This window comes from Vitis vinifera, chromosome 12 (genome assembly GCF_030704535.1).
Source record: "Vitis vinifera cultivar Pinot Noir 40024 chromosome 12, ASM3070453v1".
In the NCBI taxonomy this organism is placed as follows: Eukaryota; Viridiplantae; Streptophyta; class Magnoliopsida; order Vitales; family Vitaceae; genus Vitis; species Vitis vinifera.
In genome coordinates this window covers 2,951,084-3,053,684 of record NC_081816.1, presented here as the reverse complement: position 1 = coordinate 3,053,684, position 102,601 = coordinate 2,951,084, and the positions used below count along the sequence as shown (strand labels likewise).

General features: G+C 33.3%; 10 protein-coding genes across 16 annotated transcripts; 3 read left to right on the top strand and 7 right to left on the bottom strand.

Annotated features, from left to right (window-relative positions):
* The first annotated feature begins 13,325 nt into the window (after positions 1–13,325).
* Positions 13,326–17,852, top strand: LOC100247135 (inactive TPR repeat-containing thioredoxin TTL3). Its single transcript, XM_002276483.4, has 7 exons — positions 13,326–14,777; positions 15,483–15,678; positions 15,773–15,954; positions 16,038–16,371; positions 16,527–16,731; positions 16,813–16,919; positions 17,221–17,852. Exons 1-7 carry the CDS (start codon positions 13,792–13,794, stop codon positions 17,371–17,373), a joined length of 2,163 nt encoding a protein of 720 aa, XP_002276519.2. The 5' UTR covers positions 13,326–13,791; the 3' UTR covers positions 17,374–17,852.
* Positions 17,853–21,962: 4,110 nt separating this feature from the next.
* LOC100259133 (uncharacterized) lies at positions 21,963–22,373 on the bottom strand. Its single transcript, XM_002280418.1, has one exon. It carries the CDS (start codon positions 22,371–22,373, stop codon positions 21,963–21,965), a length of 411 nt encoding a protein of 136 aa, XP_002280454.1.
* Positions 22,374–22,925: 552 nt separating this feature from the next.
* LOC104880851 (uncharacterized) lies at positions 22,926–24,323 on the top strand. 2 transcript variants are annotated; one of them, XM_010658849.3, is made up of 3 exons: positions 22,926–23,176; positions 23,427–23,471; positions 23,681–24,323. In XM_010658849.3, the coding sequence occupies exons 1-3, from the start codon at positions 23,081–23,083 to the stop codon at positions 24,104–24,106; spliced, it is 567 nt and encodes a 188-aa protein (XP_010657151.1). In that variant the 5' UTR covers positions 22,926–23,080; the 3' UTR covers positions 24,107–24,323. The 2 variants fall into 2 exon arrangements, with proteins under 2 accessions (XP_010657151.1, XP_019079270.1); XM_019223725.2 differs by having other exon boundaries at positions 22,929–23,176; positions 23,678–24,320.
* Positions 24,324–25,211: 888 nt separating this feature from the next.
* LOC100254005 (ubiquitin-conjugating enzyme E2-like) lies at positions 25,212–30,509 on the bottom strand. The gene is made up of 8 exons (XM_002280444.5): positions 30,325–30,509; positions 30,148–30,175; positions 29,286–29,372; positions 27,312–27,370; positions 26,008–26,049; positions 25,841–25,914; positions 25,577–25,674; positions 25,212–25,473 (listed from the first exon to the last, which is right to left on the bottom strand). The coding sequence occupies exons 1-8, from the start codon at positions 30,358–30,360 to the stop codon at positions 25,436–25,438; spliced, it is 462 nt and encodes a 153-aa protein (XP_002280480.1). The 5' UTR covers positions 30,361–30,509; the 3' UTR covers positions 25,212–25,435.
* A 3,738-nt stretch (positions 30,510–34,247) lies between these two features.
* On the bottom strand, positions 34,248–39,309 carry LOC100259105 (bifunctional riboflavin kinase/FMN phosphatase). Of its 3 annotated transcripts, none has more exons than XM_019223239.2 (10): positions 38,987–39,309; positions 38,585–38,771; positions 37,767–37,897; positions 37,456–37,525; positions 37,078–37,143; positions 35,944–36,095; positions 35,777–35,854; positions 35,264–35,400; positions 34,990–35,082; positions 34,248–34,526 (listed from the first exon to the last, which is right to left on the bottom strand). In XM_019223239.2, the coding sequence occupies exons 1-10, from the start codon at positions 39,072–39,074 to the stop codon at positions 34,419–34,421; spliced, it is 1,110 nt and encodes a 369-aa protein (XP_019078784.1). In that variant the 5' UTR covers positions 39,075–39,309; the 3' UTR covers positions 34,248–34,418. The 3 variants fall into 3 exon arrangements, with proteins under 3 accessions (XP_019078784.1, XP_059597225.1, XP_019078785.1); XM_059741242.1 differs by having other exon boundaries at positions 34,959–35,082; positions 38,987–39,274; XM_019223240.2 differs by lacking the exons at positions 37,456–37,525; positions 37,767–37,897 and having other exon boundaries at positions 38,987–39,265.
* Positions 39,310–41,603: 2,294 nt separating this feature from the next.
* LOC100253969 (bifunctional riboflavin kinase/FMN phosphatase) lies at positions 41,604–46,399 on the bottom strand. The gene is made up of 10 exons (XM_010658732.3): positions 46,040–46,399; positions 45,645–45,831; positions 45,299–45,429; positions 44,966–45,035; positions 44,632–44,697; positions 43,384–43,535; positions 43,217–43,294; positions 42,725–42,861; positions 42,352–42,441; positions 41,604–42,002 (listed from the first exon to the last, which is right to left on the bottom strand). The coding sequence occupies exons 1-10, from the start codon at positions 46,200–46,202 to the stop codon at positions 41,895–41,897; spliced, it is 1,182 nt and encodes a 393-aa protein (XP_010657034.1). The 5' UTR covers positions 46,203–46,399; the 3' UTR covers positions 41,604–41,894.
* A 3,759-nt stretch (positions 46,400–50,158) lies between these two features.
* LOC100248875 (14-3-3 protein 9) lies at positions 50,159–51,608 on the bottom strand. The gene is made up of 5 exons (XM_002276602.4): positions 51,399–51,608; positions 50,917–51,223; positions 50,725–50,812; positions 50,510–50,616; positions 50,159–50,423 (listed from the first exon to the last, which is right to left on the bottom strand). The coding sequence occupies exons 1-5, from the start codon at positions 51,469–51,471 to the stop codon at positions 50,231–50,233; spliced, it is 768 nt and encodes a 255-aa protein (XP_002276638.1). The 5' UTR covers positions 51,472–51,608; the 3' UTR covers positions 50,159–50,230.
* Positions 51,609–53,494: 1,886 nt separating this feature from the next.
* On the bottom strand, positions 53,495–54,176 carry LOC100266048 (heavy metal-associated isoprenylated plant protein 28). The gene is made up of 2 exons (XM_002276644.4): positions 54,106–54,176; positions 53,495–54,025 (listed from the first exon to the last, which is right to left on the bottom strand). Exons 1-2 carry the CDS (start codon positions 54,170–54,172, stop codon positions 53,667–53,669), a joined length of 426 nt encoding a protein of 141 aa, XP_002276680.2. The 5' UTR covers positions 54,173–54,176; the 3' UTR covers positions 53,495–53,666.
* A 9,110-nt stretch (positions 54,177–63,286) lies between these two features.
* LOC100233103 (phosphoenolpyruvate carboxylase, housekeeping isozyme) lies at positions 63,287–70,794 on the top strand. 3 transcript variants are annotated; one of them, XM_002280533.5, is made up of 11 exons: positions 63,287–63,584; positions 63,792–63,997; positions 64,768–65,159; positions 65,273–65,357; positions 66,482–66,704; positions 66,916–67,019; positions 67,140–67,227; positions 67,651–67,805; positions 68,528–69,526; positions 69,867–70,253; positions 70,337–70,794. In XM_002280533.5, exons 2-11 carry the CDS (start codon positions 63,830–63,832, stop codon positions 70,631–70,633), a joined length of 2,898 nt encoding a protein of 965 aa, XP_002280569.1. In that variant the 5' UTR covers positions 63,287–63,584; positions 63,792–63,829; the 3' UTR covers positions 70,634–70,794. The 3 variants fall into 3 exon arrangements, with proteins under 3 accessions (XP_002280569.1, XP_059597148.1, XP_010657037.1); XM_059741165.1 differs by having other exon boundaries at positions 63,358–63,625; XM_010658735.3 differs by having other exon boundaries at positions 63,358–63,700.
* Positions 70,795–71,031: 237 nt separating this feature from the next.
* LOC100243760 (ATP synthase protein I-related protein) lies at positions 71,032–77,542 on the bottom strand. 2 transcript variants are annotated; one of them, XR_009467111.1, is made up of 10 exons: positions 77,036–77,542; positions 76,506–76,555; positions 76,316–76,394; positions 76,133–76,228; positions 75,863–75,943; positions 75,642–75,733; positions 74,599–74,691; positions 72,897–72,965; positions 71,794–71,994; positions 71,032–71,280 (listed from the first exon to the last, which is right to left on the bottom strand). XR_009467111.1 is itself a non-coding variant. In XM_059741166.1 (9 exons), the coding sequence occupies exons 1-9, from the start codon at positions 77,348–77,350 to the stop codon at positions 71,853–71,855; spliced, it is 1,017 nt and encodes a 338-aa protein (XP_059597149.1). In that variant the 5' UTR covers positions 77,351–77,491; the 3' UTR covers positions 71,032–71,852. The 2 variants fall into 2 exon arrangements, 1 of the variants encoding a protein (XP_059597149.1); XM_059741166.1 differs by having other exon boundaries at positions 71,032–71,994; positions 77,036–77,491.
* Between the last annotated feature and the right edge of the window lie 25,059 nt (positions 77,543–102,601).

The following is a 102,601-nucleotide window of genomic DNA, read 5'->3' as shown; positions in this document are numbered from 1 at the left end:
GTAATCGGTTCTCATCATGAGATGTGTTTGCCTTGTTTTCATCTTATCATCGTAACGTTTCATTCATAAACATAAGTGAAAGGTTTATCATACTACAAAACACTAGATAGATGACGAAAGAATACGTACGCGACCATTAGAAAGGAGTTATAAAGGTATTATATAAGATGGGATTCCAAAGATGTCGAAAGCAAGTCTAGGAACAAGCCAATTAAGATGGCCGGAGCAAACACTGATGAATGATTGACATACGGATGGCATTCCAAATCATTAAAATAACTCCTAGCTAAAGATTAATGGCATGTTGTGGTTCCAATTAATAAATGAGGATTATTCAATCAAGCTTTACATAGACTTTTGAGATGTGTCCATTTCTCATCCCAGTGCATCAAAATGCCTATCCAGTGCAGGGTATACATGCATTAACAAATGATGATCACTGTGTTTATATTAAAAAGAAAAAAGCACAAAACTCAAAGACCTATTAGGTGTCCTTGGATACAAGAAGAGATAGTAGCAATCTATGGTTTGGAATTGGCCTAATTAGTTAATACAAATAATCGTCTGCTTCAGCAAAAACTAAAATTTGTAAAGCATGCACAGAATTAGCAACAATAGCAGTGTTTCTCATGTATCACAGTCTGGTCCAGCTCTCTAATCTGTTACTTCTAGTGCTTTGCCTTATCCTTAGAATTTGGCCTTTTACATCCCCTAATGGCCTTTTACAAAATGGAGGATCCACTAAGCTTAAAGACAATTTTTAGGATAAAATGTTGTAAGGTTGAGGTGCACCCACTAGAATCGGATGAAAATAATTTTAAAGGCATCTATTGATTCAAAAACTCATTCAATAAAATTAATTTAAATTCTTCAAAAATTGGATGATGAGAAGGAAAATCAATATTTTTATGTTTAGAAGGGTTTTGTAAAATTAATAAGAGCATGCTAGTCGGTTTCCCCAAGTGTTTTGAAGCTCAAAAGCTGAAATTTTTCAAAGTTAATGTTGAGGGGTGACAGTTCTGATGATCTATCAACCAATCAACTAGTTCAATGCATTTGTAAGGGAAATCCTTAATCGGCTGGTCTTGGAGAGGCTAAGGGAGCCTCAATTGGTGAAGGACTAGCTGAGCTCAACCTCAACCAGTTGACAAGTGGCTTGTATAGAAACGTTGGCAATGTTTAACGGTTGACTAGCTTACTATTAAGGTTTTAAGGTCAAGCATCAATCAATCGGTCCTCAACCAATCAAGGTTTCTACAGCCTAATGGTCACATGCAATTGTAACTTTGGCTGGTTTCTTAGTTGACCACCCACTGGATTGATTGACCTAAAAATATGCCTAACAACTAATTAATTTCACACTAAAAACTCCTATTTAAAGCTCTCTTCGATCATTTATGCATATACCAATCTTAAGCAATTACCATGGCAATTTATTAAATAGCTTCAAAAGTATTTGTTGAGTGCACATCCTTTCATTTAGTAATCCTTTATTCTAAATTTTCCCTTTGCATCGGACCTCAAATTGCAACACTAGGAAGCTAATCTTGGAGAGTTTGTACGTGTAACTTGTGAAACTTGTTTTTCAAGTGTGAAGAATTATAAAGGCATATTAAAATCTTAGATTCAAGTGTAAAAAATTGAAAGTTTTAATTAAAAAAAGTTTTAGCATTGGTTGATGAGCCTTGAACTCAAGCTAAAGTAAGAAGAAATGGACATAGATAATTGTTAAACTATTATAAATATGTTACTCGAATCTTTGTATCCTTATCTTTAAAGGTATAAACAGGACAATGTAAGGTTAAGGAGAATTCCCTTGTACTTATCCCACCTTATAAATTCATTATCCATCCCCACTCTATTCCCCATCTTAGACTATGTGAAGCAAAGACAAAGAATCTCATTAAAGGGAGAACAAATTCTCAAGTAGGAGACAAATTTATATTTTATTTAAAAGAAAAAATTGAATATAAATTAATAATATATTTAAATATAAAATTATATAGTATATTACTTTTTAAAATTACATATATATATATATATATATACCCTAACCCTAACACCACTCCCCATCTCTGCCCGATGGGCACTCGACCTAATGGGTTTTCTTAACCATCCCTACTTATTGCCTTTTACTTTGCAACTACTTATTGTCATTTGCCTCACAAATCGCTAAATTTCAAGGGAGAAAAAAAAAACAAAAGGGAAGAAACAAACAGAAGAAGATGTGCATACCATGAAATTGTTTAGCTTGTCTTCACAATTCTAAGACTTCGAAAATTTCATCATCTTTGCTAATCATCGCTTTAGGATGTAGCAGGTATGCAAGTCAGTTGTCACCCCTAATTATAATTTTCCTTGTTAATAACAAATTAATAATGAGGTGGTGAATTTATTTTCCTATCATGGACAAATTTCTTTTATTCTCAGCTGCCTAGATGAACTCCAAATCAACTTGCATTAGACTGCAAACGATATTCCAATGTATTCATTTGCTATATCATATTGTGAATTGCTGGAGGATCAAGTCCTCTACCACTTAGCTCTTCGTGGTCGATAGGTAATTCCCTAAATTTATGAGAGAGGATCCAATCGAAAGGCCATTTTACACAGCATATATGAGGTTTTCTTGGGTCGATATGCTTCTACATTAGGATCAAATTATTAAATCATGTTAATTAGTAAAGAAAATGTATTAGCCCAGACCTAGCTCCCAATATAATATGACTAGCTTTCTTCTGTCAATTTATCTGCCAAATCCCTCCATCGGCTCCACTCAGACTTTCTCCATGGCTGGATTGCCCCCAATGCCATGGAAAACAAATACCCAACCTCTGCTTTCCATGCAATTAATGTTCAAGCAAACCCTTTGTGAACAGCTGCATCATTTTTCTTGCCTAGAAAACTGGCCCAGAAAAGAATAGTTTGACTTCAAATTATGTATAAGCACTGACTCAATGCCACTGTGCGGCTGTGCCCTATGGTCAAGGCAAGAGTGCCCCCATTGACCATCCGTATGGGAAAGGTGAGCCCAGGCCGGCCATTGGATCCAAACCTCTATATTTCAAGGAATTGGTTGGGAAAATTAATTATTTTACTCATTCTGAAATAGTGGGGCAGCTCTTTTTGACCATTTAAATTTGTCATGAACGGTTGACATAGCCACACATGTCGGGTCCCCCTTTCTGCATATGCACAATAAGTTCTTATCTTGGCTCGGAACTCCATGTGGGTATGTTTGATTCCAAAACAAATTGGGTCAATGCCCTTTTTTTCATGCTTGCCAAACAATTTTTTTCTATAATTTTTAAAAATTCCCATTCAAATTAGGAATGTAGAGTCACATTCTAAACCAAATTTCCAGCCAGAAAATGGGTTTCACAAGTATATACGGAGGCTCTCTGGAAATATCAATGAATGAGGTGTTTTCCGACCCTAACAGCTAAGGCCAGATGGAGTTGGTTACTCTATATTTTTAGAAAGACTAATGGCTGCAACAAGCCTATTTATGAACAGATGAAAGGCTTAAGTAGTTGGAGAGTTCACTTCTGCCATCCCTATGATTTTATGTGGTAAGACCACATAATTTTTACTAAAAATGTAAAACTTTTTTTGTTGATAGCTAGCTAATTTTAATTTATCATTTTCCATTTTTGTTATAGTGGGGTCTCAATGGCCTAAGAGCAACAAAAATTGAGGATCAATGAGCTTTCAATTCCAAAGATTTTCTCCCAAATCACTAGTCTTCCAAGGGTTGAAACTCCTCCCTTTTCAACCCTTCCACTCCCTTAATTTGCTCCAGATAGTAGTGGTGAGTGTCAAATTGTCAATGTATATCAGCAATATGCACAGTCATGCATGCATCCTTGTTAGTGAGAAGGGTTTGTGGTAACCACATCTTCTGAGATAGTGCCCACTACATGTGAGCCCATAACCCTGCCAACACAATGGGTGCAGTGGCCTGTGTGAGCATTGAAGCCAGTCATCCAGTCGCCCACTTATGGATCCAGGATCAGTACTACTCCCCAGCCCCACTTGGCCGGCTAGGTCCACACTCCACAGGCCACCCATCCAGTCTTGGTTCCACAGGTTTTTGGGATGAAAATGTAGAGTTGCTGTATGAATTTCTGAATCAAAAGGATAAGGCATTGGGATCCCAGAGAAGCCTATCCCTCAAGGCAAGCAAAATAAAATGAGAAAATAAAAGGGGCAGCAGCATGTAGACTGAGAAACAGTTCGAGAAAAGTACAAGGTTTGGAACTTTATACCCATTTATTAGTCCCATTCATGGGCAATGCAAAGTTGCAAGTCACTAATTTTGATCACAAGCATGGCATGTGCTTCTTCCTAATGTCATGTACAGTCTCTTTCCCACTGAAAATGACATTACAAACTCTGCAAGTCGCTGTTTGAGGTGTAAACAATCCCCAAAATAATATTACACCCTAAATTTATGTATGGATTTTAATGATATGGCCAAATCTTTGGACCACGTTCTTTTGGATAGATTGTCTCATCTCTGGCCCTAATTAAGAACATGCTGACACTTCTCTCTTTAAAACACTTGGTCTGAAAGGGTACTTAATTTGCAGACATATCTGACATTATACTGAAAATCCCAAAAAAAAAAAAAAAAATGAATACAGACAACTGGGAACATTCTTGGCTTTGATTCACATTGTTTGCATTTCCGTTATAAATCCATACAAATTTATTTCATCAATTTCTCATCATTCTTTCACTAGCTTTCTGCTACATCTTTGCTCAAGTAGCCTTGCAATACAAATTAATAATAATTTTAGAAAATTTTTCCGAGCTTTAATCTAAGCCCTTATACAGATTTATGAATAAATGTGGGCCATCGAATAAATTACAATTTAAAAGTGAGTCGGGAAAAACTCATAATTTTATATCGATACATAATCAGGTCTTATTATAGTACTAAAATATACTTTTTCTATTTATATCGAAAATGTATCATTAATCAAATAATATTATGTGTACAACTCAAGTTTCATCATTCTATATTTGTCATTCATACTCATTCATTTATACTATATATATAATTTTATTATTTTATATCTTAATCTTATTTGTTTGTATTTGAATATCGCATATTTGTATTTTTATATAATAATTTATATTTTACCATACACCATTAGCATGGCCTGAAATTAGGTGTCTTAACATTTTTCAATACAATATTAATATAAAGTTTATTAGCACTAATTTGTTGCCTTGGTATTATTTTCCTATACAATATTGGATTTTAAAGTTCAAAAATAACTTTCTCTCTCTCTCTCTCAAGCTAGAGGTGGAAAGCCTTAGTAGGGTAAGAAACTCTCCCATTTAATAAAACCCACTACAAAATTTGACAGGGTCTAACCTACCAAATCTGCAGCCATTATCACCACATTATGGAACATCGAACTTAGCCAAATCGGTAACAAATCAAAATGGCCAATTTGATGGGTTCTTTTTTATCTTGCATTAATGAGTATTACTATATAGTCTATATATGTAAAATTCAATGGGAAAGTAGTTGAAGCAGGCAAAAGCAGGCAGTCTAGTCTAATCTAATCTGAATTTGACCAGAAACATGGAGATGATAGCACATATTTGGGCTTAGGACTGTCCAATTATGAAAAGGGAAGCCCTCAAACTACTAAACTCAGTAGCCACTGACCCTTTGGCAAGGGAAAGTGATCCCCCTGTATCCCATTCTTGGACTGTAGAATCTTTCCCACATCTATTTGTTTTCACAATTGCCACCTCTTTGGAGGATATTAACAACTAGCCCTTCCCAGCCTAACAAGTAACTTGTAATGGAAAATTGGAAATGGTCCACCTCCATTCACTATGCCCCATTTACTCCTTCAAGACTTGTTCCCTAGGCATCTCCATGTAGACATGATACTTAAGAAAAAAATTAAGTTAACCAAGAGGTAATTACCAAATTCTCAATCTTCATTCTTGAAAATAAACGAAAAAATTGAATTAAGGAATAAATAAATATCATCAGGAATTAAACCTAAGCACGTACGTAGTATGACTTGATTAATCATATTTTTCAGGAGATACCTAATTACATTCCGATATTATATATGTTTCATGATAGATAATAAAAAGACGATATAATTTTTTTAGATAAAATCTCCCTTATTTGGTATCGAATATTTCACATGAGAACATTATTTAAAAGTGACAAAAAAAAAGTCTAAATAAGACACCAATTTATCTAGCCCTAGAAAAATGGTGATTGGAAACATAGGATCCCATTAGAGTGTCTAATGAAATCTTCCAGCAAGGAAAATAAAAATCTAGTGCAATTTTTAATTGAAATGGTGTTGTGCCACCGTCCAAGTGTATTCTAATCATCTAAAATAATACAATATTGACTTTTGTCACAAGAGGACAGATGAATTCTACTAGAAATAAAAAGGCTGAAACTACAAATATCAAGTTCCAAATATATGCCATGTTTGTTTGTTGGCCACTTGCATGCTCCCCATGTTGAAAAGATTAATAGGATATAAAGTTAAATTAGGAAAATTTTAATAATTTTAGAAGTCTTTATTTAGAAGTCATTGCTTAAGTATGAATTAGAGTTATTATATTAATTAAAGGAATTGAATAAAATAAATTATTATTTTAATAGAAATTATTGTCAATTTGTGCAATATTTATGCAATGATTTGTGCAATATTTATGCAATTTGTGCAATAGAAATTATTTAAAATAAATAATTAAAGGAATTGCTTAAGTCTAATTTATTAATTATTTATGCAAACATAATAAACTTATCGACTTTTTAACTATAAGAGTGACACATCATTTCTTTCTTTTATGATTGTAACAACATATTCAAATTTGGCATTTAGAGATCACATGGCTTTCTCTACTAGTCTTTGATTACCAATCTTCTCATCATTAATCTACATCTAGTTTATAATGGTTTGTACTCTAATCAAAATAATTTGAAATTAGTTTAGAGTTGTCCATGTAAGAAGACTTGAATTTACCTATTAATATCTACAACTTTATTCATTTGACTCGATCATCACATTTCTATCAATTTTGTAAAATATCCTAACTTTCCTTTGATTTTTTGCTTTTGGATTGCATGGAATGTTTTTTAATCTTTGTTTCAAGAATTTTTCAATACATCTTTCCACTATTTAATAGTGTCTGTATTTCCTTGGGACCAACCAATTTGTTGCACCTATCATTCACCAGATCTCATAAATCTTGTGTTCTAAACAAGGCACACATCTAAATATATCAATTATCAAAATTCTTACTTATCAATTTTAAGAGTTGTAATTGAATTAAGTTATTATTTGTAATCATAATTTCACCAACAAAGTTGTAACTTTCTTGATATTTTGCATACCCTGATCTTTCACCTCTGTTGTCTTACCTTACATCTTCTCCAATCTTCTTTTATGAAACGCAATTATTATCATTTATTTATTGACCTAAATTCCAAGAAAATAGGAAAGTAATCTCAAATTGTTGTATTATTATCTTTTTTTAATCTTCAAACAGCTATTAATACTTTCTCGTAAAAATTAAATCACTCATATATTTCAAAGGCATATAAGGAAGTTTTCCTATTTGACCTTCTACTAAACCATATATTATTTATGGAATGAAAAATCTTTGTGGATTTATGAAAAAACCATGGTTGTTACACTTGTAAGTAACAAAGTGAATTTGGGTTTATAAATGGTACCCGTAATTATGAAATCTTCTACCCATGCCTAGTCAACTAATTTCAGTTTAGTGGATTATATAGATAAGGATTAGATTAGAAAGGTAATGAAGAGACTAAAAAAGGTATCGCGGGTGCGCCTTTTTTTTTTCCTTACCTTGAAACAATTCTCATGCCCTTTTCAAAAATAATAAATTATAGCATTATAGAATGCAAAAGATGAATACATGACACACAATATCTCAAGAAGTTCGACTTCAAAAAATGCTTAGTGAGTTAAAAATATCAACAAAAAGGATTATATATTAGTTTTTTATGATAATCAGTCTACTTACGAAATTGATGTTTCATGATAAAAATAATTAAACACATAAGAATCAAATTTCATTATATCAGACAACTTACGAAAAATTTTGAAATTGAGTTTGACTTAGTAGATCAGAAAATCAAATTACAAATATTTTTACAAAAATACTAAAGATGGATGTATTTGAGAAGTTGGAAATGATATTTAATGTAATTGACTTTAAAGTTCCCTAATAGAGATCATTTAAAAATATTGATCAAACTTAAAGTCAAAGTAGAATAATTTTGGTAATTTAACAAATATTAGGAATTATTATTTAGGTTTGTTATGTTATTTAGGAGTCCAAATTAAAGTTATAGTTCCAATACAATTAATTTATATATATATATATATATATACAAATTTGTTATTATATTGATTAAAGAATTGAATACCCATAATTGTGTGGGTTCTAACACCATAGTCGAAAGAGGTTATCATGAAAGAATTTTTGTTACACCACTTTCAATGGGAATGTATTCACAAATTTCCTCTTGGGTAGAAGAATTTACCTTATAGATTAAGTTAAAGTTCACAAGCTAACTATAGACTTAATATTTCAAAGCATATAAGAAGGAACATAAATGAACAATTTAAAGAGAATTTTATTTTATTTTTGCAAATTTGTTGGACATGTAGATTAGAATAAGGTTCCCAATTTATAACAATATTTATGTTACATGGTCCCATCTCATTATTAATAAACCTAATCTCTAAAAAAAAATGCATGAATGCACCCTAATTGCTTCCCAATGCACATATAGCATGCCCATCTTGAATAATGATTTATTTGCTATACATAGAAATATCTTATGCATTTTACACTTTTTTAATCATGATTAGTCGAAATTAAATGCTCAAAATTTTCAACTTGTCGACAGGCGAAAACACTAGTCATGATTTTTCATTCATTAGAATAAAGTAAAAAACTCACGAATGTAAGAATAAGGACCCATTTTTATTGGGTTATTGATTCGATTTTAACTCTTGAAATCATGACTCATCTTCATTCATTTCGTATTGTTATTCTAATTCTTACACATTATATACACTTATAGTATTTTGTTAGTATCTGAATCTTATGATTTGTATAATTTTAAGAAAATTTATTTGATTTATTTTATTTTAGAAGAATAAATTTAAAAAGGGGATTATTAATAAATAAAAATTAATTTGAAAAAAAAATTAAACAATTGTGTAAATTAAGTTTTGTGACATAATTTGTTAAAACCAAGATTCCAAAAAAAAAAAATTAGCATGAGTTGGTAAAGAATGATGAGATTGGAGGTCCAAAGTCCAAAGTCCAAAAATTGAAAATAAAATAAGAAAAAAAGTAAAAAAGACTTTTGGTAAGGTAGTAATAAGGCATGGTGCCTCGGAGGGGGAGAAATTGCCTTTTAGAGATATAGTTAGATGGCACACATATTTCATATATTGATGCTCCCAAGGATAAAGACACCATCATTTTAGGCTAATTGGTTTCCTATTTTTGGACCATTGATCTGGGCCAACACCCCATTCATTGTCTACACCCTACTTCTGAGTTGTCCCAACAAGTATTTCTTTTTAGTGCATGACCTGTAAATTCACACCCTTTTCCACCTCATTCTTCCTCATGGACTCCACGTGGCCCTTCTTAATACATACAATTCAAAATAATTAGAATTTCATACTTTTTTTAATTAAAATATATTTAATAAAATAATATAATTTTTAACATTTCCTAATAATTTGTAAAAATATTTTATTAAAATTTCTCATGATGGGGGAAGTTTGAAATTTTGACATTTTTGAGAGCAATAATGTTGATGGTGTGATTTTTGTCCTTTCAATCAATTAATTATTACTAGTTTCTTATTCTATAACATCATGTGTATGCCATTTTACAATCATTGATTATTATTTTCAAATTTATTATTTTATTAATAATAAAAATAATAATAATTCGCCTAAATCTATATATTTTAACCAAAACAAATATAAAAAAAAAATTCCCTTAAAAAAATAGCTGTGCCAAAAAGTTAGACTATGGAGGGCCGTCAAGCCGAGCCGAGCCGAGCCGAGCCTACTGCAACTCGGTGACAATTACGATGATTCTTCCAGTGACTTTTAGATGTCAAAGACATCGGCTCGGCTGGGATCGGCTGGAAATTGAATATGCGAATGAGGTGGAGGAAATATTCTTTATTTTCGGAGGGAGATGACGTAAGCAGCGTAGCTGGAAGGCGGTGGGAGTGCTTAGGGTTCCCTGAATGGCCCAGCTGGCATGGCACTCTGCACATGGCCAGCTGCTCCCCTGTCCACATTATCGCCCTTCTTCCCCATTTTACCCCTCATCTTTTGTCCTTATTTACATTTCTGCCCTTGCCCTTTTTTCTTTCGCATTTTCCTTCAATCTTGCTTTAGTCCTTGATCACAACTTTAATACTTAATAAGTAATAATTAATCTTGGTTTTTTTTTCCTTTTCCTTTTTCTTTCTTTTCTTAACTTTTAAAATTATAAAAAATTTATCCATAGAAATTTGAAAGTTATTAAAGTAGTCCTTTGACTCACTTGATGATGCATTTATTTACATTTTCATTAGTTTTAAGTGAAAGTCAATGAGAGTATTTTTATGTAGTTATTAATTAATTAGTATAAAATATGTGATTAATTTTATCTTAAATAATAGTATGATTGAAAATTAATAAAATTATATATATAAAATCTTAGGGTCTGTTTCATAACTGTTTTCAAAAATAATTTTTATAACAGTTTTTGAAAATTTTTGTCTGAATTTTGTAGAATAAAAGTCTATTTGAAAATCTAAAATATTTTAAATATTTTTTAAAAATAAATTTTATATCTAATATTTTATTTTTAATTATTATACATTTTTGTATAATTATTTCTTAAAATAGTTCCAGAAAACAAGTGAAAAAACTAAAAAATACTTTTTGAAAATTTAATATTTTCCGTTCGGATTAAAAAATAAAAAACAGTTTTTAGTAATAAAAAATTGTTTTTTGTTTTTAATCATCAACCGTGTTTTCAATGTTTTTTTTTAAAGAACATAAAACTGTTTTTAGAACGGTTTTCAAATAAGCCCTTATTGTTTTAATTGAATTCAATGTTAGATTGGATAAGTGAAAGTGGCATATGAAAATTGTGACAAAATGCATAAATAATATAAATAATTTATAAAAAAAAAAATGAAAATTGTAAAAGAACCATGCATGAAGGGGAAGTGGTTGCAATAAAGGTTACCAGGGCTAAGAATCTACTCATTAATATCAAGCGTTGAAATGGTCAGCATGGATAATTACTCTTCCTTTTTTAGATGGGAGGAGGATGATTACTGTTTTCCCTTTTCCCTTTTTTGACATTAGGTAAATTGAATAAGGCCATAATTGTCCTCCTATTTTACTTTTACTTTTTAAAAAAGTTATGACTGCCTTTTTTTCAAAATTATTAAAAATAAAGTTTCAAAAAAAATTCCAATTTATCTCTTTTTTCTTTTTAAAAAAAATATTTGGAAATTGTATATTTTAAAAAATAATTAATAAAAAAAAAAAAACACAAACAAAGATGAGAATGTTTGTAATGAATATTATTTGCTTTGAGTTCAAAGGAGTCTTACGGAAAAAAAAATTATAATATTATATATTTATATAAACTTATCTTAATTTTATATATGTGTTTTGAAGTTATGAGATTTTTTGAATTTAAAACGGATAATATCTATATAATTAGATATGATTATTTATTACGTTAAGAGCGAAGATTAAAAAAAAAACAAAAGTAGATAAATCCAAATATGAGGTAAGGGTACATTAAGACACTAATAAATAAAAGGGGCGGACTCTAACCGATGCCGCTGCCCCTTAAACTACGCACCCTCTGTTTTTTCTTTCCCTTCTCCCTCAAGCCAAAATTGAATGCTTTGATTTGATCTTCTTGTTGGTCCCAAAAATTTGATAATGAGACCCTCCCATACATTAACCTTAAAACCCAAAAAAAAAAAAAAAAAAAAAAAAAACCCCTTGTCCAGTTGTCCCCAGTCAGGATGCATCTGGCACAATATTGGCTTTTATGAATTATTTTTTTTTTTTTTGTAGGAAAAATAATTATTTGGTTTGAAAAATATATATATAAAAATCAATAATAAAATGTAGCATTTGTTTTTTTGACTGAATGAAAAAAATAACTAAAAATAACATGCTCATCACTAAAATGAACTTTTTTTTTGTTTAATAAAAAAACAAACACTATTTATGATTTTTATGTAAATTGGTATAAATATGAGTAAATTAAGAAATGACGAACGTGTCAAGCAATCGTAATCATACATCATAGATCGTAATCACAACACGGGATTCTTTAGTATGAGAGTAATTTCCTATTTTTGATATCCAAAACTTATAATCACACTTATTAAAATATAAGATTTTCTAAATTAGTACAAATTAATAATGAAATATAAGGGAGATATACTTAGTTGCATGATCAATCAAACTATGACTTTTTTTTTGTTTTCCTCCTTTTGTTTTTTTGGAATTATTAAGAATATTCGAAGTATATGCCAATTTTGGATGTTTTAGTTAAGCATTAAGGTATTGAGTTGGCACTTGTTCATACTAAGTTGTCGCCACTTCCTCCCTTTTTTAAACTTAATGAAAAATCCATTTTTCAAAAATAAAAAAATCAACATATAATTTTGAGGAATTTACAACAATTCATTCATACGATTGAAGAAACATTTCTTGAAATCTTAAATGTTAAAAATAATTAATTGATTTAAGGCCATAAAATAATCCTCAAAATTATGAATTTAACCCTTTTTATATTTTTGTTTGAAAAATAATCAATTTTTGATATAAATATTATTCATTATTTTAAGTATTTAGGTATAAGTTTTAAAAGAAATATTATTTTTATAAGAAAATAGTAAATAAAGCTAAATAATGATAAAGAGTTAAAATTTAAATTTTTTTAAAATATCTTAGAAAATAATTTTTTCAAAACTTGTTTGGAATATATGCTATTTTGGAGAGCATAATTTAATTATTTTATTGATTAAGATTAAAATGTAAAATAGGGAGAAATTTTTATTTTAAAAATATTATAAAATTGTTAAAGCAGAGGTAGTTTGAAGGAATGAAAATATTGTTATTTTGGGCGTATGGATTGTGGGGAAAATGAAAGGCGTTTACAAGAAACCAAATAAGGAGGAGAGACAAAGGGAGGGAGAGACAAAGGGAGGGAGGGAGAGAGAGAGGGAGAGAGAGAGGGAGAGAGAGAGAGAGGGAGGGAGGATGAAGTTGTCTCGTGAAGCAGCAGGTAAGCAAAAGGAGGAGTAGACTGAGTAGTAGGAGAAAAAACGAATAAAATAAAATTATAAGGAGGAAAAACAAAGCCTCTTCTCCCTTTCTCTCTCATTCTCATACGCCACCACCACCAGCACCACCACCACCACAACAAGCTCTCTCTCTCTCTCTCTATTCACTTTCCATAACTCACATTCATTCTTTGCTTCCTCCTTTTATATCACGAGATCCCCATCTCTTTTTTTTTTTTTTTTTTTCCTCTCTTCTCTCGTCTCTCTCTCTATCTGCAATCTATCCTCTTCATGCCTTCCTTGTTTACTATATCTCTTTGTACTGTCTTCCATGTTGTTATAGTTTGATGAGAGCCTAAAACTCTGAAATCAGCAATTTTTGGTATTAGCTTTTCTGGTTATCTCTAGAGAAAATGCCTTATACGTCGAAATCGATACAAGAAATGGGCATTGATTCGCTTTCAGATAGAGTGCGGGACACGCTGAGTTGCGAGAGCAATAAGCCTGATTTCAGAGAGCTTGATCTGGGTTCGCCCGTTTCGCCGTTGATGACTCGAGGCAGCGGCGGCGGAGGCGGCGGCAGCGGTGGTGGTGGTGGTGGTCCCGCAGCTATGAGCAGCAGTTCAAGCTCCTCCGGTTCGGTTTCTGGCAAAACTGGTGGTACCCAGTTGGTTAAAAGACCAGATGGTAGTCTAAACAACTACTCCGGGGAGCTCTCGGCCTCCAGCGAGACCAGCCCCTACGCCTCTGAAACCCTTCGATCCGTTGCCGGCACCCGGAATTCGAGGCCGGGTCACCGGAGATCGAGCTCGGCTGGACCGCCATTGATCTACTCAGGTGCAAGCTTCGTTAGTAGCAGCAATGGTGGTTGTAGTGGTGGGGGTGCAAGCTCTATCTCGTCCAACCCAAACGCAAATGTGCTTCCCAGCGGCAACATTTGCCCGTCGGGGAAGATCCTGAAGGCCGGAATGCCATGCCGGAGCTCCGGCAGGTCCGACGTGTTAGGTTCGGGAACCGGCCACTACGGCCACGGCAGCATAATGCGTGGTGGTGCTAAATTGAGCAGTCCACGGAGCATTGCCGATGTAAATATGACCGGAAATATACAATTCGCCGGAGAATCTGTGATGGTAAAGAGGGCAATGGGTAGTTCTGATCCTGAGGAGGTGAAGAAAGCTGGCAATGAGTTGTATAGAAGAGGGAGTTTCACTGAGGCCTTATCGTTGTATGATCGAGCTATTTCACTCTCACCGGACAATGCAGCCTATCGGAGTAACCGAGCAGCGGCATTGACGGCGCTCGGGAAGTTGGCAGAGGCGGTAAAGGAGTGTGAGGAGGCTGTGAGGTTGGACCCTGGATATGGAAGGGCTCATCAAAGATTGGCCTCTCTTTATCTCAGGTACTTTTGGAAAATTACAAGTGAATTTTCTGTTATATTTCTTAGTTAGTTTTTTTTTTTCTTTGTATTGGTTATTTGTTCATGTTTGTTTTAGGAAAGTGGTGATTTTTTCTTAGATTAATGTGATTGGGGTTTGTTGTAATGATCAGCATTGTGTTTTTCTGTCTTTCTCGTTGGTGTTGATGGGTGGAATGGATCCATTTTATCTTGGATGACTGTCTTTGTCTGAATGAATTTTGTTTATGCTATGGCTGTTGTTCATTTCTGTTCTATGCTTTTGTTGCTTTGATTGGTGATAGAATCTTAGATCTCGGGTTTAGTTGTTTGTTTATGGGAACAAGTTGACATTGGTGGATCTCTTGGAGGTTAGTTGTCCTGGTGGGTGATAAAGTAGTTAGCCCTGTGAAAGGATTCTTTTGCTTATTTATGGGATTTGAGTTGTTTAGGTTCATGGGTTTTTTATTTATTCTGTTTGTTTGATTAGGTATTCTTGGTCTAATCTTCATTACCAGTGTTGCTTTCTCGGATTCAATTGGAATCACAGTTGCAGGGTGTATGGCCTTCATGGGTTATTGATTCAAAGTTAGAATCTTTATTAACAGTTAGAAGCATTTAGTTTTCTTCCTTTATAGTAGTAACTGCTCACAGCAATCATTTCAAGTGGCTGTCCATTGATGTCAATTTAACCTATGTTTTCTTTCCCAGGTTAGGGCAGGTTGAAAATGCCCGACGCCATCTCTTTTTACCTGGGCAACCACCAGATCCATCCGAGCTTCAGAAGTTGCTTTCTTTGGAGAAGCATCTGAACCGATGTGCTGATGCCCGAAAAATTGGTGATTGGAAAAGTGCACTAAGGGAATGTGATGCAGCCATTGCAGGCGGGGCAGATTCTTCTCCTCAGGTGAGACTCCAGGGATAAAATTTATATTTCTATTCTTCTAGTCAACATGGAACAGAACTTCAAACCACCTGAACTGTTTGCATGGAATTTACAGCTCATTTCTTGTAGAGCAGAGGCCCTGTTGAAGCTCCACCAAATCGAAGATGCAGATTCCTGCCTATCAAGCATTCCAAAATTTGAACATTATTCTCCTTCCTGCTCAACCAAGTTCGTCTGTATGATTGCTGAAGCCTATGTTCTCTATGTCCGAGCTCAGGTTGAGATGGCACTGGGAAGGTGAGCTCCGCAAAATGGTGTTCCAATTGTAAAATAAGTATGGATTTTGAGGGGAGTGAGAATGGATGATGGATTTCTTGCAGGTTTGAGAATGCAGTTGCAGCAGCAGAGAAGGCGGGATTGATTGATTACAGTAATGTTGAAGTTGCAAAATTGCTGAACAATGTTAAATTGGTGGCAAGAGCACGTGCCCGTGGCAATGAACTCTTCAGTTCTGGAAGATTTTCAGAAGCCTGCTCAGCTTACGGGGAAGGCCTCAAGTATGATACATCGAACTCTGTTCTATATTGCAATAGAGCAGTTTGCTGGTCTAAACTTGGTCTATGGGAAAAATCTGTTGAGGACTGCAACCATGCCCTCAAGATCCAACCAAATTACACCAAGGCTCTTCTTCGCAGAGCTGTCTCAAATGGGAAGGTGCATATGCATTCCCCCTTCGCATCGTGTGTGTGCGCGTGTGTGTATGCGTTTGTTTTTGTTTTTTTGTTTTTTTGTTTCTTTTCTAGTGCTCTTTTTCTAAATTTTGATTACTTTTATATAAATTGTTGGCATTTTTTTGTGGGATATTGTAGCTTGGACAATGGGCAGAGGCAGTGAAAGATTATGAGGTCTTGAGGAGGGAACTTCCTGGAGACATTGAGGTTGCTGAATCTCTATCCCAGGCACAGGCTGCATTGTCAAAATCATGGGAGGAGGAAACTCATAGTGTGAAGTTTGGTGGTGAAGTGGAGGAGGTTTCTGGTGTCGACCAGTTTAAAGCTGCAATATCTTCACCTGGTGAGCCTTCTTACTGCATCAAATTGTTACTTATCTACATGCATCTTCTCCTTTCCTGCTAATTAAAACTTGAAATTTCAGGTGTTTCGGTGGTTCACTTCAAAGTGGCATCCAATTACCAGTGTGGACAGGTCTCCCCCATCATGGATAAGCTCTGTGTTCAATATCCATCCATAAAATTTCTCAAGGTCAGTAACACAGGTTGTTTTCCATGTCCCAATGTGACTCAGACTATTCCACTGTTTTAAATAGCATTCGGGTTGAGAGTTGATATGCAATGTTATGTATAAACCATAATTAAAATTTCACAAAATATACCATTTTCATCTGTTTGATTAGCGTCTCTTTTGGGGTTGAGGATTCAAACTAGTTTCAAATGCTAGAAAGCAAACAGAATAGTTTCAGTCACACACTAAATCTTTTGCTTTGCTATCATAACATTGTTAATAAAAAGAATGTGAAGAGTTTGTATTTGTTGTATGATTGAAGGTGGATGTGGAGGAGAGCCCAGCAGTAGCAAAAGCCGAGAGCATAAAAAGTGTTCCAACCTTCAAGATTTACAAGAACGGGGGTAAGGTCAATGAAATGATCTGTCCCAGCCATCAATACTTGGAGTACTCGGTGAGGTATTACAGTCTCTAAAATGGATGTGCATTGGTGTCCTCCCATTGCCCAACCCCACTTCGGATTGGGCTCTTCCCAGTATCCCCAGGTCCCAGCCCTCCTCAATTCATACAAGGATTACCAGTTTCAACCGCTACATAATAATTTCATAGACTCAGGGAGACCCTCAGAAAGAGAATAGCTTATTATTTCACATTTGCTGTCTTATTAATTCTTTCCATTTCAATTTCTCTCTGGTTTCATATCCCTCCTTCACGTCCATTCTTTGTCCTTTTTGACACTCTTTTCAATATGCCAGCCCCATTTTCCTTGTTATAAGAAAGAAAAAAAAAAGCTGAAAAAAAAAGTGTACAATTCAATTATATTGTCTCCTTAGTTGAATGAATGAGAGAGAGAAAGAGAGAGAGTTGGCTGTTAGATGACATTGTGTACAAACTTGATATGTTACAAGTATTGGGAGCAATGAGATGTTGAATGCCTGGCAGGTTAATTCTTGACTGGAAAGTGTAGTGAATTATTGGTGATAATGATTCTTCTTTACATCTCTACCAATAGTCCCATTGACCTTTTCACTTCCCTTACTTTCCCATTGCACATTTTTTTAAAAGAACAAAAAAAAAGTGTGTTCAACTCTCCTATTTTTAATCATTTTTTTTACAGGATACCTGCAGAACTGAAAAATCCCATTTGGACCATTTCAATCTATAAGATTTTAAATACAACTCATTCAGGAACCTTCCTCACTCCCCCTCTCCCTCTTTCTCTGGGAAGCATCATGGGTTGATTTTGAACCAAGAATCTCGTGAATGATTGCATTTGTTTAAAGGGTGTTTGGCTGCTTGGAAAATCATTTCCCTCAATAGCATTTTCCTGCACAGATAGGTAAAAGTTGAAGGGCTGGCAGACACAACTGCAGAGGAAAAAGAGATGTACACGTACCTTGCAGAAAAAGAAAAAAAAGGGAAAATTCCCAAAGGGGCCATCTCTGCTGGGGGGATTACACATCTGAATTAATGATGGATTTTGTGTTTTGGGTATAGATTTTGCACATCAAGTCATATGACATACATTAAAACATAACAAGACAATTAAAAGGGCACCAACTTCTGAAACCCAAAGACAAAAACTACATAATTATAATTAATGTAAGGCCTCAAAAGTGGATCCCCCGTGAGTGGGGTGAGTTGAGTTAACATGTGGGGCATTAATGTTTGCATCCTAATGAGTTAATGGCCCTGCTCCTACTTGTCCTTTAAACCCTTCACCCACCCATCCCGCTTGGTCCCTAAGTCCCTTCGCCTTTGGTGATCGATCCAATGCAATCATGTACACCTTGTACTTGTCTACATGTACGCTGTGTGCTGTGGTATCCGTGTATGTCTTTGAGTTTCCCACGCTAACCATACCCCTTTGCTGGGGCCTGGCCTCAGGCTGATGAGAGATAGCTGTTTGTGATTATTCCAGATAGGGAAAGCTGGAAAGCTGTAAAGTTAGAGAGCTTTTTGCAGTTGTATATAGTTTAATTATGGTGCTCTTCCACAGACCATACACGCCTCCTTCCTGATCATTCTTGCCTAGAGCCATTCAACCCTAATGTAGCTGCCCCTTTATCAACTGGCTATAGATATAAGACTGCAATTTGGGGCAGGTTGAATTGGGTTATGTGGCAGTGATTTTGGAATTAAATTATTGAACTACTATTTTGGTCTATTCTCTGAGAGTTCAATTTTTTGGAGTAATGTGCTGTTAAACAAAGTGCATATGAGATTTTAGTCAATTCAAGTCTACCCAGATCTTCATGACTCTCCTAAACTTGACGGCCAATTTAAGGTGCTTTAGGATGTGAAAGTGTTAGGCCTGACCTGGGTCTTTTTCTTTTCTTTCTGTCTGTATGCTTTGCTGTTCCGATCATTAATAGATGATAGTGAAGGAAAATAGTAAGACACTGATCTCCATGGAGCTTATCATCTCCACCGTCGAATATTTCTAATAAAATTTAGATCATTAAACGAGGGTACAAATATATAAAATCAATATATAAGAATATAAACTATTGATACTCAAATACAAAATCATTAGATCGGAAGGTGTACACGTAACACCATCTGATTGATAGTATTTTTTAGGTGTGAGTCAAACAATATTTTTTGGTGCTATAATAGGACTCGGTTAAATTTGCTTTAACTCTTCGTCTCTGTTACTCAATTTTCAAATTCATCAAATTCACATCTTTACTAAATGTTGACAAATAGCAAGCCTCTTGAAAATTGAACTAAATTCAACAAATAATTTCTATGGCAATGCTATAACATGTCCATTTCTTCTAGTATTTCTATATACTATGAAAAAATCCTACATAATGTACTTTTCTTGGCAGTGTATGTTGATACCTCGGGTCCCTAACGATCCACGCAATTGCTGAATGGATGGACACGCGATCTCAATCCACAAAGGTTCTTGATTCAGTCGTTATACCTGCAAAAGACATCCGGACAGGGTGTCCAGACGCACCCTCCGCTGGTTTTGTTAGCCATGGTTAGAGAGGGAGATATAAATCAGTTGGCCTTTTACTAGGTATCCAGATATTACCTTCCTCTTCGTGTGAAGGTTTATATATAGTGTCAAGAGTACTGTTCCTCTCATTAATGGTAAGGAGATATTTTATGTTTATCATGATGACATTCGGAGGCAGCATGGTCATCGCCACCCTACTGGCGGCTGTCAGAAACCGAGGTAGGTGATGCTGCTGTCAGAGATCATGAAAAGTGATCATGTAGAATGATCGTGGGAAGTGACTTGTTGTCACCTCAACTTGTCTTTTCACTCTGCAGGTGATGGGACGTGGGTCATGGCTGTTTGTTGCGATAGCGTGTAAGACTCGCTTTACTTTAGTCAATGATCCGGACAACCATATCCGGATAGCTCATGCTGGTATCCGGATGAATTGTGGAGCGGACGCATTAATGGAAGCCGTCCGGATGCCTATGCTTTGTAAGCGTAGTTTGCTCTTCCTTGAGGCAGTCCGGATGGGAAACTCGCGTTATGTGTGCTTTATAGGAAGATCCGGATGAGGGTGACCCGGATGACAATGTGTGCCACGTGTCACTGTAAGATGCGTGCCACGTGTTCTCGGAGGGAGGGGTCCCTACAGTGTAGGCAGTGGGAAATGCCTCAACAGGCAAGGTCTTTGAGAAACCAGCCACACTCTTGAAGTGAATCTTCTCACTTGATGTCTCATCAACCTTGATCTCAATCACCGATGGCCGGAAAATGAGGTCCTTGGTCTTCACTCCTTTCAACTTCTTGATCTTCATCTTCTCAATGTAGCCATGTATCTCTGTGTCATAATTCACTAGCACGTCGATGGTCTTGAACCGGTGTTCGACCTTTCTTTGTTGCACAATCCACATGAAACCGGTGCTCCTCACAAACCCCACTTCGATAACATCGACTAGGGGGAGAAGCCCTAGAGGGAGTTCAAATTCTTTGAGAAGAGAAGCTGCCATTTTCATGGCTTTTCTTCACAATGCCACCTTCCTTCTGTGTCATGAATGAAATTCCCTCAAAGGTAGCTTTCTATCTTTGATTTGAGTTAGGCAAGTGGGTGAGAAAAGGGCGTGTTTTAATTTATTCATGTGCAGTTGAGGAGTGACCAAAAAGTGAGACAAGCTTCATGGGAGAAATCAAAGTTTGGTGCATTTCTATATGGCCGGCTTGTATGCTTCAATAGTTCAGTTTTCTTGTTTTGGCCTCTCAACGGGCTAAAGGCCGGTTTCTTATGTCTGGTTCAAATAAAAGATAAAAAGAAAAATCAGAAGAAAATTCATATACATTTCAAAGAAATGTAAATTTTAACTTTATAATAAAATAAGGAATCAATTTTGTTGTGACTCCAAATTTTTTCCCCCTTGATTAGAATTTGGCAACCAATAACATCAATTGCTATTATCGATGCTCCGTGTCGTTGGTGCCTTAAAATATGTTGACAATTTTGTTTTATTAGTTTACTAAATCTTACATATCGTACATTTCAAGGGTCTTATTGGTTATGGCTTGAGAATCAAATTCATTTGAGGTACGTATGCATAAGGTATGATGTATGCATGGCTAGGTATGTAAACTAAGAAAATATATATATTGAAAACCTTAATAATATTTCATATTTCATTTTTTTATATTATTAAATTAAGAATATAAATGTGTTAATATTTTTTATTTTATTAAATAAAACATGTACAATATTTAAGCAGAAAAAAAAATTATTATTTAATTTTATTTACATGTGAAAAATCGTACATCCTATTAAAATTATTACTGTGAAATCTATAACCAGAGAGAAATGGAATGGCTTGTCTTTAGGTGCTGCTTGGATGGTGACAAAATGATGGAAACAAAAAATTATTATAGTCCATTGCTCTCTTGTTGTAACAAAGTAAATGAAGTTCAAACAATGCTCAAATATGATTCATAAGAATATCTGCATTGTACATGTAAGTTTTATTCTGATTCCAATACAACCCCAAGTCAAGGCCACTACCATATATATATATATATATATATATGACCATGCAGAATCACCAAACAAGAAGTAAAAGCCCATTGCCAAGCTACTGGCCAGCAGCAAAAGCCTCAACTGGGAAGGTTTTTACAATCCCTGCAAGGCTCTTGAAGTGAATTTTCCCAGTTGGGGGGTCATCCACCTTGATCTGGCTCACTGGGGGCCATAGCATCAGCTCCTTAGCCTTCACACCCTTAAGCTTCTTGATCTTCTTCTTCTCAATATAACCATCTATCTCAGTGTCATAACTGACTAGCTTACTGATCATCTTGAACTCATGCTCCACCTTCTTCTCCTGAATTATCCACATGTACCCGGTGCTTCTCACGAACCCCACTTCCAGCACATTGCCCAGAGGCAGAAGCCCCAGAGGTAGCTCGAATTCCTCTAGAAGAGATGCTGCCATTCTCATGCCTTCTTCATGCCCTTTCTTCACAATGCCTCCTTCCTTCTGTGCCATTGATATTGATCAAATTTCTTTAGAGGGGAGTAGAGGGGAGGAGAGAGTGAAGCTTTCATTTATACACTAGGAAGAGATGAGTGAGACAAGCTTCATCTGGGGATAAATCAAAGTCTTGGGGCATTGTAATCTTCGACAACTGCTTTGTTTCAGTCACTGCTCTCCTCAGTTTTGTCACCAAGTCTCAAGCCTCACTTTTGTTGTATTACAAGACATGAACATATATTTCTTAGGGAAAAATCTTGTCCCATTTCACATGGGAATCCCCATTATGAAAATAAATTCCCCGATGAATCTTGATTTTGTTTTTAATTTCTTAATTTTATATTTTATAATAAACTTATATGTAAATTAATACATTTAATATTAAATTATAAAATCTTTTTTTTCTGGTATTTTAGTAACATTTGTAATGCATTCTCACAACAACAAAAGATTAAATTTATGTGAAATTCATCATGCCACGTGTATTGAAGGATTAGGATTAAGTCCTCCAAGTCCCCAAAATTTTCATTCCAAAAGTTCATGTCTCTTAGCAAGGTTGTTAAGGGATGGAATTTTATTTGAAGGAGCACGTGACGTAACGACCTCACGTGACTGAAGATCTCAGCAGTCAGCGCCATCAGAAGAGAGTGAGAAAGCCTATTATAATAGCCCTTCTTGAATCATACTATCCCATTCTTTTGAGACCCAAAGAAAAATCGAAAATGGGAAGATCATCCAGAAAAATGTCTCTCGAGGAGTACTTTGATTTCTTTGAATCTCGCAACGATACTCCACTCTCTGTCTACAATCTTAATCAGGTTCCTCTTTTCTTTCCTCTCAAACTATATTTTCTAGGCCGCCAAACGGAGCATTTTGGAAAAATCTTTTTGTTCTTTTATTTTATTTTATTTATTTATTTATTTTTATTTTTTATAAAATCGTTGTGTTTGTTTGCTAGGGTTTAAATAATTAGAATATGATTGAACGTTTTGATTTTCTTGGAAACCAAACGGAGCATTTTTTAAAACACTTATTTATTTCGTTTTCTGCTATGTTCTAATGCTGCAGATCATTGCTGTGCATGGATTCATGCATCTCCACAAAGCTCGGAAGGTATCATCTCCATCGCCTTTGTTACTTTCGCTTCTTTCACGACCAGTAAACTCTTACTCTCTGTTTCTTTGTTTGGTTGCTGAGAAAAGAAAACGAAAAGGAAACTAGGTTTTCTGTTCTTCTTTTCCATGGATTTTTTTATGAAAAAATGAAATTACTAACGAAGCCTAATAAATTATTAATTGACTGGTTTTTCACGTTTGCAGCAGGCAATGGTGGATGCTGTGAACACGATTGAGTTGATCGATCCGTGCAGCTCCACGCTGAGTCAAAACATCAAGTCTTGCGCCGGCATGACGCTCAAACAAGTGATCTCTGATCTCAGGGACCTTAATTGGCAAGAATGCTGTGTCACTTCACTCGAAAACATAAGTTCATCCAACAGCAACTACTTAGCTCAGGAGTCAGGCCTCCAGAATGTTGAATTACCGAAATCAAAATCACGAAAAAAAGGTTCAAAATCGAAGACCGTTGATGCTACTACTGTTAACAATGATGCATTGTTCGATGGAAATTCATTGTCGAACTCTTCTGTAATTGGCGAAGGTCCGGGAAAGTTGGTGAAAAAGCGGAAGAGAAAACTGAAGGACAAAGCTGGCGGTGATTCAGCTGCGTGTTCATTTGGATCCTGTTGAATGGAAGTTTTTTTGTTTTTTTGGTCGAATTTCTGACGACTTGGAAGGGTGGTGTTGGTACGTCTGTTAGTTCTTTCCGTGTGGTGTTTTGTGGTCTTTTGTTGTTTTGGGGGGAGTCATGGAGAGGGCGTTTCAAAAAGCAAGGGTAGCTTAGGGCATATTTGGTTGCTGTTTTTGAAAACTGTTTTGGAAAACGGTTTTCGATAACAGCTTTTTATGTTTTCAGAAAAAAAAAAAAAATTGTGTTTGATAACTGAATTCTAGAAAACAATTTTTATCCTCAAAAATAAAAAAACATGATTGGTTAAATTAATAAAAAAGTTTTTTAAAATAAGTAAAACCAAAAATATGTTTGAAAATTATTATTTTTAATTAATAAAGTGTTTCATTCCATTAACTTGATATTATAAATATATAATAATTTTCATATGCACAATTTATTTAAATTTAAAAAAAATTCTATTTTAAAATTTTTACATTAATTATAATTTTCTTAAACAAAATGATGACTTTGTCACCAGAAGTAAGTATATTAATTTCAATAATTTTAGGAAAAAGAAAAGGTTTATGGATGAAAGTGTGATAATTAGGTGGAGCTCATCTTTGTGAAAACATAAAATCTAATTAAAAAAATATAAAAAATAAAAAAAAATACGAAAAACAATCTATTATTTAAATAGTGAAAAAACAATGAAAACATTTTTTTATTATTATCAAAAAAGTGATTTTTGAAAACATAAAAAATACAAAAAATAAAAACACACCCTATTTCCCAAATAAATTTTTTGTGTTTTTTATTTTCAAGAACAGAAAACAGTTCTTTGCCCATAGTCTTTTTGACTTTCTAAGGGAAAGTCAGTAGGGTATCAGTGATTTGAAAGACAGACAAGGTTGTTTACCTGTTTCTGTCCGTTGAGTAGCCACTGTAACATGAGAATTTGTAGTGTTCGACTCCCAATTCAACCGTGGAACTTGAATTTCATGATCATCAAACCTTTATTTTTCTCCCTTGGGGAAAAAGGAATTCAAAAAAAAAAAAACCCAAAAACGCAAGTAATATAGGAGGAAAATGTAAAAATGTAGCTCATTGGTAAGAAACATAAAATGGAAAAACCATCAACTTTTATAACCATACGGTCTTAAAACATGCCCTTCCAGAAGATAAAAAAAATAGAACCAAATCCATGTCCGCCAATTTCAGGAAGATTCATCTCTAAATGATCCATCGGATCATTCCCATTTTTTTTTGCTTTTTGGATTAAAGTCCAAAGGAAAAGCATTCGGTTTAACATACAATGCAGAAATAGTATTTCCAGACGACAACTCCCATCATGCACCACTCGCATATAAGCGGGTCCATTCTTTTGCTGCAAGGTTTCCATTCAGTAAGAAACAATAATTTAATGTCAGAATGCATCTCGGTTGAACGCTAACAACAATATCAAATTAGGGGAAGATGAGCAACGTTACCAGTTTCAACAGCTTCAGCCTCATTGCTCTTCCAATGCTTTGCAATGTTCTCAGAAAGTGGATCATCAGGATTTGGAGCACTTAGAAGAGCTTGGATGCTGGGCAGGAAATAATGAATTATTGTTAACACCCTTCAGGTATTATTATAAATCATAACCAACCACCAATTCCTAACATTCATATCACATGATTTTGAATTTCCAAATCAGTTTGGTAACAAAAACAATCATATTTTGCTTTTATATGGGAGCACAAATATGTCACCTCAGCAACACCGTTCGGATTTGGAGGGCCGGACTCCACTTGTCTTTGAGAATATCCAGGCATATCCTTCCAAGCTGCATGAAGAAATCAATTTTATGTTCAGAGACTTCATAAATTTCAGTTTTAAAGTAAGTGAAAATAATGAGCGGGAAGAGGAGGTCCCTTGCCTTATCAATGTTAGGATGGTATATCTTGGTCAAGAAGCGAACCTGTAATGATGAAACACAAACAACCATATGCATTCAAAAACCAACCTTACTACATGCAGTACAAAAAGTATAGACCACAGATGAGAGGGCATAAATTTAAGAAGCAAATGTGAGAGAAACTGAACTCAGCCCCTCCATATTCAAAATTTTGAAATACAAAGAGAAAGGGTCCTAGTGCTTGCAACAGAGAAAATGAATGTAATACCCTCAACCATCTACTTGATTCACATTACAGACCAACAACATTAACTACAGAAAATAAAGGAATGTGATGGTTAACAGAATTTTTACAAAGAGCAAACCACTAGCATCCCCATACACATGAACAAAACTACAGTCATGTGAGGATCAAGTGGAAAACCAGAATAAACCATGTCTTTCAGGCAAAGCACTGTAGCATTTCTACGTTCTTAAAAGTTAAGATCGAGATGAGAGAATAATGATTGAACAACAATTCCACTAATTAATAGCTCCAGTTTCCCGTACTTGGAATAATTTCAGTGCTACAAGAAAATTTTTCAACACAGATGACACCATTATAAATGACAAAGAAAAGGGTGGAATGTAAAGTAAGAGTAAACAGTTTCAACATATATCATCATTAAAACCAAGTACCTGTATAGAGAGCCATAGAAGAACAGACAAACTGCAACAACATACTAGAGAAACTAACTTGATAAAAAAGGGTAATTACAGAACAATCAGATGAAACATCTGAATAATTTTCCACAACATTTATGCCACATCTTTAAGTTGCACTAGTCCTGAGATCAATAATAACACAAAGCAGGAATGGAGGTTTGGATGTTTGTTCCAGTCTCTGATCCCTGAACATATCCAAATGCTGGAATGGAAATTCCTAGTTAATTTTCATTCCTAGGTATCAGACGCATTCTGATTCTCCCCTTCCAACGAATTAGCATCTGTGTCATATTGTCATCCTAAACTTTATCAATCACAAAAAGAAAACAATTTAGCACAAAGAAGTGAGCAACAACATACCCCATCTGCTTTAAGATTCATAGGAAGATATTATTAAATGTCTGCACAGGTATCCACTCTCAATTTTATACTTTTGTATGGAATGAATACAGGTTTAATGTAGCCAAGGTAATGCATTTACAAACTAAGCAGCCAAAGGAAACAGGAATATAATGTCACTTAAACTATTGGTAAACACAAAGAGCATGAATTCCCTTCTAATGATAAAGGGAAACATGTAGAACCAGGAGCTTGAAATGTATCAAGATTTATTAAAATACCTTGGGAGCCGCCATTGGATATTCTTCGGGGAGAAATAATTCCAATTTGAAAACCCCTCCTAGATGGATAAGAAAATAAGAAAAGAATTGAAATATAAGTCAGCAGTAAGTGAAAGAACAGAAATGGGGAACACAAAGTAAAATTAACCACTTCATAAAAATACATTAATTAAGGTAGGTAGCTGTTGACTACAGAATAACATGCATAGAAGTTTCTTAGAGATGAATAGTCCTAGCACCAAGTTATTTCAACAAACAATACTTGCTCTTAATTTTGCAAACATTCCTGATAAAAGAATGCTGACTATACATATACCATCCAGAATGGACTCTCCAAAAATAAATCAATAAATAAACTCAACAACATAGAAAAAGCAAGTTTTTTCTTTTCCTTTTACTAAACTAAATAGGAAGAAGAGAAAAGACAATCCAATATGCCAGTTAACAGTCTTCTATAGCCAATAGGAGCGAAAAAATTCAAACATAATATTCTGGCACCTCACTAGGAACAAAAGCCCACAGCATCCAATCAGCGGAAAGATGCCTCAAGCCAACAAAGACCAATACCAAAAGTAATCGATCTCATTATAGATCCTGTAGGTGCAAAGCACAAAAATAATCCCAAGGTAACACAAGAGGATCATAATATAAAAGCATCCAGAAAGAGGCCTAAAGCCAGCACAGACCAGGACTAAAAGTAATTAATCTAATCATAGATCTATTTAGATTTCATAAAACAGGCAGAGAGCATTTTCTTCCCTCAAGATTCAACAACAAAATGCCAGCGACAATATAACCATAACCCAAACAACAGAAACACTCATCAATAATATATCAATGGAATTTCAGAAAGTTTAAAGTCTTCTGCTAATATATTCATATGTAGTACAATGCTTGTAAAGAGAGGGCATGCAAGAGAAGCCAAGCTAATACTTATTTTTAATGGTAAGAAAAGTACTTTTCTTTCATCAGAAAAGCCCTTTATCGGTATCCGGTCAAATGAGTATCTTCACACCTACTGTCGCTTAAAATGTAACCTTCTTCCCTCACCTCACTTATCTTTCTCCCTCCATGAACCGAACCATCCCCTCTTTCTTTACTGGATTTTTCTAACAAAATTCACTCTCTCCTAATCTTTCCAGAAACAGAAGGTGTGATCTTCCTCAAGAATCAATCTTTCTCTCTTAAACTTCTCCATTGATATCACCAATGCACCTCCACTCTCCTATCTATCATCAGGAACTGCAGTCTCCACCATTAAAAGGACTTAAAACATTGTCATACAAAACTACCACCATCATTTGGCATCACATGTTCCGTTATAGTGGTTACCTTCAATCCGGTTTTATCTTTTCTTTGATTGCACATAAAATGTAGGAAATAAAGGGAACAAGAGGCCATTTTGGTAAAAAAATCTTGGAGATCACAAATAATTAAGGAGAAAAAAAAAGTTATTTTTTTTGTCAAAAAATGAGGAAGTAACATAATCACTAAATCATGAGGGAATTAAAAGTTACTTTAAAACCTCAAGAAAGATCCCTAGAATTGTTGGGAAAACTCCAAGGAGATGGTGTAATATTCCTTAAAAAGAGTATCGTTAGTTAAATGATTGATAAAACCACTACTTTCAGTCCTGACCCCCTTAACCTTTTACTCTAACCAAATGTTACCCATACATCCATATGGATTCTCATGGCACATAGCAAAATTATGAAATGCTTTACCATTTCGCTTTGTGCACACCAGCAAGTGGATTCTGGTGAAGAGTCACTTATCAATCAGTGATTCCACCAAAATCCTTTCACATACCTTCTGAGCCCCGAAGCCATAAGAGAGAACTCTTACAGTTAAAAAATTAATTTCCAACAGTCCAACACAAAAAAAAAAATGATGGATTTCTACTAAATCACAAATAGAAAGAACTTCCTTTGGTAAAACATTCACTCCAAGAAACAAAGTCAACTAGCTATTTACCTTCATAAGGGGATTGTGTTGGACCCAAAATCATTACATTAAAATACCGCATGTTCTCTTCTGAAGGAGAAGCACTAATTCCTGGAGCTGTATTCACAGAGGACTAATAATATCAGTAAATTAAAAGACCCACATTAAAAACTAAAATTTCATAAAAGCAATTAAGAAATGCAAGTACCACTATAAAGGAACAATTTTAGAATCTTTGAAGAGAAATTCCACCAAACAAAAACTAACCACCCTCTCATGAAAAAGAAAGGGAATAAAACTTTGAAATACTTAATTTGTTACATCCCATCAAACTTAGGGCATTGGTCCATCAGGACGTATATAACATTTTTTTAATAAACCCTACCCACATTCCTTGCTACAACTTGGAATTGATATAGCTGTCATAATGTTGACATTAAGCCGAAGCAAGCTACCCACCCTAAAATGAGCCATCTGATAGTGGTAAATAACAAAATCCAAATGATCTCAAGCTTCTTCACAATTAAATTGTCCAAATTCTCAGGCGAATCATTGTGTAAAATAAAAAGGAAAAGTAAGGAGCCACATCAAGCAAAGAAATGCACAGTATTCCTTGTCATCAGCAAGAAAAATCTAACCACAACAAAACAACTTTGGTTCCCGTTCCCAACCCAAATCTCTACAAACCCACTCCTTAATTACCATAAACGAAGCATTGATCAAACAAACCCCATGAGGCCCCAACTCAATCCACCCGTTTCAGATGCTTTACCCCTCAAAACATCAAAACAATCATTAAACAAAAACAAAATAATAATAAATTCACACCCCCACAAACACAAACACATATATACACACAGACACCCAAGAAATGAGAGAGAAAGAGAGAGACCTGGTTCACTGAGAAGCCTCTGTGTTTCCTGTTCCGTCGTAGACAACAAGAGAAAAAAAAACCCCACAAAAATCAAAACCAGAATTAACGTAAACACATACACATAAATACGAATATAGAAAAGGAGTGATCACAAGAAATTGAAAGAGGGATCGATGGGAGAAGATCAAAGGGTACCTTGATAATCCTTCGAGGAAGATTGCTATTGGCCATTGACTCTGAGATTTTGGAGAGAGGGAGGGAGGGAGGGAGTCAAGAGTTGTATTTTGGCAACACGAAGAAGGAAAAGGTGGAATTTGGGGGGTTTTAAAGCTAACTCCATTGATACTCCCCCTTTTTTCATTTTTATTATTTTTTCCCACGCTTTAGCAAAATGTGTGAATGACCAATCATATTATGGCTTGGTGCATGTGAAGGGGCATAATGATTGGCCCTTGTTTCAAAAATTGGGAAAATATATTAAAATTGTTATATTAATATTTTTCATCATAACCATTTCATGTGATCTCATCATAGCTACCAAGATTCTATTTCTCATTGTTAGTTTTAAATTTTAGATAAATAGTTTTTATTGATTATCAAAAATAAAATATCTTAAAATAATTTTCAAGGGGTATAATCTTGTAAAGGTGTCATTAAGTGTGTTCTTCAATCAATGTAAAATCTCATTTATAGCTACATGATTTTTTAGCTTAAATTTTGGTCATTATTTATGCTCTCTAATCAAAATTTCAAGTTATTTGATTGACATTTCCAAATAATGCATCCATAATTGAAACTCTCCTCCTACTTTAAAGAATATTTTTATAATTTCAAACCAATTAATGAGAGTCATCAAAATCCTGATCCATCTAAAGGGTTTTCGAAGTATTTATTTGAACCTTTTCTTGGATAGGATTTTAGTCATTTCGTTTGAAAATCAATTAGCGTATAATAAAGATAGGTCAAACTTTTTAGGGTATTCGATTTCAACATTATTTACGTGACTATCCCAGGACTTAAGATTGCAGTATGGTATTTTAGCACTTCCTCGAATGGTTATTTGCTATCTATTCTACAATAATAAAACTTACCATTTGAATATTGTTATAATTTTGTTCCATTGTCTTTACATGTTTCTCATTTCAAAGATTAATCAATGACCTATCTTGAAAACTATTCATGTAGAATTGGGGATTGAAGTCAAGTCTTCACAAGGTCAATATGTTTGAAAGTAAAGCAATGTGAGTACAATTGTGTCTAAATGACAATTATATCAAGCTTGAATTAGGGAATTCTTAATTTCTCAAATGTAATTAGTTACATGACGAATGACGAAATCATAGAAAGTATAACTCTCAATTTTTCCAAGATACCAAGAGGTCCACATTTAGATTGATTGATCTTAGAGTAAAATGAAAGGGCCCCAAAATCAAAAGTTTGATAGATTGACTCATTCAATGTGGATTCATCACCCAATTCTAAGTGATACTTGGCATAAGTTTTGTTCACTCATTACCAAATTGACCAATTGTTTAATCTTCCCAATGATGTGAAGTACTTTTTTAAGTTTTCTTTCATAATTGAAGCCAATTTGAATGATGGCTAAGCTTTTCTTTCCTTATTAGGTGTACTTGCTCTATAAATATTAAATACATTTTTTATTTTCTCTCCTACTTGCAAACCAATTTGAATGAAAATTAAGTTTCCTTTTGCTACTTATTAGATAAATAATCCTTCCCATTTCATTAAAAGGAAATTCTAAAAGAAATTGAGAGAGCTTAGAGGAAAATTTTTTCGAGTCTCAGGTTTCCTTTGTCATTACTTGATTCAATCTTCACTCAAACTTCATGAGATCAATTGGTGAACTTCATTATCATTTTCTTTGAGTAATTATGAAATTGGCAATGACTTTTGGCTTGAAAGTTTTGAACATAAATTACTTATAAGGTGATAATCTTTAAATTTGGTCTACGTTTGATAGATCCAATTTGAATTAAAATAAGTAATTGTTTCCTAACTAGACCTATTTGCAATAAGATCAAATTAAATTTAATGTAATTTTATTTAATTGCGGAAATTAAGACAATATTACACCCTATTTGAAGTAATATACTAATATATATTCTGCAAAATAATCCTTGACTATACAACCTAAGCATATCCTTTAAAATTATCCTTGAGCACTAAATGATCAGTAGGCTCACCTAAACGAATCTAGGTCTAGATAAGCCCCTAAAATCAAAGGCCCAAGTCCATATGCTTAAACATGTGCTCTCTATCTTTTTGTCATTAGTGGTTGGGAAATGACCCAACCAAAAGAAGACCTAACCATCATTAGGATTCAAGTGTTAGTGCCTAACTATAACCTGTTGAACACACCCAAGTGTGCACTACCTAGCATCACCATGACATGAGAGATTGTCTTACTTTGATGACTTTAATTAGGCTAATTACCTCAAAGTTGACATTGTAGGAGAGCGTCAAGTTTTGTCTGGTTTAATTAGTAGGAGGCATTCTCGATTGTTCATTAGTCACATAACAAGTAGAAAACTAACCAACCAATGGTGACTAAAACACAATGACCTTAACATTAGAGTCAACTAGCCAATAACAACCAGGCTCTATTTTTGTAGGCCAACCAAACATTAATTAATTTGACCTCATTAGGTCAATGAAGGCTATCTATGGACGTTTGAGTCCTAAAAAATGCAAACTTGTTTGTATCCTTTGTTGTCATAACTCATCTCTAACATATAATGCCACACTTGTTGTTCAAGTTGAAACATCAACCTTAAGTCAATCGTTTCATGTAAACTTTATTGTGGAGCTTCATATTGATGTAATAGTCAAAAGAGAATAGTCGAGAACCTCCAAAATATTCTTGTTTGTAGTAGTTTGTTTCATTAAAGTACTTCAACTCGCTTAAGTAGTCACCAGGCAACAGAAAGCTTCTTGTTGGATTCACTTATTTATGCATTAGAATCTCATGTGTAGTCCCAAACCCTAGCTTACAATAAACGTTTAATAAAATTTTAATAATTAATATATTTACTTAGGCCTATAAAATATGAGACTTTGATGATTAAATGGGTATTCGGTAAAACTTAATACTTATTACTTAACGACTTAAGTTGATTTTAAGTTAAATTATTATTAAGTTATTAAAACTTATTATTTATTTTTTACTTCAAGTATTAAGGTTACTTGATAAAATTAACTTATTTTAAGTTATCAAATTGATATATTTATCCTCATTAGTTGTAATCAATATTATCATCATTAATTTCGATTAATATTTATTTTCAGTAATTTTAAGTAATAAATTTGTTTATTAAAGATCTATGTTTAAAATATTGTAAATATATAAGATAACCTTAAAATATATTTATTACTTTAATTCCAAGAAATTCAGGATGCAGGACATGATGAGCAACCACCCTATAATATTGACATTCATCTATGAAGCCCACAAATATTATATTCTTTTTCCATCTTTTCAAATTTACTGATCTTCTTTTTCTTCCTATATAGAAATGTAAAAAAATTCAAAATTCATGAGTTTTTAATTAATTTGTATTTAATTTTCATTCCTATATTCCCCAGTGACCTCTAAAATCTACAAAAGCTTCTTCCAAGTAAGGTGGTGTTTGTTTTTTTAGCTTTTTACTGAAAACCATTTAGTTTTAGAATTTAGGTTGTTTGTTTTTTTACTTTTTCATGACTTATTATAAACTTTTTACTAAATAGAAAAAGCCAAAATATGTGACTTTTTCTAAATAGAAAAAATAACACAATAGTTTTTTTTACTTTTTAATTCTTAATAGAAATAAAATACTACAAAAACAAACAACCTAATATTTAATACTATTAAGTATTAAGGTTCTATTTAGAATTAAGTAAAAAAACAAACACCACCTAAGTCTTTTGCCAATTGAATTGATATAGAAGGATTGTTTACACCTAAATTGATAAGGGTCTTCAAAACCTACCTTCAAATCTCTAGAAAAGCATAGCTGAAGGAGTTCAACTGTTCAAGTCCCGGAAACAAAGTTTATATTAAGGACTTTGGCACTTGGATTTCAGGGTGTGATGTAGGAATTACACAAACCATTTGTGAATGTACATCGAAATATTGCTTTGGGCATTAGTATTCAGAGCAAATTCATCAATATACATAGTAGTACAACATCTACTCCAAACTGTTTTTAAGTGAACTATCATGAGCTTACAATAGATTACATCCTCATTCTTTCTTCATGGAGGCTGCAGAGGGCCTCACAAAGAGAAGCTCATGGAAAGAGCGGTGCCCTTGTATGGTGGAGAAACATAGGCAGGTCCAAAGAAGCACTTGCAATGGACTTTTCTTCTTCAACCACTTCTAAATCCATTAATGTTTCCTGCACATACACAATATTTCAGTCTGGAAGGTTAATTATGTCTGGACATGCATGATGCAACCCGCATAGTCTCTAAGGGCAATAAGTTTTCTTCATCAACTTCTATAATTGGAATTCAGGAAACTGGATTTCTTCTATCAGTTTAATTTTCCATTTGATTGCCAAGAACATGTAGGAAAATGAATGAAAACTTAGAATTGTATGACAGGTCAGGTGGACACTTGATGCTGACTGTTCTAGGTTTCCAAGCATTCTTTTCTTTTCCTACACCTTCTCAGCAATTCTTTCCCCCACCCCCTTTTTAAAGCTTTGATATATGATATTCAGAGGCAATAGAAATAAGAAAATGCCCAGATATGCTGGTAGCCTGGTAGACAAGATTTCTATAAACTCCCAACTTGTTCATAATGTAAGTGTTTTGAAATTTGTAACCTAGGGCGTTTTTCCTCGAAAGTTTGATTACATTGTTATTCAATCCTCGGATGAAGCCAACCAGTGATAGATGCATGTGCTGGTCAGCTATATGGTCTTTCCCATCATCAATGATCCATGGTTTCTGCAAAAGAGCAAAAAAAATTTCTATTAATAACTTTGAATTGATTACCTAGAGGCAAAGCTAAGAAAAGAGGCTATTCATGGTTAATGGCACAAGAGCTATTAAATACATGTGGGTGGATTTGCTCCTTTAAAGGATAGGTCAGAAGTAAAATTAAACAGTTTGTGGATTAAATACTCACAATTTTTCTCTTGGCAGTGCAGGTACAATGACCTCTTCCAACACCGACCAAAACCTTGAAGACCTCATGCGTGTTGAGTTTGGCCCAACCAAAATAAAGTCCCCAAACTTGATCTGGGAAACCAGATGGTTCATCATCTGGTTTTATTTTATTTTATTTTTCATTGAAACAGAACACAACAAATCAGAATCGAATACCAAATTTGCACATGGAAATAGTAAGCCCCTGTATCAAATATCCAAATTGGCATAAAGTGCATATTACACCCTATTCACAAGTATCAGATTCTTCAGGTTTCCAATCACAGAGCAGAGCATAACACTAAGGAGTGGCAGTTCTGGAATTCAGTTAAAAGATGGTGATTTGTGGTTTAAATATCAGAACTGCATCACTGTGGTTTGATGTGGTGATCTATGATGTGAACCTCTGAACAACTGGCTTAATGTGTTCAATAATATTCTTAACGTAATTGCTAAAACAAATAACACAGAAGAAAATAAATAATATATAGACCTTCAGCTTCACAGAAAAACCCATTGCTAAATAGACCGCTTGCATAAATGGGTTCAATTGGCAATGTGCTACCTACCCCTGTGAAAATTAAATTAAACTCAATCATCTAATCGGGGGAAGCAAAGCTTATACCTACAAAAGTAAATTATGTTTGCAGAGATATTTACAGTCTTCAAATGGTGGAAGATCCCAAAGCTCAGGCTGAAATTCTAGAAGTGAATGAAGCACAGAATCAGCAAAGGAAGCATAATCAGCTTCACTATGTGGAGGAACGGCCACCACCTTCATTCCAGCAGCATTTGCTGCTCTGACACCAACCCTGTCCAAATACATGCCGAAGACAAATTAGAACAGACATATATCAATTTCTAACATTCTGTTTTGATAACATCCCAAAACCATTAAATACTGAATTGATTTCAGATCAGTGATCCATGTGTGCGGAAAAAAACATCGTTTAATAATCAATTACTCTGTAATTCTAGTGTCAATATTCTTAAATTCATCTTGTTAAAAGTAAAGAATTGTTAAATTTGAATATAAATTTCTATCAGTAGGGAAAGACATACTAGTTGGTGGGTTCACAAGTGCATGGGTAGAGTCTGGGCCTTTATACTCGAGTTGAGGCATCACTCATAATGTCCTACCATTTTTGGGTGCATCTACAACCATACTCTAATAAAATCATCTGTCTATATGAGAAGAAAAATTAAACAGTCCAAAGCATGCTGAAATTAATGGTTGAAAAAGTCTCAAAAAAACTGTGAAGAACCGTCAGGAAGAATTCTACTCAACATCATAAGCTATTTTCCTTCAACATGCGTCTACACAAAATTAAGAAAAATTGACATTGCAACTTGAGTGACCATCTTTAGCTACTGATACAGTATACCACCCAAACAGATCTCTAAACCAAAATATGTCATCCAACTCAAGCAACCAGGGTCTACAGCTATGATTAGTCAGTTTATCATTATTATCTAATTCCAGAACTAAATTCCTAGCAGTGTCCAGAGGTCTTTGCCGGGTGTCATATGATCAACCCAGTTCTAGTGTTTGCTAATTACTTAAGTTTCATGCATAGTGGAAAGGAAAATGGTCCAAAGATTCTAGAGGAGTTTGCTAGCATACCATGATTTGTGATTCCCTCAAACAGTCTCTTTCATCTTCCAATCACTCTATTATTTAAAAATAGTGACCAAGGCAATATCTACTATGTCATAGATAAAGAACCTACAGGCAGAGTTGAGAACTGAAAAAAAAAAAAAACAAAAAAGTTGCAGCAATTCATAAACACTTACAAGGAGTCTTCTATCACTAGGCAATGAGCTGCATCTACAACCATCCTCTTTGCAGCTTCCAGGAATCTGATTCCAATTAAGACTTCATAAGTCAGATAAAGAAAAAGGATAAGACTAAAATTTTTTTTTTTTTTGATAAGTTAAAAGGATAAGACTAAAATTATTAACTCAAAGGTACGTTGTCTAACAATCGATCCCTTCCAAATGCAATTTGGACAGCATTAGTAGTAAGTCCTTTTTGATCTCATTGCAACTAGAATTAGTGTAATTGTTGCACATAGACGAGTATTTGTGGGATTTTATGAAAATATGTTTCGGTTTTTTATTATCATTTATGGCTCCCTACTATAAAATAGATAATGGGTCTTGAAAATTTACAAATCTGGAGACGGTTTCCCTGATTTAACCTGGTCACTTCCTAGAATTACTGAAAACTGTTCCTTCCAACCTAAACAAATAAAACAAGCAAACTTAGATGAAGAAATAAGAGAAGAGTGGATAACAACAGTCTAGTTAAGGAAAACCAAATTAAAACACAGGTCAATTTTACTTTATGAAAAAAAAGATTCCCAATCAATACAATACCCATAATCGATGTATCGGATTAATTAGCTATCTCTTTAAGATATCATGATGAATATAAATGTTTCAATAAAGAGACAGAAATTCAAGAAAGGCCAAAAAGAAACCTTCATGGTAAGAGATTTTTCCCTCTACACCTGCTGTCTTGGAGTTCGAAGCAAGAGCAAAGCGCACTCCATGCTTATGGAGATGTGAAATGAGGCGATTAGCACCAGGAAGTGGCTTGGCTTTTGGCCACCTAATAGAAGAGTGATAGAGTTAGAAAAACATTTACAAAACCCAAGAGAGGATTTTTCTTATTGAGATTATTTTTCCTACCTTTCCCATTACACTCTCCCTATTTTACATAAGGCTCCTCGAAAAAGGATGTTATCCAAACGCATTTCAAGTAATTGGAGTAAAACCCAACCTGTTGCCCCTTTGGCTTTTCCGGCGATAGGAACTTAGTTAAGTAATTGGTGTTCTGTCAGACCATAATGAAAACGCAACTTTTGTTTTTCTTCTAAACTAATACGATATTGAGATCTTTTCTTGGAACGTGATTGGTTTCTAAGATCACTTCCTGCTCTAGGCCTTTTACTAGTTAGTCCCGGTAAAGCCCCCAAACGGCGGTTTTTTTTTTGAAACGAGGCCCTCAATGAAATTACAGAGGGTAACTTACAGAGGATTAACGAGACAAGGGAACTAAATTAAAATAAGGAACTCAATGAAATTAAATTAAAGAAAGCAATGATACTAAAGGATCCTAGGACCCTTTATTCCGGCAGATTGCATACTCAAAGCATAGAGCATTGACATTTTCAGACAGTATTCAATTATTAAAAGTGTTTCATACTTTAAAACATGAAAAACCACATCTTGATCTGACCCACAATTTTCTTTCCTGATCTCCATATGTTACCAAACAGACCCACGAATTACTTACTTCTCCTTATAAATAGGAATGATTTCATCGAAAAATTGTTGGGGTGTCAATGGAAGGTCATATTCCTTAATGACATCAATTGCAGACTCTTGTGGGCCCATCCCCAACCTCTTATCTTCATTTTCACTGTCTAAAACCTTCCCATGATTCTCCAAAAATTCCTTCAAAGTGCTCTTGGTAAATTTCTCTACACATAAATCACCACAGATAACTCACGAGAACGATAAAACAATAAACCCTCCACAAAAGGTAGGGAAACAAAACAAAATCTTAGTTTTATTTTATCAGGTCCCCAGGCCCAAACAAGGAAAAACAATACAATATTCACAGCTTGATACACCATTATCTGTTGTTTTGCTTCACGTTCTAAGGAACCAAACAAAGCCCAGCAAAGCAAAATACCTGTATCCAAAAGGGTACCATCCAAATCAAAGATGACAGCTTGAATACGAGAAGCAACAGCACACCGAGGCTCACAGCAGCCGTTCATGGCAGAAAGGGAGGAACAGATGAAAAACAAAGAGGGAATTTCACAAGGAACAATTCCAAATGGATGGAAGTTGAACTGGCGTCAACGGCCTTGTAGATGAAGCTTCAGGACACCCTTCATGTTCTTGGAGAAGAATAAGTAATTTGTTTTTAATGAAATTTTAATTTCAATGGTCTTACCAATTAAAATACAACTCCAGAGAACTAAATAAAAAAGATGAAATTTGAAAAAAAAAAAAAATCAACTTGGATATTCAATTTTAATTCCATATGAACTCATCTTCTTTCATGGATTCATCCGTTCACATAACAAACTAGAATTTGAGTGTATTGTTCTATGAGATGTTTTAGAAACTTAATATGACTTATTTAATTTTTTTTCTTTATTTTTTGTCTAAGAATATTTTTTTACTAATTTTTAAATTTATTTTGAATTTTATAACAAGTTTTTTAAAAATTATTAGTGATTTTTAAATAATTGAAATTATCAAGATTTGCATCAGAAACTTTTTTTTTTTTTTTTTTTTTACTATTGTTAAAATAATTTTTACAAAAAAAAAAAAAAAAAAAGTATCTTTATTGTTTTCGATTGCATGTTTTTATTTGAAGCCTTGTAATCTTATTTTTTATTTTAAAAACAAAAAAATTATAATTATTTTTAAAAACTATTTAAAATTTTTTAGATATAAAAAATTTTAAACTTTACCTAGTTGCATGACAAAAAAATAATAGAGTATGCATGAAATTTAAATAAAATTAGGAATGATCAATTTAAATTTACCAGTAAAGTTAAATACAATTCTACTTTAATTAAGTGTGTTACATATATATATATATATATATATATATATATATATATATATATATATTAAGTTCTCATGATTTTATTCTCATGTTTATATCTTTGCACCTCGGTCTCATTTAATTATATTTTTATCTAATAGTTTAAATTTTACCACACACGTTCAATGATTAAGATGAGAAGTTCAATAGATGTTGATTCGGTACTTTAATTTTTTTATATTTAAATAGTCATTATAAAAAACAATTAATACTTTTTGCATATAATTAATTTTTATATTAAGAAATTCACCCAAGCTTCAATCATTTAGGTTTGTGGTGGCAAGTTTTTATCTTATTCTTTCTTAACATTCATATAAAAAAAATAAAACCAATTGGAACACTTGTACTATAAACTTAAGAGGCTACATATCTTGATAATTTTAATCGTTAAATATTTTAAAATCTTAATCATTAAGTACTAGTTTTTTTTTTCATAATCAAGGAGTCTTTTATGATCAAACCCTTAGGACTCTCAATGGAGAGTTAAATCTCGAGGTGTTAACAACACTTGATAAATTCAAGGTATCATTAGTAATAAAATTCAAACATAGAATCATATGTTACTTACTGTAACTACACTTCTTAATGTTCGTCTTAACAATGCTTGTATTGCTACTACAACCCTGTTTTCACGGTTTAGGCTACTCCCATTTCACTCGCTACTACTATAAGAATCATTTTTGCTTTCTTTTCCTCTAGCTACTAAGATATTTTAATTCACCAAGTTCTCGTATCTTGTTCGTGAGATTGAGAAAAATAAATATCTTTATAGGTTCTTCTAATTCCTATGTATATTAAACTAATATTGTATCATATATTTTCTTACATTATACTTTACTCTTTCATCATATTTTATTGTCGGCTTTGTTATATTTCCTTTTCCTATAGATGAATCTAAAAGTCCAAGAGTATATCTTTTCACAGGATTACCCTAATAGGTCATTAGGTGCTAGTTTTAAAGTGATTCTAGTAATTATTTTATTAACATCATTTCTATTAGAAACGATTTCATTACATAATATTTGGATATAGATAAAAAATACTTCTATAATGTTTTTGGGTGTTAAAAAAATATAATTTTTTTGAAAAAACATCTATTTAGTATTAGTATAAGAACTTCCAAATAAAATCTTTTGCTAATTGAATTGATATAGAAGAATTGTTTACACCTTCAACATCATTATTCAAAAACAATTAAGCGATATTTAGTTCCCGAAAAATACCAAGGAAAAAAAAAAAACTAAGAAAAATGAGTTTCTCATGTTTGATTCCAATATGAAAAATAGGAAAGAAAATTAAATATAATTAAAATTAGATAGAAATTTAAACATTTTAAAATTATTTAATCTTTACATAAAAGAAGAAAAATAAGTGAAATGAATTTGAAATAAAATATAAAATGATTTATTGATTTTAAATTTATTTTTTTATTTTCCTTTACATTTTCTTTTCTTCTACTTTTCCTCTTTATTTTTTTTTCCTTCACATTTTCTCTCATATTTTTCGGGAACCAAACATAGCCTTAGTAAAAACTCGTGAGCATGGTCAATTGATAAGGATCTTCAAAACCTACCTCCAAATAGTTATAAAATAAAATTCTTTACCAATAAAATTGACTACAAGGACATAGCTGAAGGAGTTTTAAGCCCTGGAAACAAACTTTATATGAAGGGATATAGGACTTGGATTTCATGGTAGCCCCATGCAGTAAAGCCAGGGTAGTGATGTAGGCATTACACAAAGAGTTGATGAATAAAAACCCGAGGAATCTACAACAGTTCCCAACACCCTGCAAACCATTTGCGAATGTACATCGAAATATTGCTTTGGGCATTAGCATTTAGTGCAAATTCATCAATATCTATAGTAGTACAACATCAACTCCAAACTGTTTTAAGTGAAGTATTATAAGCTAAGAATAGATTGCATCCTTATTCTTTCTTCATTGGAGGCTGCAGAGGGCCTGACAAAGACAAGCTCATGGAAAGAGTGGTGCCCTTGTATGGTGGAGAAACATAGGCAGGTCCAAAGAAGCACTTGCAATGGACTTTTCTTCTTCAACCTCTTCTAAATCCATTAATGTTTCCTGCACACACACAATGTTTCAGTTTGGAAGGTTAAGTATGTCTCGATATGTATGATACAACCAACATAGTCTCTAATGGCAATAAGTTTCTTCAACATTAACTTTTATATTTGGAATTCAGAAAACCAGCCAGATTCCTTCTATCAGTTTTATCATCCATTTGATCGCCAAGAACATATAGGAATATGAATGAAAATTTAGAATTGTATGACAGGTAGGGTGGAGACTTGGAGGCAATGCAAATAAGAAAATGCCGGTGGATAATATTTCTATAAACTCCCAACTTGTTCGTTATGCTATGTTTTGAAATTTGTTACTTAACGCCTTTCTTCCTCAAAAGTTTGATTACCTTGTTCAATCCTCGGATGAAGCCAACCAGTGAGAGTTGCATGTGCTGGTCAGCTATATGGCCATCACTGTCATCAATGATCCATAGTTTCTGCAAAAGAGCACCAAAAATTTCTATTAATAAATTTGAATTAATTAACTAGAGGCTAAGAAAAGAGGTCATTCATTGTTAATAGCCCAAAAGCAGTAGGAGTAGTAGAATGAAAAGAAAAAAAGACGAAAAAAACAGACAAAGAAAGAGACAAACAAAATTAAATACATTCATCTCAAATGCTGTGACAGATAAAATAGGATTCATGTGGTTGCTATTTGCTTCTTTAAAGAATTAAAAACTTGGGCAGTTGAATTAAACAGTTCAAGGATGAATTACTCACAATTTTTCTCTTGGCAGTGCAGGTACAATGACCTCTTCCAACACCGACCAAAACCTTGAAGATCCCATCCATGTTGAGTTTGGCCCAACCAAAATAAAGTCCCCTAACTTGACTGGGAAAAGTACATGATTCATCATCTGGTTTTATTTTATTTTATTTTTCATTGAAACAGAACACAACAAATCAGAACCGAATACCAAATTCACACATGGAAACAGTAAGCCCCTATATCAAATTGCCAAATTGGCATAATATTACATCCTATTGACAAGCATCGGATTCTTCAGGTTTCCAAACACAGAGCAGCACAACACTAAGGAGTGGCAGTTCTGGAATGCAGTTAAAAGATGGTGATTTTGTCATTCAAAGATCAGAACTGCATCACTGTGCTTTGATGTGGTGATCTATGATGTGCTTATAAACATGTTTAATAAAATTCTTAATGTAATCTCCAAAACAAATAACACAGAAGAAGATAAAGAATATACCGACCTTCAGCTTCACACAAAAACCCATTGCTAAATAGACCGCTTGCATAAATGGGTTCAATTGGCAATGCACTATCTACCCCTGTGAAGATTAAATTAAACTCAACCATCTAATCGGGGGAAGCAAATCTTATGCCTACAAAAGTAAGTTAGGTTTGCAGAGATACTTACAGTCTTCAAATGGTGGAAGATCCCAAAGCTCAGGCTGAAATTCGAGAAGTGAATGAAGCACAGAATCAGCAATGGAAGCATAATCAGCTTTGCTTTGTGAAGGAACGGCTGCCACCTTCATTCCAGCAGCATTTGCTGCTCTAACACCAACCCTGTCCAAATACATGCCCAAGACAAATTAGAATGGACATATATCAATTTCTAAAGTTCTGTTTTGATAACATCCCGAAACCATTAAATACTGAGAACTGATTTCAGGTCAGTGATCCATGTGTGTGGAAAAATACATCAGTTAACATTCAATTACGCTGTAATTCTAGTGTTAATATTCTTAAATTCATCTTGTTAACATTAAAGCACTATTAAATTTGAAGATTATTCTTCAATAATGACAAACATATTTATAAGAAATTGTCTTCGAACTTCACATTTCAAGTTCAGCTCAAACAATCACTTGTGTAAAAGGCTAATAGAAGGTCATATGGATACAATATAAATTTCTATCAGTAGGGAAAGACATACTAGTTGGTGGGTTCACCAGGAAATGGGTGGAGTGTGAGCCTTTAATGTCAAGTTGATGTATCACTCATAAGTCATAATGTCCTACCATTTTTGGGTGCATCTACAACCAAATTCTGATAAAATCATCTGTCTATATAAGAGAAAAAATCAAACAACAAAGCATGCTGAAATTTATAGTTTAAAAAATCACAAAAAAGCTATAAAGAACCATCAGGAAGCATTCTACTCAGCAACATATGCTATTTTCCTTCAATATGCTTCTACACAAAATTAAGAAAAATTGACATTGCAACTTGAGAGACCATCTTTAGCTACTGATGCAGTACACAGTACTCCACCCAAACAGATCTCTAAACCAAAATCTGTCATCCAACTCAAACAACCAGGGTCTACAGCTATGATTAGTCAGTTTAGGCGTTATTATCTAATTCCAGAACTAAATCCCCGGCAGTGTCTAGAGGTCTTTACCGAGTGTCATATGATCAACCCCAGTTACAGAGTGTTTGCTAATTACTTGTGTTTCATGCATACTGGATGGGAAAATGGTCTTAAGACTCGAAAAGTTTGCTAGCATCCCATGATTTGTGATTCCCTCAGACATTCTCCATCTTCCAATCACTCTATTATTTCAAAATAGTGACCAAGGCAATATCTACCAAGTCATAGAGAAACCTAAAGGCAGCGTTGAGAAGTAGAAAAAGGTTGCAGCTACTCATAAACACTTACAAGGAGTCTTCTATCACTAGGCAGTGAGCTGCATCTACACCCATCCTCTTTGCAGCTTCCAGGAATCTGATTCCAATTAAAACTTCATGAGTCAGATAAAGAAAAAGGATAAGATTCAAATTATCAGTTCAAAGTTAAGCCCTCTAAAAGTTGATCTGCTCCAAGTGCATTTTGGATAGCATTTGTAATAAGACCATTTTGATCTCATTGCAACTAGAACTAGTGTTATTCTTGCACATAGATGAATATTTTTAGGATTTTATGAAAACATGTTTTGGTCATTTACGGTGATGGCTCCATACCATAAAATCGGTAATGGGCCTTGAAAACTTACAAATCTGGAGACGGTTTCCCTGATTTAACCTGGTCACTTCCTAGAACTGCTACAAAGTTTTCCTTCCAACCTAAACAAATAACACAAGCAAAATTAAACTAAGAAATAAGGGAAATATGGACAACAACAGATGATCTAAGGAAAACCAAATTAGAACGCGGGTCAATTTGTACCTTTTAACAAAATAACTCCATGAAATATTTTTTCCCAATTAATAGTTTAATACAATACCAATAATCAATGTATCAGAATAATGGGCTATCTCTTCAAACTATCATGATGAATATAAATGATTCAATAAAAAGACAAAATCAAGAAAACCGAAAATGCAACCTTGATGGTAAGAGATTTTTGCATCCACATTTTCCTTCTTGGAGTTTGAAGCAAGAGCAAATGGCACTCCATGCTTTTGGAGATGTTTCATGAGGCGATTAACACCAGGAAGTGGTTTGGCTGTCGGCCACCTAACGGAACAGTACTAGAGTTAGAAAAACTTTCACAGACTCTGCAGATTGCATACTCAAAGCATATAGCATTGGCATATTCAGAGAGTATTCAATTCTTAAAGTGTTTCCATATTTCGAAACATGAAAAATCATATCTTGCTCTTCTCTAAAAGTACCCTCAATTTTCTTTCATCTTCTGCATATGTTATCAAGCAGACCCACAAATTACTTACCTCTCCTTATAAATAGGACTGATTTCATCAATAAATTGTTGGGGTGTCAATGGAAGGTCATATTCCTTGATGACAGCAATTGCAGCCTCTAGCTGGGATATCCCCAACCTCGTATCTTCCTGTTCCCTGTCTATAACCTTCCCATATTTCTCCAAAAATTCCTTTAAAACGTTCTTCGTAACTTTCTCTGCACATTAATCACAATAGAGAACTCATAAGAAAGATAAGCCAGTAAATCCTCCATAAAAACAAAACAATGATTTCGAATCTCATTCTTATTTTATCAGGTCCCAAACAAGGAAAAACAACACAACATTGACAGCATTGATACAACATTATCTTTCGTTTTGCTTCACATTCTGAGGAACCAAACAAAGCCCAGAAAATCAAAATACCTGTATCCAAAAGGGTACCGTCCAAATCAAAGATAACAGCTTGAATATGAGCAGCTCCATCACACTGAGGCCCACAGCAGCCGTTCATGGCAGAGAGGGAGGAAGAGGGAGATATGGGTTTAAGAGGAATTGAATTCAAGAAGGAACAAGGAGGCAAAGGCATTATTTATAAAAAAAACAAAGAGGGAATTTCACAAGGAACAGAACAATTCCAGATGGTTGGAAATAGAACAGACGTCAATGGCTTTGTGTTGTTTTTAATTTTGATAAATAATCAGAATGACAAGATTTGAGGAATAAGAAATAAGAAAAATTCTCAGGGCTCCTTAAGAATTTGTTTTTTGATGAAATTTTAATTACAATAGACTTTCCAATTAAAATAAAAACTCTAGAGAACTAAATAAATAAATAAAATTTGAAATTTGAAAAAAAAATATGACTTCTAATTCATTAAAAATAAAAAAAATCAATTCAGAAACCCAATTCGATTCTTTTTTTGACATCATAAGTTCAATAAAGAAAGCAAAATGGGGATCTATTGGTAGACTGTATGTGTATAACATTCTAAATGGGACAATATAAAAAAATTTAAATAAATAAAATGTATTATCATTGGGTTAATTATAAGTAGTAATATTATTCTGAAAATTAGAAGTACTAATAGAGAAAAGCAAAAGCAGCAGTATAGTCTAAATTAGAGCCAATGAATTTGGTCACGTGACAGGGAGAATACAAAGAGCCGCCTATTTGAAGGAAACTGCTTTTGGCATCCCCGCCGGCCGCGGCTCAACATGTGCATGTCACGCTATTAAAATACCTTCTATATTAATTTATTTAAACATTATTTTATATATATATATATAAATATATATATATATATATATATATATATATATATATATATATATATATATATATATATATATTTGGGTGTAATACGGTAATTCTTAAATTTATAACCTTTAAAACAAGACCTGATATTCATTGAACAACAATTGATTTTTAAATAAGATGATTAAAACCCGATACAACAAAGAATTAAAATATATGGCTTTGAAGTCAAGAGTATTTTAAATTGTATATATATAAAGTGATTTTAAAATTTTTTGTTATAATTTTAAACTTTTATAGCGGAATTAATCTTTTAAATTTTTTTCTTTTATACTTTTATTGGATTGCTTGAATAAAAAAATTACTAAAAACATTTTTATACTCCTTGTGATTTTTCTAAAACATTTTTTGAAAACTATTAGTGATTTTTTATATTATTGAAATTATTAAAAATTTGTACCTAAGCTTTTCTTACCATTGTTAAAATGATTTTTTAATATTTTTTTTGGAATTATTTACTTTAGGTGTCAGTCGGTACACTTTCTATTTTTTGTTTTTACGAGCATAAAATTATCTAAAATGTAAAAACTCTTTAAAATTTATCTTAAAAATAATGAATTTTAAAAATTATTTAAAAAATTGACGTACAAAAAATTTTAAACTTTAGCTTGTGACATAAAAAAATAATTTAAACTATGTATGAAATTTAAATAAAGTAGGAACGATCAATTCGTCCTTATTAGTAAATTTAAATATGATTCTATTTTGATGTGCATAAAAAGAGTACCATCAATTATGTGATGTTACATGTGCAATTTTTAGTCTTATGACTTTATACCCGAGTTTGGATCTTTATGCTTTAGTCTCATGTATTTGTACCATCATTCAACGGTTTGAATTTCATCACATACATCAATAGCTAAGATGTAGATATCGGTAAACATTGATTCAATATTTAATATTTTTCATTTAAATAATCATTATGAAAATAATTACCACTTTTTTGGATATAATAAATTTTTTTATTAACATGTTCATGTGAGCTTCAATCATTTAGGTTTGTGTTCACAAATATGATTTCAACAACGTTGTAAAACATTTAGCTTTTATAAGAAATATGTTTTCAATCATTAGGAACCTTGCTAACTAAAGGAGATATACCAAGGATATGCTTGCCCATAATTGAAGAGGGAATTTCAAAATTGGTTAATGACCGCATTGCCCATGTACTAGCAACAGGAATATGTTATATCCATGGGCATATTCGGCTTTTCAGATTTCATATAATCATGGTTGGGAACTTATTCCAATATTCAGAATTCCAGAGAGGGTTTGTTCCTTCTCCAATTTGCTGCAAACCCTAACTTTATGGGGAAGAATATGCTCACTTGTTGAAAGAATCCTCCGAACTTTGAATTACTTACCAAAATGGGCCCTAAAATCATTTTGAAGAAATATTGGAAACATAGAAAATAGATTAAGAATATTTCAAAAATTCAAGTAACTAATTAATTTTTTAGTTTATAAATTATTTATTTGGAAACAATTTTCTGTTTTCAAAAACACTCCTAAACAAAACTTAAAACCGTTGCAATGGAAAATCTTGTGACAGAAATTAAGTCATGATTGCAAAAAATTGTATAAAATAGTAGAATATGAATTCTTAAAAATATCCAAATAAAGACAAATCTCCATACCATGTTTATGATTCACAAGGTGATAAGTCGATTTAATGATTTAATTTGACTTAAAAACTTAATTTAAGTTACAAAGTGCATTAAGTATATTTGATAAAATAACTTAATATTATAATTTAAAGTAATAAAAAAAATAACTTTAAGTATTAAATTAAAATAGTTAATCAGGGTGTTTGGTAAATCAACTTAATGATTTAAAATATTTGAATAATTTAATTTAAGTTATTAAATAGATTAAACATATTTGGTAAAATAATTTAAAGTTAAAAATGACTTTAAGTATTAAAGTAAAATGGTTAACTTATTATTAATCTCACTTTTTTTATTTTATTACTCACGTTTAATAAGAATATATTTTATTACTCATTTTGTACTATAAACATTTTAAAGTTACCTTATACATTTATAATACTTTAAGTATGAGTGTTTAATAAACAAGTTTATTGTTTAATATGAATAAAAATGAATATTAATTAAAATTAATGATGATTAAGGGTAAATATTTCAATTTGGTAATTTAAAATAAATTTTAAGTCATTAAGTTAATAACTTAAGAATAATTTAACTTAAAATTAACTTAACTAGTAAGAATATCTTTAATTTTATCTCATTTGTTCATATTTAATGAGAGTATATTTTATAATTACAAATTTCCATTTACAACCCATCTTTTATAATAAATATTTTTTTTTAAATTCTATTATGTATCTATAATACTTTAAATATGAATATTTGACAAATAAATTTATTACTTAATATTTTTTAAAGTATAACTATTAGTTAAAAGTAATAATAATAAATATATTAATTTGATGATTTAAAATAAATTTTAAGCTAACTTTCTCAAATAGAATTAATACCTAAAATACAAATTAAATAACAAGTTTTATATTAGTAACTTAAATCATTAAGTAGTAAGTATTAAGTTTTACCAAATACTCTTTTTATAAATGAAGATTTCAACGATTGGGATTTCCAACTTGTTTTCTCGATCCTATACTTACATATTTTGAGGTAATTTTTATTATACAAAAATAATGCAATTCATGGCTCTAGGCACTACATAACATTAGACGCATCATGAAACAAAATATAAGTAATGAGTTTTGGTAAAACTTAATACTTATTACTTAGTGACTTAAATTAACTTTTTAAATCAAATTATATTTAAGTTGTTGAATTGACATATTTATCCTCCTAAATTATAACTAAGATAAGGGGAGTCAAGTAACAATTAAGGAGTAGTGAAAGAAATCGTGAAAGTAATTATGACAAATTATGATAAAAAAAGTAAAGTAATAATGTGAATTTAAAAATAAGTTAATTGTTTTTATTTATTAACTAAAGTTGGAATGATGTGAATTTAAAAATAAGTTAATTGTTTTTATTTATTAACTAAAGTTATTTTTGACTTTAAGTCGTATCATTAAGTTATTTTACCAAACATGTTTACTTAATGACTTCAATTAAGTTATTAAGTTGATTTACTAAACACCAACGTAATCGTTGACTTAGAAAAAAGATTAATATTCCAAATATTTTTTTAAAAAAATGGAAGTATATAAATTTCACTATAAACTTAAAAATTATAAAAATAAAATGTTTCAAAAAAAAAAAAAAAAAAGGAAGATAAGAAAAGTAAAGTACAGGCCCCAGAGGGGGATTATAAACTAAAACGCCTCAATACGAAAAATAGATCATCTGAACCCAGAGGCACGTCCGCGGCCCACCGGGCGAGGTTGTCCTTTATAAGGTCCAAAATTGTCATGCTATCTTCATACACTTCCTTATTCAGCATTTTGCCTTCAATCTCTCCCACTGCTGCATCAACGGTTCGCCTTGCAACCGCCATCGCCCTGTCAAATATGTATCAATCAAATCAAAAGCATGTTTCGAATCAAACGGGGATAGAGCAGGTTCTGAATATGATACAAGTACAAACCTTCTACGTGCCTTCACAATATCATAAAGGAAGACTGAGTAATTCAAGTTGGAACCCAACATAATGGGATTCAAAGGAGGAAGACCCTCTGCTTCAACAATGGCTGTCTGCATACACACCCAAAAAAAAAAAAAAAAAACTTTAAAACACTCGACCCAGATGATATTTTCTTTTCTTTTCCAGGAATTTGATGAATATGCATTGAAGTTAGTGACCTGATATGCTTTCAAGGAATTACTAATAGCCTTTTTCTTCTCACTTTCAGTCTTGTACTCCGCCATGTACCTGTAATAATCGCCTTTCCTGCAAAAATTCAAATGCCAAACACTCAGGGAAATTAACGACATTGAATCCCATGGATTGAAAGCTTGAAGAAGCAGAAACCCTACTCGTCAGTCCTCACTCACATTTTAAGGTAGAATACTCTGTTCTCATCGTTTGTGGTGAAAGGAAGAAGGTGTTTATCTAATAGACTCATCACCTCTTCACAAATACTCGACAGATCGCTTTCGATCTTCTCCTGAAACTCCCTAATCCGAATCACCTTCTGCTTGGCCCCATTTATTTCTTCGTTTGATTTTCCCTGTTGCAGGATTCCCCATGATGATCTTAGAGGCTCAATGGCCTTCTTGTACGCCACTGAGAAGGCTGATCTTTCCTCTGGACTTAATTCAACTTTCATCATTACAAGCTTCTTCATTGCATCCCCCATCTCTGCCAGATTTTTATGCAAAAATCGAAACTTTCAATCTTCAATCGACCAAAAAGATAAAAAAAAGAAAAAAGAAAAAGTTCTAGGGGATTTAAAAAACCAGTAAAAATCTGCTGAAAATTCAAATAGACGATTTTCTAGGGCACCAAACAACTCGTAGTCGAAACCGTAACCTACCGTCATATCGCTTCGCTTGTTCAGAGAGCTTGGCAGCGAAGAGGAGGTCGTGTCGTTCTGCGGAGGAAGCCATGGGGAAGATTTGGAATTCAGAGATTAGGGTTTGCAGAGAATGGGGGGTTTAATTGGATTTATTTATAGATTTAGTTATCGGATTGTTGATGGAGATCCACATTGATAGTGACACAGAATCTTCGGAATAAGATATGAGAAGGGATTGTTTGGATCCAATTAGAAAACAGATGTTACCCTTTCCAAATTCAATTTCGTGTCCAATTCAAATTTGGGGCCTGTTAAAATTTGAAAGGAATGTGGAGTTAAACTCCTTAAATTATTTTAAGGAAATTATTTTAATTAAGAAACATAAAATATTTTCATAAATTTCAAATAAAGTTAGAGGTTTGTTATCAAATACATCAGTCCCAATATTCTATTACATTGTTTGAGATGTTCGGTAACTCACAGGATTGGTTCATTGAGGAAAATCCAACCCACAAGCATAATCAAAGCAAAATACATGAATCCGAATACAACTAGATATTTTTTCAAAAGTTTGATGAATTTTCATGGCAACCAAACAAGGCACAAAAGTATCTCAACCTGCATTAGAATTTTTTGCAGTGAGGAGACTATTGTTCCTCTCTAACTTCTTCTTCCAACACTGATGCTTCCCACACTGACACTGGCTCTTCTTCTTCCAACCCATCATCCCTTCTTCTCCTTCTTCTTCATTCTTCCCAACATTACGACTCTCTCCTCCCACTGAAACCCGCCTCTCAAACTCCTCTCCGTCTTCATCATTCACAATCCTCCCCGAATAATCCCTCGTCTGCTTCTTACTTTTAACCCACAACCCCCTCATTCTCTCCCTTATCTCGCACCCCTCCTCCTCATGCCCTCCACTGCAAAACCCACACTCCTTTTCCCTACCCCCACGAATACTTTGCACCTTCTCCCACGCAAAGGCCAGCCTCAGCGCCTCGTTCAGCGAACTGGGTTTCTGCGGGATGATCCAATCTTGAAAATCTTTCCTCAGTCCATCAATGAAAATGCCTTCAAGCAGACCATCTGGGAGGCCATGATCTGGCCACCTCTTTAGTATCCATTGCAGTCTCAAGAAGTAGGAGCGAACTGATTCTTCAGTGCCTTGATTTATCATCATAAGTTCCGATCTCAGTTCGTCTGTAAGTCCAAGCCTATGGTATGCCTGCAAAAATGAGGATTTAATTTCTTCCCAAGACAACGAAGAGTACGGCTCGATGTTTAGATCATACCATAGAGCAGCCTCACCGTCAAGTGTAACTGGGAAAATCCTCATTATCATCTCAACTGAGGACACATTGTTTGCTCGGCAAACTTTGGTGAATCGGCTTAAATGAGTGACCGGGCATTCATCGGAAGACCCTCTAAAGATGGGTAAAGGCGCTATGTTTATATAGGAGGATTGTATGAAGGGATTGAGAGAGTTTGACGAGGAATTCAAAGAGGAAGAAGGCCTGAAACTCTTGCCTTTGGGGATGGATTCAAGGGCAGGCAGTGAAAATTGGTCACCAGGTGCATTAGTCCCAGACGCAGATTCATTGTCGGTGTATACAGATTGTTCATCCTCCTCCTCCTCATCAAATTCATATGGAGATTGGGAGGGAGATTGTTCAGTATAATCATCATAAAACTTTTCTTTAAGGATTTTGCGATGATGCTTTCTTGGTGGGGTGTAGGTGACAGATGAAGCCGAGGAAAATTCCGGTGAAGGGGCGGAGTGTCGCATCCCATGAGTCATTTGCGGTTGGTTCCAGAGAGATGAAGAAGTGAAAGTGAAACCTTTTAAGTAGTGAAATGTGCAGGATGAAGAACCGGTTCAGGGGCCCTGGAAGTGAATAACTACCGGTCCAAGGTAGTTACTGAAAAGGTATGTATTCAACTGTTGACGATTGGGCAACCCCATTATGGGCTTGTATGATGTCTATAGTACATTTAATCGGGCCTGGAAGGCCCGTACTTTGTATTTTTGAGATCGTTGTTAGGATGATAGGACATGCTGAAAATGGAACTGGGACGAATTGATTTTGCTTGTATCAGGATTTTTTTGATATTCGCCACCTTTTTAGTTGAAAAAAAACATATTAACAAGGAATCAGATTAGTGACCTATGCACATATTCCTGCATCTAATATAAAGCATAACCGGCGCTCGGCCACCGATTCAGTTGTGAAATCATGCATCAACACTTGGAATAAAGATGAATTGAAGATCAAAAAATGTCAATGGTCACATTATAGAACAAGCATTAGGGTTGTCATCGCTGAAAGCAGCACCAGTCTGCTCCCCAAAGATGGTGGATTGCGGGGGACGATGATAATAGCTCCCATCATGGCTGTCGTACCCATGCTTGTAGTAGTTGTAGTAAGAAGATGGCTGTGGGGTGAAGTGAGTTGACGGTCCATTACAATGATGTTGACTGATATTGAAATAGTCTGTGCCGTTGTGATGCTCTGGGTTGTAGGGTAAGCTCCACAGCTCGGCTCTTCGCCCCGTCTTACGGACGGCCTTGAGAACTTTCTTCTGATCAGCCCATCCCGTCACCGTCACCTTCTGTGTCGCCATGTCTATCTCTATGCTGTCAACTCCTGAATACACATACATGCAAAATTCCATGATTTTCAGGCATTTATATACCACAAGAATTATGAAAGATCTAAGTATGTACCTTTCAATTTTTGAAGGGTTTTCTTTATTTTGCTCTCGCATCCAGCGCAGTCCATGTGTACCCTCATCTCTATTGTCTGACCCACAAACAAATTGCTCTAAATTCTCAGAAATATTCTAAACAAAGAAGAAAAAAAAAGACCATTCTCAATCTTTTCGTGTCTCTTGCAGAGATACTGTGATTGTGAAGAAAGAATGAAGAGAATTACCGTCATGCTGGGGTTTATTGTTTGAGAAATATACAAGAGAGACTCTCCTGATCAATCCGGTGCAGAATTAAGCTGATATGTAGCTCGAACTTTTCAGCAGATGGAATATGAATATGAATATGAAGTTCGGGGTCATCTACTCTGGTATTTATGGACTCCACTGTCTTCTCTTAATTTTATTTTAAGCACCGACTTCTTCCCCAACCAATGCAGTTCTGCCACCCATGCATTAAAAACAATGGGCTGCCATACTTTAGTCTAAATGCTGCAACTCACAACTCCTGGACGTTACGGGGCATTGACTTTTCCTTCACTCGATTCGGAAGCAGATTGTGATACGCGCGCTGCAAGGCTGCAAGTGAATACGGGGTGGATGAAGGTGAGGCTCACATGGGTGCGATTGAGGTTGGAAATGATGATCCGGGAGTGATGGGCGGGACAGTGGAGCGTCGGAGGCGGTAATGGGCGTCTGGGGAATTCACGTGACAGCGACCCTCTCGGATCGTGTCCCCTTTAATGCCTGCCTTGCATTCGGAGCTTCCATCTGCGATGGCCCTGCTGGTGGCGCTAGTGGCAAAGACGGCGGCCAGGTGGCTTATGTAATTTGGAGTTTCCGTACGAATGCATGAGTAGTTTGTGTGGCAAACAAAACTAGGCCGGTTGGGGAACTTTTGTTGAAAATACTTTCCCTTTAAGGAATATTAGCACTTTTCAAGCTTAAAAACACGCTATGGATAGATTTTTAATCGAAATAACTTTTTGAGAAAATATATTATTTTTAGAATTTTTTTTCTTCATATTTTTAATTTTTTATTAAATTAAAAATATTAAAAATTTATTTTTCAAACTTTTACATTACATACTAATGTATAGTATTTTTATGAAAATGAGAACACTAATTTTTTTTTTTTTAATATTTGAATTGCCAAGTAAGAATTCATTGTTGAAAAATGAAAAGAGTTAAAAAAATGTTAAAAATTAATTTTTGAGAACTATTTTAAGAAACATAGTCAAATTAACTCCTATTTTCCTTTACAATATATTTTTTTTCTTCATTTTTATTTTTATTTTTTTTCTAGTGAGAATAGGGGATTTACAAGCAATGACGGAGTTAGGATTTTTAGCTCAAGGAACAACTTTTAAGATATATATAAATTTTACCAATTATAGAAGATGCAGACTTTAGCCTCCCAATGACCTAACCTTAACACTTTTATTCGATAAGTATTTGAAAGATATTTCCTTAAAAAATATTTTGATTTTTTTTTTTAAATGTTCTTGAAATGGTCCAAAGTGATTCTAGATACCCTACCTTTGGCTTCCACCAAATCTTCTCTTTCTCTAAAAAATTTAGATCAAATTGAAATGGACAATAACTTGAAGTAACATATGACATTGAAAATTAGTATCAAATATTTGAACAAAATAGAATTCTTTGAGAGGAAAAGAAAAGTCATATTAACAACTTAATTTATAAATAATATCGATAGATTAATTACTTATTATTTGATTACCTGACATCTTATATTCAAAAAATAAGAAAATTTCTTATTATCAAATAAAAGATTGAATTATGATGACGAGTCTTTTTTTGAAATAAAACGTGTTTTTTTTTTTAAATTAAAAAAAAATTATAACTTTCAAATATTTTTATCTTGTCACACCTTATCCTAATTTTCAAAAAACAAAAAGAAAAAAAAAAGAAAATTCCTTCTCCCCAACAAAAGGATTACCTATCAATACAAGGTGAACTACCAACTACCAAAGGCCATGGCCACCAACTTCTCCCCTTTTTCCTTCAATTCTTTACATCTTCTCCTACACCTAAGAGGACCATCACTCATGGTTTTACACGTTTGTAAGGTTTTTTTTGCTAGAGTTGGAAGTTAGACGAGTTTGACAAGTTTCTTCAAAAGATTGCTTTCTTGTTCAAGAGTTTTGTAGGCAAAGCCCTTATTCTTTAGCTATCATCATTATCCATCCCAAATTTCAAAATTTTACTAAATTAATTTACATAATTAAAAAAAAAAAAAAAATTTGATTTAACAAAAAGTAAACAAAGGATCTAATTTAATGATGACAGATAATTGATTCCAATGGTTAAAATCCAAAGGATTCACAAGGAAAACATGGAGGGTGTTGCCCATCGACCAACAAAAATTTGCCAACCTCATGTTTCATTAAATTTAAATGTGGTATTAGTATCCACCAACCCACTCTTACCTTAATTTTATAATGGCCAAAAGAGACGAGGAAAAAGAAAGACAAGAATGTTTGACAAAGTAGGAAACCATGATAATTCCCACGAAGGTAGGATGGTTTTTATTCAAAGTTTACACTCATAGAACACTATACAATCGAGTATATGTGCCAAGAAAGCAGGCAGAAGCGGTGTATGAGAAAAGTGGGTTGACTATCACTTTCCATTGGGAGGCTATGAGCCCACCATGACTATGACAAAACCTGCAACTCTTAATCAAACACCTGCTTCTTTCCGTAGGTTCAGTGTATAGAACCATCTACAAAGTTTCAAACGTCTCTCTTTCCTTGGCTCCGGCTGCTAACATGAGTGTTTGCCATCTCACTTTAGCATGGGATTAAGACACGTTACTAATTAGTAATTCTCTAAGAAAATCATTGACATGTTTGATAAATGTTTTCGGAAATAATTTTCTATTTTTTAGAATAAAAAAAAATTTAGAAAAACACGTTTGATAATAAAAAACTGTTTTCCTCTTGCTTAATTTGTTTTTTGTTGTTTTCAATTATTTTCTAAGACTATTTAAAAAAATGATTATACAAGCAAGTAGATTGATCGAAAATAAAACATTGAATATAAAAATTATTTTTGAAACTTATTTAAAAATATTAAAAATAGGTTTGTTTTCAAAAATAATTTTCTATTTTTTAGAATAAAAAAAAATTAGAAAAACAACGTTTGATAATAAAAAACTGTTTTCCTCTTGTTTAATTTGTTTTTTGTTGTTTTCAATTATTTTCTAAGACTGTTTAAAAAAATGATTATACAAGCAAGTAGATTGATTGAAAATAAAACATTGAATATAAAAATTATTTTTAAAACTTACTTAAAAATATTAAAAATAGGTTTAAAACAATTCAAGTTCCCAAATAAACTTTTGTTTTACAAAATATTATAAAATTATTTTTAAAAACTATATTTCAAAATTATATTCGAAAACAATTATCAAGAATCTAGGTCAATTTTCAAAATGTTTTTGACAAACAATCCTATTCAAAGTTGAGACAGTACTATAAATGTCTCAACTTTTTGGATTGTTTCCAAATATTGGTTTTTTTTTTTTTAATTATACCATAAGTTACCAAACTGTTTTTGAATTTGGTAACAAATAAAAAACATAAATATTTTTTTAAAAAATAATTTCAAAAGGTAACATAATTTCTTTTTGTGAAAAAGTTAGGATATGTTTGGTTATAAAAAACTATTAAGAAAAAATAAATATTAAAAAAATAGTTTTCTCATATTTGATTTCATTGTAATATATATATATATATATATATATATATATATATATATATATATATATATATATATATATATATATATATATATATATATATATAATTAATTAAAAATTTATACATTTTAAAATTATTTAATACAGAAAAATAAATAAAATGAATTTAAATAAACATATAAAAATCATTTAACTTTGAATATATATTTTTATTTTCTTTCAATTTTTATTATTTTCTTTTCTTTTCCTTGTATTTTTCTTCAAAATTATCATAAACCAAACACAATCTTATGGAAATTAGAAAGGAATTTGGCTTATTACTGAAACTAGTATTACTATACACAAATTAACTATTTAATCATCAATAATTAAATAATAATAAATATTATTTTATTTTTCATAATGTAGAAAAATATTTATATATTATGTCACTTCACAAATTTCATTTTAACTTCTATATTTTAAATATGTTAGACAATGATTTTAAAAAGTGTTTTTAAAAAAAATTAAGTGATGGATAAATTTTAGTAATCAATTTTAAAATTTTGAAAAATTACTTATAATATTTAAAAAAAAAACACTTAATAGGTAATTATCTTAAAAACGATTTTCAAGAAAACATTTAAAAAAAAACACTCATAGTAAAAATATTTCAAATAAAAACACTACCAAATGCAAATCACATTTCAAAAATAATGGCACGGAAGTCAATGGGTTGTTACTCGTTAGTTGTAAAATTTATTAAATTTCTTAAAAACTAAGGCTTCCATCCCACTTTTGAGCATAGCATTTTGTTGGGTGTGGATCAATCACTAAACTATAGCTGGTTTGAACTCAAACTTTGGCATTTCTTCTCTCACAATAATTAGAGATTGATGGACCCAATTAATAAGGTGGTGGCGCGCAGGTCAAATTTGGGTCTAGGTTCAAATTTTTTCTTCATAGTCCTGCTGGAAATCCCATTTCATTTACTAGATAAATCAACTTGTCAACTCAATATATTAAAATTACATCATATTTCAAAATGTTTGAAAATACATATTCCTATGGAAGTTTATTGGGGTTGGCTGGTTGGCTGAGCCCTCTTTTCATCTTCTTCTTTTTAATGATGTGATCCACTGTTGTGGCATCATGAATTCAGATATCAAGGTGACCAAGAAAGGGTAAGGCAGGGGTTGACTCTAAGGATACTATTTTTCAAATTCAGGTGTAAATCAATTATGATTTGGGAAGTATCTTTTACAAACTTTTGGTGGAAATGGTTTTATGAGAATTTATTTTTAAAATAGATTAATTTTATAATAGATTTAAAATATTTTTAGTTACTTTTTATAGAGTGTTGTGAATAATAATTGTTTTATATAAAAATATACGGTAACCTTATAGAAAATAAATTGAGAAAACTGTCTGTCATATTTAAGTTCTCAAATAAAATTTTATTTTTAAAAGCAATTGAGAATTACTTTTAATAACTTTCAAAAAAATGATTTCAACACTTAACCAAAAAATAATAGATATTTTGTTAGATGACAATTTTATCTTTGTTTCATCACTTCAAAACTATGACTCTAAACATCTAAACTATAGAAAAAAAGGTTCTGAATGTTAAAACTAAGAACATGACTCTGAACGTTAACACTAAGAAAAAAGTGAATACCAATTAAATGTGATTGATCGATATAGGTGCAATTGTAAATTCAAACTTGACAGACACAAAAAAGACTCAGATTGATATATGTGTTATCTCAAAACTCAAATGATAATCCAAAAATAAATTAATATTTTATTAGATCACAAATTTATCTTAATGTGCAAGGTGCAATATTTTAGATATGGTCAAGGGAGTTCAATATGTTAAAGATGATATCAATTCCCAAATCTCGATATTCAATTTGGATCAAATACATTTAACTAATTACAAAATAGTTGCAATAGCTTGCAAGTAATATTACCAAATGTGTTTGACACCCCCACATAAACTTCTATTACAATTCCATTTTGAAGCAAATGAAAAAGAAAAAGAAAGAGGATATCTAACTCATATTAATGATTATTCTCCATAGAATTACATCATAAATTTTATAAATATTAGTCACTAGTCATAGGTGAATTAGCATTCTAGCTTCCTTTCACAAGACATCTCATGCCCGTCATATAATATGCGTTTAAATTCTTCACAAGGAGGGAAAAAAAAATGGAAATTTCTAAATCCTCATCAGTTCAAAGTTTTACCATAAAATCGAAGTCCGACGATTTTAATTATTAGTACATTATTTTGGATAAGTTTTGATGCATATCATCATAAAAATTTAATATATTAAAATACAGAAATGTTACTTCAATATTTGTTACTAGTTCCATTATCAAATCAACACTTATTGAAAAGAATAATCAATCATAACATTTCACATTTACATTTGTTTTTTTTAATGAAAGAATTAAATTTTACTATATATTTTCAATTATCGAAATCATATGTCCAATTACTACCAAATCCATTACCTAGTATTTTGCTTTGTTATCATATACAAAAGCCTCTTCATGATTTCAAATTTTATTCACTTGTCAATCTATAAACTAATATATAAATAAACTACATATCAAAATAAGCACGAGACACATATCTCCCACTATGGCTTGTTTATTTCTTCTTCTTATGTATATACCTATGACATAAAAATAATCCTTTATGATATGATTAGACTCCACTAGTAGAGGGAAAGAAGATATTTTGAATTAAGACACATAAAAAATTTATCAGACAAGGTAAGCAAACCTAAAGTCATGCATATTATATTTATTTATTTATTTATTTTATAATTAATTTTCAAAGTTATTAGCATAATTAATTGGAGTCGGCTGTGCTTTTTAATTATTATTATTATTATTACTATTTTAGTAATAGGGTGGCAAGTGGTCGAATCCATGAAAGCAATGAGGTGTCACTTCATTCTTTTAAGCAAACCAATAAAAATAGTCTACCTCATGTCTTAAGCTACAGTCACCTCTTGAGTCTTGATTCTTCTCGTAAGGAGAAATTAACTTTATATATTAAATAAATTTAAAAGCAGCTAATATTCTAACACGAATATTATTAAATTCATTAACATGTCTCGAGTTCAACACATTTTTTATATTTAATTTAGAGTGTTTTAAGGTAATTTTAAGGAGTATTTCAATTTTTCAAGTATTAAAAATTATATATGACAATAGTATGAATTTTTGCGGGTATATACCTCTCTAATTTATGATAGGACGAGTTTGAAATTTAAATAAATAGGTTAGGAATGGATTTAAGAAGATTTTTTTTTTTTTTTAAGCAGAGTGAGGTTTTAATATTATAAAATCAAATTAATTTTTATTGTCTTATTTTTAACATATATAATAATAAATACTTTTAAAATAAGTTATAATTATAATATTTTAATTATTAATAAAATATATTCATTTTAATGTAATTAAAAAATTTACAAATAAGATAATTTTGAGTTGGGTAGGGATGTGACTATCCACCCATTGCTATCCCTATTAGAAATATTAAAAATATTTCATAGAAAATCAATGTAAAAAGTACTCTTATCTCAACTTGTATAACTCATTTAATAATCGGGTTTTTAAGTCAAATTATATAATCTAAATTTTAACCAAATAGATTTATTTAGTAATTGTATTAGTAAAATTGGTTATAACTTAAATCTTATTTCATCCATATGCAATATATTTAAAATTTTAATTTAAATAAATAAATCAATTGAGTTCTAAACACGTTAATAAAAAAAATAATTTTTACTTATTTAAAACAAACTCTAACTCTATCAGATCTGGGTTATAAATGTCGTGTCATACCATTTATCTAATAATTTAGTTGTCATTAAATTCATTCTTTTAACCTAATTATTTCGAATCGAATTATATTTAGGATGACTTATTTAATCTATTATTAGATTGGACAAAAAAACATAAAAAAAAAGGTTTGAATGGAAAGTAGGCTTGCTCATTTATTAGATAGATGTCCTCCCTTGGGCAGAAGGCATCTCTCCCACATGGACATGGGAAATGAAAATGATTCCCCTTTCTCAAAAAGGGTAAGAGTGAAAGGTGCCATGGGATTCTCCTCACTTCTGTTGAGAAGCTCCAAATGACTACATGGACAAGCCATTCAATTTCTTGTCACATCTTACTCTATAATTTACACTACAACCCTACAAACATTGGTCATTTTTCTTTCAAATTGTGTGCTCTTAAATATTAGCATCAAAATCTATAACATTTTACCTTTTATGGGTTATGAAAATTAAAATATTTTCAAATAATAAATATTAATAAAAAAGAATGGCTACTCTCACATGAATACCCCCTTTTGTTTTTGCCTTTTTTCCAACTACCAAAAACATTATTCTTACCAAATTGCCTCTTCAAAAAATCAGAAGCTGTTCATCTACCAAAGGAAGAAAATATTGCCTTTTCAAAGTGTTGTATGGGCAATGACTCCCACCACCACCACCTCTGTTTTCCTCTCAGGTTGCTTCTTCACCACTAATGGCAACTCCATGTTTTGTACCAAAAAAAAAAGGGATTTTAAGATCATGTTTTCATATATCAAGGGTTTAATTAAAATTACATTTAGGTAAGATTTAATTCTAATAATTTAAAATATTAAAAGAAGGACAAACCTGCAGGAATGGTACATTATAAATGATGTGGAAAAATAAAAATGTTGAAGGCAAAGCCAAAATGGGCCCTTTTCATGTGGACCATAAAATGATGCCATATCTACTACTAGACACCTCCTAAATAATTTCATGGTCCAAAATTTCTTTCTGTCCTTTTATTCCTTTTATTTATTATTATTATTATTATTATTGTCGTGATAATGCAAATAGCAAATAGTTTTCCCCCTCAGCTATTAAAAACTAAAATATAATTAAAATAATAGGCATCTGAATAATTACACAAATTGTTGAAGTCAAATCATGTCTCACGAATTTTACGATTCTTCATTAAAAGTATCATTCATTTCTTTTTTCTTTTCCTTTTGAGATTTTACTTTTCTTTACGAGATTTTGCTTTTTATGTAATTTCTAGTTAAATTGCATTGTAATATTCATTTATTTATAAATAAAACTTGAAAGTAATTAAAATATTTAAATTAAATTAAGTATAATTCTATTTAGGCTAAATGAGTTACCTGATATATTATCTGATAAGTAAATCATATTTAATATATTTGAATTTTTATATTACACAAATATGACTATTTAGACACGAGCACCAAAACTAGTAGACGATATGACTAATGTCATTGAACTCTAAGTATGAATATTTAATTTTAATTAAAATGATGGAAAAAGATGTCATTGAACTCTAAGTATGAATATTTAATTTTAATTAAAAAGATGGAAAAAGATATTTGAAATTATAAATATTCCTTCACCACAAAATATATATATAGGCATTTTTTTTTCTTTTTTGGAAAGAACAAAAAGATAATTAAGATAGAAAAGAAAGGAAGATCCAACCCTGCATGGCATATTCCTTTTCCACTCATCAGGGACTCATCAGGAGTCAGGAGTGTTAAATGTTGACTGAGAGCTTGAGGAGAAAAATAAACTTGAATAAAAACGGGGGTCTCGACTCTATGTAAGAAAAAAAGTTGTATGGAAGAGAGCAAATCACAGAAAAAAACACACTCTCTTTGAAGCTAAAGCTAGAGAAAAGCTTTCTCTGGATCACAGCATTGCTTCCCTCTCTCTTTCTCGTGTGAAGATCATAAGGTTCCCATTCTCTGCAAATCTATGCTATCTTTTCTACATGGGTATCACGAGATTCACTTCACCACCCGCTTATTTTTTGTCTCTTTCTAGAATCGTGTTTATTTACTTGGATTTGAGTGAGTAATTGGGTTTAAATTATTCGAGCTTTTATCTTTATGGTTGCGAATTGGTGAACTTCTCGTGCTTGATGATGGGTGTCTTTGGTAGATAAGTTGAAACAAGAGTGAACCAAGATCAGAGGAGAAATGGCGGCTCGGAACTTGGAGAAGATGGCCTCTATTGATGCTCAGTTGAGGCTGTTGGCGCCTGCCAAGGTGTCTGAGGATGACAAGTTGGTGGAGTATGATGCTCTCTTGTTGGATAGGTTTCTTGACATTCTTCAGGAAATACATGGGGAAGATCTCAAAGAAACGGTACTGAGTTCATATCTCTTTCTGTTTTCTTATAAGGGTTTGTTTTCAATTTGGGTGATTGATTGAGTCATGTATTAAAATTTAGTGGGTATCTTGAAAATTTATAGGAAACCTATTTCAATTTTCCTTTTTGTGAAATTTCTTTGGTTTTTAGCTGTTTTGTGAGCTCATATGTGTTAATTTGAATTGGTCCTTGACTAGTTCATGGCAATCCTGCATTACCATGTAGTTTTTAGCTGTAGTTTCTTCCAATTTTTGTTGTTTTCCTGTAGATTTTGAATCCCAGATTCTCATTTCCAACTTTGATTTAAGTTCTTTTCTTGGGTGAAATAAAATAACCTGATTGAAGAGTAATTGCCAAAACTGCTACGGATGCTATATCCAGTGTAAGCATCTGGATAATCTGGAGTGCAATTGTTAGGTGAGAAAGCAGGGAACTCTAGTTTTCAACTATTTGATATGGTTCAGAACAGGTTCCCAATTTTTGGAAGCAGAAATCATGTAAGATATGAAACCTGAAATTTCAATTTTATTTTTTATTTTTTATTTCTCAGTTCTCTAAATGGTCTTTGGATTGGATGTGTTTCATGGTTGAGTGAAGAAAAGCAATTGAATTTCACTATGTCAAGTTTCACACATAAGTTACTATTATTGTTTTGATTCATGAATTGAATCAATGAAGAGCTAGAGAAAGTGAGGCATTTTCTGCAAGAGGTTTCTGACAGCGAGAAGAGTGACTTATTTATTTGTTATTATCCAACATGCATTAGGTTCAAGAGTGTTATGAGCTTTCAGCTGAGTATGAAGGAAAGCATGACCCTCAGAAGTTGGAAGAGCTAGGCCGTGTGATAACAAGTTTGGATGCCGGGGATTCCATTGTAGTTGCTAAGTCATTTTCCAATATGCTTACCTTGGCCAACTTGGCTGAGGAAGTTCAGATTGCGTTCCGACGGAGAATCAAGTTAAAGAAAGGTGATTTTCATGATGAAAGCTCGGCAACAACTGAATCAGACATTGAAGAGACCATTAAGCGACTTGTGGTACAGTTGAAGAAGTCCCCAGAAGAAGTTTTTGATGCTTTGAAGAACCAGACTGTAGATTTGGTCCTTACAGCACATCCTACTCAATCTGTCCGGAGATCTTTGCTTCAAAAGCATGCAAGGTTTGTTCTCCAGTTACCGTAATATTTTTATTCTTGTAAACGTAAGAGAGGGAAAAGGGTTATTTGCTTCACATAGGCTCTTGTTGATGCTTTGTTTTTCCTTCCCTTTTCAGGATAAGGAATTGCTTGGCCCAGTTATATGCTAAGGACATCACTCCTGATGATAAGCAAGAGCTTGATGAGGCTTTACAAAGAGAGGTATGGATTTCTCTGTGTTGACATATTCCCCTGCCTATGTTTCAGTCTATTTTTTACATGTTTCTTTTGTTGGATGAGAACAACTCTAGAAATTACTGAGAGATGTATTATAGGATAGCAACACTATCAAAGATCACCATCATGAGAAAACTGTGGATTCTTGCCTGTAACTTTTTTGTATTACTTGTTTAAGAATGTTGTAATTTATACAATTCTTGTAGTGTTTTCTTCCAAATTTGTTGAATAAATTAGTGGTTTCATGTGTTCTAGCATGCAAACGTTATCAAGGCAGTACAAGGCTTTGCTTTCTTTCTAATTCATTTCCTACTATATTGAACAAGTTAAACTTAGTTCCATATAACTTTGTATATATCAGTCTGACTTGCACATTAATGCTTTGAGCTTTCTTATCAAGCATATGTCCAGAACTGATTCTTGTCTCCTTGGGGACTTGGGATAATTTATTATTGGTTCCAGAATTTAAAAATAAAAGAATGGCCATCTGTAATGTAAGTTTCTTTATTAATATAATAAACCTGCCTTGTAAGATCAGTAAAAATTGGTTTGCTTTTGCTGAGAAAACTGCTAGCTTGAACCTTGTGGAAGTCCTCTGCTTAAAGCATCATCTATATTACTTCTTTAATGCTGCCCACTGAAATTATGTAAAAGAGACTTGTGTTTTAGCATCTTTTGACATTTCAGGATCTGACATCAATATAGTAGCATCTTTTTTTCCTGATTTTATATGTATGCCAGCGACACTGATTTATTGCATTTGCGGGATAAAAATTTTCTTTTATCTCTTTCATTTTAGGACCTTGCAGGGTAACTTTAACATGGAAACTTACACTGCTACTTCTGTGATTTAGATGTTAGAGCATGTCTATTTGGATTTTATTTTATTTTTTCAGTGTTGCCCAATCCCAATGCCCAGAAAATGAGAAGGTCCTTCAAGATCTTGATACACTTTATTGTGACCGGTTTTCTTACCTAAAATCTTTAAATGGAATTTATGTTCTTAAACTGCTTTGAGATGGGTACTGGATCCTTGAATTAGAATAAGGAATTTTTTATTTTTATTTTTGCTTTCCTCAGACCTACCATTTCTCCTTCTCCCTGTGTAGATTCAAGCCGCCTTTCGTACGGATGAAATTCGGAGAACTGCTCCAACTCCACAAGATGAGATGAGGGCAGGAATGAGCTATTTCCACGAGACAATCTGGAAAGGCGTTCCAAAGTTCTTACGTCGTGTTGATACAGCTTTGAAGAACATAGGCATAGATGAACGTGTTCCTTATAATGCCCCCCTTATTCAGTTTTCTTCTTGGATGGGTGGGGATCGTGATGGTATAATCCTTTTCAGACAACCCATTGATGAGCATACTCCCTCCTGCATTTCTTTCATAGCTGAGAAAGATTCAATGTTGTCTATACATTGTTTCATTTTTTGCATTATGAAAACCAATGGAAATTTTAAGTAAATGGAATTTCTTATTTAAAACCACTTCTAAGATTATGATGTATTGGTGGCTTAATGTTGCTTTGATGTGGATGGCAGGAAACCCCAGGGTAACACCTGAAGTTACAAGGGATGTATGCTTATTGGCCAGAATGATGGCTGCTAACTTGTATTATTCTCAGATAGAGGACCTTATGTTTGAGGTGTGTAATGTTTTATCCACTCTCTGATGTGTTTTCATCTTTGTCTTCTGAGCATTTTCATGGTATCCTCTTCTGCTGCCCCAATTGTTTTTTTTATTTATTTTTGCATTTTCTTGGCAGTTGTCAATGTGGCGCTGCAATGAGGAACTGCGTGCTCGCGCAGATGAACTTCACAGGTCCTCAAGGAGAGATGCGAAACATTACATCGGTATGCATTCTCGTTTTCAAATTTTGATTCAAATTTTATTTTTGAAATTGTTTGAAATTTTAGTGAATACTCAAGTTGTGTTTTCATTCCTTCTTCCTTATTTTCTTTTTGTGAAAATATATTTTATTTTTCTTTATCTCCCCCCCTCCCCCCCGAATCTTAGATTTGATTTGAAAATTTGGTGTACTAGAAGTTTTGGGTCTAGAAGTGTCGAAGTTTTAAAACTTTCGTCAAAATTAAATACCTAAGCAAAAACCAAACTCATACTAAGTAGTCAAGTGATTTTTCTGTCTCTTTTCATATTTATGTGCAAGGTGAAGAAATTATTTTCTTCAGAAGTTTCTTGCTGAATACCATGGAGTTGATTGTTTGGGTGAATGTTTCTAATCAATCTCATTAATGCTTGTGTTCTGATCTATGCAGAATTCTGGAAACAGGTTCCTCCAAGTGAGCCCTATCGTGTTATTCTTGGTGATGTGAGGGACAAACTATATAGTACACGTGAACGTTCTCGCCAGTTATTATCAAGTGGAATCTCAGAAATTCCTGAAGAGGCAGCTTTCACCAATGTTGAGCAGGTCTGTCCATCAAAACATCATAAAATCTAATCGAGTTGTACGTAACCTATTTCTTTCAGTGTGAAAACAAACCTTTTTGCCCCCCTAAAAATGACGTGCTATTATCATGTATTTGTTATTTTCTGATGAATTTTTTGAGGTTACTACTGTTTATTGAATGCCAAGGTTGCATTCAACTCACATAAAATCTCAGATTAATCCAGTTCCCCTTGCTACACTAAGCTCATTTGAACACACATGCTGCTACTGTAAGACACACATTACAGCCCAATTTGAGTAAATCAAGGCTTCATTAACAAAAATTTCACCTTTTTTTTCTTCCATTCAAAAATTAGGATATAATGATAATTTGTTGTTCTAATCCATTGATTTTAAAGAAAAGCTTTCAATTGTTCCTTCTTGTTTAGCTCGTACCTGTTGGTAAGAGAGATTTTCATTAGAATGATATTCTTTTATTGCACTGCACATAATTGCTTCATATATATAAGCAGTTCTCCATCCACAATGTGGTACATTTTGCTTGACTTGTGCTCGGGGAGACGAATTTAATGGTTAGATTGGCTCCTAAGCTAATATCAGTCTGTAGCCTAGGCTCGTCTAGGCATTTTGAGAAATATCATTAGATGTTTTCATTATCAGATTTTGCAATTTGCATAGATAGTGTATATTTTAGTACTGATTTTTGTTTTTTTTTTTAAATTTTTAATTTTTATTTTCTGTAGTTCCTAGAGCCTCTTGAACTCTGCTATAGATCACTCTGTGCTTGTGGTGACCGGCCTATTGCTGATGGAAGCCTTCTTGATTTTTTGCGGCAAGTTTCTACCTTTGGACTTTCACTTGTAAGACTTGATATCCGGCAAGAATCAGACAGGCATACTGATGTTATGGATGCTATCACAAAGCACCTGGAAATCGGATCCTATCGAGAATGGTCTGAGGAACGCAGACAAGAATGGCTCTTAGCTGAACTCAGGGGCAAGCGCCCTCTTTTTGGACCTGATCTTCCCAAAACTGAAGAAATTGCTGATGTGTTGGACACATTCCATGTCATTTCAGAACTCCCCTCAGACAATTTTGGTGCCTATATAATCTCAATGGCAACCGCCCCATCTGATGTGCTCGCTGTTGAGCTCCTACAGCGTGAATGCCATGTGAAGAAGCCACTTAGGGTTGTCCCATTGTTTGAAAAGCTTGCTGATCTTGAGGCTGCTCCTGCTGCTGTAGCTCGTCTCTTCTCTATAGATTGGTACCGGAACCGAATTGATGGAAAGCAAGAAGTCATGATCGGGTACTCTGATTCTGGAAAAGATGCTGGCCGATTTTCTGCAGCATGGCAGTTATATAAGGCCCAAGAAGCGCTTGTAAAGGTAGCAAAGCAATATGGAGTGAAGCTTACAATGTTCCATGGTCGAGGAGGGACCGTTGGAAGAGGAGGAGGTCCCACCCATCTTGCTATATTGTCTCAGCCACCTGACACAATTCATGGATCACTTCGTGTGACAGTTCAAGGTGAAGTTATTGAACAGTCATTTGGGGAGGAGCACTTGTGCTTTAGAACACTCCAGCGTTTCACAGCTGCTACACTTGAGCATGGAATGCACCCTCCTGTCTCCCCTAAGCCAGAATGGCGTGCACTCATGGATGAGATGGCTGTCATTGCCACCAAGGAATATCGTTCCATTGTCTTCCAGGAACCCCGCTTTGTTGAATATTTCCGCCTGGTAAGTTTGATTATATTTCTACCAACTTCTTGGAGGTCTCAGAATGTTGTTGATCAATAGCATATATGAGTTGATCTTCTGCATTCTAGATCGATAGTTCACTAATGGCTCTAGTATCTTTAATTCTTGAATGATCTTGTTTTATTCCTCTTAATTTACAAGATGAGACAAATTTGTTTCTCCTCTTGAGCTACCACTGGTTCTCGACTCTCTAGCGGCATTTTTCAATCAATTATAAATTCATAATTTGCTTGCATTTACAAATAATTCCTGAGCCCTGCATTTCTCACTGTGAAGGCAATAATGGTGATGGTATTATCTCTATTCCTTTTAAATGCAGGCAACTCCAGAGTTGGAGTATGGCCGGATGAACATTGGAAGTCGTCCATCAAAACGAAAGCCAAGTGGGGGCATTGAGTCACTCCGCGCAATCCCCTGGATCTTCGCATGGACCCAGACGAGGTTTCATCTCCCAGTGTGGCTTGGGTTTGGGGGAGCCTTTAAGCATGTCATTGGGAGGGACCCAAGAAATCTCCCCATGCTTCAGCAGATGTACAATGAATGGCCTTTCTTCAGGGTCACAATCGACTTAGTCGAAATGGTTTTTGCCAAGGGAGACCCAGGTATAGCTGCTTTGTATGACAGGCTCCTAGTTTCAGAAGAGCTATGGTTATTTGGAAAGCGCCTGAGGACCAACTATGAAGAAACTAAGCGCCTCCTCCTCCAGGTACTGTATAGGGGAAAAACAGTAGTTCATTGGGGTTTCCATGGCTGGCCTTTTGAGTGATGATCTTAATCTGTTTTCTGTAGATTGCTGGGCATAGAGATCTTCTGGAAGGCGACCCATACTTGAAACAGAGACTCCGGCTTCGTGATGCATACATAACGACCCTTAATGTGTGCCAAGCATACACACTGAAGCGGATCCGAGACCCCAACTACCATGTAATGGAGAGGCCACACCTGTCGAAAGAGATAATGGAATCAAGCAAGCCTGCTGCTGAGCTTGTGAAGCTTAATCCCACCAGTGAATATGCTCCTGGCATGGAAGACACCCTTATTTTAACCATGAAGGGTATTGCTGCTGGCTTGCAGAACACTGGCTGAGCCATAGTTTCTATTTTACAAGTATTTCACCATGTCCCTTCAGTTATCTAAATACCGTACCAAAATCAAATCCTCTGTTTATCACGACTCTGAACAAGTATCTAATATATATGCCCTATGAAAAGTTGCTTTATACAAATCAGATTTTTGGTTTGTTCCAATTGGCTTTCTTAGAATAGCAGCTGGCTAACTGTTTAAGAAGAATACTACTCATCAGGGGGAGGAAGAACCAGTTCAAGATGAGAGGCTTAAGTTGAAACCCCATGCCTACTTTACCCAGAAAATTGCCTAATCTCCAAAGAGATGATAGAAATGTTTGTTAATCAAAGAGATTGGCCATTTTTCATAATTAAGACAATCACAAGTTAAAAAGAAACATCTCCAAATTCTTGACATGATTTCGATCAATGTTCAAAATTGTATTGATCACACATTATTTCATAAATGATACATGATGGGAATTACAACACCTTTTTCAGGCATTAACCAACAATTTCAATCCCTTAAGGTCCTTAACAACCTTCCAGTCATACAAGAATTGCCAGACTGACAACAATAATAACAGTTGGTTTCCATTTTTCTTCGACCCACATCCCTTGATATCCTTCACTAACTAGCAGCACAATCCCACCAAATTATGCAACAACCTGCAAATTTAAAAAAAAAAAAAAAAACAGAAGAAAAAGGTAGTAGTGCTTGAAGGGTACTACATGGATCGTAAGTTTTAACCATTAAGAACCTTTGAAAATTTCAAATTTGTATGGAACTCTCAAGTGTAAGACTACCCTGCTTGATTTGTATAGAACTCCCAAGTGTGAGATTATCCCTGCTCTTCCTCGAGCATGATGTTAATAAGTATAGTTTCTGAACATAAAATATCAATTGCATATAAAAGGTAGTTGCTTCTTACTTTTATTGTTAGAACTACAAGTTGATAGTCAGCCCAAAGAGGCCTTTTATATAGTTTTATCAATTCATTTGAAAATAAAATGAAAATTCCAGGAAATTACAAGACATTCAAAAAGCCAGATAAATAGTTTAAAGATTATACATACTCAAATTAGCAAACGATGGCTCTAAACTTTGTAATTTTGGCAGGTTTAGCTCAGGTCGCATCTTTTTAAGTCAAAAACCATGGAACAAACATGGAAGCCACATACCTCTACAAGCTGTCAGAAGCACTTTAGAAAAATCCAGCTTATACATGCAGCAAGAGGATTCATCTAACTTGGGTATCTTTTCCAACTATAGTCAGTGCTTCCTCTATAGCTTGGACAAAAGTGGCGACCTTATATGTAAAAAATCCCACAAGCATTGGTATCAATTCTAAGTGCATGAATCCGAATTCTGGAACAACAATCCTGCATCCAAATACAGAACTTTAGCCCACAAGTAAATTCATTATTAACAGTGAATCAACTTTAAAAATGGGGCAAGCATGTGAATCTGTCTTCTTAATTTTAAATTTTGGATGGGTAATTGGATTTTTATCAATTTGTTCAGAAGGTATTTTGATATCCAACGGAAACAAAATCATTCTATTCTGTTTACCAAATTATATAAAAGCATCCAAAGCAAAGAAATAATAATTATAAACTGATAATCACAAAAGATGGGAAAACAGAGATCATTTTGAAATATTGAAGATGGTCTGATGCATGATAAGGAATGGATTCATTTCATATGTTATGTGACAAACTTCTCTCACATCAAATGATTTGTAGAATGCAATTAAACAGATTCATTTCCATTAGAAGTCAAATTCTTTCTTTCTTTCTGTCATTCCTTTTGAGAGAAGTTTTTGTTTGTTTGTTTGTTTGTTTTATGGTTCTTTTTCCTCAGTCAAAATGTCCACTCTCAATATCAAATGCATTTAAATAACCAAAGTCCTGTTATATCCCTACCCAGACATGTGAACCAATTGACTTGCACACTCTGGCTTAGTTCTTTCCAACGGTTTATTAAACAAGCTACATGTGACTTGAATCCAACATGCATATTGCAACTATAGTGAGCAAAAGCAAAAGCATTAGAATGAAAATGGAGAAAAGTAAAACAAGAACCAAAATAGACAAATGAAAGAGGAAAAACTAAGTTCAAAACAATATAAAAGACTAGGAGATCAACATGGAAAAGAGAGGGTAAATGCTGAGGACATGTATAATAAAGAGATCATTTGCAAATATAGATTGAATTTTATAAAAAAGCCAGACACGAAAACAGAAGGAGCAAAATACCAACAATGCATAGTTAATGCACTTACTCATTCCACCGATTATATATCATGACCAATGCAACAGGAACCAACAGCCTTGGCTGTGCAATTGCCCCCCTGCAAGAAGTGAAGAGAAATATGTTATGTCAATCAACATGTTGAGGTTTTGAAAAACAGATATATGGGCATGGGTATTGATCTAAGGAAATTACTTGGAAAACATTGAAATTTAGGACAAAATTTTTTGTTAACATATATTGACACTTCTAGATACTAACGATATCAACATAAGGACACATATCCAAGAGACTGCAAGTGAACTTTCAGTAAGCTAAATAACTGGAAATTTATGCTCCTAACCAAAATAGTAAAAGGATAAAACCATAAAAGCATAAACCTGGTTTTGTCTAATTCACTAAGAGCGAATGAAAACTTTTCCATCAAAGAGCAACTATTGCCCAATAAAACACCCAGGCTGCAATTAAGTAATTCTGATAGTATATGCACAGGATTGTTGGTCCTAATTACCAATTTTACTGGTAAATAGAACATAATGAAATCCACTAGAGATTAATCAAGGAAGAAAGCTGTTGTACTATAACATTGTGTTTTTCCCTGAACTATTTAATACCAAAAATGTGCCTCAATTCTTCCTTTTCCTGTTTTGTATGTCGCATGACTCTGTACCTGAATTGATGCAGCACTGGATTTAGAAGAAGATTGAGCAGTTTTCAACTGTCAGGTGAAGGATCCCTTCCCAATCAATGGTTAACAAGGACATTTATCAATACCAGTCCAAGTTTTTCTTTCTAACATGTGTGAAAGAGTAAATGAATGTCATTTACCATCTCAACAACATCCCTATAATAAAATTTTCACCTTCTCCAATATCTATTGCTGGATATATCTTGTTTATATTATAGTCATAATTTTTTTACTTCGTCTATTTGTTTATAGAACTGTTTTCACTTTTTTCTGACAAGCAGGTGTGCCCCCACACACATAGTAAATAAACATATTCTACCATGCAAATACCCTCAGTCATGTTGTTCTCTATAGTTTTGGAAATAAGTATCTGTGAATCTGCATATGCTATCTGTGTCAAAGGAACAATTGAGTTCGTACCTATGGTCACGATACCAAGGTGTTAAACAAGGTGAACAAGTAGGAGGAGAACAAAAGCATCAAGAGGGGCAAGATTGTTGCTTTTTGTTGGGTCAATGCTAGCAGTGATCTCTTTTCACTTTTCAGATGGGGCTGTTTAAGTTGGGTTGAGTAATTACAATAGTTTTTCTTTAAAAAGACAAACAAAGCAAGACAAAAGATACAAAAAACAAAAAAAGAAAGGAAAAAAGGAAAGAAAAAAAAAACATTAAGCTAAATGAGGAGAACATAAACTCAAAAAATTATGGTTTAGCCATTATTCAGTCTCGTTAGGTTGTGACTTATCTGGGCTATGATTTATACAAACAGTCCAACAGGTAGTTCTTTAGACTGAAATTAACACCAGGCTGCTTCAGCTAGGTGGTACACCAAAACCATATGCAAATAATTCATGCCAACTAATTTTTTTGGTTTATAGCAGCTGGAAAGACAAAAGCTGCGTTACAACATGTGTTCTAGAAAAATAAAAGAAAATCAAAATGGAATTGGTGATAAAAGTAATGATGATGTATGACACCAGGGATAACTAATGTAATATAAAACATTAAAGACCATAAACATCTGAGAGCAAAGGAAGAATATATACTTCATAAGGCCCTTGGCTCCATCTGCCATGGAATCCACACTGCTTCCAAGCATACGTATGTACACCAAAGAACCAATGAATCCAGCACCAAAGCTGAATACAGTAAAAGATGGATGAGCATCAAAGTCACGGAGAGGCAATAAACTTAGAAAAGAAAAAATAAATAATTTTTTTGCAAAACTTCCATGCATCATAATCAAATGCCCTGTAAGAAATTTTCAATTTCAAAAGAGCTCTACTTTGCTTAAACTTGCTTTAAAGGTATCTGTTTCAAATAGATATCGACAATTTGTAGGCCTATATCTTAGACATCCAAAAAAAGGTAGTCTTGACTTATTCTAATGGCAAAAACAAGACAAAAGTGTAATGCACTTCTGTTGTACATCATGAGGCACAAACAAACAGAGGAACAAGAACATAGAACTAGTTTACAACTAACAAGGAAATGTGTTCGAGCATGCAGATGGATGTACAGTAAGTGCAAATTATTGATTTATTGCCATTGTTGTTGTAGATCACAAGCCAAAATGAAGCATTGAACATAATTACCAGTAGGGGTAGTTACGAAAATTCATGTGTGAATATGGGGAGAAATGAGAACTTATACGTACAGCCACACAATGAATAAAGTGGTAAATATAACCAAACTTTCAAATTTTGAATTCATAACCAGAGGTTCTCATTTCTCAATTAAATACAGAAGTTTTAGTCTTTTAGATTGATGTGTAGCAATAAAGTTAGGGAATAAGAATTTTTGAGGTTTGCTTATATTAGTGCGCATAAAACATTCTGAAATTATGCAGAATTATCAGATAAAGAATTATTGAGAGAGAAAATAGGCGAAGAAAGCGATCAAGGAAACATGTGCTGAAAGGTTATGCTGAGTCTTAAATAACTTGCACTGCAGTCCTCTTGATCCCCATAGAGAAATAAATTATCAATGGACTTAATGAAATACAATGAGAGAGGTAGTCAGGAGATTCTACTACTGAGAAGAAAACACAAATTTAATTAGAAATCAAAACGTGCCATAACATTCTTACCTAGCAGCGATTTCAGGAGAATAAGAAACATAAGCTGAGACCAAACCAACTCCACCTAGACCTAATGTGAAGATTTGCAACTTCTTTTTCAACTGCCAAGGCAATTCCAAAGGAAACAAGAAAATCAAGATCTAATCAGTCAGTTTCAGAAACATAAGAAGGGTATCGATATTAACAAATAGTGAGATAATGTCATGGATCTAGATGCTGAAACAGAATACCTTAAAATACTGCTCCCTTGACTCAGCAGCCAACACTTTTGGGTCCCCCCTAGGCTTCCTGATTTCCCGAAACATCACATCCTATAGTTTAGAGCTACATCAGAACTCAAAACAGAGAAGCATCTTCCCAAAAGATAGTAATTAGAATAAACAAAATGTTGAAGAATCTCTGGTCAAACCAGAGAATGAGAAAATAAGCCACACTACACTATGTTCTCAACCAAAGAAATTGTTCTGAAAAGGAATTAGAATAAAATGCAACTGACTTACACTGCCTCCAGTAGCAGCTTTAGTCGCTCTATCCCACTTCTCTTGTTCACGCCGTGTTGGTACCAATTTCCATCTGCGTGATGTGTTACCATCCCTCTGAAAATCATATTATTAAAAGAAATGTGCTTGGAAACTGACCCAAGAAAAAGAACCCAGACAGAGAACTTGAAACCATTCTCTTACTCGAGGTGGTGCCTCAACTTGCTGTTCTAAAACAGTTCTTGAAGGTGCTGAAAGCTCTTTGCTCAAATCAACTTCCAAACTACACATCACAATTTAGATAACTTTTTAGGGACTAAAGGAGAATATAAACAAACTAAGAATAAAATAAAATAAAATTCTAAATAAATATGTACGCACATTGAGAACAAACCTGTCAAGGCTCATGACTCTACTAATGCTTAGGAAGCCTGAAGACTCTTCCTGGTTACACCAAAACCATTTGATTTCACAATCAGATGACAAATATTTATTTACAATAGACAACCATATGATTTCATAATGAAATTAGACAAGTAAAATATAAACATTAATAAAAGTCAAAATTTTTTATTTTATATCAAAATGGAACAATAAGGCCAGAGAATTTAATAAAAACAGAAAGCCATTTTCTTTACATTACTTAGAAAAACCCACAAAGCGTTTGATTTCATAATCACATCAACCATTATATAGCATAATTTCAGTACAAACAGAAACCCAATAGATTTAAATCAGCATAAAAAGAAAATCATCTTGACTTCACCATCAAATTTAAACCATTAGACAACAGAATTCATGGGAAAAAAAAAGAAGGCAAAAGATAAAGACAAAATAATGGGTAGATAAATAAATAAATTCATCCCAAAAAACGAAAAAAAAAGTTATGCACATACAAAAGAACCTTATCAGGAATTAAACAACCTTATCCGGAGGTGGTTGAAGCGAAGACGAATCAGGGTCCTGAATCAATTTTTTCATCCGACCCATGAAGTCCTTGTTCCATATAAAATCATCAGAGGTCAAAGGGTCTTCTTCGCCACCCCAATACTTCCGAAGCTTGGAAGTGGTCGGCGGTCCACCGTAATCGCCTGGAGCAACGCCTGTGGACCATTTTTGAGGCTTTTTTTTGGGGAGGATGACTTTGGTCTCTCTAGGGTTTGGTGAAGTTGGGGTTGAAGAGTCCTGAGAGATGGGTGTGGTGGCGCAGTTCACTGAGAAGTAGCTGAGGACCACCATTGTTGACGGTGGTCGAGGAACTTCTTGGGGTTTGAGGGACGTTGCCTATCGTGATTTAAGCAAAACTAAAGAAAATAGAAATGGCCAAAAATATCTTGGTGTTATGACTTGTGATGGTGATGAGTTTGCGTTCTACAACTTTCCACATCTTCACTTTTCAAATCTCCATTTTTATTTATTTTCTTGCTGAAAAATCTGTTTCCATTTGAAGAAAAATTTCCGTTCATTTCTATTTTCTTTGTTGAGTAAAAATATATTTTTTATAAATCTTATAATTTTTTTAATTGTAAGGTCCACAATACCTATGAGTTAATTAAATAAATCTTCTAGAATGATATATTTCTACATTCAATCAAACAAGTCTCCTACATTGGTAGCCTTTTTATTGTGCAAAGATTTATGCATGTCAAGGCTAACCAAGAGTTCCTATTGAATGTGATGAGAGTTGTCATATCATCATAAGTTTCGACTACACCGAAGTTGGACGGTCTCAAATAATTATGAATGCCTTCTTAATATGTCTGTTTGATGATAAATATCGAGTTTATATATATTCTTTATATAAAAAATTATACAAAACATGTTGTTGTTAATCCAAAGAATGGTTAGATTGCTTCTTTGGCATGTTGTGAAACCACTCTTACAATGTTGCACAAAAGTGCATCATTCTCTGGTAACAAAGTCATTAGTTGTCAAAGTGTTTCATGTGATCGATTGGATCTTCTAGTCCATCATTCATTTAAAATTAGAGAAGACAAATTCACATGGAACTTTTGCTTCTAATGCGTCTTTGGTGAATGAGATTGATGGCAAGCCTTTTCATTATATTTATATGCTAATTGTTTGCAAAGTCTTCCCTTTCATCTTATCTATGTGGGCCTTTTATTAGGATTGTATACCTAAAATGCTACTCAAAAGTCATTGTATGAGCAATGTATTAGTGCATCTAGAGTTTGGATTATAAATACCATGATGCATGGTGCAATGTAGAATATCCATACGGTCCATAGTTGTCATTCCTTCCAAACTATAATCTAGTTCACAATCACAAATGAAAATAGATACGTTTGATCAATTGAGATGCATGATTCCTACACTTGTATGACATGACTTAGTTGTAGGATTGGTTTAGCTTACAACTCATTTATTGACACTTTGTGTGTTGGATAAGGATCACCAACTAGATAACTTCATTAAATGACTATTTTATATTGTAGATTTGGCTAGTCTGTTACATGGTAAATGCTTTCAATCTTGCAAGGATTGGTGAGTCAAAAGCTTTTATATTATATATTTTGATTTACTTATATATGAATCCTAAGATCTACAGTTAAAATATATCGAGTATATAGTGTATTGAGTTTGTGAGGCAATTGATTCAAGTAACGAATTCATGTAGAAAATATACTTTTAGTTTGTGATTTTTATTATGGGAAATTTGAGTTGAACAATGTCATTAAGGAAAAAAAATATTGCAAAATGATGCTCTATTATGCTCACAATTTTATTCCATTATTGCATTGAGCCCAATGTACCATATATTCTAGGGGTCTTATATGTTAGAGTTGATTTCAAGTTACTTCAAAATCAATTTAAATTAGAGATACATATACATTAAATGTATTAGAGTCAAGGCTAATTCAGTCACAGGTATACACTTAAGAGGGTAGTGGGGAAATTTAGTGTTGGTTCAATTGTAATTTTTGAGAAAATTTATGCAATTGATGATATTTAATACACACAAATAAATAATAAGACAATGAAATTAAGTAAATAGATAAAGAGAGAAAGAAATGCAAACAAGGCTTTTGACAATTGCCCATGTTACTCCTTGCTTCTTACCACACTTGACACTGTTCTAATAAACCTAATATTTTTCAAACCAAAGCCTTCCAATTCTTCTCACACTTAGATTCAAGGTTCCAACGAACCTTCGCAAGCTTCTAAGTGACCCTCATACTTATCAAATCTTTTTCTCTCAAGGTAAAAGAAAGAATTTATCTCAAGAATACAAGTACTTGCTTGGAATGAAGAACAATATAAGGGATAGCAAGGGTCAATGGTGTAGTAAATGAATTTTGCAAGTTTTGGAGTCAATGCACTCAAAGAATTGAATGAAAGCTCATTTCAAAACGATATAAATTATTTTCAATAGTTAGTAACTTTATAAAGGAATTCCAAGAGCTTTAAATAGTTGTTTCAAGCAAAAACTAATTAGGCATAAGTTATAACTTAATTGGTTGACTAGGATGATATAAGTAACAACTCAGTTGGTTGATTAAGTGGTTTACCATTCAACTAGCCATTAGAGATTGTAGGTGATTGTTAAGAGGTTATAGGTTAACTGGTTGTGGTATCAATAGATTAATATCTTGATTGATCAAGGTTCACCTCAACTAGTTAAGTGACTAGTAGCCACTACCAACCAACTCTCTTTGTCCTTTGCTTAACCATTTAGCCAAACAACTTATCGATCTCCCTTTGAATTTTGTAATCTTGAAATTTTTTAAGTTTTATGCTTCAAATGACAAAGGGACCAACTAGTTTTGATCTTTATATGATTTTTGAAAACTATTTAAGTTGTACTAATCATAGATTTGAAATGTCAAATTTCATTAATCCTTTCATCCAATTTTTAAAATTTCAAGGAAATTTAATGATTAAATTGGATGAGAAATTTCTAAAAATTGTAAGACAAAATAATTTTGAAAAATATACAAGTAATCCTAGCTTATAAGTCTACCTTGATCACATTACATAACAATTTAATAAGGGGATTCTCCCTTGGGGCTATTTTGGAATTTATTTTGAAATTATGTAAACACAAGCAAAGAGTAATTGTTAGAATTTCAAAATCCCCTTCAAACTAGGGAAAATTGTATGGTGCATGTCCAAATAGCCCTAAGGGAGATCACACAACTATTTTAGATGCGTCTACCTTATATCAAATGAGGAGAATTGAAGACATAAAGAAATTGAATGCAAAGTTAGTAGAAAAAGCTTGATGAATGGCTAGAATGATGCAAGTAATAAATCCTTAGCAAACGTTCTAGGGACAATTGTGCTTTAGGGATAGATGAAGCTGATAATTGTCCCAACATTCCTAAAAGACCCATATTTGAGCCCAAGGCCTAATAGTTTGTTGAAACTTAATTTGAAGGATATATTGATAGCTTATGAGCAAATAATCTCAAAGATATCCTTAATGTTAAAATAAATAAATGCCTATGTTAGAAATTGTGAGGTGGAGCCTTAAATACTCTTAATCCCCAATCTTGTTTTCTTGTTTTCATGTACAATGCATTGTTTGTATAAGGCATGTACATGTAACTTATAACCCATTTACGTCAAAGGTCATTGTCTTCGTAAAAGTGGTGAATAAGTGATAATTGCACTTAGATTAACATATGCATAATTCTTTGTTCAATATGGAAGTAATGTTTTATCTTTTAATAGGTGAATGAAATTTACAAACCAAATTTAGTATTATCTTTCTAAAGGAGGTGAATTTTTCAAATATGATGGTGGGCAATGGGAATAGATAGGTGGGTGAACTAAAGGTGTCCAAGGGAATCTCATTTGATGATAGGTGGGTGAACTAAAGTGATATATGTGTGTGTATGTGTATCACTAAGCTTTTTTGGCCTGACAAATTTATAATAGTTTTACTATCAAGTTTGGAAAAATGGTTTTGTTAAGGGATAGATAGTGGAAAACCTATATTCTTGATGTTTTAAAATATTAAATAAATCAATCAATTTATTACCGAAAGTTACTCTAGATTGCTTGTTGACCATAACTAATACTAGTTGGAAAATATACAAGTTTGACTATTTTATATTTGGGTTCATAATTTTATGTGTTCTAATCCATAGTGTGTTTCTAGTTTATTTTTTTGCCTTTTTGAAAATATTTATTTCTAATTGTTGGTAGTTGGAGATAACTTTGGATAAACGTACTCTAGCTAATTATTTATTTGTTTTTTAATTTTCAAATAAAGATGTGCAACCCTTAATTTTTATCTTTTTGTGTCTTAGGTTCCTAGTTCTTAGGAATATTTTATTTTTCCTAATTATCTTCCTAAATAGATTGCCTATATATTTAAGGTTTGCATTCTCAATAAAATAGAACAAAAAGTTGCATTTTTCCTTTATGATTTCATGGTATTAGTGCCGCAACACATTTGGGTCTGATTCAATCTCATGGCAAAAACTGCCATGGTTGGAGGGCGTCATGGAAATGAGTCTTCAATGACGTCCTATACAACAAATGGTTCAAACTACGTTTGCTTCCTTGATATATGATGGAGACAATACCCCTTTACAATTTCTTGGATGAAAATCGAATGGAAAAAATTGGTTGCAATGGTCCCATGCCGTGAAATTGGTGATTAAAGAAAGAAGAAAATTAGGGCATGCACTTGATAGTAGCTACAAAGAAGCCGCTTGAAGATGATCCAACCTTTCAAAATTGGGACTTAGAAGATTCCATTGTTATTTCATGGTTGATTGATTCAATGGAGCTCAAGATTGGTCAGATGTACCTATTTCTATCTACAACAAAGGAAGCATGGGATGTAGTAAAGAGGACTTATTCAGACCCCAAAAACTTAGTCCAGGTTTTTGAAATTAGGTGCAAATTGAAGAAGACCAAATGAGATAATCATTGTGTAACTTAATATTACACTTGTTAGAAAAATTAGGTTAATCCACCCTTAAGTAATTACCCTAGAAGGAGATGTGAATAGGGTGATAATCTCTTTTTTCAAATTTAAATTATATGAATACAAGAGATAATTATATGCAAATATATAATAAAATAATATAAAGACAATTGCATATGTGGTTTCACAACATTGATCTTCAAGCTTTATAACAAGAGTTAAATTTATTTATAGAGGTCGATTGCGACCTTGAGTGTACTGAAAAGCAGAAAAGGTCAATAATGAAGGAAAAAATGTTTGATTTTTTAGCAGGTCTCAATGAAGACCTAGATGAGGTGTAAAAAAGGATTCTTGGAAATGAACCAATGCCTCCTCTTGATGAAGTGTTTGCTGAAGTCAGAAGGGAAAAGACTTGCTATATAGACTTTTGAATCAATCATAACAACCCAACACCAATGTCGGATCTTGTAATCTTACTCAAACAGGTAATTTCTCAACAACCTTTAGTGTCACAAAAAATTCAAAAGCACATTGGATCGTAAATTCAAGTGCTTTGGACCATATGACAAGTACTTTTCAATTGTTCTCTTCATACACTCATTGTTTCGATAATCTAAGGGTTAAGATAGTTGATGGGTCTTTGTCAATTGTTGTAGGAAAAGGCTCAATTAAAATCTCTGAAAATATTATCCTAACTTCAATTCTTTATGTTCCAAATTTATCATGTAACCTACTGTCTATAAGCAAGCTTACCAAAGATTTCAGTTGCATAGCTAAATTTTCTTCTTCTTGTGAATTTTAGGAGTTACATTCAGGGAAGACGATTGATAGTGCTAAAGTACATGATTTCTTTAGGAATGAGGACTCTATTTCTGATAATGAAATAATACTATGGCATTATAGATTAGGCTACCCTAGTTTTCTTTACTTAAAAAACTTGTTTCCATATTTATTCACAAATAAAGACTCTAGTTCCATTCAATGTGAAATTTATCAAATTTCCAAACATACTTGAGTTTCTTTCTTCTCACAACCATACAAATCATCAAGGTCTTTTTCTATTATCCATAGTGATATTTGGGGACCATCTAGGATAACTAATATTTCAGGCACTAAATGGTTCATAACTTTTATTGATGACCACACAAGGTTGTGTTGGGTATACCTTTTAAAAGAAAAATCTAAACTTGCAAAATATTTCAAACATTTCATTCAATGATTTAGAACTCAATTTCAAGCAAAAATCTAAGTCCTTAGGACTAATAATGTCAAGAATATTTCCATTATATTTTGGGAGGTTAGCTAGAACAAAATGACATAATTCACTAGAGTCTTTGTGTTAATACACCTCAACAAAATGGTCTTGTTGAGAGAAAAAATCGTCATATTTTAGAAGTTTCTTGAGCCCTTATGTTTACCATGGGTGCACCCAAATACTTGTGGGGAAAAGTTGTCCTCACAACATTCTATCTAATTAACCGACTCCCAAGTCATATCTTTTAGTATCACACACCTATGTCTATTCTCATTAAATCTTATCCCACGTTTCAATCACTTAATTCCTTACCTTTGAAAATGTTTGGTTGTTTGGCCTTCGTCCATGCTCATTACCAAAATAGAAGCAAACTTGATCTATGAGCCATCAAGTGCATGCTCTTAGGATACTCTCCAACCCAGAATGTGTACAAGTGTTTTTCTCCAACCATAAAGAAATTTTTTTGTCTCTAAAAATGTCACTTTTCTTGAGTTCCAACCATACTTTTTTGTGAACACTCTTCAAGAGGAGAATCATGAGAGTGAAGAATATTTCTGGGAAACAAATGCTCAGTCTATTAGTCTCCCATCTACCCTTGAGCAACCTAAGTCTAGAAATCTGCCTGAATCCAAATCCATAGACCTACCCAATTCCACTAATCTCAATTTAGTTAAGCCTACTATGTCACTAACTCAACACATGAAATAATGGGAGATTAAGAGAGACAAGAACTCCATGTTTATAGTAGAAGGATTAAACCTTAAAAGAAACTACCTATTGTGGAACCACATTGTCAAGAGCTTGAACCAAATGTGATAGCTTTGCAAAATGATTTAGGTCTTTTAGATTCTGCTAAAAAAAATCCAATTCAAGTTGCCTCTGAAAATCTAGATTTGCCTATAGCCTCTAGGAAAGGTGTAAGATCTTACCCCATGAACCCCATATCCCACTTCATGTCATATAAAGGTTTATCTTCTTTTTTCTAAACCTTTACCACTAGAATTTCTTGTGTTGAGATTTTGAGGTCTATACTAGAGGCTTTGACTATCCCTCAATGGAAAAATGCATTACTAGAGGAAATGAAGACATTGAAAAATAATAATACTTGGGAACTTGTTCCATTGCTAAAGAAGTAAACTACAATGGGTTGTAAATGGGCGTTCATTGTCAAATACAAATTAGAAGAAACAGTTGAGAGGTATAAAACACATTTGGTTACTAAAGGTTTCACTTAGACGTATGAGATAGATTACTAAGAGACATTTGCACTTGTTGCTAAATTAAACACCATATGAGTCCTCTTGTCATTGGCAGCTAACCTAGATTGGCATCTTCAACAATTGGATGTCAAGAATGCATTCCTAAATGAAGAACTAGATGAGGAAGTTTATATGGACTTGCCACTAGGATTTGAAGACAATGGAAGAAATAATCTTGTTTGTAAATTGAAACAGTCCTTCTATGGTCTGAAACAATCTCCTAAGGCATGGTTCGAAAGATTCACTAGAACTATAAAAGGTCACGACTTTACACAAGGGCAAACAAATCATACTCTATTCTATTGGCACTTGTCAAATGGTAAGATCACCATTCTTATAGTGTATGTTGATGATATAATTCTCACAGGGAATGATCTTGAGGAAATGGAAAGGCTCAAAGATGTTATGGCTAGAGAATTTGAAATTAAGGATCTTGGACCCCTAAGGTATTTTCTTGGAATGGAAGTAGTAAGGAGTAGAAAGGGTATTGTCGTCTCTCAAAGAAAGTATACTATTTATTTAATTAATAAAAGTATTAATATATAAGATGTAGAGATATGATATATGTAAAATGACAATAAAGACCTAAAACTCTCATATCATGGCCATGGAATAATGTAGTTGATTTAACTCATTTTTTAAGAGCCCATTTGTAAGTAAATGTGAAAGGGTTAGAGGTAGTTCCTAATCATTGGAAAGCTTCCTTAGAGAAATCTTAAAGTGATTCTTAAACACCATTTGGTAGCTATATTTTTTAAAATTATTTTTATTATAGAATAAAACCTAAAAAGTTATCCAAAATACTTTTTATTATTTATATTCAAATACTAAGGTTATGTTTGGTTTCTAAAAAATATTAGAGAAAGAATAAAAATACTAAAAAGATGATTTTCTAATATTTTTTATTATTAAAAATATGTAAGAAAATAAAATATAATTAAGATTTATTAAAAATTTAAACATTTTCAAATTATTTGATCTTTTTATATAAGAGTTTAAATAAGTAAAATAAGTATAAAATAATTTATTGGTCTTAAATTTATTCTTTTATTTTCTTTTCTTCTTTATTTCCCTTATATTTTTCTTAAATTTTCCTAACAAACAAACATAGTTGGAGTGATTCTTCTTACAAGCATTTCAAAAGAAACTGATCTAATAAAACGGGCGCATACTAAAAACAATTTCACTAGAATCACTCAAATGGGCTTTAAAACTGTCTCTTTAAATTCTCCTGGTCTCTGACTGCCAATCTAAACAGGAGTTGTTGGGCTGTCTCCTGTATGCAGACTTCTACACCTGAATCATCCAAAACATGTTCCTTTCTTCCTTAAAAGCTAGCCATGCAGTGCCTCCAATGCATCAAACGAAGTGGTTTTAGGCCCCATTTATCTACTTGGTTTGTTTAATTCCTAATAAATAACTTTTGTTAAAGCTCACTTAAGCAGAAGTAAGAACAACGTCCTCTTCTTTGTACAATTTTTTCTAAAGAAAAGCTGCTAAAAGTTACAGCAAAGATTCCAAATCATTTCTTCTGACTCTTCTCCGTTTGGGTTCAATGGTCTCTTCATCATTTCCCCCGACTCCATTCAGGCCCGTATGAAGGAAATTCCTCAAAAATGTGTGACCCAGAAGGTTCCCAATGAGCTTTCTTCCCCTCCTCCCCCACCACCCCCAACCCACCCAAAAGGCCCAACATGGCAATACAACACAAAATCAGTCTTTAACATAAGACAATAAGAGTAGGAAAGATATGCCCAACTCTGGACCTCCAAGGTTCTAGGCCTTAATTCCACAATCTGGCCCATTAAAGACGGCCATCAATGGTGGCCACATGCAATTCCTCAAACGTTTTGTGAATTAGTAGTGGATTATGAGTACAAAAGAATGCCTCGGTTGGAATAGTTTTGTTGAAGTTGAAGTCCGTGTCATAATTTCCCAAAAGAAAATTTGGTATCATAAAAATTTAATCAACAAAAAAACAAATTTTAGTATAAACTAAAAAGACTTTTTTTTTCCTTAAGAAGTAGTGTTGTGATGACTTTCATATTAAGCTTCCTTTTTTTTATTATACTTCATAAGATTGCTTAAATATATCTAAAATTTTAGAGCTTAAAAGGTACTGACTATATATATATATATGCATGCTCCTCCAAGATGACAGACCTCTTTATTTGGCAGATCAATAGGCCAAACCGGTGTGGGATGAAAGCTGCCTCAAGTAAGAAATGTACGTAAGAGATGAATTGCGTCAGAAAGAGAGTAAGAACCATGAAGCTCCTGTTACAAGCATACAAGTTTCTGCAGACCAATTCTCATGAGAGATCTTTCGTACTATCTCTCTCTCTCTCTCTCTCTCTCCCCCTCTCTGGATATATATAAAGAAAAGGAGATTAGCTAGGATGACAAGGAATTTCTGGGTGTGCACATTGTTGATAAAACAACAGTAAGTTGAATAAATTTTTAATCATTGAAGTTTCACGAACATGTGGTTACTTAAAAGTTGAAACGAAACAGAAAAGGAGATAATGACTTTTTAGATGTTTTTATGCTAATAATCATTCTAATATTTGTTGATTATGCTTGTAACTGTGGTAGTACTGGTGGGGTTTTATAGGATATTGAAGATAAGATTTGTCAGCTGCACACTTTATGTACATCACGATTGTTAGTTTGAATGCGTCCAATATTTTCAGAATCTTTCAGTGTGCTTTGAAATTTTGTAGGTCCGTTTCATCCGTTTCATCCCATCAACCTGGTCTCTCTCTGGTTTCTGGATCATATATATTAGTTACCATTTAGTACTACAATACAACACAATATATAAATATTTTTTGTTTTTCAATTTATAAGACATTCTCTAAGGGTGGTTAATGATGTTGTACTTGATCAAAATTACTTCGCATATGTACAATCTTTAATATTAGATTACTTCCTCAGACAATAAATCAGTGTGGGCTTGTTCAGAAGTTGTTAGTATATTCTTGATCATAGAACTATCTAGAGTGGGATGAATAGGTAGTTGATTTATTGATCATAGATTATAAATAGGTATAATCTATGCATGCTCAAAAATGATAGTTGAAGTCCAATTTTATTAATGCCTAATTTTGATTAGTTCAATTTACTAATTTATCCATTTTGATTAATATGTATATTTAATATCAATGTAGATAAATTAATAATAAGCTTTGACATTCAATAAAAGTGGAAAATCAACTTTTAATAATTTTTTAAAAACATTTCTAGCTAAAAAGTTATGGGGCCAACGAAGTGCCTTCTATGGTCGCACTTTGAATGCCCTAAGGCGCTTGAGTGTCTCCTATTTGATGTTTGAGCCTTTCATGTAATTTTCCACATTTTGTCTACTTTTGTCTACTTGATTGCTCCCGGTTGCTTTCAAGTGTCCATAGCTTGCCTATAATGTTCATTACAACTAAAATGTGAAATTTATAACGTCATTATCTTGCCCCAAAATTCAAAGTTGAAACATACTTAGCTTCGATTTTAGTATCTTTAATTCAAACATGTCATGTATAAGTCTTAGTAGTAGTGAAGCGGTTTCGAACTAGTGATCTTTAGAGTTAAATTATCAATCTAAACTAATGCATTAACAATCTTCTCCTTTCACAAATTTAGGAAAAGCAATAAGATTACTATAGGATCCTTCAAAACTCTCAAATTAAGAGCCACTAATCTCACTCAACTAGCCCTTTCCAAAAACCAATCAACACAAATGACATAATTGACATGATATCATCTTTATTCTTTGATTGAATCTATCACCTAAAACTTAAATAACTATATGCCTATGGAACACATAGTGTGTAAGGAGATCAACAAAACAACGACAATAAAATGTCTCATCTCGATAAACAAATATAATGAAGTGTTTGTCTCCCCACATAGGCATTAGACAACAAAAATATGTTTCCTCAAATAACTATCAAAACAAGTTTGCATGTCTCCATTTTTGTCACAAAAATGACAAAGGTAGGATGTGAACCACATAACAAACATAAATTTCCCATATTAATGACCCAATAATAAATCTCTTGAAGGTCACTATTCCGTAATGAATAGAGTATGACCTTCGCCCCTTGATTGATTGACTTGATTATCCCTAACAAACTGTTAATAAGAATAGATAATGAAAAAGAATTGTAACATGCTTGCATCAATGAAATATATGGAAGAAAACAAACATCATAGTGCTATATCCAAAAAGTAAATTACTATGTATTAAATCAGATAATCATCAAACTAAAAGCAAAACAAAGAGTCATAGCCTAGTTTGAAACTTTTGTGGTAGAATTGGTTAAGAACTATAATTAGGTTGAGATATTGCTTATACCTCCACACACGACTAATGTTTATCCATCTACACAAGCCTAGAATCCCTTATCACTACACTTGTGGAAATATCCTCTCTTAGATAATTTATAAATGTGATGATATGCTAGAAAATATTTTGATCAATGGGTCAACAACTAAAGGAATTGGTTTGGGCATTGGAGCAAAAGGAGCATCAAGAGTAAAGCAACCTAACTACCTTGACAACAATGAGTAGACTAAGCTAGACCTTACTTCATATCATGAATCTTTGCCTCCTCCTCATCCTGAGGTGCAATTAGAGGATGTTGATGTATAGCTCTAATGGTATGGCCAACATAACAAGACCACGAGGCCTCATCAATAGGTTCTATTCACTTAAGGATTGGAAGTTCATATTGGAACTCTAAGACAACCTCTAAAAGTAGTCGAGAGACAATTATAGAGAATAGAAAACCTTCCCCATAGGTATTAAAAGTGTAGGTACCCCCTCACATCAAGAATTAGATAGGCCATATTGATCTCACACTCGGTTAACATAAAATGTCTAAAGTAGGAAATTGAACATATGATCTAGGGCTTATAAGATAATGAAGAGAAGGTATAAGCATGGGGATACCAAGACCCATGTTGGCTTGGTGAAGCCAATCATCAAAACCTATACAAGGAGAGGCCTTTTATCTTCATAAAGAGTTTGAAAAATCGCTTCACACTCTAATAACAATAGGGTAGGAACGTCTAACATAAATAATGAGGTTCAAGAAAGATGTGGCTTTAGGTGAATGACATGACAAGTAGAATTGGAAGTAATTGTGAATGTTACCATATATATTGAAACTCAATTGATAGTTGATTGCTTCCTAACGTGTGTGAATAAAAAGGCAATTCCTCAAGCATAGGGATGTGATTATAGCTTAAAAAAAATATTGTGAGTTGGGTATTGAACCTCAACAAGGTGATCTTCGAATACAAGTGAGATGGAAAATTTCAGAGAATGAATGCTAGATTTTTTAGAGAAAATTCTTTCTTTTAATTTGATTGAGTATGTGAATTTTTGTGAAAACAAGGGAATAAAATAGGTAAACATGAACTAAAAGTTGTCTTAACCAAATTGAACAAAATGATGGTGAGAGAGGGATCCTTTGGGTTCCTTTCTCACCATGAAATGATCCTTAATTAAAATAATGCAACTAAGATACCTTTTGGTTTTCTTAGAATATTTTCAAAAAAAGCACATTGAATTGAATTGAAAGTCTCAACGTGTCAATTGGGTTTCCTTTGGGTTCCTCAACAAGGCTTTTTATCCTTTGTGATGTTCAAAATCCAATTCTTAAGGTAGTTAGATTCACTTACTAACCTATTTGCATGAGCTTGGAATCTATCAAATAACTTGCTATAACACTTATCTCATTATGTCTAGACCTATGGGGCATATATATTTGATAGAGGTCCTTGAAGAAGTATCCACATTTGGAAGTCTCTCTATAAGCTTAAAAAAAGTTGTCTTCCCATTACTATGAGTTAGTTTGATTAATGTAACCTAAACCTATCTTTTCATGAGATGATTTTCCCTAAAAAATATCATCTAGCTTTTTAATACTAAATTATCATCTTGCTTTTTAATACTAAACCTATCTTTTCATTAGATAATTTTCCTTTCTTCACAAGGAGGTTTCTCTATAGGCTTGGTAAGAGTTGTCTAGTCATCACTAGGAGTGACAATCTTATTAATGTAGTCTAAACCTATCTTGTCATGAGATGATTTCCCCTCATAAAGAAGTTTATCTAGTTTTTTCATAGTACTAGTGTAAAATACCCATTCTAACTAGTTATGACTTAGATGAAAAGATCCTTGAATTTTGACATCTCTTGTAGAAGTGTAAATATGCTAAAGAGCAACTCTTTAGTATATTTGCCATTACTAGAAGTGCACTCATGCACATGACAGGTAGAATATCCCAAGCCTTTTTAGCATATTTTCACATTGTTATACTATAAAACTCATCAGGACTTATGTTGTTGAAAATATAATTTTGCAAATTCTTTGAATTTGCTTCATTGGCCTTATTATCCAATTTATTCCATTTTTGTAAGGTCTTGATTTCATTGGTGGATCTACCATTCTTGTTTACAAGCACTTGTGGTAACTACCTAAACTCATAGGACTTCATACCCTTTCACCTGCATTTTAAGAAAAAAAAAGTCCATGTGAGCTTTCTAGGAAGGGTAGATGTTATCGTCAAAGAAGGGAGGATAATTTATGAAGATCACACTTTAAAAGGGTCCATGATCCAAGAATATTAGCAGGAATCGAAAAAATTTATTTTTAAAATTTCAACCCATAGTGATATCACTTGTAAATGCATTTTTTATCACGAAACCACTTAGAAGATTGAGGAGGAAGCATGGACTAGGTAGGGGTTGAATAGGTAGTGCGCAAATTTATGCGAAAGAATGATATCCCATATTCAATTCTCTTAAGGTCTAATTTTGATGATAATTTATCCATTTTAATTTTCCCAATGGATACCCAATGTTATTCCAAGTAAATTAATAATAAGCAATCAACATAATGACACCGGATATATATGAAAAATCATGTACGAAGATTATCTTCAACCTTTATAAATACAAAAGCAATAGGTCTATTGATTGTAGCAATAATCTACTAATTATGAAAGAAGCATATACATGGTTTGGAAGCTACAACCTTGTCAGACTTAAATTGATCAACACCTATATGTCTTCTTCATGCATTCTTTAGTGGATCACCTCAACATCATATTGTTTAATTTGATGGCTCAAATTTTCAACTTTTCTCTTTCCTTTTTGAAAGGACTTTCAAGATTTCATTATCAAAACCTCACTTTTGAGAGTTTAGGAACTAGGACAAAACAATGATGTTCTTTTTTAATTTTTAGAGCTTTCTTTTTGTCTCAGATAAGTTTTTCAATAATGTTTTTATTCTAAAATCCTAGGTTTTTAATCATGTGATCACACAAGGAAAACATTTTTCTAAAAAAAGAAGAAGAAATTTTCAATAATTTTAAAATAACTTTCCAATAAAAAAAGTTGTAAGGTGCATGAGTGCAGTTTAGGGTGATGTTTGAGCACACTATTGTACTTCAAAGTCCACCAATAGACATTTGTGTGTCTAATGTGATTTTCCTTATTTCATGCACTTTTGTGTGCTTGATCTCTCCATAGTGCTTTCAAGCATCCTTAGCTCACCTATAATGCTCAATTATGACTAAAATATGGATTTTATAATAACATTCTCATGTCCAACGAAGCATATATAGTTTTACATGGTTTAGAACCTACAACCCGGTGAGACTTATATTGATTAATACCTATATGCCTTCTTAACGTGCTCTTTAATGGATCACCTCAACATCATATTGGTTACTTTGATGGTTCAAATCTTCAACCTTCCCTTTTCCTCTTTGAAATGACCTTCAAGATTTCTTGGTCAAAACCTTACTTTTGAGAGTTTAGGAACTAGGGCAAAACAATGGCATTCTTTTTGAATATTTAGAGCTTTCTTTCTATCTCAAATAAGTTTTTCAATAATGTTTTTATACTAAAAACCTTAGGTTTTTAATCATGTGATCAAAATTTTAAAAACTTTCCAATAAAAAAGGTTGTAGGGCACATTAGTGTTCTTTAGGGTGATATTTGAGCACCAGATTGTACTTGAGAGTCCCCTATTCGACGTTTGAGTGTCTAATGCGATTTTCCTTATTTCATGCACTTTCGTGCACTTAATCCCACCTTATTGCTTTCAAGCACCCATAGCTCACCTCTAATGCCCAATTATGTCTAAAATATGGATTTTTATAATAACATGATCATGTTGTAAATTCAAACTTGAAAAGACTTCCTCGTGGTTCAATTTTAGTGCCTTCAATTTGAACACATCATGTATAAATTTCAATGATAGTAAAATAGTTTCAAACCAATGATTTTTCAAGCAAATTACTAACTAAATTAGTACATGAACAAAAATCATTATCATAAAATATAAAAAATAAAAAAAAACTTTTCAATAGCACTTTATCAGCAGTATTTCAATTAAAGACGCCCGTTTTAATAAAACTGAGATACCAAGAATTTTTTGATAGAATATTTGGTGATGCATAAAATAATGAAAAAACAATTTTATATAGGAGACTCCTACCAAGTGTTAGCCTAAGAATCATTTCCAACATTTTTTAATACTTTACCACATACTTTATTTTTGTAAGAAAAATGTTTCCAAATATTAGGAAGTACTTCGAATTCTTTAATTTACAATAAATTTGAATTAGACAAAACTCATACGAGATATATGCCAAGCTTAATCGTTTAAATACAAGTACTACTTTAATAAGACTTTAGGGCTATTAACTTATTTATTTGTTTATTATTGTTCATCAGAAAAATGATTATATTATGGGGTAAAATAATTTATTTTTCATTCACACACAAATGGTATTTGCAAAAATTTCATCAACCCAATCAATCAATAAATTGAATTTGTACATGACAACCTCTTCTAACCCTAAGTCAATAATGGTTGCCACTAACCACTCCAACCTGTAACGTGGTAAAAAAGTATACTAGAAAAATTGCGAGTCCATAGCTCCTGTTCATGATTACGAAGCGAAAAAACAAACAGTGGAGAGTGGCCTTATAATCCCAAAACCTGTCCAATCAAAATGTATGATAAAAAGGAGGGAAGGCTTTCACTGTCAACCCAAAAAGGGGAAAAAGATTTGTGGGCCAGTTTCTCGCACCAACTTACCAGCATGAAGCCAAGAGAAAATATTCCGAAGGACATCAACAACCGATTTTGTGAAGACAAAAGGGTACCACTTAGCTATTTGAAAGGGACTTCTTGGGTAGTCGGCAGAGATGACGACAAACACAAGAGCCAAAGTAACTCGTGCTCACTGTTCAAATGATCCAAGGGACACTTGCATTTTTTTCACTTTGAAAGATTCAGTCCTTAATTTCACTATTTAAATATGATAAAAAAAAAATGAATAATATCAGTTTAAGACAATACATACCAAAACAAATGGAAATCATGAAAATATAAGATGGTTTTGAAGATTGAAAAATTGTTGCAAGATCAGTACCCCGTAGAAGATGCTATCAGAGAAAAGCCAATTCAATGGGATCCACAGCACCATGTCTTGGGTGGTTTTCGATATATAAATTTTCAGTTCAACTTAATTTCTTGCAATGTGACAAAATCATTTTCCTGAGGTGCCAATGAACAAGGTACTTGCTAGATGAAGTTCTGTATCAGCTAACATTCAGCAAGAGGTACATTGTAATAACACTCCTGGCTAAATAGAAGTATGAAAATGACATGTTATATAAGCTTGATACTACAATAAGAATATATATTTTTTGTGTCATTCTATAACTACTCGTTTGGATTACTCCGGATTTTCCAACTAAAATCTAGCATTTATAAACGCCCTCCCTTATGCTAACGCCTAATGAAGTGCTTCCCAAACAAAACCATCTGAACTATTGAGAACAGAATGTGAAGACTTTTCAAAGGTTCAATGATGAGTCAAACTACAATCCAATGGTAGCCTGGTATGAGATCTGCAGATGACTGCCAAAAGGATTTAGGTCTTGGAGAAATGAAGAGCAGCCATGGAGGATGGATATATGGTTCTAACAAATAGAACCAACTAAATTAATGCATCATAATTGAAATTATATGGCCCAATAATATTCAAGAAAACATCAAATCTACTGTTAAGCTAACATTCATCAATGATGCCCTTGGGCCTGGCAATGGTCACACTCTGAAACAGAAAATCTTTCACTAGATATGTTGTTGGCAATGGAAAAAATTATTTGGCTCATAGATAATTGGGTTCTTGACTTACCAATAATTAAACTACAAAATCGGAGGGAATATTGGAACAGAAGCCATTTTGTCTCAACTTGTAGGAGATGAGAAAGCCAAAAATGAGATATTTCTTGTTGGGAAAAACCTATGACTGGTATCTTGTCCTGTAGCTAAAGCCAGTGACATCTTTTAATGCACCAAGAGATAAAACATGCTTACAAATTATATTTATATTTTGAAGCCAAGTTGTGACCAAAATGAAAAAGTTTCCCCGCTGGCAATTAATAGAGACGAAGGTAAGTTTTCCCATCAGTTAGAAAAGTATTAGTACTATCCATGTCTTTATTTGTGCTTTTTTCTTTTCATGCAAAGCCTTTGATGAGGGATTCAGAAAACTTCGGTCAGGTAAAGCCAATTATGAGAATAATTATTCGCTCTAAAAAAATAGTCTTTGATCAGACAATGAAACTCGGCTGTGTTTGTTTTTTTGTTGTATAGAAAAAGGTAAAATGTTTTAACTTTTTCGATTTGGCTAAAAGTAATCTATTGACATCAACGGATTATTTTTAACTTAATAGAAAAAGTTAAATATTTTAACTTTTTCTATTCAACCAAAATGAAGGAAAAACAAAGTGTTTTGAGATTAATCAATTTATTCCAATTTGTATCCAAGGGGGTTGCTGATCACAAACCGGAAAATATTACCATGATACATAAAAAGAGATGCACATGCCTTTCAAGGAATGATAATCAAAACTAAATAATGGAAGCAAGAAAATTTATGCAATTTAATATCCAAAATTTATGAAATATCTGCTGGAAAATAATATGAGAATCTTGTCCAATTTCTCTTATATCATGAACTGAGTAGATTCATTTTGGTATGGAGAGTAAATTGGGTCTTGGAAATGTTGGAGAAATACATCTTCCTTCACAGCAAGCCATTTCCAGATTTTTTGCATTAATTTGCTAAAAGAGATTGCCAACTTGGAGGCTTCAAAACAAAGTAACACTAATTTTTTATTCTCCATGTTTTGATGTCACCTAACAACCGTTATGCCTCAAAACCTTCCACCAACCTCTACCTCATATGGGTTGATTTAAAAAGCTATCATCTATTTCTGCATCTTCTTGGATCACCACCTAACGATATCTTAGCTTCACACCTTCTACCAACTTTACCTATTATGAGTTGATTGAGAAAGCTCAGCGGACTCGTGTTAGAAGAGATCAGCTTATGACAATTCGACCTAACATATTGATCTTCGACACCCCGGGAATCAAGAGAGTGGTGATTAGTCACCCTTTACTTTAAAGTATCAGTTTCACGAGAAAAAGCTATGAAAAGAAAGCCTGCTAAAGAAGATTTTGATGAGTGGATGCATGTCACTTATATTAATATGACATACATCATAATCGGCCACACCAGAAGTCAACATGTTAAGATGAAAGTTTCCATGCCTGTTAAAATATAATGTCATTTACATTATACTTATTTTTTTCCAGTAAAAATGTGTTCACTCCACACTGGCCTCATTCTTTGATCCGCTACCCTAAAGAACTAGATTATGCTGCACTCCTCAGCTGGCTTGCTGGAACTGAACCCTAGGCAAGATGTAGGGCTTGATGTGTGAGGGTATGTGCATACTACTCAAATTTGCTAAGAGCAGTTTTGTGCCAGCATTTTTTTCTTGCTGAAAATGCTGCGTGAAGTTGTTGGGTTGGTTTAATGGCTCCACGAGATGGCAGTTGAACTCCTGAGAGACAATAACTACAGATTTTCCTAACTGCTAATATATTAGGCTATTATTGGCATTGTTGAAAGGAAAACGAATCTTGATGACAGTGGTCATGAATGTAGTTTCAGTAAGTGATTATGATATATAGTAGGCTCCGATCTTTCACATAAGCACTAGGCCTTTATCTGGATGTAATGTGACATGGCTAGATACAATGGTTGCAGTTGCCAAATCATTTGGTTGGATAAAAGCCTTATCATAATTGCTTTCATGTTCAACCAACATCTATATTGGAATTTATGCTCACATGGGTTGCCTAAAAGTCTCCATGGATAATGATCATTTAGAATATTTATATGTAGGGTATAGGAGATGGTGATTTTAAAATTAGAAAAAAAGAATCCTAGACTTTCCCATATATGAGGAACATTAGAAAAACACATACTTAGTGTCTTAATTAACTGGGCAAGAGGGTAACTGACAAAGATATAAAGTCATCAACTGGTGAAAAAAATCACAAAATATACATGGTATTAAGTGTGCTATTGCAGTGGCTGGCTATTTAATTAAGAGATTGGATGGATTTGTTTAGGGATTGCAGAGCCATGGAAGATGAATGCCAATAAGGAGAACTGCCATGTGAAGTCCATGGAAAGACTTGAAAGTGAGAACCTGTAAAACATTTACTAGTTGATTGAGGAAATAAACTTTGTTGAATTAGAAAAATTGAATAGTTGTTTTAAGAGGAAAAAAGTTATTACACCTTGCGCGCATATGCAGGTCAAGGAGTCATACAATTGCTTATTATATCATGCTCATGAATCATCATAAATGGATTAGATACTGAGATTTGTAACATATCTCAATTTCTCATGAGCCTAAACTTGGTTATAGCTCCAGTTCTCTGAAGTGCCTTAGAATCCAACCAAGCTCATAACACATGAAGAAAGAAAATTAAGCCAAGTTCACCAGTGGAATATCGATCCAGAGATTTGTTACTAATCTGGCTACTTTTTTATCACTTGCCACAAATGCCAAAGCAAATTGTTTCATGCCTACTCTCTCTCTCTCTCTCTCTCTTTCTCTCTCTCGTTTTCCATTAATATTAAGGCTTCACAAGTTCACCAGTGGAATATCGATCCAGAGATTTGTTACTAATCTGGCTACTTTTTTATCACTTGCCACAAATGCCAAAGCAAATTGTTTCATGCCTACTCTCTCTCTCCCTCTCTCTCTCTCTTTCTCTTTCTCTCTCTCGTTTCCATTAATATTAAGGCTTCACAAGTTCACCAGTGGAATATGGATCCAGAGATTTGTTACTAATCTGGCTACTTTTTTATCACTTGCCACAAATGCCAAAGCAAATTGTTTCATGCCTACTCTCTCTCTCTCTCTCTCTCTCTCTCTCTCTTTTTCTCTATCGTTTTCCATTAATATTAAGGTTTCACATGGGTTTGTTGCTGATATGTTCATACTCAAGAAGAACCCTTTTTTTGGATAAAATTCTTGGGAGGAGTACACCAAACACATCAAATACTTCAAAGAAGAAAAGCAAGAGAAATGGGGGCAAGAAAAGTTGAAGGAGAACTCATTCTCCACCGTTGTAATGGCACTGTCATTATGGTTTATAAATAGAGTAAAAGAGAAGGTCAACACATGGGAAGAAAATGATAGCTGGACCAAAAAGGAAAGTAGGGATATAATCATCTTAACATAAATTACTTTGAATTCAAGCTCCCAGTTGCTACTAGTTCGTGTTGGAGACAGCTTCCAATTGTTCAGACAACATGATGACACTACGTGGAATCATAATTTGAAAACATGATTCAAACTTAGATCAATTGATTGCTTGGACATGTTGATTAGGCACTTATAGAAGAGTAGGGGCTGAATTTGGCATTGAAAGTTTCCGACACATGTCTCATAATAAAAAGCATATATACTTTAATTATAAAAGTAAGGTATGGGGGACTCAAATCCTGAGGCTTGACTTGAAAGATTTTACTCAAGTATATGCTTTAAACTAAGAACAAATGGAGTTGATTGGATCATTTAGACATTGAAGAAAGCAAGGTGTTGTGTTGCAAACAGAAAAGTTTTGAGATTGTAAATAAAGTAATACCAACTTAACTGACCTTGAGAATTCTAAATAACTTGCAATGTCTCCCTATGATACATATTTTTGTTGACTTACAGTTCTAATGACTTGTGGTTTAGCAATGGTTTCAACCTCATCACAGCTAATGAATTTCTTAAGAATTGGTGTAAATTTAAAGGAGAGAAAGCAAGTGACAGCTAGAAAGTACAAATCTGATCAAGAAAAACCTTGATGAAGGTTTTTCCTGTTCTTTACAGTGCTTCCAGCTTCATACATTTTATCTACTCATGTTAGTAAATTCATTATGTCACAAACTAGACCTATATTTGATGAAAATTTGAACCACTGAATAGCTAAGTGAATGTCTTCTGAGAGATAATAGGTTAGTTTTAAGGATTTCCTATCAATTGAGGTTTAAATTGATATTAGTTGGTATTAGTTAACCAAAAATCTTAGGCGTCCAAATTGATATTTGATATTAGGTGGTATGATTTGGATTATGGTCCACTAAGAATCAAATATATGCACTTTATTCTAAAATCACCAAGGCTTATCGTACATGACCTACTGTGAAGAAAGTTGGGAACTCCTTCCTTTTGCCACTTTGGTTTGAGTTATGTAGTTGAGATGTCTTGGCCCCAGGCAAATCTCCTTTCCTTGATGGATGAGTTGTTTTACTTTGTCCTCAATGCTTAGAATTATTATTGTAGTCCTATTGAATCATGATGTAGGATTTGTTTAGTTTCATTTAACTACATATCTATTAATTGTTCATAAAAGTACTTAGATTATGGCTGCCCAATGTATTATTATAAATCGGAGATATCAATTAAAGATTGTCATTATCAAATTCTCAACAAAAGGCATCTTAGTGGGACTAATTGAGATTTGTTGACATCTTATCAGTCGGGTCGGCGTGCACGTTGCGTCTCCTCACTCTCAAATCATCGCTACAAAGAATCCAGCACAAATGCAAGAGAAATCAAATTAGATAACGTCGAGTATTATCAATCCCTAATTGCTTGCTTAACTACCGACATTCTTCTGCAAGAATGTTTAGATCTTGAATTTTTTGCTTTCTAATTTTATCTTTCCCTCTCTTTAATTATTGGCATCAAAATTCTAATCACAACAAACAATTTTAATGATCTATGTTTGAAACTCTTCAAATATACACAAGATCAATTATGGAAAAATATCATAATTTTTCCACGGTAAATGGTATAAATCACATTGACATAGAAAGCCATGCGACCTAGAAAGCCGTGGCATTGAAAAGTGGCGTGGGCCCCACAAGAAGGAATCATTTATGGTGTTGGGGTAGAAATTTTGAGCTATAAACAAGTCAAGTTAAGTAGCAGGTAGGCCATGCTTAGAATTTAATATTGTTAATGAGCTTTAAAATATGGTTAAATTTCACTTATTTGACTTTTAAACTCTCTTGAATAAGCAGCCATTGGAGTAGGATTTAAGAAAAATCTATATATCTACAGCCTTCATACATTGATCGTCAGTCCATCAAACTGATCAAGCCAAAGTAGGTTTTCAAAACTTAATTAAAAAATTAACAACCTGCAAAATATGATGATCTTGGTTTTTCTCTTAAAAAGAAAAACGAGTCTTAGTGAACCAAGCTACATATATTCATTTCCTAAGCTTGAAGTAGAAAAACCTATATTCACTCGTGTAAAACCCTAAATTTTGGAAAGAAGATGTAGAATTCACTTGTAAGGTAAAACCCTATATATAAATAAAGCATTCACCTAATTAATGCTTTAATGATCCTCCTGATAGCAACCCTAATCGTGCTAATACGGAACATTCGGCCCAGATAAAATAAAATGCAAACTCTTGTGTGCACTAAACTGATGCCCTTATAGGTAAAATTATGGTGGCTAGAACAAGAGTTACAAATCAACTCACTCCTTTTCGATTAGTTTAAGTAGTGGAATCTTCAGTCCCATAACTGCAACTCACTCTTAATGGCTTTGGTTAAAATCTTATAATAATGTCAAAAGAAAATTTTCTTTATTATTCACCAAAGGGCACATAAAAATAGAGTAATTTTTTTGTGAGAAGAGGTGAAAAGTGAAGGTACACTATGATCACCATGCTGTGTACTCAGGCCTCATATAATGCAGTACTCTCTTGTTTAAGTACGTAACAAGCAAAAATACATGGAAAAAGAAACAAAAGAGCACATAAACAAATATAATTGGTGAGAGCTATTCCGACAAGCCTGCACGTTCATGTCATCTTTAGGCCATAATTGTTGAGAAAGTTAGAGGGATGCAAAAGGAAAGCAATGATTGACAAAGACAAAATTGAAATGTGGAAAATAATATCATTACAATCAAGGACATTTACACTCTCTTTTCCCCATGAAAGAAAAACACCAACCAGCACAGTTCGGGTGTATCAAACTTGGGCTGCAAGTTGGGCTCGGGTTTGGCTTCAACCATGTGTGGAGAGGTACTATAGGAAAATTGAAATCTTCCTTAATCCCATAGTTTTAGATTAATCTTCCTTAATTAATTACATCTGTATTACTTTCTTTCCTCCTTTTTCCACTTTGTATTTGAGAGTTGGCTGAATTCATGCAAATCAAGGTTTCTTAGTTATACACGAGACCACACCTAGCCTACAACAATGATGTTGGCAGTGACCAGTTATTTTCAGCCCCAGAGGCTGGAACTGCCGTTATGTGTTATATTATAATGTCACTAGTTTTTTCTACATTCCGGAGACATGCATTATGTGCTTACATAATAGAATAACAATCGAAACAATTAACCAAGACCATTGTAAACTTAGGCTTTTGGAAATTTAATGGCTGAGGTTTGAAGCTCAAAAAAGTCACTGTAACCAACTTGCCCAAAATCTAACATGAACAAGACCATTTCTGTATCACCATATAGATTGAGTTGAGTAGAATTGAGCCAGATGCAATATACTTGGTGTGGAAAAGTAGGTTCCGTTTTTTTCTCAATGACCAAGCTTTGTTTCAGGTAAGCTTCAATGTGCCTGGAACTTTAATTACAAGTCTAATGAGTCATGATAAAGCGATTTACCAGATTCGAACTTGAATCATGGATCATCCGAAAAAATCGTTTGGGACTATTGGGTCTATAATTATTGATCAAACGGATATAATGACTTTAGCCTAGAGCATCTTCCATGTGGGACCTCAAAAAAGAAATTGGTCGGCTGTCCACCCCATCAACTTGACGTGTACCTCAGGTTTCTTCACTCTCAAATTATGGCAAGTTAGAATTTAATTGCTGTGGCAAAAACAACCAAATTAGGTTTAATGCCAGAAGAGGATCACATGTAGAGCAAATCTGTCACATTTCAACTTTCGTGGGTGTCTTGCATCTTATTTAACAAAGTGGTATTTTTCCATTCGAGCCATTCATGGAAACCAAAAGACTCCTGTAGGTGATGGCACTATCAAACTTTGCTGTTTTACACTTTGCTGCTTGACATCTGGATCCAAAATCAACCCATGTTTGGCGTGGCTTGATTTGCATTTTTCTGCCCATAGTGCATCTTATGTAAGATGAAACAAGATACTTTTTTTGAAATGAACTTTCTGAACCACCATTACCCTATAAATTCTTATAAGATTTTGGGTATTTGTGCATTATATCCTGGCCAAGAATCTATGCTTCTTGAATCTTTATAAAGGTATAACTTCTTAAAGATGTGCCCTTTAATTTATAGTATGAAAAGGAAATAGTTTCACATTATTTTATGAAAGGAGACATTTCTTCCGGCTGTATGTAAAGCCTGGATCCTGCAGAGTTGGGATAGCTGCCTTTTTCAAAATGTTTGTACATAAACTGGTTATTTGTTTTTACATGCCTCATCATTGTAGGGGAAAACATGACTACTTCACAGTTACTGCTCACCAGATCTCTTATGCTTGTAGTCAATTGCCGCGCATGGAATCAAGAATTCAGCAAACTCATTCCATTAGTTTCAAAATTAATACCCTCTTCACAGGTATGATGAGACTTTTAGTAATAGAATCAAACTTTTCAGTAATGGA

What these genes read in the sequence shown, in the direction of transcription:
- LOC100247135 (XM_002276483.4), top strand. Translation starts at nt 13,792, where the DNA reads ATGCCTTATACGTCGAAATCGATACAAGAAATGGGCATTGATTCGCTT. An exon ending in TTGGCCTCTCTTTATCTCAG is followed by an intron (nt 14,778 to 15,482) that starts GTACTTTTGGAA and finishes TTTCTTTCCCAG; the next exon opens with GTTAGGGCAGGTTGAAAATG. An exon ending in GGGCAGATTCTTCTCCTCAG is followed by an intron (nt 15,679 to 15,772) that starts GTGAGACTCCAG and finishes TGGAATTTACAG; the next exon opens with CTCATTTCTTGTAGAGCAGA.
- LOC100259133 (XM_002280418.1), bottom strand. Translation starts at nt 22,373, where the DNA reads ATGGCACAGAAGGAAGGAGGCATTGTGAAGAAAGGGCATGAAGAAGGC.
- LOC104880851 (XM_019223725.2), top strand. Translation starts at nt 23,081, where the DNA reads ATGGGAAGATCATCCAGAAAAATGTCTCTCGAGGAGTACTTTGATTTC. An exon ending in CTGTCTACAATCTTAATCAG is followed by an intron (nt 23,177 to 23,426) that starts GTTCCTCTTTTC and finishes CTAATGCTGCAG; the next exon opens with ATCATTGCTGTGCATGGATT. An exon ending in ATCTCCACAAAGCTCGGAAG is followed by an intron (nt 23,472 to 23,677) that starts GTATCATCTCCA and finishes TCACGTTTGCAG; the next exon opens with CAGGCAATGGTGGATGCTGT.
- LOC100254005 (XM_002280444.5), bottom strand. Translation starts at nt 30,360, where the DNA reads ATGGCCAATAGCAATCTTCCTCGAAGGATTATCAAG. An exon ending in AACACAATCCCCTTATGAAG is followed by an intron (nt 27,371 to 29,285) that starts GTAAATAGCTAG and finishes TTATCCATCTAG; the next exon opens with GAGGGGTTTTCAAATTGGAA. An exon ending in ATCCAATGGCGGCTCCCAAG is followed by an intron (nt 26,050 to 27,311) that starts GTATTTTAATAA and finishes TCATCATTACAG; the next exon opens with GTTCGCTTCTTGACCAAGAT.
- LOC100259105 (XM_019223239.2), bottom strand. Translation starts at nt 39,074, where the DNA reads ATGAACGGCTGCTGTGAGCCTCGGTGTGCTGTTGCTTCTCGTATTCAA. An exon ending in ATTCCTATTTATAAGGAGAA is followed by an intron (nt 37,898 to 38,584) that starts GTAAGTAATTCG and finishes CTCTTCTATTAG; the next exon opens with GTGGCCAAAAGCCAAGCCAC. An exon ending in TCCGAGGATTGAATAACAAT is followed by an intron (nt 34,527 to 34,989) that starts GTAATCAAACTT and finishes GTGTATGTGCAG; the next exon opens with GAAACATTAATGGATTTAGA.
- LOC100253969 (XM_010658732.3), bottom strand. Translation starts at nt 46,202, where the DNA reads ATGCCTTTGCCTCCTTGTTCCTTCTTGAATTCAATTCCTCTTAAACCC. An exon ending in AGTCCTATTTATAAGGAGAG is followed by an intron (nt 45,430 to 45,644) that starts GTAAGTAATTTG and finishes CTGTTCCGTTAG; the next exon opens with GTGGCCGACAGCCAAACCAC. An exon ending in CTAGTGATAGAAGACTCCTT is followed by an intron (nt 43,536 to 44,631) that starts GTAAGTGTTTAT and finishes GTATTTGGACAG; the next exon opens with GGTTGGTGTTAGAGCAGCAA.
- LOC100248875 (XM_002276602.4), bottom strand. Translation starts at nt 51,471, where the DNA reads ATGGCTTCCTCCGCAGAACGACACGACCTCCTCTTCGCTGCCAAGCTC. An exon ending in AGAGTATTCTACCTTAAAAT is followed by an intron (nt 50,813 to 50,916) that starts GTGAGTGAGGAC and finishes GAATTTTTGCAG; the next exon opens with GAAAGGCGATTATTACAGGT. An exon ending in ATTCCTTGAAAGCATATCAG is followed by an intron (nt 50,617 to 50,724) that starts GTCACTAACTTC and finishes GTGTGTATGCAG; the next exon opens with ACAGCCATTGTTGAAGCAGA.
- LOC100266048 (XM_002276644.4), bottom strand. Translation starts at nt 54,172, where the DNA reads ATGAGGGTACACATGGACTGCGCTGGATGCGAGAGCAAAATAAAGAAA. An exon ending in AACCCTTCAAAAATTGAAAG is followed by an intron (nt 54,026 to 54,105) that starts GTACATACTTAG and finishes ATGTGTATTCAG; the next exon opens with GAGTTGACAGCATAGAGATA.
- LOC100233103 (XM_002280533.5), top strand. Translation starts at nt 63,830, where the DNA reads ATGGCGGCTCGGAACTTGGAGAAGATGGCCTCTATTGATGCTCAGTTG. An exon ending in ATGAGGCTTTACAAAGAGAG is followed by an intron (nt 65,358 to 66,481) that starts GTATGGATTTCT and finishes CTCCCTGTGTAG; the next exon opens with ATTCAAGCCGCCTTTCGTAC. An exon ending in TAGAGGACCTTATGTTTGAG is followed by an intron (nt 67,020 to 67,139) that starts GTGTGTAATGTT and finishes TTTTCTTGGCAG; the next exon opens with TTGTCAATGTGGCGCTGCAA.
- LOC100243760 (XM_059741166.1), bottom strand. Translation starts at nt 77,350, where the DNA reads ATGGTGGTCCTCAGCTACTTCTCAGTGAACTGCGCCACCACACCCATC. An exon ending in TTCAACCACCTCCGGATAAG is followed by an intron (nt 76,556 to 77,035) that starts GTTGTTTAATTC and finishes TGGTGTAACCAG; the next exon opens with GAAGAGTCTTCAGGCTTCCT. An exon ending in GGAGCCAAGGGCCTTATGAA is followed by an intron (nt 72,966 to 74,598) that starts GTATATATTCTT and finishes CACTTCTTGCAG; the next exon opens with GGGGGCAATTGCACAGCCAA.